Raw genomic sequence first — 102,572 nt, 5'->3', positions numbered from 1 at the left:
AGCTACACAGGTGAACGCTGCAGGTTTTTTCATCTCTTGGAGTGTACCTATCAAGCAGGACAGAATAAAACTGTGTTTCACTGGAGAAAAAAGCTTTCCTGCTTAGGCCAGCCGCTATGGAGCACATGTTTTGACCTGATGAGCTTTCTTGACTTGTAAAGAACAATGCAGCAAGGAGAAAACTAGTACTTGATCCCGCTGGCTCCAGCAGGGAAAGTCCCTCATTTGCAAACTTGCCTGGGTTGCTGCCTACCATCTGCTGACAGCTTGCTCCCAACACTCACTCACCCCTGTGATAACAAGGAATGACAAAAGTGCAGCAGCCGATGGGAAGGTGGCACGGTCAAGCTTCTTTTAATTATTAATGCCCATCATAACATTCAGTCACCCCTCGGAGACACAACAGAATCCAAGAAAATGGAGGGGAAAAAACAGATTTATAATCTCATTTGTGCTCCCTTAATCACTCATCTCCTTGTTTGCTCATATTCCAACCAATCTCATTTTAAAGATCTCAAGTTATACGGTCCTACTATTATCCCAACAGTCTAACCAGTCACATGGTTAGGAAGCGTTTCCAAGTACTTAACCCAAATGTTAGTCAGCTATTCTATCTAGTCGTGTCTCATGGGTTGTATTAGTGTAATGTTCTGCTAGTCTTCTGTGGCTGCTCCGACTATGGCACACGGTCCTGGGTGGCATCTCTTCCTACCCAGCCTAACGGGCCGCACAGCTGGTAGCAGCCCAACAGGCAGAGGTGACACGAGGCGCCAGCACAGGGAACGTCAGCCGGTCCTGCATGGGTTCCTCTGCGTTTCCAGGAATACTATCTGGACAATACTATATATTTATTTAAATGCAATTTAATATTTTGAATAATTGAAAATCAATTTACTTTTCACTTTGGAATATTTTCTGAGTGGGAGTGGAAAGTCCATGTATCTCAGCTGATTTCAAGTAGTCAGGAAAGGCTGCAAAGGCTTCTGTGCTTTCTCTAGTGGGCTCTCACAGTAAGGGCACTCTTCAGGTGAGATCTGTTATTGAGAAGTGTGAGCTATTGAAAATATTCAAAATATTTACATTCTTTAGTGGATAGAAGCACTACTTTATCCTAATCTCTTCTCTAATTACTTGAGTTTCCAGCCATGCCACAGCATAATCTGTGTAATGTCCACAACAAAGACCCACAGCACTTTAATCCAACAAATTTCAGACGGATATCACAATGGTGGGGATTCTGAAAGACCATGACTAGATTAAATCCATTTTTCAAAGTAGCTTGTTCCTTGTTTAACACCCCCAACCCTCCTTCTCATTGCTAAAATTTGTTCTCTAAATACCATATTCTTCTCTAGAATAAAAAGACTCAACAGTATGTAAAAAACAAGTATTTAAAGTTACATTTCTGCATTTTTAACACTAGGCTGTAAGATATAAAATGACTGATCTTTTAAAATCTGGTTTTGGACAAGTTTAACTGTGTGTGTTTCCAAACACCGGTTTCTGCTCTGAAGCATCGTGCACAAGGTCAATTTCAGTGTTCTTCCACTTTTGTCTGGCAAATTCCCCTGTTGTGTATATAGAAAAGAAACACAGCTAAACCGGATATACTGAGTGTAAAAACAGAATTTGCATGGGAGGGACAAGGGCAGAGGGAAGTCTGAAGCTAAAATTACTCCAACTGCCTTTTTCAAACCGTGTTTCCAAGGTGACAGAAACCCCTTTATTGCAAGGTTGCTCATTTATCTTGAGCAGTTGCCAGGATTTTGATCTAATTTTTAGTTCTGAAGAACTAAAATTATCCCACTCCTTCTCAAAATAAAATGCAACCAACCAAACACAACAAAACAGATTTTAACCGCATAGTGGCTTCTATCTTTAAAACCAGCAACAAAGAAAAATCAGGTCAAATTGTAAAGCTGCCAGTTTTAGCATCCCTTTGGAAGATGTATCCTCAAATAGCACATTCTGATCACGCATATAGTTCATCAGGTATCACAGGCTAAATTATGCGCTAAGACGCCATTACAAGTTTGTAGCCTTTCCGAGGTGACTCAATGTTGTGCACTTACGTGACAGACAGGACCCTGGGTGGGCAACTAGTGGCAGGTCAAAGCCTGCAGGCTGTAAAAGGAAAACCTTGAGGGGGATGACACACACACAGAATGTGTTTCTTCAGATCTTCATACATGTTCACAGGGAAAAAAGAACCCCAAGCAAACACCAAAGACTGCCTCCTGCATTGTTCTATAAACAACCCCAAAACTGACAGTTCATTTCAGCAACACCACCGATGCAGTGAAGCTGATGCTTTGTTAACTACAGTATCAAGTCTCAGAGCTTTAACGCCTAGATATCATTAACACCTTGCCTTAGGATTCAACGCCCTCTTTTGCACAGCATGTTTTCCTTTGTTATAGACAAAAACTGTAATGTTCCTTTTTCTTCCCCAGTCCTGCCCCTTCCTTCTACCAACATCCTGCTCTCCTAGAAAACACTCAAAAAATTTGACTCAGTCGTCTTCCCCCTCTACTTTGCCTGCTTCTGAAACACAAATGAATTAATGCTCTAAGCCAGCATTTTTTTTCCTTTCTAAACAGCAAATGGGTTTAATGAAGACCCTTAGGTACTTAACCTGCTTTACCTGAACAACCCCAGAGAATGATGCCCCTCGTTTTACCTCCTCTCTTCCCCTCATCACTTCCTTACCCTCACTTATGCTGTCACCGCTGAGCTTACTGCAGGGTTTTGGGACAAGTGCCATGACACAGCTCCATACAAGATTCATTTCCTGAAGTGGGGCTTCACCACCTCGAGACCTCACAGCCGCTGCCGTCCTCACACACCTCTTCCTTAGGCCTTGGAAGGGCTTTGCCCGTAACCCTCCCAGGGCCCTGAGCTTTGCCTCCCACAGGAGCAGAGCCCTCTCTAGATAGCTAAAATGTGTTTATCAGTCTTTGACAGTCAGTTACTTAAAACAGTTTTAACACTCGGCAACCTCTGAATGGACACAGGTTTAGGGATCATTTTGGCAGACACCCGTGTCTCCAGGATTCAATGTGCACAAGCAGGCAACGCGCACGGTTGGTCCCACTGACTGCCCCCACCTCCTCTGCCCACCCAGTGAAAACCAGCTTGTGACTCACAAAAGCATCCTGGGCTCCAGCGGCGTTTCTGGTTCCACACACCATTTGAGAAGGACAACAGTTGTTATGGATGGACATTGGGAAGGACCGCTTCCCAAGGAAGCGTTTCCTTTGCCATGGACAGGCGTGAGCCCCGTTACTTCCCGTGCTCAGCGCCGGGGCTGCTGTTGCCTTAGAGATCAACACCAGCTGAAGAAGAATCTGCTCTTCCCAGGTATCAGGGTCTCCTACAGAACTGGTTGATGCTCGGCTTTCACCATTAAGAAGTCCTCATGTTGTAGTCATTAGAGGCTGCTGCCAGGCAAGAGAGCCAATATCAAAGTAAGCATCGATTTCTTGTGCAGAGGCAAAAGCAGCAGTGGCTGCAGCTGCCAGTACTGGAGTGCTGCTCGTGCTCTGTGGGGAGGCGAGACAGAGTGCACGGCGAGCACGATGCGAACGCACAATCACTCTCTCCAGCTGGCTCTCTCCTCAGATAACACAGAATCATAGAATCATTTGGGTTGGAAAAGACCTTCAAGATCATTGAGTCCAACCATCAACCATGCCCGCTAAACCATGTCCCAAAATGTCTTGTCTATGTGCTTTTTGAATACCTCCAGGGATGGTGACTCAGCCCCTTCACTGGGCAGCCTGTTCCAATGCCTGGCAACCCTTTCGGTAAAGAAATTTTTCCTAATATCCAACCTAAACCTCCTCTGGCGCAACTTGAGGCCATTTCCTCCGTCCTATCTCCAGCCACCTGACAGAAGAGACATGTAAGACATCAGCTCTCCCTGCTTCTGTAATTCAGGGCACTCCCCAGAAGCCCAAAGTCAAACTACTTGTTCACTGTGCCAAGTCTTGCTAGCACTTAGCGTGCAATGTTTAGGAATCCCATTAGGAAATGTACCCAAAGCATCAAAGAAAAGGTGAATGATGTATTTTAATATGTCTGATTCAGCAAGCACTGCTGAGTCAATTGCCTACTGCAAAGCACGCTGAACGTGGCCTCTGTGTTTCTGTCTGAAAAATGCATCCATCTCCTCTGCTTGTCCATAGGAGATAGAGGGAGAGAGGGACTCCAAAGGCTTTTAGCCCAGTCAGCAGGAGCGAGCCCCATCTTACTAACACAGCTATGACAATGCAAATCTATGCATCTCAGGCACTTTTAAGATGTCTGTTTATTGGCTTGTGCTCTCCACATTAGATTTGCATACAAAATGTATTTTTTAAATACGTTCACAAATGTTAACCTGAAGCAGAATTTTTCTTTGCCTGTCAGCAAAGAGCATCTGGAAATGATCAATCTCTCTCTCCACCTTGCCCAAATGTCCTCAGGGAGAAATTAATCTTTTAAGACAACTATATCGAAATGAAAAAAATGCTTTTGTAAGCTTGCTAAACTCAGATGCTAGTTAAGTTTTCCTGAGAAGAAAGCATAGGGAAGGGAAAGGGATCCATTCTTTCTAGGAGTAAAAAAACCACAGTCACTTTCCTTATTCTATTGCTAGGTGCACAACAAGGCTTCAGCCTCTATCAAGAATCAGAGGGTCAATGCTATGGCCCCTGGCAGTGTAAATTCACATATGTGATTAGCTTCATATACAACAGACTTTCCCTTGCCTATAGTGGGATTCATACATAGCTGAGCTTCATACACATACATAGAGTCTTGCAGGAACGAATGCAGCATCTCTAAGGAGAAATGTTACTGGTCTGGGAACAACAGACAAGCAATGATCAGTGCTGCAATTTACTCCCGCTCTCATTCTCCACCACCCCTTGTACTTAATGTTAAGAACCAGTGAATCAATAATAAATAAATAAATAAAATCTAAGGTGAGGAAAAAGCTAAGTTTAGAAGGCAATACTGGCGTGCTACCAAGAGCACAAACCTTGAATACAGTTGTGTTTTTCCCAGCGAGGCGTATTTTGGGCATGAAGGTGTGTCCCGGAGACACTGGGGTTCTGCACGTGCAGTGCTCCTCGCGCAGGCAGGGTGTGACTGCAGAAGTATTTCGGTTTGGATCAGGAGGCTGCTTTTGAAGTGACTCTCCCTATCAGCCTGGCAGACTCTGCTTCGGTTTACAGAGTGCACCAGCTGGATTCCTTTCAGATGAAACTCCAGCCAGAAGGTGCACTCCAGAAGTGGATTTAATGCACTTGGACTGCTGCTGGGTGTTGAGCCTATGGAAGCAAACCAGAGCTAGCCCACAGCACAGACTAGTTCCCATTAGAGGCGCTCTCCTATTGGGCCAAATAACTTCCTAATGTAAATGCAGCCACCGATAAAAGAGCATCCTTTAGCATGATATCAGAAATAGAATTGAAGAGGTTATATCACATATAGCTTCCTAAAAACCCTATAGCATTAACCAGGAGAGTCAGTAAACTTGCTTATTCTTATAAAAACAGAAGAGCTACTTATTTAACAAACAAAAGCAACTGTAATTGAGAAAAACAAACAAATGTTCAAGATGGAACTGACCTTCTGAAATGGATTATTTCCCAAGTACCAGGAGAGCCCATTTCCCAACCACTTTTATTTCTGGTTCTTAATGCTCAAGTGTGTATGCACAATCTGGGATATAAACACAGCTCTGATGGAAAATCCTGTAGAGTTTCCCAGGAATTAGTGCTGTGACTAAATGTGATAGCTTTTCAGGTTAATTTCTGCTGAATGCTATTAAAATCTATGGGACTTTCGCAGAACGAGAATGAAAAATGAAAAACAGGGTCTGCAAAATATTCCCAACAAAAAATGACTGCTTCATTTAAGCCTCTTCATGCTACTTACTAAACTTTGAATTTCAGAGCAATCAGTGAAGACAACTGTGTAGCCCCCAGCATTACTGTTTGGCTGTAGACAAAGCAGGCATCAAGTGAAGTTTCCACCTACCATGAGGCATATTCAGCCCCTGGCAAAATTTGCCCTTTAAGCAAACCACATTAAGTATTTCCACAGTGAACAAGACCATTAACTTTCAGCTTCGTATGTTGCCAAAATCCTGTGAAAAATTAAATGAGGTCTTTTAATTAAAAGCCTAAACACATAGAGTGGGTCAGCTCCATCTCTAGGACCCCTATTTCTTCTCTCAAGTATAATGGTAATTTCTTTTCATTCCTTCTGAAGACTCTTGAGGAAAAAGTTGCTTCTAAGGGCTAATTTAACTTCTGAGTGAACTGCAGGGCCTGACTGTTAAATCCTGTCCGGAGTTACCCCAGTACAGTGGCAACACAATCCTCATCAGAAGCCTGCTCCAAGGAAACTTGGATGCAGTGCACTGGAGCAAGTTCTATGACCAGACAAACTGCCCTCAGGAATTATGTCTTTTGCTATAATTCTGTCATTTAGGTTAGAATTAGTTAATTTTTTTAAAATGACATAAAATGTTTTTTCCCTTGCTATGCCACAACCAAAGAACCAAGGCAAAATCTGAGATAAATCACATTTTATAACTCCAAATACATTCCCCTGAGCCATTTACACCCGTGCTTACACAGGAGTCCTTGCTCTGTATGAACACAAAACTACGAAACAGAGAGCTGCTGAGAGGGTTATATGCTTCCCCCAAATGGAGAAGAAAGTTTAAAACTCTCTCGTTCAACTGCATGATTTCGCTCATTTTTACTGATTCATTAATGCACTAAGTTGCCAACACTGGAGGAAGGGCTGGCAGTGCTCATTGCATTGCTGTCTTCCCTTCGAGCATCATTTTAAACCTGAGAGGTCCGCCAGGAATGGCGTGGGTCCGACTGGCTGGCCTGGGGCAGGCAATGGGCTGGGTCACCTTGGGGAAGGCACGTTCCAGCCTTATTTTTGTAACTTTCTATGAAATAAGCTTATGAGTCCATGGGAAATTAGATAAATGCAACTTTTCAAGGTGAATTCTTCCTTACTTTCTTATTTTGCAGAAATAAGGGGTTTTTTTGAGTGTTCTTCAATTTAAACCAACCATTATTCTTTCAATCACAAGATAATAAAACCCTTGTTCTTGGGTTTTTCTCTACTAAATTAGAAACTTTGAAACTCAATAATTAGTCTGAAATAAAAGTTTAGCGTGACATTTACCAATTCATTATTTTCATACTGGTTTTCACTGCTTTAATGCAAACAAACACACTGGACTAAAACTGTGTTTGCCAAATAATTTTTTTCATTGTGATCCATAAATGTAAGAATTAGTTTTGAAAGAGAAAAGATTATGGTCACTCTCCCCAGGCAGCATTCAAAAATTACGTGAAATTTACAGTGCAAAAGCTGTTCAAAAAGCCTCTGCAGTACTAAGAAACTCTAGAGTAAGATATCAAGGAAGCAATGAAAATAGATGTGTACTGCTTCAAGAGACACTTAATCAAGTATTAGAAAGAAAATTAGAAGAAAATTGGGGTCTATAGTTTAAAGTAGTACTGCAAATTCAGACAGGCATTATGGCAGCAGTTAACAAAAGCACCCTCTACTGGAGTCACACTGCTGAAAAGCCAGCCAATGTACAATACAAGAGCTAAATTATTGCAGGTTTTCATTTGCCCAGTGGTCTGTTGGATGATTTTGCCGATGAAGCAGTGCAACTTTCTGCTAGCTACGTGATGCTTTACTGGCTCAACAGCTGCCCCAAGAAGGCTGAGAAAGGGCAGGAAAATAGGGGATCTCCAGCAGCAGGGTGGGGACGACACACGCCTGGGATCCTCACAAGCTCAGACCAGAATTTATTTGCCGTTGGCTCTCAAGCATTCAAGGAGCCCTGAATTTAGATACACACAGTCTGTATCAGGTAAGTCTCCCCGTTTCATCAGCACTGGAATCACTTAATGACATAGATTCTATTTATTTTCATATTGCCAGCTTGAGGTGTCAGTTATGCTTCTGTGGGGAAATAATGCAACAAATCTATTAATGTTATAATAATGTAATGATTCTCTGGCATATAACTCTGTGTTGTCTTACATAAGCCTATGCGTTGCTTTATATAGATACTTTGAAAAATTTAAGTTTGTAAGATGTAAGCAGTATTTCATTACTATGTCAAAGATCATGGCGTCACGGCTTATTTAAACTGTCAGAGAGATATAGCTTATTTACAACTATTCAAGAGGCATGCACAAAGGTTCCTGTGAGAACAAGTCACTAATGGTAAGCAAAACCTTAGATCTTGTATAAAAATCAGTATTCCTAACTATTAAGACAGTATGTTTTCAAACAAGCCTTTGCCATTGCCAACCTTATAACTACATTAAATAACACAACTCTCTGAAACATTTCACACAATATATAAGCTCTTAGTCTCACAAAATACAATTTTATCAGTCCTAAGGAAGGGATTTGTGCCTTTCTTAAGCATCTTCTAATTACAACAGAAAGTGACTTTTTCTAGACCAGAAGCCTAACAGAGAAACATTTTTTGTAAAACCCTTCTTTAGGTCTTTATTAAGTAGTTCCTACAAAAGAAGTGCAATTAGTCTCTCACGTTACCTGGTCTGGTTCCTCAAGGCATCCCTTACCACCCCGTGTCAGAGAACTTACTCGTTTAACAAAACTGGACCACGTTCTGCTTCCCAACAGAAAGGTTCCCCAGTTACTTTGCTGGGAGCCTGCTGCTGGATGAAGGGCAGGGAGGGAGATGGGGGGGTGTCGTTTGCGTTGGTTTGAGGAGAGTGTACTAATCCTCTCCTGATAAGTCCTGTGGTTTAGGTTTAACTCCCCATTACACTTTGCTGGAGTTACCCTCTATTAATCCTGTATTTGTTTTCATATCAGTCCATCTACAGCAAGAAACACGGTGGGAAAAGTTAAGCTAAGGGATGGGAAATCAATGTTTGCTCCAAAAAGTTCACCTTGTTAGAAGACAGCAAAACACTGAGTCCTTGCTTTGCTGTTCACAGTTACAGCAAAGCAAAGATGCGATTTATCTTTTGAAGCTACCAAGACGAAAGCATTCTAAAGATGAAGAGCACTTAATCTTCTAAATGAACAGCACTGATAAAATTATTTGATAAGGACCAAAAACGCTTATCTCCATTCGTTGAATTCATTGCATTCTTCTGTCAATCCAGCTCCACAGGTCCTGGCTTCCCTGAAAATTCCTGCTTTTTTCAGAAGTGCCCTGAAGAAAATAGTTCAAAGAAACCAGCAGCACAAACCCATTCCAATCTCTGGTGCAACTCTACCTTCCAGGTCCAACTGATCTTTGCACATTTCTATCAGACACACAAATTCTGTGGGCTCCTCTGAAGGCAATGTTGCTCTCTCCAGTCTGTGACACTCCATATGTGAAGAACTAGCTCACTGCAATCTCTGTCCCTTTGTTAATTCCCACTATTTCTTGGTTCCTAACTACATGACTTACAAACTTATAGAAAGCAGTCCACTGCTACCAACACGTTTGTCTCCAAAACAGAACCATTCCCTGAGATTCCCACGTCCCATGGGAAGCCTCCTGTGCAATGAAAACACTGTATTTCTTCCAGCAATTATCTGTATTTTGCCAACTTTTTACTGCTTTTGTTTCAGTCTTGACACTCTGAGACAGTTGCAGACTGCCTAACTAATTGCCACCTCTTGTTGCATCGTTCTTTAAACTTCACCTTAGTCAATGCATCCAGAAAATGCCTTTGGCAGTAATGGAATCAGATTTCTTAGCAAGGTGCCTCTATTTGCTCAAGGGTTTTCTAAACACATCCCATGCTAGTCTTCTTTTTGAGCAGTTTTCTCCTCTGTAGGGTTTGCCCTCCTGTAAATTAGAGAGAGGAGTCGGCGACTCCTCCTGAGCACGCCTGGGCAGCCATTTCCACTCTGTTGCTGCTTGAGCAACTAGCCTGTCAACAGGCTCACCTCTGTAGGGCACAACCATGCTTCTGCCCAGGCCTGATGGTGCTGGGATTTTTCCAGCTATTTGGAAACCAGCCTTTCAGATTTTTCCAGTCTAACATGTAATTGCGGGTGTTCTTAAACATTTTCTCTCAGATGCTGCACAGCTGTAGCCATTGCCAGGGGTCCCTTTCAACTGGTGCAGCCGTTTATCCTTGAAGAATGCACACTTCAGCTGTAATCAGCTTCCACGCTTTTAAGACAGTCCTGCATTTTTCTCACATCAAACCCACACCCAAAGCAAAACCACAAACATCTGTGACCAGTAGTCAAAAGGGTTTGGAAGAAAATCAGCAAGCTAAGACAGAAACAGACACAAGAGCCTTTCAAGCCTGAAAAGAAAACCCAAATTGTATCCTGCTGGTGACTGAAAGCATTACATCTTTTCATCCAAATTCTGCTATGATTTTGCAAGATTAGCAAGCTGGCAAATGAGCTTCCCGTCACCAGAGAGAGTCAGCCAGCGCCGCACAGCTTGTTTCTCTCCGTTGATATAAAAATCCTCCTTCTGCCCTGATACCAGCTTCACGATAAATTACTCTTTGTGGAACACACTGCATTTCCCTTGATTCACTTTCAGATTGGCAGCCTTAAGCTTATCACAAACCATTTGTAAATGAATCAGTTCTTCAATAGCATTAGTATGCATCAAGCTGTTGCATAGGAATAGCAGACTAAGGGAGGGATGCCTTGCAACAACCTCTCCATTAGCATTTCTGGGAGGAAGCGCTGCCTAGGGTGAAAGCCATTATCCTCAACAGCTGTACTTCTACACTGATGTGCATTCTTCTTTTCCAGATCATCTTGCCTTTCTTGGAAATCCAAGTAATGTAGCTGCTATTGTGCCAGCATCTGGAGGCAACACAGTGCGTTCATTGCAAATTGCCTTCCAGACACCATTTCTCTAATCTTGACAAATTTTTAAGAGAACTCTCTCAAATCAAACTTGTACGCATTTTTACTGCCTTTTTTTCCCGTTACACATAATGATTGTCATCACAGTTGACTCATCATAAAAACAGTGCAAGGATGAGTTAATAGAGGGCTAATTTTCAGAGCCAATCTTCCTCATTTGTCAGTGGGGGTGTATGTTCACTGTCACCATCTCCTCTTGAAAGACAATCCAGGATAAACTGTTCTCTAGTTACAGATTTTTTTGAACATCTGAGCTATCAGTTTAAGTTTAGTAAGTGTTCACTCACACATTTCACAGATCCTGATGCACAGAGTAGCCAATTTTTCATTATTGGCTGCCCAAACCTGAAGAAAACCTACAAGTGTTTCTTGTTCCATCAAGCTTTGTCCTTCAGCTTCTTGAGAGTCTTTCCCTCTTCCACTTTCAAAACAAATGAGAAAATCTTATTGCTCATTTCTTCACACTTACCCGATCTGCTTCCTTTTAGCGCCGCATCATTATCAATTCTTCCTGGTTTGTACCTCTGTGTCACTGCCCCTAATCATGCAAAAAGGGGATGGAGAAGACTTATATCCCCTTTTGGAGACTGTTGGATGCACTCCTATAATGGCAAGGCTTACTGTGACCGCATCTTTCCAAGTAATGCTCTCTCTAGTGACTTACTGAGGAACTTGAAAAACGGCTGGTAATTTTACAGCTTCATAGCTATGAATGCCATGGATGCATTATCAGTAATCTTGATCTAGAAGCCCACATCCAGATGAGCATTTATAATTTAGCCTGTCGCCCATTTTTCTTAGAAGTTTTTTATGGTATCTGAATAAGACCTTACAGATCCTTGACAAAATCAGTCGTCTTTCTCTCCTTTTCTTCCTCTCCTGGCTAGTAGCTACATTCCATCTAGCTCAGTCCAGCTGTTTCCAAAAAGCCTCTGCACCAGCTAATAGATACCTGTGTTTTTTTTCCCCGCAGAAGCAAGTACTGCTTAGTAAGTACCATCCTATCAAAGTCAATCACTGGGAAACATTTTGTGCCTTTCCAGCTATTTTCTCACCACAGTTAGGACTCTAGCATTTTTTTCCCACTACGACGAGTTCTGTAGTTGTTTGCATTACAAATCACTTTCTTATATGCCATCTCATTTACTTACAATAAAATGCACATGCTGTTATCTCTGAAATCAGAAAAGTCAGTCCCCTCCCTGCTTTGGGCTTTTTTGTATACCCTGTAGGTCAAGAACTCTTCTGAGTTGCTTCAGAAGCTGCAGCACTAGCACTTCTCTCATCACCTTCTCCTGAAGATGATGCACTGAAGCATCTCTACCAAAAAAACTTCCAGCAGCAGAACCAGTCCACCCAGGTAGAGCCCGTCTGAAGCTGAGTTCACAGCCTTGTTTCAGATGTCTTAAGAAAAAGAAGCATAGTTGCTTTTGCCATTTCTCTTGAATGGGGCAGCTGCCATGGTCACTGCTTACAATGAAGATTTCCTCAACCTGTAAATACTACAGTTAATCGTTCTTCTCCCAGATTAGCCATGCTAGTTTTCTCCTTGGAAACTGAGTATCAGATGGTGTTAACTTCAAGACAACTGGACACCTCGTATATCATATGATCTGAAAACAAAAGGAGTGATTAGCATGGTAACTTCCTGAGCTGCCCCCCTGAATAGCAGAGCAAACAATACAAGGACAAAAGCCTCCTTGGTCACAGCAGTCGTGGGAAGGCATCCCATTTCCAGAGCCGGTGACGTTAACCTTCAGCTGTAACACTCTTCAAGGAGCACTTCAGTAGCAAACAGAACTGTTGTAAGACTTGAGAATTAGGCAGTCCATTGAACGGTGTACTTCATGTCAAATCCTCCAAATTTCAAGAAATGGTACCATTCTTCCCACATAACCCTGGAATAAATTCTGTACATATAAGATAGCAGAGGCACATTTCTCAAAAATTCTCTGTCTTGCTAGACATACTATGATCTGCAACTCACTGCCTGGACACAAACCAAACCTTTGGGAAACTGACTGAACATCTGATTTTCATATCCTAACAGGTGCTTGCTGCTAGTCCCTACCCTCAGCTCTCCATGCCAGCTAAACACATTCCTGTTAAAAGAGGAGCATAAGCAGCCCTTTTTTCTACCATTCTCTGAAGATTAGCACCTTCAACCTAGCTACGTTAAGACAGCAGATACAGAAAACAAACAGATTACAGTGAGCCTTTTTCCTTCAGAGACTTCACATTCAGCACTTCAGAAAAACATCCTTCATTTCTCTGTAAGCGAAGCTCAAAGAAACCATTTGATGTCAGACGACCAGGACCTAGAGACGAGCCACCTGAGTAGCCTGTGCCAATCCACATCCTGAAGTGGACGATGCAAGGCTGCGTTACCTGCATGTAGACAGCTATTCCTGCAAGAGAACCAGTCTGCATTAGATGACAATTTTCAGTGGGAGTTTCACACGCTATTACTAGAATGAGGGAGAATTTACGTTAGCATTCTAGACAAAGCAAAGTACAGGCATTTATAGTTTGGCAGCTCAACAAAATGCAGATACCCACAATTCCTGAATTGTCATGCTACACTGGCTGCCCACCTAGTAAAAGCTCCATTTCAGCAAGCAGTCGTATTTGCGTCGTATATGCGGCGAAAGGGTCTTTATCCCAGCTGGAACTTAGCAGGATTATCATTAAGGGCACAGGAGGCTTCCCCTTGCAACCTGGAGGCCAGCTCTGCTCTGCTCCCTGCTAGCCTAGTCCCTGCTCTAGCCCGGCCATCGCAACCTGAGATGGAGTATTTTGAGAAACCGTACAGAGATCTGGCACTTCATTGGCTTTGCGGACAATACCGTCCCCCATCTTGGAGCTTGCTATGACAGTGTCAGGTATTTGGGTTTGTGCTAGGAGAGCTGGGGCATGGGGAACCCTCAGCTGTGTACAAGTATCATTTTTTGAATCATTTCCAGACTTGCAGCGCAGAAGGGGTGGAATATATCACCAATTTAGACCAACAGCCTGTGAAATCGGCAAGGAATGGTTGCAGAGTCTGCAGGTAGAGAAGGATCCACAGAAAGCACTATCACACTGCCAAGGCTAGAACTGCATAACTTGTTGCTAACTTCATATACTCATTAAAAATGAAGACATTTTTCTATATAGTGAGATTCAAAAGATTTTTTTAAAAAATACCTTTTAAAAATATTAACATCATATTAGCACATATCATACAGAACCTGTTCTGCAAAATTAAAGCTAGTCCAAGACAGAAGGAAAATAAAAATTATGAACGTTTACATTAATAGTTTAATTACATAAACTTCTATTAGTAGGCCTAATCTCACTGCAGATTTCCTAAGGCACAGGAGCTTTATCTGAAAATAAACCTAGAGTAACACTCCCTCCAACCCAGTTTTGCTGGTACTTTTTCCATACACAGACCCCAAAATCCAAGCAGCAGCGTATCACAAATGCAACATACACTGACTAGCACTTTGAGAAGATTACCAAATGTTTGTGCTGAAATAAAAACAATTTGGCACTAAAGACTACCACAGCTTTATCATAATTTTTTTTTTCCACAAAAATGTCTAGATTCTGTTTTCAATTTTAGGAAGAATAAGTTAAATGCTTTCATTTTTCCTGCATCAGTTAGTCTCATGTTTCACTGATGCAGATCACATAACTTCAAAACTAATTATCAAATATTAAACTCTATTATTAGGTCCATGTTTTTTCAGTTTTCAGTTGTATATTTATTACAAAGAAAACCCTGAGGAATCTGTTGTGTCATAAGAAATACATCACTGAAATGCATACAGTACAGAATTCATCCCTCCTATTCACCAAGCATGCAACGCAATATTTATACCGCAGATGTTTTCGAATGTAGTTTTATTCCAGTGACCTATCTGCAGTCTTTACATACATTTCAAAACAACATTATGCAAACATATCACAGGACAGTACTTAGAGAATCTTTAGTATATACTCCTTTATAAAAGGTTTTGACACAATGGAAAAGTCAGTCCAGAAAAGCTCACTTTACCAGGTTTCTTGATAAACAAAATACCATGAAGTCCTGTAACCTGCATGAGCAGAAGTATCCATCACAATGGATCCCTCTTCTAAACACCTCTTTTAAATAAACAGGTTTAAATTTTGTTCAGTAGACAAGTTTCTATCACGACACTGTCCATTTAATTTTGTGCTTTCCAAAAGGCAAGCATACTATAGAAATAAAATTCCCTACCCGATAGGCGAGAGAAATTCAGTAAACATGTATTTGTTTCCCATTGCAGCAGAGGAATCCAAGTTCATTGAAATTCTCATTATGGCTAAATCCAGCATGCCCTGCTTATAACTTCTTCTTCTTTGTCTGCTCCCCAGAGTCTAGTTTACGTTTCTTAGCGGAAGCTGGTTCATCATCTTTTTCACCATCTTTAAATAAAGGACAGAGTTAATCAAAGTCAGCAAAGCCAGTATCTTTGTCTTAAAACACCATCCTCAGAAAAACTGACTTAACCACATCTGACATGCCTGGAAAAAAAGACAGTAGTATTAACTGACAACACCCTCATTTTTGGAATGTGGGCAACACGTGCACAGAATAGGAATGATTACTTGTTATTACTACCACAGACCATTGAGGATAACTAAGAAGAGGCCTTGTTAGGCTACTGTATAGTACCTGTTTTAAAAAAAATATTATTTGAATAGATAAGACAAAAAGCTAGAAAATGACATTTTAGAAGCAGGAAGCAATGTCAAGGTCAATTAACAGTTTATCTTCTTAGTCTTTGGATGAAGGCTGACTAAGAGAAATGTGTAGCAGGGAAAAAAAGTATACAGAACAAATAGAGCAAGACAGAGACAGAAAAACTGCCACTGGGGAAGGAACACCCAGAACAAAAAAAAGGAGCAAAACAGCAAAATAACTTTCCATTTGAAAAGGTTGCTGATAACTTTACTGGTGAACCAAAACTGTGCTCTGAAAGCCCAGAATTTCTTCTTCTGGTTTTGTTCTCTTGGCTGTTACTGGCTATTCTCTTTCTGCAGCAGTTTTTAAAAAAAATAATTCCTCCCTCCTGTCAAATATTTCTTTACTTCCCAGCTTACCGTTACAGCTTGCGCCATAATTAAAAGCGAAGAGGACAATAAATCATTTTCCTCAGTAATCTGCCACATGGACATTTTATTTAATTCCCCTCTCGGCCCCCAGGTTTTGCAAACACGGTAGAAATAATCTGACCTACGTCTACGCCTAGGGTCAAGGCAGCAGCTCTCATACCGCTTTCTGTTTTAACAACACCTTGACGGAACGCGTTAGTTTGGCATAACTACAGCTCTAGGGGCTCTTTAATCGCTCCCCGCTCCTGCCAAGGGCGCAGAGAGATTGCTGGAGGGTCTCCATTAACGGTAGGAAAACCCGAGCAGTCGCAGGGCAGCCTAACCGTCCCCGCGGGCAACTACTGCCCTGCCCTCCAGCCGCAGCGGGCGTGGAGGAGGCCAGCCGAACCTCCTCGAGCTGCGGGCAGGGAGCTCGCCACTCTCAGAACGCGCCCACCCGGTTCGCCTCCCCACCCACGCGGATCTGAAACCCGCACGGCTGCCGTGCGCCAGGCCCTCACCCGATTCGAGGGGGTCCTGCTCCTCAGCCGGCAGAAACCTGGCCTTGCCGGCCTGCCGGGGCGCGTCGTCGCCGTTGTCCTCGTAGATGTTGGACCACTTTATGGCCATGTCGAGGGCAGGGGGCGGCGGGGGCTTCTTCTCGGGCGGGCTGTAGGTCTCCGGCGGGGGCACGGCGTTGTTCTTCCACGCCTTGAACTCCTTGGGGGGCTGCAGGAGAGAGCAGGGCACCCGTCACGCCGGGCCTCGGCGCTCGGGGCGGCGGCCAGGCCCGGCCCCGGCCCCGGCGGCCGCCTCGGGCCGCCCCCCGCGCCCCACCGGCCCCCGCACCTCCTCGGGCGCCCGAAGGACGCGGCTCTCCCAGTCGATCTGCTTGTTGAGCGGGTTGTAGAGGAAGGCGGGCGGCTGCGACACCCTACGGAAGAGCTCGTCGGGCGGCGGCAGCCGCGGCCGCCGCCCCGGGCTGCCCCCCGCCGCCGCGCCGCCCCCCGCCTGGCGCTCGTCGGGCTGCGGCTCGTCGGCCTCCGAGTCGGAGCTGGAGCTGCCGTAGGCCGCGAAATAGCCCAGCGGGTCCTCTCCCTCCGCCGCCATGGCGGGGCCTGGCCGCCGCGACAGCGCCCGCACGGAAACCGGGCCCGCGCCGAGGGTTCCGGCCTGCCGCCGCCGGCCCGGGGCCGGGCTCCGCGCTGGCCCGCGGCTGTTGCGGCGTGGGTCGGGGGCCAGCTGGTACGAGGCGAAGGGGAGCCGGCGGGAGGAGGGGGGGAAAGCGGCCTTCCCGCCGCCGCCCTGGGGTACGCTGGTGGGCTCGCCCCCAGTAACGCGGGGACTTCTCCCTCTCGGTGACCACAGACAGGTACAGAAAACCAGACGTGAAACTGAGACGACCTCCGTTTCTCCTTTCCTTTTTTACAGCTGCAGGCCTAAGTAGAGAGAAAGCACGGTTTCCTTAGTGTTCGAGCACTGGCTAACCCAGGGCAGATAAAGCTTTGAACGTCGCCTATCCAGTTATAGCGTAAGCAGCCACGTAGGCTATCTTCACCAACCCAGATTTGTCAAATCCGTTGGAAAAAGTTTGTACCAGACTCTTATCTGCGTCAGCTAAAATACTTACTAGTGCTGCTCAGGTTACTTGTATGACCACGGAGGCAGGACAAGGCCAAGGAAGGGGCTTCGGTTATAATATGATCAATTCCTTTACTGTAAAGATACCTAACCATGTCCAGCTAATCTCTTGTAATCAATACCATAATCGTTATTTTGAAAGAAACCCTACACACAAAGCACGATGAAAACAACCACTGAAGCAAACCTCCATGGTCCCTGCAACACTTGCAAATTCTTTTTTGAGTCATACCCCTCAGCCCTTAAAGGTTTTGTTTCTCCCCTGCTATTAATAAAAATAAAAATCTTCATTCTTAAATTAAGTCAATACATGCATGGCTGGAAGCAACACTTCTCACATCTTTAAGAAGTCAAGCAATCAAGTCATTTGAAAAAAAGCAAGGATCAGGTTAGCAATACCAGTCATGAACCACCGAAGGTGTAGTTAAGCAGCCAAGGTCTTAATTTCACATGCATGTTTTCCCTGTACACTGCTCTTGAATGCAGTGCTACAGGCTCAGGTGTTTCACATTAAGTCAGCCTTTCCACCAGGGACAAACCTCTCTAACAAGACAATGAGAACAAAAGCCTCCCACATACACAAAACCGAAACTACACATCCAGATTCTGGCATGAATTTCTCTTACAACCTATACATGTTAAAAATGAGAGAGGCAGACAGGAAAACAGGCAATTATACAAATGAATTTATTCCAAAAGTTGTGATAAAAATATTTCAAATTTAAAAAAAAAAATGCAAGTTATAAACATTTGGTAAGACAGTACATTCATTTAAAGCCTCAGGTTCACAGGCTCCACTGCAGGAGTGATCCCTGCACAGGTACGCTTCCTGCAGGCGGCACGGCATGCTGCAGCAGGCAGCACACGTCCCAGGTTTGGATTTAGATCTGCAAGGCAGTCTTCACCCTGAGCTGATGCTCTTTTTCAGTTAAGGCCAAGCCTGCTCACTCTCATCCAGCTACAAGACTCCAAGAAGGGACCCAAACCTAAGCACAGCTCTTTTAAGTGGTTGCAGTGAGTATTTAGACACATCAATTTTTAGACAAATCAATTTTCAGACATCCCGAGTATGTGCAACTACAGTTCCAGTTAATGGAAGAGGGATTTAAGCCTACCCTTAATTTCATGTTAGAGAGCAAAATTTTGCTTGCAGATTTAGGCACTTAACTTCCAGAGTGCCTTCTGAACCAAGCAGTTTTATTGAAAAGCATTTTCACCGTCCTGACAGCCTATGACCTTACACATATACAAGAAAAAAAGGATTATTATGAACAGTAAACGGAAGCCCACATCTTTGTCAAATGTAAGCTATTCATATACTATATATGGAGTGTAGTTGTACATTGCAGTTTATTTTAACCTACTTCCAAAACCAGAGTAAACATAAAAAAAAATTAGATACTATATTGAGGTCCTGCAGATGGTCCATCTCCACAAAAGGAGAACACAGTTTAGGAATGTTACCTGGCTTTGAATTTGAATGGAATTACACGGCTATAGCACTGTATGAGAGCCAAAATAATTTAAAGCCTTAAATACAAACCTACCCTTTGATATACTGAAAACATCCCATCACTTTAAAGTGTAGTACTGCAGAACACAACTGTACACGTTTCCAAGTAAGAGTTTGTCTTTGCCTACTAATTTTAAAGTGATTATAGGCCAACTTCATAAAAAGTAAATTACAACTCAAGAATAAGAGTATGAGAGGAATACAGCATATTACATTGTGTCAAGAAATGAGAACCTTCCCATGTCGAAATAGTTTAAAATGCATTTGACTCCGAACAATTTGAAATGTAAACCTGTCTATCTGCTTTGAAGAGTAGATATCTGAAGTGCAACATTTCCAAGAGTCCTTCAGGTATGGATACTTTCTTCCTATAGGACTCCTCCTCTACTTACCTACTGGGACAAAACATACAAGCTTTGCTCCTTAATAGCATTATACAATAACATTTTCTTACAGCCCACATGATGCTGTTACAGCAGTTTACATTCCTTTTCCAGTATTAATGAGAATTTATATTTAAAGTGCATCTCAAATCAGAAATCTCTAATATACAAGAATAATATGCTAAGACTTGTGGAAGTATAGTTGCTAACTCAAATCACTGCGATACCGAGTGCCTTTTGATTTACGGGTAAGACAGAGAACAAAGTTCATACAATTAAGAGACTTCTTGCAAAGAAGCACAGCTACAGATTTGGCCAGATTTGGGGTTGGGTTGCTTGGGTTTTCTTTGCAAATGGAGCCGCACACACGTACATAGAGGGCAGAAATTATCCTACAGGGAAACATTTAATTCGGTAAAGGAGTTTAAGCTTTTTGGTAAGTAAGCCTAAACTTTTAGTCCAGAAAGTTACTTTCCAATACTTTTCCTAGCCATCTTTCCCAATTCACCTGTCACAGAAACATTAAGAAAAACAGATCTGTTAGTTTCTGTAGGAAGAAAAACCCCATTTGTTCTATAATGGAAGCTTCAATATCTGCAAATAAATGTGAAATCTTAAATATATTGGTTTAAAAAACAAACCTTTGCTGATGTAATACCATGATCTTTGGAAAAAAGCTCCCTAAAGAACATAAAATCAAGCAGCTCCAGAGTCACCCAATTACAAAAAAATTTACTCCTTAAAAAACTGTAAATAGCATAGATTGTTTCCTCTGATTTTGCTAGTTCACAATTTGAAAACGTTTTTTTAACCTTTATAAGACATCACACAAAGTTTCAGTACCGTTTGGATGAAAAGACAAAAGTCACTACGTTCACTGTGGTTGAAGAGAACGTGATCTTAAAGGCAAAAAGCAATTGTCACTTGAACTAGTACACGGTTCTTGCTGCTCTGACTGGAGCTCTGGGGGGAGGGGGGGTGCACCGGGGTCTCCAGGCCCTGGAAGGGAGGCTGAGAAAACAGCACTCTCTGCATTTCCCATCTCCGCAATTGGCAAATTCATTGAATGAAGAGAGACAGCAGACACAAATGCGGCAGTGCTGTAATCTTCTTCTGGATGATGTATCTGGGTAGATTCTTTGTCTTTTGTTTTATCAAAAAAATTGGATTCATCAGAATATGATCTAGAAAGATTGTTTGTTCCTCCATACAGTGAGGTCATACAGGTGCTGCAGCTTAGACCTAAGACAAAAAACAGAGACTGGATTTAATTACAACATGATGCACTCTTAAAACTGAGCTCCGATTTAATATCAGTAAGATTGTCAAAGATCAACTGTCTGTATTTTTAACAGACTAACCTCTTCATCTCACCTCTGACATCCCAATATTCATGACAAATTAAAAAAATACATGCAGGCTACCTAGGCTGATGTGAATGATTTCGCTATATCTCTGTATCAGCTACTATTTGACAAAGATGCACTGTAATTTAAGTTCCATTTTAGGAAGTCACTTTAGCCCTTTGACCCATCTTTTGACAGATTTTTCTCACTGTGTTCTTCAAACTTTTAAAAGCTTCAGCTACACGGTTCTACTCCAAAGCAGACTGCATTTGAAGGCTGTTTTACCTGAAGCCAGAGAAAACTTCAGGCCTTTCCTCTCTAGGGTTAAAAATGTACTTTCTTCCTTCTTTATTTCTCTTTTGATGGGTGTTGAAGAGGAAGTAAGGCTTTTGGTTTAAAAGGCTTATACTTTCTTTATCTGCCTCAAAATATGAGTACATATAGTCACTTCAAGCTTTGCATGTCAACAAAACCTCTCTACCTGTATGATGCAACACATGCGTACATTTACAGTGTCTAATTTTAAGTTTTGGCATTGAAAGCATACAGAAGAATTCCCCTCAGGTTGCATTTGCTGGCTTATCTTCTGCTGAGGTGCAAATTTTAACAAAACCAGAGCATCCTGCCACTGCAGTAAATAGCTTCAAGAGAAATGCAAGGTGGAAGATAAACATGTATTTTAAGTTCTAAATTAGAACCTTATAGAAAGCAAAACTGAAACTTATACATCATAACAACACATGATAGGGTTTTTTGCAATTTGTTATTTATGATGTGTTCAGATATTAAAAAGGCAAAGCCAGGATGCACGCACTAGGATCTTAAAACCAAACTGGTGATATTGCCAAGAATGTTGTCTCAAACACTAGAGGAAACAAAAAACCCCAAACTGCACTAAGAAACATGGTTTAAAGAATTGCTGGAGTTTACTTTTGCAGACCCTCAAAATAAAACTTATGTCTTACAAAATATTATTACAAACTCCTCACCTTTGAGAGCTTCAAGTTTTTCATTTTTGACTTTCAACACTACATCAGTTATCTTTTGTAACAGGAAGTTTTGTGTTCTTTCTCGTCTGATAGATTCAATCAAAGCATCTAGTCCCTTTGGGTTTTCTGCTAAGTAGTCCAATAATTTCCCAGTTTTTTTCCTACTGGAAGATCGAGAAGAAATTTCTTCTGTGTCCTCTCTAGTGAGTATTTTCTTTGAACGTAGGTAATCAAAGTGTCTCTCAGCTATGATTTTATCACACAGGTAAGGACGCATCCTTTCTAAAGCCTGAAAAACAAAACAAACTAGTATTAGCCAATTGTTCAATTTATTTAGAAGCCTGTATTTAAAGCCTATATGATTTTGATACAGGTTAATGAAACGATTTTTAAAGCTGCCGTGGTGTTACCTAGCAGAGATTTTTCTCAGTGAAAAAAAAAATATAATTTTTTTAAAATGTTATCTAATTTACTAATCCCTTTCATTAGTTTTGAGTGAATTTGGGAGTTTTAACGCATGTTAAGTAATAAGGTGAATACTTACTGAAAATGTTAGTTATATCAAGTCTGTGGTTATCACGTTCCAGAACATTTACCAAGTAAGAATGAAAAGAACTTACACCAACAAAACACAACAGCACCTACTCATTTGTCTACAGAAACACTCGTTCTCACTGCCTACCTGACTGGCACATTCCCATACTATTTGCACCCATGAAGCACAAATCCAAAGTATTGCAATTATTGATGTTTTCTGTATATTGAGTAAAAGCAGTCTCAGAGCAACAACACGAATATACTTACTGTTTAAAAGGTTTGTTAAATAAAAAACACTATTTACAAGTTCAACAGATTACTAGCATTCAAAACACATGCACTTCCATCCACAGATGTACCTATTCTCAGCAAGTTTGCTGGCTGGTTTTTGTCTTCATCAAGCTGCTGTCTTTTCATTTAAGATTTTATATTAAACACCTGAAGCAACTTGCACATCTCTAACATGCTGTACAGACCACTAAGTGTGCAACTCTGATGACTCTGGCAAAAGCAAAATCACTCTACCCTCTGCAGCACAGCTTCAGCTTACAAGTGTAAGCTGGTTGCTTAAGTCCTCTCTACAACCAGCAAAAAGAAAGGGTGGAACAATCTGCCCATGGGAGGGGACTCCATCCATTGTCTAAAGACCCTAACATGCAGTCAATTAACAGCGGGTATGATGAAGCAGAGACATTTGTCTTGAGCACTCCAGCAGCAGTGCCACTTTGCATCTTCAGGAACTGTAACACCTAGTATCAGGTCACATTCCCTCAGAGATCATCTTCCTGGGTGTGCTGGTTTTGGCTGGGGGAAATTTTCTTCATAGCAGCTGGTATGGGGCTGTGTTTTGGATTTGTGCTGGAAACAGCGTTAATAACCCAGAGATGTTTCAGTGACTGCTGAGCAGTGCTTGCACAGAGCCAAGGCCTTTTCTGCTTCTCACCCCACCCCACCAGCGAGGAGGCTGGGGGTGCACAAGAAGTTGGGTTGGGACACAGCTGGGACAGCCGACCCCAACTGACCAAAGGGATATTCCAGACCAGAGGACGTCATGCTCAGCATATACAGCTGGGGGAAGAAGGAAGCGGGAGACATTTGTCTTCCCAAGTGGCTGACAGGTGTGATGGAGCCCTGCTTTCCTGGAGATGGCTGAACACCTGCCTGCTGATGGGAAGTGGTGAATGAATTCCTTGTTTTGCTTTGCTTGCATGCACAGCTTTTGCTTTCCCTATTAAACTGACTTTATCTCAGCCCACGAGTTTTCTCACTTTTACCCTTTTGATTCTCTCCTCCATCCCACTGCGGGAGAAGGGAGTGAGCGAGCGAGCGGCTGTGTGGTGCTTAGTTGCCGGCTGGGGTTAAACCACAACACTGGGGAAACATGCTATCTTTTGTAACCATATTCAATTCTAACCTGACTACCAATCTGTTTCAGATGTAGTTACATAGGAGCAATGTCAGTCCTCTCCCATACTGACTGGTGAATTTATTTTTACAGTTATCAAAACAAAACCCAATCTTCCTCCACCTTGTTCAGAGGGTACATACAAGCACAAACATTGCCAAAATATAAATGATATTAAATCTTATTTCAATCTGTACCTTAACAAGCCTGCTTGATATTAACATTGAAACAGAATTAATGCATGTGTTCACAACTCTCTGGTTTCAGTATCTACTACTCTATGAAAATGAGAGTCACAAATAACAGCTCTCACTTGAAAAACAAGCTCTCATTTTATGTAATACTATAAAATTGGCAGTTTCTCCTGCCAACATTTTTCACTGTGCAGAATTACACAAGTCAGACACCCACTAGGTGAATATTACTGATGTGAAAAAACTAACACACACCCCCTCCCCTCCCGGTCTCATTTGATTAAAAAAAAAGAAAAAAAAAAGAAAAAGATTTGAGAGCTGGAATGAAAAGCACCTTTACATACAAGACATGTGAAGAGATGGAAAGAAACAAAACTTCTTTCCTGAAGAAAGTTTTCAAATATCCTCCTGCTTTTTGAGATTAGATTGCATAACAGCAGCATTAAAAAAATAAAATTTTAAAATACCTATTTGCCTTATAGCTATTTATTAGCTCAGTAAATAGAAGCGGAAGAAAAACTAGATATAAAGATGCACTTTAAAACAGATTATTTCAAATAGCAAAATAGTGTCTGGCACACTGGTGCTAGGGAAAGCACCAGTAACTCAAAGAAAAAACTTCCTGGATGGCTCCATTAAGTATAGCAAAGGATAAACGTGTTCTTCTAGTTGCTCTTTAGGATCCAACAAACACTAAGCTATCAATAAACAGCCTGTGGCTACACAGTTGTTAAAGAAAACGTCAGATGAGCATGCATGGAAGATAAAGGAAGGCTTTTGGCAGTGGACTATCACCATAAAACCAAAAACATATGGGTGCAGCTCTATGGCGGCCAATTTAAGTTCAAGGAACACTCGCCCCCTGCACGGCAGCTGCCCTTTCCTCTGTACTGCTGGATGAGAAGATCCAGTCAAGAAACTGAATTGGTGTTTTTTTCCCCCTCCCACAGCCAGATTAATTACCCAATCCAGTTTAATTTGCAGTCACACTGGCACTAGTGGTGGCATAACAACTATGATAAGAGCAGAAGAATGCAACAGTACAGCTTATATCAATTTAGGCAGCTCTGGAATACATCTCAAGTGTCCAACTGCAACAAGCCCATGCCTGAATAGTTACGAAAGTAGTAGGCCATACAGATTTCTTCAGTTGTCATGGAAACCTCATCCTACCACCAGAAGGATCAATCAACAAACTCTGAAACATGTCAGTCAATGTTTCAACATTAAAAGAATAGAGTGAGTTGTTATTCAATAGAAAGACTATTGTGTTTTGACTAACATCTTCCTGTAATGAGTCTTACACTGTATGAAGCGTATCAGTTCTAAATTCCCCTCTGCACTGTCCTCATAGGTTAACAGTTTATGAGGGACAGAAAGAGTGAACACATTAGAAGAGAAGCTTTAAATATACTGTGCTCTATATCGATGATTTTGTATGGCTCACTGCCTCCTTCCCAGCTCTCAAATGTAAGACTCCAACCTTTATAATTCCTCCTCAAGACGAGTTTACACTGACCAAGTCATCCTTGCAAGTTAGCTTTCTGAGGTATGCTGTCACATAATATACACAGAACTTCTGGTAATGCAGCACTTCTGTTTGAAGCAATCCTATCAAAGATACTTGAACAGCTTTGAAACAGCTAAGTGAGTTTACACTGAACTAGCACTTTGTATCATGAAGCTGTAATGTTTAAAATCTGAAGTCAGATTTATTGGATTGTATTTTGATGATAAAGCTAATGTTATTTCTTTCTAGGTATTAGGTTTCCATCAAGTCCTCCAGTTACTATGGGAGGCCCTATAAGATTATGGGCTGAAGTGACACATACATGGGCTTCTGTGAGATGCGGCCGTGAATTCAGTCACTGACACACATTAACATACATATCACATTATATACATAATTTGATTTAAGCAGGGTGTTGGTGGTTTTTTTTTTTTGTTTAACTGCCAGTTGCTATTGCGGTATTGCTTCTGTGGAACCACAGAAGCAAGTAATAACTTGCAAAACATGCCTCACAAAACTATGACAAAGTGTTTAAAGAAAACTATGTATGCATAAAGCTACTAAGAAACCAAAACCCAACTCCAAACATTCTTTATTGTACTTTAAAGGAACATGAAAAACCAATTAAGTCAAACATAAGACAATGTAAATTACAAACAGAAGCATGGATGGTCAATAAATAATTGATAAATTGTGATTTTAAAATTATTTTTCTTTTTAAATTAACCAATCATTGTTGAGGTTGGTTAGCACATTGCTTGCTTCCCGGTCTATCAAAGAGACAAGTAAACCCAGACTGAGTCAGGGTGGAGCCTTCCCTCAGGTTCCAGACATCAGTGAGCAAACATGGGGGGAAAAAACATCGGAAAAAGGTAGAACAAAAAGCCTTAAAAAATTCTATCAATATTTAATCCAAACACTCATGCTGTATAAGAGGGAATCTTATTAACACCCAGAGAAGCGCATACATTTGGGGCTAACCTTTGGATACCATGTTAATTACTCATCACTTCCACTCTGCCCCCGAGGCCTCGCCGTGGTACACAGAGGCACCACGAGAACCAAACCCTTGCTACTCTGGCCGCAAAGCGCGACGAAGGAGTAGACCGCTCGGAGGAAAACAAAAGAAAACGGAACTGCCCGGCGAAGACCTGGCCCCAGGGGCAGCTTTTTGCCAGCCACTATCAGCCTGACACCGGGAGGCCCCCCGGAGGCCAGAGGCGCGGGCTGCCGCGCCCGGCGAGCTCCGGGCAGGACGCTCCAGGCGGGCGCCGCGGAGCCCAGGGCCGGGCCCGCCGCCCCCGCCTCGCCGCGCCGCAGGTGAGCTGCCCGCCCCCGCCGGGAAGGCGGCGGGGAATTCCGGGCGGCGCGGCAGGGGCCCGGCCCGGCGGCGCCTGGCGGCCCTCCCGCCCCGGCGCCGGCCTCCCCGCTCGGACGCCCGCCCTGACGGGGCTTCCGCTTCCCCCGGCCGGGCCCTGGCCCCACCCCGCCGCGCCGCTCCGCGCCCCGGCCCCGGGCAGTCCGGCCTCTCGGCCCAGCCCCCCCACTTACATCCTTCTTCACCTCGGCCATCTCGTCCTCCGTTAGCAGCCGCCCCACAGCCCCCGAGCCCGAGCTCGAGCTCGGGCCTTCCATAACGGAAACCCCTCCGCCGCCGCCACCGCCGGGGAAAACCGCTCAGGGCAGCGCTTCCGGCCCTGGCCCCGCCCGCGCCCGCCTGGCCCCGCCCCGCGCCCACCCGCCCACCAATGGCCTCTCAGGGACGGCACCCCGCCCCCGCGGCGGCGCTCGCCGGCGCGTGGCCCCGCCCAGTGGCGCGTGCGCGCAGGGGCGTCGCCGCCGCGGTCTCGCTCCGCCGGGAGCCTGAGCGGAGCCGGGCCGCGCCGGCCTCCCCGCCTTCGCCTGAGGCGGGCGGGCAGCCGGCCTGGGCAAGGGCAAGGGCAAGGGCAAGGGCTGGCTCCCTTCCTTCCTTCCTTCCTTCCTGCTGCTCGGGCCCGCGGCCTTCGGCGGCGCGGGGAGCGATGGACGGCCGGGCCTGGCGGCGGCGCTCCCGCCTGGCCCGCTGAGGCGCAGGGAGCGGCTCCCTCCGCGGGTTGAAGGCGGCCCCTCTCCGGAACTGTCACCAGACCGTGGCGTCGCAGCCGCCGCCCGGGGACGTTTTAACGCGCCCTCCGTTAGAACAGGTGTTCGGGAAGGCTGAGCGGGCGCCGGGGGCCGGCAGCGCTCGGGGCCGCTGCGCGGCAGGGCGCCGGTTTGTCTGGGTGATGCCACGCTCGTGACGGCGGGTCCGGGTTCCGCGATTGCTGGTGGGAGGACGCGGGGGTTTACAAGAGGTTTCGGGGACGGACAGTTTTGAAAAACGCGCTGCTGTAAAGGGCGATCTTCCAAGGCAGCTGCGGACCCGCGAACAAGCCGAGCCGCACGCAGCGGAGCCGTCAGCAGCTCCCGTTTGGCACTCGCCACCCCCCACGGAGGCCGGGCAGACCCACGCTCTCGGGCTCGGCACCAGCCGGTGCCGCTGCCTGCCGGTCTCGCCCCACGCAGGAGCGAGCTCTTAACGAACGGACAGAAGACAAAACTTAATTAATCGGTATTTTTTTTCAGCTGTCAGAAGGTAAAACTCGGACTATTGCTGCCGTCTTGAAAACTTCGTTTCCAGCAGTTAAACAAGCAAGTGCATAGAAGTAGAAGCAATCAATACTGGGGTTTGCTGTCAGTAAGGCAAAACTACCAGTTTTACGGGTTTTTTTTGCAAAATCCTTTTGCTTGACATGCCTTGTTAATGCAATTGTACTTCAAATATTAACCGCAATGATACCTATTTTACAGTGCTAGCATTCCCAGCTTTTCAATAAACACATTGGATAGCAAAGGTTCTGCTCAGAACATTTAAAAAAATAAAGGACTAGTCACTGTTCTTACCTGGTGACAGGGCTGGTTTCTGTAGAGCTGGCTGTTAAAATCACAGCCAGTCCCCAGACTGGTTGCCAGAAGACACCCAACCAGCTCTGCTCCCTGCCACTGCTGTGAAGAATGCTTCTGCTCAGTGAAAACTCCTTTAGACTCGCCCTCACCATCCACCCCTGCAGACCTGATCGCTGGTAATTGGCAGCACACCTGCTCACAACCCAAATCCTTCTGTGGTGTTATTCCCACCCCAACAAGCCTTTGTTTCCCGTAGCACCTTTGAATTTCTCAAAGCCGGCTGCGTACCTCTGGATTAAACATCTGAAATACAAAGTAAATGTGTTTTAACTCCTGTTTTCCTGCTCAGGGGGCTGCACGGCAGGCCATATTTTTCAAGTCCCAAGTGCCTACGCTGATCCCCCCCAATATGTGTCAGGCACCAAAATAGATGGAAAGATTTCAGATTCTCTGATGCTTCCAGCAAGCTAGTTGTGGCATTTCTGAGACAGAGCCAGGCATCTTCCCAGCCCCTGACTCCCATCCTTGTTCATGAAACCAAATGCCTTCCAGCTCCTCCTCTTAAAGGTGAATTATATTGTAGACTTTACTGGCTCTGTACAATACTGCTGATAAAAATAGCTATTGTGCATTCTGGATTTAGAGTATTTGTTAATAACCTTGCTCAGTGAGAGGTGCAGTTCAAAGCCACGTGATGTCTGGAGGGTTAGGCTTCTGGATTCCTGAGCCACGTATGAGACAAACTGAAATGAATTATCTTCAGCAATCAGGAAAAGAACATGTGGTTAGAGAATACAAGAATAGAGTATATTTTAGCAGACTTAATGCCTATAACCCCTAACAGGATTTAATGGTCCAGGCAGTTGGAAGAAGACTACTCGGCATGAAACTCGTTTCAGGAGGTTAACATCAGTTCAATATTAAGAAGTGAGCCTCAATGAAGAGCGAGTTAGAGAGAATTTGTTTCAAGGGAGCTGGGAAGATTTTGGACACTGCATTGGTTTTATGAATACGTACATATGTAATGTCCATCTAGAATAAATTTCTAGAGTAAATTTCCAAGTAAGTTTTGGAAACTGCTTACAACCCAGACCTCTTCATATTTTTCACAATATTGGTCCTAAAAAATGTTGTAATGCTGTCGCAGTTTGTGAGAAGAGGTCGGTTGGCTTTTCAGAGCTGTGACTGTCTCCAGGTTTTCTTCCCCCTCTGCCCTCATTGATCAACCCCTCGCCAGGCAGTCCTCACTGCAGAGCAGGGGCCTCTACCTGGGAGCTTCATGTGCACCCATCCCATTCTGCCTCCTGGTCCTTGCCTCAGGACAACCCCTTTCTGGAGCTGGCAGGACCCCCCCTACCCTGGGCTCCTGTGAGAGGGGCAGGGCTCTACACCCACAATTCCCTAGGGAGGAGGAGGAAAGCTGCCAGGCAGAGAGAAGGGAAAGAGAGTTTGCTTTGGTTACAGATCCAGATCGAGATCAAGGGCCTTGCCCAAACTGAATGGATATCTGCAGCTACCAATGGCAAGTTTTCAACTACAAACCAACAGCAATCAACCTACAGCTCATGAATTTTTGGCGGTGAGGTTGCTGAGAGCATCAGAATGTCTGGACTTTATAATGCAGGGGACTGTGACTGATGCTTTTTCGGCAGGGTGTACTTACAGCGGAGAGCGAATTCATACACCCAAGTGCAGAAGTCTCTACTTGCTGAAGTAATATTCTACAGCTAAATTTTGCAAAGGGCACTCCTTTTAAAATAACTGTTATGCTTTTGCTTTTGAAGGTTTGGATATTCTATGAGAAGCTTCTTAATGTGGCGAGTGAGAGTGGCTTGTATAGCTTTTGTTATTTTTAATTATTGCCATTTAGAAACAAATTCAAGTAAATTGGTACCAACTCTTTCCTGTAGACATGGGTACACAAAGATGCATGTAAATGCACTAGTTTACTATATTAATTGCACCAAGCTAGATGTATCCACATTAGATGTAGCATTGATTCAAATATTTAGCATAAAAGTCATACTTTTAACCAGTGTAGTTAAATTAGTACAAAGGCTGCATTTAGATCAGCCTTCATGAAATCTTTCTTTGTCCCTGCCTCTCCAGCAAGAAGCGTATTAGATTATGTACTAGCAAAGCTGTACAGTTTGGAAGTGATGTAATTCTTTTGCTACAGTACTGTTAATTTATGTTGGGTTTCTTAAAAAGTTGAAGCAACAATATGGAGGCCTTGAACAATTGAATCTTGGATTGCCACAAGGTGGCACTGAAGGCCCATGAGCACTTAGACACCCGTCCATGAAGCCAAGAGTAACTGCATTGTCTCCCGAGACCATTTAATCCTAGTATCATAACCTAATGATATTAGAGCACAAGGGTACAAGCAGAGATTAGCCCCACATGCAGTATTTGTAGCACACAAGAAGTAGTATTTAGATACAAAACATGCGACCATCTGTCATGTTACCACAAAGCAATGTCTGAAATGTAGTCACCTCTCATGACATCCTGGGGTAGAAAAGGCACGAGAGCTACGTGAATGATTTAACCATAACGGTCATGCCAATAAACCTTTGTCGTTTCACCTTTTGTAACTTAGAGTAGATACAGGAACTACAGAGAAAATACTATACTACAGTAACATCTGTTTAGTTATCTTGGACAATAATAAAATTTAGTCACAACCATTGTATCTAGAACACATAGGCAATATATCCTCTCTGTACATTATTCTCAAATGTAGAATCTGAAATCATGATCTGTTTTTAAAGAGTCAAGATTTCTTCTAACAGGTTTAAAGGTTTAGCACCAGTGTCTATAATTGGCTTTATTTCTAGGCATGTAACAAGCTTCCAAATAAAAAGATGGCATGAAACAGTATTAAATTAAATGCATATACATTCAGTTTCAAAACCAAGAAGCAAAAACTACACAGTACACAGTACAACTCACATTTTATTCCTTCGTGATGGGGATATATAGCATTGAAACTGCAAGAGTCACAAAAAAAAAAGTGCAAACCTCTATTAGAACAGATTATGGAATGTATTGATGTTTTTGGCACAAAAAGTGGGGAACTATATACCGCAACAAGTTTTTAATTAATGAAATGTAACACTTCTGTGTTCAGTAGTCATATTTGTGCACTGCAGAACAATACAATGTATAACAGTGACTAACACAATTCACATGCAACTCTATACAAGTTACATCATACATCCAGTTAAAACTTTTCTGAAAATACATGAGGTCCAATGATAGTTTGTTCACAATCACTTAACAAATACCATTCTTTAAGCAGTCTTATCTTTTCAGCTTCCTTATTGATAAAAGCAAAAATAAAGAATCTTAAATAGTAAACTATTTTCCTCAAATGGTTCCATGTGAATATTGATGTTTTCTATCAAAGCAATTTGGCTCTAACTTCACTGATATAATGTATAAGAAGCTGAATGAAATCAAAAGCTCATTTTTTGTCCATATTTCATCCCCAATTTGCTGTGAACAAACAGCATTCTGTGCACTGACTTTTTGTTTTTAAAACTGGACATAGGTGTTGCTTATGAGCTCTGTAACTATCACATGGAAATCACCAAATTAATCAGAGCATAGCTTCATACAGTGGCATCTAATTAAGACTGAAAAGGAGTACATTAGCATGGAAAAGACAAAAATGCAGAAATGGAAGAATTCAAGTTTATCTTATAAGGTACAGTATGCATTCACATTTTCATTGCAGAGAGAGACACTGTATTCACATTCTGGTGAAGAAAGAAACCCACATATCACAGCTCTCCCTAAACTTTTCGCAAAGAGAACATCTGTGAAAGATCTATAACGTACATTGTAGCTCTCATTTGAACTGAGCTAAACTGATTGCTCAAAGGAAAAAAAACCTTTGATGAGTAATTCAAGCCCCATTGCTGAGCTATTAACCACAAGAACTTCTGCACTGGCCTGCTATGTCATATAGCCTGACAGTTGTTATCAAGTGCTTTATGTGGGCAGCTATTAGTGTTCAGTGTCTCATCTCCTTTTTTGGTTTGGGATTTTATTTTATATTAATCAAGGATGATGATTTATATCAGGCATCTGAGAAATGTTCTGGTGACAAGATGTACAGGATGCCCATTACAGGCATATGTATCACAGCAGAAACGTCCTCACAACTGAATTCTTCGTTTAGGCAACAGAAAAAATGGAAAACAGCAAAATGCTAAGAACAAGAAGCATTTGGCATTAATTTAGTTCTTAGTACCATACTGCAAATGCACAAACTGAAGTGCTCTTAATGTTTTTGCTTTATAATGCCAGAATAAAGAATAACGCTAAAAGTGGAGAGGTGAGGGCAATCCCAATAACCAGCTTAGGTAACTTTTGGCATCAGGCTAAGATGTAATTTAGAGTGTCTATGTTAGGAGACTACGATACCTACTGAGACCAACAGAGAAAAAGCAGGTGTGATTTAGAGCACCTAAATTCTGTGCTTGAAGTTAGACAGTTTGAATACAACTTGAAATCACCACCTGAGGGAATTCAGGTCCCTCAGCCACACCCTTGCTCTTTCTGTATACCAAAATGCAGCCTTGAAGCCAAGGAAACCTAAATGGCAACAGGTGAAAGACCAACATGTCTGTCAACGCAGAGGTTTCTCAGCTCTGAGATCCTGACTCCCCCTCTCCCTCCCTTGGGGAGCCAGGGAAATTAATTGTCACCTATTCTATTGCTTTCAGGGACACGAGATACCAACAATGTCCACCACAAATATTTATCTTTTCTGGAGTAACCCTGAAGAAGAGGAGTCACCCTTGTCACTCTCTGGATCTATAGCTCCTGTTGACAGTCATCCTTCCAGCTCAGAGAAAGTCGCTCAGAGCCAAAGCGGACCCCTCAGTTTCAATTCCCTCCTGGCATCTACTCAAGGAGGGAGTGAGTTTAGGATAGTCCACCATGGGTTGGGGTACTTTGGAGTGAACAGCGAGGAGGGAGGAGTACAGAAAAAGAAGACTCAAGCAGGAGAACTGAAGCAACAGAAGGCAAAACCACTTGGGGTTAAAAGAGAAAAGCACTCATCATTCCATAAACTAAAACAAGAGACTGAGAAAGAGCGAGACAGGTGAAAGGTGAGAGGGGGTAGAAGAAAAAAAAAAACCAACAACCAACAAAGTTTGAGAGATAAATTGAGTAGAAATGCCACAGCCTAACCCTGTTCCAGTGTAGTTGGATGCTCTGGCTCCCTAATGAGAGGAGGGAAGAGGGACTGAAGGACATGGATGGGGGCCAGGCCCCAGGAGGTACACGGACAGGTCGGGGGGATTCTGTTCCAGCTTTGTACAACAGCTCCCACAGCTGCATAGGTTTTTAGCAGAGTACAGCTTGCCTCTAGAAGGTCACAGTTAAATACTGCAGGATCACTTTTTTGGCACAAAATCTTTGCTTAATGTCAATTCATTTTAAAATGCAAGATGCTTTATCAGATATTTTAAAAGCACCAAGGGAAGGTAGAAAAATAGATTCCCCACTGCAATGTTTACATCCTTAGAGCCTGATCATCTGGGTCAGGCTTAAATGATAGCACATGGGAATGGAGGAGACAAAGGGGAAACATTAGGAGAACCCTTTGAGACAGCACACACAGCCATAAAAACAGGACTTGCTGTTTGGCTGGCTAAAGACTTCCTTTGGGACATGCTCTCTTTTTACATACGTTATATTTGCTCATCATTGTTCTCTCCCCCATGATACCTCATGTCATCACAACATACAGAGTGCCTACAATGCATCAGATATATTCTGGTAGCTTCCAGGAGGTTTCCTCCTCCTTAGCCACTGAGACGAAGTGAGAGATACGCTGAGGAGTACCTACGGATACGAGTACTTGTGTTTCCTCCGTTATGACTGCACAAAAAAGCACGCAGGTTTCCAAAGAATATCCAAGTGTGTGCTTGATTAATACTGTTTGCCTTCCTGCAGACCACATTGCCTGTGCCCCCCCTGCTCGCTTCCTACTGTACCTTAGCAACACGCCACAAGTGGTTCAGGAAAGGTGGAGGAGATGTCTAGGAAGTTGATAACATGTTCAGACTATTTGTCAGTCTCTGGAGAGTTCCCACTACTGCCCCTGTTTGGGAATTTCTCCATCCTTAGTCTACAAGTGATTTAACAAGAAGCATGTGAATACAACGTGGTATGCTTCACTCTACTGTGGTAAAAAAAAGTATGACTCAGTGGGTAAATATGTTGTGGAATTTGCTACAAAAATTGTATTTGTTTTAACTGAATACCACAGTAAATATTCATGCAATTAAAAAAAATAAGATTGTTATCGTTCCAAGGAAAACTGCCCCAAAGGCAGATAAAGTACAAAGGCCAATCTTTCAGGAAAAAATAGCTTCCCTTATTCACGAGCATAATCCAGGAATAGCTGTCCTTCAACTCCTTCTATCACCTTTTCCTTTTGAATTTTGCTAGTAAGTGGCCTCCAAAAGAGGAGAAAACAGAAAGGAGAGACAGAAATAAATTTAAAAAGTAAATAAAGAGAATTAACACCCCCCATATTTTAGATTACATTCGTAGGTTTAACTTTTCCAAAAGCATCTCAGTCTTTCATTTTTGTGGTCCGGGTGCTCCCTGGGATCTGGCCTTTTTAAAAACTCCTCTTCCATTCTCACCAAATTGAAAGTCAAAGCATTAGCAGCAAACTGGGACCTGAACTTGCAGGATGTATCTTGTGTGGCTGCATTGTTCCCTCTTTTTCTGTCATTCAAGTTTCCCAGGCAGACATTGCCCTTGAACACTCCTGTCGGAGTAAGCTTTTTCCAAAGTTGCTACCTGGCATCTGAAATCGATTCCAGCCACAACTGTGCCCAGCAGCAGCAACGTGATATGGCAGAGACAGTGAGCACAGTCCATTGCCCACTGTTCCAGCTAGTGTACGGAAAGGGAAAACTTCCCTACCACACAAGATACCAAGTTCATGAGCCCACTGAGTTTTCTTTATTCCCCCCTGACACCTTGCATCACTGAAAGAGGACCGAGGAAGGAAAAAAAGATGCAGAGCAAGGAAGCAAGAGAAAAAAGATAGGCGAAGGGAACAGTGTCAAGACAACAGAGGTGCTTGAAATGTTGAGAATTAGTTGGTTTTCATAAAGTTTTCACATAGATATGTTAAACCACTAATACTAGGGGTTAGCCATTATAATTGTCTTCTGCTAGCCCTCGGGACTAGCATACTTCAAGTTATGTGCCCCCCAGCGAACCGTATATCCACCTTAAATATTATCTGCAAGGACATAAAAATACACAAAGCAAAAAATTTGTAAACAAGGGTTAGTAGCACAGTGGTACAGTAGATTGTCAATAAAAACAATAAAAGTGTGGATACAGATTCGTCTACCTTGTGTGTAACATTATTGCCAGTTACAAGGGAGGGACTCTGTAAACTCATAATTCTGAAGTTTTGTTAATAAGCACAGAGCAACAGGTGAGTGACCCATCTACTTTATCCAGTTCTGTGTTGGCTATTGGGATCAGCATGTGGTCCTTCAGTTTTTCAAATACCTGTTTAGGAAAGAAAATGGAACAGAATTGTTACACTTTATGCCTCTCTATTTTCCCTTTTCTCTAACTATTTACAGAAGGAACAGCCATGGATTGATTTATCAGCAGGTGCTAGGCCATCTCATCATTTGTAATCAACACTAACATCACAACTGCAGTGAGGGGAACTGTTGCTACGTCCTGTTATGCAGAAGAAGCACCAGGGGCACAAGAGACAAAGTAATTAAATCGGTAGTGGAGATGAGAACAAAGTCCAGGCCTCCCACCTTTTGCCATCTGATACTTTCCTGAAGGGATACAACAGCCCATTCTAGAAAGCACCTGATCATAGAATCGTAGAATCGTTTAGGTTGGAAAAGACCTTCAAGATCATCGAGTCCAACCATCAACCATGCCCGCTAAACCATGTCCTGAATGATTTCAATCCCCACGGACTTCCCAGCAAGGCCAGGATGCTGGGGGTCTCCCAGGCACCCTCAGCACGGCGCTCACCTTTGCACTCTCCGGGTACTCCTCGGGGGCTCGGTGCAGCAGGACATGGCCTTTGCTGGGAATGTTTAAGTAAATGCAGTTTGCTGCGGCATCGTCAGGTACCGTCAGCTTGTCATAGCGGTGGTCACTCATCTGTTGCATGGTCTGCCAGGAGACACAAAGCACAGCTATTTAGACCAAACACATTAGCAGCCCCTCACAAATGGGAGAACAGAGCCTCCAAAAAATATCTAATAGTGATTGCCAAGTCAGCCAAGGGCCATTTTGCTATTCAGCAAGTAAGGAGATCTCTTTTCATCTCTGCCCTTCAAGGAAGAATCAACTAACCCTAACTGAAATGAGCAGTAGAAAACGCTTGTGAAATGGTTCCTGCAAGCAGGAGATTAAGCAGGGCACTCAGTAAGTATCCTCCGTGGGGTCTTTTCCTCAAGGAATGTGCATTGAGTATGCAAAACCCCTGCTCACATTGATGGAAACTATAGGTGCTCAGCACCTTCAAAAAAAGCAGCCATCATTCAATATTTATAAAATGAGCATGAATTAACACAAACAGGACAGGAACAGTTCCCAGCCTGGCTATCAGCCCAATCTTAATTCTTTTCAGGGACCTCCTTTCTGCCTTCCAAGCAGTTACTCTTTCACTAAGCACCTGTGCCAGGGAGCGAGAAGGCACGTCTGTGCTAATCCTCGTTCCCAAGGGGACAACACAATAACCTCCTCAGAACAGTAAAGCTAGTGGGTTTCAGAGGTTTGGTTTATAAATATAGGGCTCATACAAAAATTTGGATCCTGGTTGGAATTTCAGAGACAGAGACTCTCAGCACACAAGAAGCCTGAGATCCCATGTTTTGGATCAGGCTCAACTTTTTAAGAAAGATGGGAAAAGCCTGGAGACAGGACGCCAAACTCCCCATTGTACTGCTACAGCTTTACATCAGCTTCACTCTGACAGAGACCGAGAATAACACAAAGTGAACAAAGCTCAAAGTCAAAAACTTTGGTCCTACTGAAAGCCTAAGCAAATGCAAGTGTTTTAGTTTCTCTCCTAACCTCTCCATGTTCCCACATACATTGCAAAGATGCAAACAGAAAGAAAAGGCTTTTTTTCAGCTTAAAAATACACTAATATTATCTTAAAAATAAACTGATACTCTGTTAACAAAATTTTTCAACTAAATTCCCTCCTCAGGGAAACCCCACAGATTTGCATCGCATAGTAGAGAGCAGACTTCAATTTCAGGCACAGTTAAGTTTATCATTAAATTATTTGCAAGGTCATTCATTTGTAGTATTTCTCATTCATAAAAAAAATACTATATGGAACTGACTTATAAAAAGGATCTACAACATATTGGGAAGCAACAAAGCAACTCACGCTAGCACACACCTACAGTAAGTAATTCCTTTATAGGTCTGGATACATTTTTCATGTTGTAGCCTGAGTCATCCACATCCCACAGAGAACATGAAATTCACAATGAAGAATGCCACGCATTCTTGAGGAAGTGTTATCAGATTGTCATTTCTTGTTCTTTCTGAAGTTGTGAAACTCTCCTGAGCTTCCAAGGTCACATCTACCTCCATAAAAGGTTAATGTGTTTTTCTGGGGAAAAATCCTTGCACCTTTACTTCACCGGATGTATTTTTATTACTGTGCTTACCATGGTTGACCTTCTTATTTATATTTTTTTCTGTTATGTTGCCAAGATGTATTTTATTACGCTTTCCTTGATGTTGCAGACATCTAGCAGCAGGTGCCGTGCCTGCACCCAGTGCAACTCTTCTCCCTGGTAACCAGAGCCAGCAGACTCATCCTCTACCTGCAGCTTCTCTCTTCTTGCCCACATAATCTTTTTAAGTCTCAGTTAAGGAAACATATTTATTAAATATGCACTAAAATACACGTATCAGTAGAGGAAAAGCCACCACACCTGGATTTCACTCAGCTCCCAAACAGTTGTGCTTTCTCCAGTCCTTGTTAGAAACAGAATCCCAATATTGTAGGTTTTCTGTAGGAACAGCTCATTCATCAGAAATATATTGTGAATCACTGTGAAACATTTCCATATGAAATTATGAATGAATTCTTAAGCAGAAGGGTATGGACACATCTCCCATTCATTTGCTTCTGTAAAATGCTGAAGTGAGAACAGCAGCAGCGAGCAGAAATGGAGAACAAGTGGCAGGGCCCTGGCTGTGCCTCAGGAACCAGCGTTGGGGACCCTGGGAGATGATGGCGAGGGCACGTTAGGAGGACTGTTTTCAAGATTAAAAAGCACAGAAATGGTGGCTGAATTAATTCAGAAACAAATGAGGAAAAATGAGTGGGAAAGTGAAATGAGGCAGCACGGGAGTTTGAGTAGCTGTGACAGTGGGAATGGGATCTCAGCTAGCTCGAACACCACCACGAGAAAGTATTTATTAGTAACTGGAGGTTTGACAATACAAGATTACTCTCGTCCTCGGCTCTTAAGATAAGAAGGAAATCATATCTGCAAGCTTTTATCACTGTTACAACTGTGCCTGCATGTTGAAGTAAAATGTCAAAAAACACTTTCTTGAGAGAGCGCCCAGGCACTAATGCCCCAAACCAGCCCCACAGGGAGGCTCTAGATGTAACAGAAATGCACCAATGTGACGCAATCAGGTTATTTTAAAGACCTGTGGCGTTTTCCATACTTGTATTATGTAAAGTCACTGAGCACATGTGCCTGCCCAGATGGGACTCCACGGCAGAGAAAGAGATAAAAGCAAGGTCCTTTGGTTGTATTTTCTATCAGATACACACCCCAAACATATTTTTTTGGAAATGACAAGTTTACAAAGACTATAGCACTCGCACAATGCATTTGCGGAGGGCTGGCTTTCTGCCCACAAGCGTTGTATGACCAGCTACATTAAGGGCCAGGCATTTCCCGCATGCCTAGTTTTTCTGGGAATTTTCTTCAGCCTGAAGAGGGTAATTTTCATTGCGCATTCTCTCAGCCCTTAGTCATGCTTTCCTTACATTGAAGTCATTCGCATAGCCTAAAATGCCTTTTCTATAGTTTTTTTTACAGTGTGTCCTCAGACAACTGAGGTAATGGATAAGCTAAATAATCCTAAATATGAAGCAGCATTATGCATGAAGGAAAAATGCATATGCGTTTAGGGCCTATTATCACTGACAGAGTTAAGATGACCACATACACTTTTAAAACAGGCCAAGCCTAGTTACAAAATTTCCCCCTCCAAGAGGAAGGCCGCAGTCTGAGTCCTGCTGCCATCCGGGACCTAGTTGCACCCAGATTGCTGCGGGACAGACAGCGACCAAACCCACTGCACCTGCAGCGTGCCTTTGTACCTCCAACACCCCACAAGCAAAACCAAACATACACTGAATGTTCCTCTTGCTAACACAGCAGTGAACACCACTTAAAAATGCCCGTGTCATGTCCACAGAGGAGCAGAAGTGCAGATTTTCGGGGTCTGATTTTTGTTTTGATTAGCCCCTGCTCCCTTGGCCCCCAACAATTAAAAGAAAAATCAAACCTAAGCCCAAGTCAAATGCATGTAACCCTACACCCACAGGATCACTCTCTCAACAGATTTCAGCTACCCTTTCCTAAATCCTTCAAGTCACAGCATTCTTAAAAGAAAACTATTTACTTAAAACTGTTTAAGATATTTTTTTCCATCCCATCTCTTTTCCTTCTTTCCAAGAACATTGAAGTTTGGCCTGTTTTACACTGATGCTTAAGTAGCATTTGGCCTGGGGTACAGAGGAAACTGGAATCTTTTAATCCAAGAGATTGAAAATTGTGAGAAAAGATTAAGCTACATCAAGATTTTACCTACAACGATGAAAATGAAGTATTTTTGTGGTGCAGGGCAACTAACGCTGATGAGAAGACTAACTCAGCGATACGCAGACACATCCCCCCAGGTTAGCTGGGAGTTTGGAAGGACAGCATGCTTCTCTTCTGCTTGGAGGAAGGATCACTTGTCTGGGAGCAACTTCAGGCTTATGCCCTTACACACTTAAGGCAAAAGATGAGGACAGGCACCTGGCCAGTACATTGCCATCTGGAGGAAGGACTGACAGAGAAAGGTAAATTATTGCTTGCTACCTGGAAAACACTGCTGATTACCAAACCTGCCATTTTCTAATGCTTGAGGAACTAGAGGAGCTTATTTTTTAGCGCTGCATGATGGGGGTCTCCAGCCCCATGTGAGAGATGACGATATCCCACTTCTGGATCCTAAGACAGGGACTGGAGGTGACTGAGGTTTGGTGTGTGGTTCCCAGGAACCTTAACTCAGCTGTCATACAGACCAATACCACCTATAGCACTGCCCCAGGAGTCTGTCCAGTTTGCTTTTGAACCTGTAGCAAGGTAGCTTCAGAGTTCAGACACATACTGTGTGGGGAAGCGTTTCTTTTCCTTTTTTTTTGAACTTGCCCCTTGCCTTTAGAGCTCCCCTGATTCTCGCACTAGAAGAGACAGCAAACAATTGATCCCCAGTTGCCTTTTCCACATCATTCCTGATTTTATAGGCACCTATGATCCCATCTCAGTTGCCTCTTTTTCAGGTTACATTCATAGTGTGCTTAGTTTGCCTCCTTAGACAAGCTGTTCCAGGTGCATCCTTATCACACTTTACTGAATCTTTCCAGTTCTACTCTACCTTTTTTGGAACAAAGGGATCGTGCATGCAAAGTACACACAACAGCCAACATGCAGATGCACCACAGCTTTAATCAGTGGCATAATTATTTTTTCCATTTGGTTTTCAGCTGAGCTGGCAATTTCAACAAGCCAGGATCTTAGTTCTGTGGTAATGATCAGTCAGAGCACATTATTTCGTATGTGATATTCACATCATTAATCTCCCTGTCCCTGCTGCACATCACTTTATACTTATCTACACTGAATTTCATTCATTGTTTTATTGCCCTGTCTCTGTCTATTAATTTCCTTCCTCGCTTCTTCATATTTGGAGAAACAACTGGCACTGCAGAGAGAAAGCAGCAGCCTTAGGGTTCAACACAAGAAAGTGCAGGACAGAGTAAGGCTGGCGAGCTATGCCATGGTGCTACATGCCTGGGTGCAGGGACTCAGCCTGGCATACAAACCACGCTACTCAACAGCTTCTCAGAGTTTCCCTGAAATGCAGCAGTGCCCACAGTGACCATAGACAGTTGGCCAGGCTGACCAGAGGAGACAGAAGAGCAGAGCTGGAAAAGCCAGCGATCTTGCTTGAATGACAAGATCTATCAGGAGTGTCATTCCCGAAATGCAGACAGGCGGGAGAGACAACAGCAGGGTAGACTCAGTAAGAGGAGGACAAGACAGCCACTTTGAGCAGCATAAACCACAGTAGAGTGATTTAAGGCTTCTTGTCAGGTACTGAAAAGTCTGCTAGAGATACAGGATAGGATAGCATAGACCCTATGGATGCAAACTGCCTTCGAGATCTGTTTGAAACCAGCAATGCTCCAGTCTGCGATGGTCAATACGCCAAATTCCTTAGCCCATACACAGCCAGAGTGTTACTTTAATTTCCACCTACCACCCATGCTCTTAGCAGCTGGGCTTTGGGCTTCTCCTCCCCGCTGCATCCTCTCAGTCATGTTTTCCAGAAGGCAGAGTTCTTTAAGCAACCTCTCCCACCCTGCTCCTCGGCTTTTCCTGGCACAGGACACCTTTTGCATCACCGCAGATGTGATGGGTACCATGTGCCGTTCACATGCACACCTGTGCTGCTCTGCCCCTCCAAACCACCTTGCGTCACGGTCACGCTGTCACCTGCCTGCCAGCTCTGCCCAAGGACTGCTGCAAAGGGAAACCATGACCTGAGGAGGGGAAAAGGAAGCAGCTTACGTGTGTTGTTACTCTCAGTCAAGAAGGCGAGAGGATGAACATCCTGTCTTTTGGAACAGGAACCCAGGGAGAGAATACTCAGAGGAAAAAAAAAGCAGCAAAGTAATAGAAACATGAGTCTCCATTTACGCAAGTCAAATGACATCTCAGTCAGCCTCTCACCCAGATCCCATGGCTGACAGCCTTAATGGTGACGACAAATATGTATTGAAAGGGACACTTTCCTCACCCTTAAAAAAAAAAAAAAGTAGACTAATACAACAGTCTCTATTCTATAAATGTATACTGTTGAGTCTGTATCTTCCAAGAGACTAGATTCTTCTGCATATATGGAACTGAACAGCACTGGCACTCCATTAAAAGTGGTATGTTTATTACAACATCTAACTTTAATTAAAAGAAAACCACAACTAGTTGTGTTTTTACAGTGGCAGGTCATCTGGTACTCAGTGAAGACCTGAGTCCTCTGAGATTCTGTACACCCCTAATTCATAAAGTAACAGAAAATCAGAAGGAGCTAAAGGAAAGTGCACAGAATTTTTTTAAATTGACCAATTTTCCTATCTATAAGGCTGAGAGCAGAAAAGTCTCATTTTTTAACTTTTATTTTTAGGGGCAAGTTGTCAACTGTTCTCTGGATTTCACTAACCTTTCTTGGTTGCTGCATTACAGAAAAGTCAGCATTCATCTGCACTTTCTGCTAATTCCCTACCTGATGTCATCCTCTTTGGGTTATTAATATTAGTAATCATTTCCACAGCAACCCATTGTGATATCGTAAATAGAGAATTATGACTTCATGTGGGGAATAAGCAGAGGCACAAATGATGAATTCTTAAGGAAGAAGAGATAATGTTTTCATGCAAACTTGTGCATTACTAGGAAAGACAGACACTATACAGACAATAGGAGGAGGAGATTTAGCTGAGCCTGTTCATGCTGCCTGGGCGTATGGGCTGCTTTCTAAGAACACCAGATAGATGTTTTTCCTTAGGTGCCCATTCTGGAGGTGCTTCTGTGGCAGAGCTGGGAACCCCTCAGCTTTATGCAGGCACTATAACCTTGCTCTCATGCAGGGAAACATTACTCGGCTTTTTAAAGCTGGCACACTGCAGAGACTTCAATTATACAAGCTGGAATACGAACAAAAGGCATTTAATCACATGAATGGGGGCAACTGCCAATGCTAGAACAACTCCTTGCACCCAAGTCTTTAAAAGCACTGCTCTGATCATAGCTTTGGATACAGACCAAGGACCTAGTTGCCCAAAAGAGACTCTTTTCTATTTTATCCTTAAGATGTGGTTTCGATAAGCCTCCCTTGACCTCTGTCAAAACAGCTGCATTTGCAATAGTGTCCTTCAGGGAATAATTTAGGGGATGAATGAGCAGCTCCACACCCAACAGAAGATATTGAATGGGAGAGTCAAGAAGAAGGCAGAGCAATCATGTCCAACCTTTTATCGAAAGCAGAAAAAAAAAAGCTATTTGCTGAAGTCATGGTATTGCACTACTGCACATATTCCAATACACTCTTGACCGTAATGAAATCCCATTGACTAATGAGGTCGAAGCCTGGGACACCAAGGACGAGCTCAGAAGTGCAGATGTCGCCACCGCTCCAGGTCCTGCTGGGCAGGTCTGTCCAGGGGACGTGAGGGGTTACAAGCTCAGCTGCGTTACCCGCTCTGCCTCGCAGCCCACCTGGCAATGCCCCTCAGCCCTGACATCTGCCACGGCCACACTGCCTCTGTAATTAGCATCTGTTCCTCTGAAACGACCAACTGAAACCCCAGACATTTCACATGCAACTCCATTATCCCAGATCTCGGAGGGAATACCCCAGACACAGCTGGCCACAGGACCAAGATCAGGCCTTAGGGTGGGATGAGAGCTCTCCACGTCGCAGCCCTCAGCCCTAGGCACCATGCCGGGTTTCCTACCTTCCTTCCAGGTCCTCTGCTCCCTTCTGAAATCCATCAGCAATCACCAGGCATCCAGCATTACGCCAGAGCAGCAAGTTCACACCAGTCCCGTGGGGAGACCCTGGGGCTAGTCCTTTGGAGACTGCCCAACACCAGTGCCTACCCAAAGGACAACCTCATTTCCCAATGGCTGAGAGAGCACGTTCATTAGCAGGCACTTGCTACAAATACAATACGTACTGCTTGCAAGGGAATAGTTGAGCTTGCCAAAGCTATGAACATGTAACCCTCAGATCCTTTGGGATTGCTACCGAGCTATCCAGAAGGTGGCAGAGAATGGTTTGACCATAGACAAAGCTGCTTAAACCAAGGACTGTGTCCACTGTGATCTGCCACTGTCCAAGTCTTCACTCATCACAGAAAGCAGAGGGGATTTGTGCTCTGTACCAACCAACACAAACGGCCAAAGGACAGAAAGGCGGCTTTTCAGGATTTAGTATAGAGTGAAAGAGTACAGAAAGGCGTGTATAACAGCTGCTGTGTCACGGTTCTCATCATCATCTTGCTTAGCGTTTGCCTTTGCTGCTGGAACCTGAACTGGATTACGTACTGGGCCAGTTCCTGCTCTTCTGCTGTCCCAGCAAGACCCCAGGGCTGTGTCTCTCATTGAGGAACACGTGGTGCAGAGCGTTTGCCCACAGCGCTGCCCTGTCACCTCCCCATGCCAGGACCAGCACTGTCACAGCCCAAATTCATCCTCATTCACGCTCACGGTAGAGGTCAGTGACTCCAACAGCGCAGGATCAGAGCCCAAAGATGACATGTTTGGAGGAAATCCTGGCCTCACTGAGGGAAAAGAAAAATAATCCCAGGCTTTACTGACTCAACAGCCACGGCCAATGTTCAACTACGGAATTACGCGTACAGAATTATGAACGGGTTTAACTACAAGAAGGAATTAAATGCACGCTGAAAACAGCAGAGGGAAGTTAAAGTTTCAGATGTGATAGCCACTACAGGCCCTGGTACTTTCTGCAGTTAATTTGCCTGTGTCTTTCACCCAGTTTCCTCAAGTGGCACTTTTCAGTTGCAGCCCAAATAAATATTTTATACTTGCCAGAGCCTGAAGAGGATTTAATGGTTAAAACATCACTTCTGATTTATTACCTGCTTCTAGCATGTCATCTATAATCCTAAACTCTGTGCACTCATCTCCTAGCTCACTTGCAGCGCTCTACAATACACACACTGCACTAAACTCATGATCAATTGCACTCTGCCATATGTGAGCACCAGACGCAATTTCCTTTTCTATTTTTAAAGTATTGTAAGGATACATGATTTGCACCAGTAAGAACAATCAAGAAAAATGTCTTTTTCAAACAAGATTGTTAGTAGGAAGATAAATCCTATTTTAATAGCATAGCATGATACAGCAGTTCACTTGCTGCCTACCAAGACACACTACAGAATGAAAACAACTCAACTACCAGAGATAGTTAAAGACAGCTTAATCATCTTGCTTGTATGATTGCATTTCCAGACATGAAAAATGGCAACAACAAAGGAGAGGTTTAAAATAACAAGCTATCACAATAAAGGAGTGGCATGCTGGGCTGTGCCAGGCAAATGACTTGGTAGAAGCTCAGGGGGCTGTACTGCCACACAGACTGCGATGGGTAATGACAGAAGCAGCTGACAGCACTGCTACAGCTCAGTCGATCTGGTGAAATTCAGAGAGCAGCTTTTCTGCTCATACTGACTATCACTGCCTCATAGAGATCCTCTTGCAAATGCATTTCCACAAGACTGCAAGAAGCTGATTACCAACTGAAATTTTTTTCTTCAGAGGCAAGTGAACCAATACAAAGAAATCACTAAGGTCAAAAAGCAAGAATTCAGATGTTAGAGGAAGCCAGTGATAAGCAGCACTGCCAACTCCATCATTTCCAAGATGGACGCTTTACCTATTTGTTTTCCAACAATTTCTCTGAAGAGATTTAGACTCCTGGAGGAACAGCTAGAGGTTCCCCAGGATGAAAGTGGAGTTGGATCCAATACACTGAGCAAGAAACACTCTGGGTAACTTCATACGTTGCTCTGACTGCGATGTGGTTGCCTGATGTAACCTGTCAGCTTGCTAGGAGCATGAGGAGGTGTGGTGGGTTGACCCTGGCTGGACGGCAGGTGCCCACCAACGCTGCTCTCTCACTCCCCCTCCTCAGCTGGACAGGGGAGAGAAAAATATAACAAAATGCTTGTGGGTTGAGATAAGGGCAGGGAGATATCACTCAACCAGTTACCGTCACGGGCAAAACAGACTCAACTTAGGGAAAATTAACTCAATTTATTGCCAATCAAACCAGAGTAGGGTAATGAGAAATAAAACCAAATCTTAAAACACCTTCCCCCCACCCCCCCCCTTCTTCCTGGGCACAGCTTCACTTCCAAATTCTCTACCTAGCCCCCCACCAGCATCGCAGGGGGACAGGGAATGGGGGTTGCAGTCAGTTTATCACACACTGTCTTTGCCGCTCCTTCCTCCTCAGGGGCAGACTCCTCACACTCTTCCCCTGCTCCAGCGTGGGGTCCCTCCCACGGGAGACAGTTCTCCATGAACTTCTCCAACGTGGGTCCTTCCCATGGGCTGCAGTTCTTCACGAACTGCTCCAGCATGTGTCCCTTCCACGCCATGCAGTCCTTCAGGCACAGACTGCTCCAGCGTGGGTCCCCTACAGGGTCACAAGTCCTGCCAGAAAACCTGCTCCAGCGTGGGCTCCTCTCTCCACAGATCCGCAGGTCCTGCCAGGAGCCTGCTCCAGCGCGGGCTTCCCACGGGGTCACAGCCTCCTTCGGGCATCCCCCTGCTCCAGCATGGGGTCCTCCCTAGGCTGCAGGTGGAGATCTGCTCCCCCGTGGACCTCCCTGGGCTGCAGGGGGACAGCCTGCCTCACCGTGGTCTTCCCCATGGGCTGCAGGGGAATCTCTGCTCCGGTGCCTGGAGCATCTCCCCCTCCTTCTTCACTGACCTTGGAGTCTGCAGGGTTGTTTCTCTTACATGTTCTCACTCCTCTCTCTGGCTGCCGTTTCTGTTGTGCAGCAACATTTTCCTCTTCTCTAAATCTGTTATCCCAGAGGCACTACCATCGTCACAGATGGGCTCGGCCTTGGCCAGTGGCAGGTCCATCTTGGAGCCAGCTGGCATTGGCTCTGTCGGACACAGGGGAAGCTTCCAGCAGCTTCTCACAGAAGCCACCCCTGTAGCCCCCCTCCACTTACCAAAACCTTGCCATGCAAACCCAATACAGAAGGGCAAGTGCTACAGCACAAAACTGCTGCCCTGAGCCAGAGTCCCTAACCTCAGCTGGCAGGGTGTGAGCAACCACGACCACCACACACATGTAAGTGTCTGATGCAGAGAAACACATTGAAAACTGACATAGTTGACTTATTTTTTAAAAAATATCCACCAACAATCAAAGACTGCTAGCTTATCTTGTTAATTACCATTTTCTTCTAAAAACATATCTGCTTTTTACTGTACCTTGATTAATGCTGGTATTTACTTGACGGCTAGTTACCAGCAACATTTAATCAGCTTATCCAAAAAATATTTTTGGCTACAATAGCTAAATTGATGCACTGCAACACGATTAGCCGAGCTGTGCAAAAGGCTTTAATCAAACTGATGAGTTCTCAGATTAGTCCTGGCTCAAGTTCAAATTGCAGCTCTGAGCAACCAGTATTGTACTTGAATTTTGCTCATGTTTATAAACACTCTATACAAGTGTAGCGCTGTCTGGATATCTGCAAACTTCATCAGGCTGCTGCTCACGATGCATTTCGAGTTTGAGCCTGAATATTTGGGATAGTGCACATTTCACAGAGAAAAATGCAGGGCACTTTCCATCCCAGACTAAATCAATCTCACAGCATCAGGAACATCAGACCTTTACAACCAAAAACATTCCTCATAAGTTTCTCAGGGGAGAAGACATAGGTGATAAGCTGGGAATTGTTGTCCCAGAGCTTCACATAGTGATTTCTAATAAGAGAGTAACTTTGACAGCTTGTTCAAATGAATGAGCAAACTTAAAGCCACTCCAAACTATGCGGGAAGTCAACGGACTGTCCTCTTGTTTAAGAGCTCCCCTAAGCTCATATGGAGCAATCAGGCTGCTATCCTATTCCCTTAATTGCTGCCAAGCTGCAAGTTTAAGCTAGCCAGGACTGCACTTTCCTGGCCTCCATAATTCAACCCATGTCCAGCAGGAGAGATTCTGAGATTTGAAATGTTGGTTTTATCTTAGCTGGGGACTGAGACATTTTAAATCTTGAACTGTCACAAGATGAAAAAGAAAAAAAAAAACGCCCCACCAAATCTCTGCCGAGCTCTGATAGTAAAAATGATGCTGCTGGGAAATGAAAAGTCCTAGGATTATGCCCATGAGGAAAATGTGTAAGATCTGAAAAGCAAATGTGCAATGAAATATCGCAGCATGGCAGTAAGGACAAGAGATCTCTCAGGCATCCATCTTGCAAATATTTAAGGATGTTTTAAAGTAATAAAAATCACTAGCTTACTGAAGCCAGGGAGGTGTACAAGCCATGCAGGATGTGTTCCTAAGCTCTTCGGGGGCCAGGGATGTTGGTTTCAGAGTTACATGCTATTTCTGTTGTAAATGTTCTGCCTGGAACAGGTTCAGATCGGTAGCCTAGGGCACTGATAGTGGTGCTGTTCTTCAAAATAATTCATGCTTTAGAATCAGGGCAAGAGATACAAGTCGGGTTGCATAAGTTGCATTTAAACTGAGTGGATTTCAGAGAGCTTTCTCACTAGTACAGCAGAGCTATCTCCACCACTCCTCATTTATTAGAAGGGACACACGGCTGGCTTCCTCCATGCGTTAGTGATCACATTGCATCAAGGAGGCTTCTGCAAAGCCAAAGAGCAAAGCCTGCACTTAGGTTCTTATTTATTGGCAAAAGAATCAGTACGATCATAAGGTGAAAATATAGGACTCGCTGCCATCACTGAAAAGTAAATTTTGGTTTAACCTTTGAAGGCAAGTCCTGACAAAAATGCGTAAGACGCTTAGCTGTAATGCTTTCAGACATGCTCTGACTTACCTGCATCTCAAACCAAAGTGTGCAGGATGGTAGGTCTTAATTTATCAACAGGGACAAACTCCCTCGAGCTTCACTTCAGGTAAAGTCTCAGTTGCACTTTGCTGTTTTGGTGCCCCAGCCAAAGTTTCTGCTGCAAAGCATCAGTGCCTGCAGCTGTGCTACCGTGTGGGAGCAGAGATGCTGATCTCTTGGGTGAGCTGTCTCATTGCCTATATGCGTAATGAGATTCATGGCCTCAGGTGTCTCTGTGCCCACATCTCTGAAAAAGCTTAATTTGGTAGATTTGCTCTGAACACACCCAGCAGGCGGGAAAGCCACTGAACCCAGCGCAAACCACAGCAGCAATAAACATTTCCCATTGAGGATGATGGTGGTAGTACAGCATTGACCTGCTACACAATGGATTACTGGTTTGCAAGTCTGCCAGCAAAGAGAAACCCAGATTCGAGGCCTCTTAGCCCCAGGGTTCAAACCCACACCTCCCACTTTAAAGGAAAATGTTCAGAGACCCAAATTATCAGCCAGGCTGGGGTGAGACTACTCTCCCTTCTTTCTGTTGAAGCCATGCTGTTATGAGACCCTCATGGGATCAGAGAGGAAAAAGCATTACCAGGAAGGAACCTGACTTTGCAGCCAGATGACAGAGGAAGGAGGGATGGTGAGTCCTGGACTCTAGTCCCTGCAGCTGGAGTTACTTACTGATTTTATCCAGAAAATCTACACTGCAAAATGTGTACACAGGTCATCTTTGCAACAGGGATCAGACCCCTCTCCTTCCTTCTTCATGCCAAAGCTTTTACCTCCCCTCTGGCAATTTCAAAAGCCATGTTTCCTTATGGCAACATCTGAAGTAAATATCTCCACTGCTCTGATGATACCTCCTTCCTCCCTCCTACCACCAAATTATCACCTTTTTAGTCAACAAAGCTGTAAGTTATAATCTGTATGATCCATTTTTTTCCTGAAGATAGCTAAAGCTAAATTAACATCACTGTTCTCTTGCCTGATATAAACATTCTTTATGGTTTGCACATACAGGAGACCCCGAGATGTACTAATTTCTTCTTTCATTGATCTCTATCTGTTTTAAAATTCCAGCATCCTTGAGCAGAGATTAAAGACAAAAAAAACCAAGTTTGTTGTTTAGAAAATTTTCTTACGTGCTTTACCTTGAGGGCTTTCTGTGCAGCTTCACTTGATCCAATAGCAATCAAGTTTGGTCCAGCCATGCTGCAAAAGCTCTTCAGATGCAAAGCATCATGAACAGGAACTGTGGAGACAGCATAATCCTGTACAGGAGCAAAGAATGGTTGCTATAAATATTTTTAAATTGTCCTGGTTCCATAATTATATTGAGACATTCCATAATTAATTTTACTCTCTGCAAATTAACAATAGCAACATATCCCAGGGCACAGTGTCAACTGTTTAAGTATGACATACCCCTCTGGACCAGCTTGTCTTGTCTGGTGCACTGGGGTAAAATCCAGAACATGTTTCAAATATTACTATTGTTGCAACTGTAAAGAAATACATTAAAACGTGTAATTAAACAGTATGTACATAAAACGTCTCCAGGGACCAGCAATAAGAACACATTGCTGAAACATGAGAACATTAAGGATGTGAGTGTTGATTTGCTCTCAAATAATAACAGCCTCCCACTATCCAAGTTACTTTTATGCAGTGATCTCACATTTCAGATCCAACTTCAGCATCTGTCACTTTGCAGGATGCTCAAACCTTTTCAGTAATTTGTACTTTTTTTTTTTTTTTTAAGTCCTAAATAAAGCACTTGAGTATGACAAATGTCTTAGCCAGTATAATTTTTAAATTGGTTCAGTGGATGAAAGCTTATATTTCCTGTGGCATGAATGAATCTACAAACCTTAAATGTGTCAGCCAGAATTTCTGCACCACGTTGATTTGTCCGCCTGGAAAGACCCACAAAAAATTCTCTGCCTGGAATGAAAAAATGAAGGGCAAAACAATTACAGCATTTATTATTTTTTTTAAGCCATCTTTTTTTTAAGCCATCCAAAAAATCACCACATCAGCTCCTTCATCAGAACATACACATTTTAAAAACAGGCCAGCTTTAGAGACATTCTGAAGCAATCTTTCATGGCTATCATTTTCTATCTTTCTTTTCCCAACTTGAGTAGTAAAACTGAAAATTCAGCATAGAAGAATGCAACCTGCAATTGCGAGCTCGTAATTTAAAGCAATTATCTTCTTCCAGAAGACACATTTCACCAGAAGCATAAATAGCTTCCTCTTCTAAAGCTCCGCAATGGTCATTGAGTCAGGAAAGAGAACAGCTGGGCTGGATTAGTACAGCACTGATTGACCATTTCCCTCTCCCTCTGAGATTTCCTCTGGTCTCGAAGGCAGCTCTGCAGCCACCGGCATCCTCCAGCTCCAGAGAAAATCAGTGCTGGATCTGCACTGCCTTAGAAAGGCCTCCCTTCCCGGTCTGCCTCTTTTGAGGCCCTTCTTTCCCCTTGGTGAACTAAGGCAAGCAGCCAGTCTACTGTGATGCGGATCAAAATAAACAGGCTCATTCAGCACAGGCAAGGAGCAAGCGTGTGCGCAGCCAATGTGAGAAAATGCCTAATGGGTTTAACGACATAAAAAACACAGTCAGTATCTTCACCTTTTTAGTCAACCATGCATATAAGTTGTCTAGCACGTGACATCTGGCAGGCAACTCCACCACTTTCTCCATAAACTAAAAATGCGTTTTTTGCATTTGATTCATTGAACTAGTGACAATCGTCTGCCTCAAGCTTTTACAAGTCCTGAAAATGAGTCTGGTGAATGTAACTGCTTGTAATAAGAAATATGAAACAACTGCAGGCAGTTGACTACTGAAAGCATTTTTCTTATTGGCACTTTACAAGCTAAAATAAAATTTGTATGCACAGTGCTGCTCTTTGTACTATGTGTACTGCTGCTTCATTTATTCAGGCATTAGGCAGGACAATCGAGGGTTGCATTGAAAATTCATCTCTCAGCTACCTTTGTGACATTTAGTAAACAACTGATTTAACAAACCGCATGAATGACATTTTATTACGCAGACGACAGATAACATGGTCTTCAAGGCACTCAGAATACGTAAACAGCAAATTCACTACCACTATACCTGTAAATAAGACGTCTCCACCATCTAAGGTTGCGTTTTCATCTACCATCTCTACTATATTGAGGTTGAGACTTTCTAGTACTCTCTTCACGGCTTCAACCTGTTTAAAAGAAAGTTGTTTAGAATATATTGTATCATTGAAAAACTTAAAAAAACTACCAGAAATACATATTGTTAGGAAGAATTCAAGTCCTTTAACGTGCCTTTAGCAAGGCAGATGGCAGGGTCCCTTGTATCCCTGCCCATTGCAGCTCCCCAACTCTCTCCAGAGGCCTTTGTGGTCTGGTGAGGATGGAGTGTCAAGCGGCAGTGATTGGGCTCTTGCTTTTGCACAGGAACCACGCAGCATCTGGGGTAGACAGATGAGGGATCCAAAACGCATGTTAAGTCCAGTCCCTCTGCACAGTAATATCCTCTCTTGCAAATCCTGTCCTTTAGATTTGAGCAGGAAAAAGCACCAGCAGAGGAGTGACGTTCTCTCCTTCTGCACTGCTCAGACACAAGACGTGGCTCTACCAGCCGTGGAGGTGGCAGCTCTACCCCAAGCCCCTTGTCAGTTGGGGTGAAAAAGAAAAAATAATCCCCAAATCAGTAAATGTTTATTTTCTTTATGGTTTTGCAATTTTACTGAGCACTAGTTGTTGTATTTTTGAGCTACCTTGCTACAGAATTACAAGACCTTTCATGTCTATATGTTGTGCGGCTGGCTGCTTGCTGCAGAGAGCTGCATGCGTGGCAGGGAGCCTGGGGCTGCTGACCCCATTTTCTGCTGAAAGGAGCTCATAACAGGAGCAGGGAATGCAGCTTCAGTAGGTTTCCTCTTTCCCAGTGAGGGCTGCTGAGGATGCCTAGAGCAGAACCTGTTTCTATAGAGGCCATCCATAAGAGGGGCTAATGCTCACTGTGTTCAAGCACCATTGCCTTGGTGCCTTGTAAGCCAAAAGACGCACCTACGCGCAACCAAGTGCTGACCAAAAGCTTACGACTACAGCTGGCAGAATGTCAGTATAAATATGAGCTTATCCACAGGAACCCGTGAACCTGATCCCACACACCAGCACCTTTGTTTTCAGTGAAACCTCCTCACCATGGTTAACCAGAGGTGCCCAGCAAGCATTAACAAACGTGGAAGATGTAGTGAAGACCTGTTAGACAGCTCTGATTTTTGCATGTCCCACAGGTCATTTATCTATTTAATGTGATAAATTAAGCATTTCTAGAAGAAACACAGGAAGCTAAAGCAGGTGACAGGGTACTTGTCTTCCAGCACCATATACCAACAGAAGCAACTCTAGCAGCCCTACTCTTGGGCTCTGCCAAACTATACCTGCCACGGGAGGGAAAGGAGACATGATGGTGACTGGTCCTTCACCCTCGCTGCGGCAGCTTCAGAGCAATAGCAGCACATACTTTGGCAGTCATACCTTCTTAAGAGTGGTGCTGGCTTCAGGGAATAAGGGAGGGGGCGGATGTGATCCACTTAAGCCCCTTTTTCCTGCTAATTTTCCATGACTTAGCTATGTGGCTTTTGTGAGCGATCCCATTAACCCCGAAGCCCAGGTCCAAAAAGACAAGAGCAGGTCTCCATGGGCTGCCAGGACAGGTGATGTAGATCTATAGCATCTTATCGAAGATTGATCTGCTCTCTGGATGTTCGTCTTTCTCTCTAGCACAGCCTTGCTCTCCAGTTACTTTACAGAAAAAACCTTGGACAAGCCCACTGTTAAAGTAGGTGCCTCAGTTTAAAGTTGAATGGGACAAAGGCAGGTCTTTGTGCCACTTGGTGAATGCTGATGGGTTACACTGCAACACGGAACTGTATCCGGGAACTTCCCAAGACGAAGGGACTTGTCCTCCCCACACAAAATCCCATCTAAGGCTTTGGCATGCAGACTGGAGCAAGCCTGCAGCATGCCCTTTACAATTATTAACACTTCTTTTTGCTCCTCTGTCTCTCACTTGATGCTAAAATGACTTCAGGCTGAAACTTGGCACTCAAGAGTCTCCAGGCTTAGTAGTAAGGCTTCATCTTTCTTAGTCTTGTTGCTCTATCTCCAGTGATCTTTAAAATTAGGTTTATAAGGAGGACTGGACCCATGTGGTATTTTAAAAATAAATGGGAAACAGCTGAGTTAATATTGGAAAACTGACTGTCGTACAAACACAGGAACATTTCATAACTTCCGCGTGCTGATAGCTGAATGATTTCTTTTGCCTGTGAAGCCCAGTGGGTTTTACTGTGCAGGTGCTACGTGCTTAAGAGCCATAAGACCCCAAGGAAGAAAACAATTGCTTAATATGGAGTAATAGAGTTGTGGCATTATATAAGAAAGTTCCCAATCCAAGAACACATAGACTCACTGTTTTGTGCCGACACGAAGCAGACAAGCAAACCGACGACCGGGACACCCTGACACACGAGTACACCAGCCACCGGCAGTTGGAATAAATAAATATACCCATCAGATGGGGTTATTTAAGGCAGAAGGCCAAACCTCAGGAAAAAACAGGATCACTCAGCCTGTTGTGTGGTCACCTATCTCCAGTTAACCCACCACCTCCAGCAGTTTCCAAAACCAAAACACCAAGAAGAGAAAGCCCTTTCAGGAGATGTGCTCCCAGCAGAAGCTGTCTGGGCTTGCAGAGGAAGCCAAGCCAGCGGCTGCCCTTGCCCAGCACCCGCTCCCCATGCCACTCCTGTCCTCCCCGATACCATGTCCCCACCAGTCTGGAGCATCAGCAGAGCTGTGGATGTTACTGTGGCAGAGGACCACCCTACCTGCTTTCTATGGGGAGAGCCAAAAGCAAAAGCTTCTCTGGACCACAGAAGAACATCTGAGAAAGTAAAGAGGTGTAAAAGCTGGACAGACTGCAGAGAAGACATGAAGGTGCCTCGTGTTACAAGGCTACCTGCGGACCTAGCGGGACCGGGAACTGTGCAACAAGCATCACAAGCAAGCTAGGCATGCTGGCTGGAAAATTTGTGTCTGTTAATGGCTTAATAAATTTAATGGTCAGAAAGAGACAGATTACTGAGGGGAAAAGAAAAGCAGCATGCATCTTGGCTACGTGCGGGAAGTTGGAGGGAATATAAAAGCCCAAAGATGGATCTGCCTGCAAGAAGATGTGCCTGAGACCAGAGCAAACAAGCACCAGTCACTGAGGCGGGTATGGGCTTCCTCGAGCAGGTGGGAAACCTACTTTTTACCTGAGCATTGCAACCATGCAAAATGCTTGCACCGTCCTGAGACATGACTTCCATGCAGTCAGCAAAGGTGCCGCAGAGCTTCCCAGGGAGAGGCAGGCAGGGAGGCGGCAGCCAGCATGGCCAATTAATAACACTTGCGCTAGAGTACCAATTAAGTAAAGTGCCTACCTAACGAGACTAGTGGAAGGTAAATGCTGACTTTGGATTTGTGATTTTAGTCATATATATGTTTTAATCACCAGCTGCTGATTACCATTTAACCACCAGGCTACGTCAGAGATGCCTTGAACTGTTTCTTTATTTAACTTACAGGGGTTGATGCAGCTGTAGCACAGACATTAAGGAAAGTTATCGGAACTAAGAGTTGTTCAAAATCACAGAAAACTAGTTTAATTTGCTTCGTGATTGTTCCAGGCTTTGAAGATATTTATAAGATGCTCAAGATGTTTTTCCCCAACAGTTGAGTTCATTTTAGCTTATGAAACCAAATTTAAATAAATAAAATGAGTGCCATATAAATAGCTGGATCTTTTTCCATGATGGGTGTTAATGGATTCAAGTCTACGGTTCAATGTTTTAATTGGAAAGTGCTGTTCACATGTCTGGTGACATATGCTAGGAATATCTTTCGATATCTGTTGCTTGTGTAAAATAGAAGTCTCAAGTTACTGTTTGTTTTCTATGGGCAACACCAGGAACTTCATTCAGTAGAAGCAGAAATGAAAAAAGGAGCACAAACTGAGATGGAGAAGATTGGAGGGAAGACTTGACATTATTAAAAAGGCAACTGGAAAAAAGAACTTGTAAATACAGGATTCTGGAAAAAAAAACAAAACAACAAATGAATAGCGCATCTGCTTTTGCATATAGCCGAGTCTCCTGCATGGGGGATAGCACAGACTCGAATTATCCCCACCACATCATCTTTAAAGCCATCCTGCAGCAGTTCTGAGTAGGCTCTCCAACGTAGCAGGTCCACAGTACGTGTTTGACACACAACCATCTTGGAAACAGTGTACTACTACATTCAGAGTTTGGGTTAGTGGGTGGTAAAGTCCACACAAGTAGCCTGAGTCTGTATCTCATCATTGCAAAAGGGAACCGAGAGCTTGGCTCCATCCTTAAGCCTTCCCACGTCAGGAAGCATTGTGCCACTTTCCAATGGACCTCCTACCCCAGAAAAAAAACAAGATACAATGTCTAGCTAAGAAGGGACAAGTGATTGTTATGCTCAAGTACGAAGCTAAAAATAGGGATGCAGGAAAGGGGTTTGATTTTACAAAGCCCTCTATCCTCCTCACATTTTATCCTCCCCAAACAACGGAGAACCATTTTTCTAAAGTGTGAAGTCTTAACACATACTGGTGAGATTTTATAATGAAGGAAAGACTAAATCACAGGGCTTTGATGTATGAACAAATAACCACCTCTTGCTTTTTTTTCGAGGAGAGAACTGAAAAAAAGACGGATAAAGTCCTCTGTGAAGCCACAGTTACCCAGGAGACACCAGTAAAATACACAAAATATTTGGACATGACATGATTACAAGCATATTCACTACGAAGAAGACTTACTGCTTGCTTTTTTTGTCAGTAGCCAAGAGGAAAAGTCACCTTCTCTCACTTTATTTCCTTTATTTGAAAACTAAAATCTCAGGTAGTCAGAATTGTAGCACACAAAGAAAACACTCGTCTGTATCCTTTAAGATTTCTGTATCGTATTATCTCAGGTCAGCTTAAGGTTTGTTACACGATATTGGGTTTTATTGTACGTGTACCCATTAGTACATCGGTTGAGTGTTAAAGCTTGTATGCTTTGTGTAGTGATATTTTTTCTAATAAGCACATTCCTGGTGTGAGACGGGATGTGTCTAATCCATGGCAAAGCTGATTGAGAGACAATGGGTTCCAGCCAGCTCAGCTCTGTTTCAAGGAAAGAAGACAATAACTGTGTTTGACATTTATAAGAATCTAATTTCCTCGTGCTTTAAAAATGGAGCTCATTACCCTGCGGACTGGTGCCTTCCACCAATTACTGTAACTGATGTGCGGGGATTTTTCTTTCTATTGGTATTTGATGCACTCTAAATGGAGGCTGCTTCCTAAATTATTTACTGCTCTTCTGTGCGCTAACGATGTTATGGGATTTACATTACTGACAGTAAGAACAAAATTATCTTTTTGAAAGATGGTGGAAACAGGGAAATGATTTCACGAGCCACGGGCTCACCCCTGCCAAGAGCAGGACAGCTTTTCCCCTGGGGTGCCAGGGCTGGGCGGTGGGGTCGCAGGCAAGGCGCCACCGAGGCTCCCAAATGCCCCATGGGCAGGGGCACAGCTGGGGCTCGGCAGAAGTTGTGGATGGTACCAAATCAGGCATCCCCTAATGACTGCAATTACCCTTCCGCCTTCACCTCCAAGCTCTCACTGAAAGGGGGAAGAATGCCTGCAGACCTCACATAAAAGGATGCAGAGAGATTCAGAGAGCAGAAGACTATCCAATGAGCCAGAGATTAAATGAGGTTTCTAAACCAGAAGAGCTCAGCTCTAGGTGCTAACAGCTCAGTTCTCCGGAGACCAACTGCAGCCCTAACAAAAAGGACTCTCAGCCCCAGACACTCTACCACACTGTCTCCTGAAATTTTACATCCACCATCGATTTCTCCAGCATGGTAAATCACAATTACTGGGTTTCAGTCTCCACTTCATTGTGTTTTAAACCATCATTCATAGCTGTGCAAAGCAAATGTCAGACTTAATATATGCAGAAGTTAGACTATGATATCTCTGAGTTGACGATTTCTGGAGCCATTAGCTCTGGGTTCACAAAGTGCCACTGTCAATATATAATGCATTTTTCAGCAAGGGTCCAAGTGAAGGCTATAAATAGAGATGGACAAATCCAGGGCCAGGAAAGGGTAGACTTCAGTTTTACAAAACCAGACATCAGTGTTGGTCAGGATCCAGGTTCTTGCCTGTCTGAATCTGCTCCCTCTGGAGATGAGGAAAGTTTCTCTGCTCTTGACGATAAGCATTGCTCTTCTGGGCTTGCAGAGGCTTCAAAGAAAACAAAGCAGCACTGTAACAGTTTTGAGGTTTTTGAGAAGAAGAACCCACTACTGGTTGTTCTCTTGCTTTAAGTAGGTCAGATACACACCCTCGTGTATATTGATCTCGGAAATTTGTGGGATGTGTGTTGTGGCAGAGTTTCCGACTCCTGCTCCCAGTGTTGATACCAGAAAGGGCCCTGGCTCTTGAGAGGTCAAGGAGGAAAGCGGTGGAAGCACAAGACACTCCAGCACTGCTGTTTGATGCAGATCACACTGTAAGAGTGTGTTCAGTGCAAGACAAGTAAGGTCAGCTCTGTCCCACAAACAGCTGCCAGCACAGCCTGGTAAGGACGTCCTGTACCTGCCGTTCCCGCCCCTACCAGCTGACAGACCACAGTTTGCTTTGGCAATGGATCCCCCTTTCTACCCACACAGGGCCTTTGTGTCCATCCCACTGCCTCTTTTGGGAAGGGGAGAGAAGGTGAAGACTGGTAGTAGCCTGGCCCTGAAGCGAATCACCAGCTACTCAGCAGCACGCTCCTGGGTGGCATGGGTGGATATGCCGCTCCCAAGGCACCTGGACAAATCGCATCCAGACTGCTCAGTTCAGAGTGATCCGAGAATGACTTCATCAAACTAGGCTGCACATCATGATGCATGGAAAGCACTGTGTTATGTCAGAACACCCAGAAACCCCTTTTTGGGAGTTTCAGCTGATCCTACCCTGCCGTGCTCTGCCAACATGGAGCTCCAAGGCCAGGTCCTTACCCAAACGGTGGGGCAGTTGCACCGCAGCATCGGTCAGACTTGTGCCTCTGTGGCTGTGCCAGAGTACCCACCAGCACACAGCCAGCACCATGCTCTGCTGGCAGATGCAGTGCTCCTTCCACCCTGCTCAGCCAGACATGCCATCCAGCGTGCACGCAGCACGACTCATCTTCAACCACTTTTCATCAAACGAGGCCAAGAAGGAACACCAAGGTACTCCCAAGCCATGTCCTCAAGCAGCAGATAACTTGTTAGTTGCTCCCGATACACAGATCCCACACCAACACTTTCTGGTTGCAGCTCTGAGACAGTTTCACCCTCACCCAAAGCTTGCAGCAAGCAGGCGCAGCTTTTGGCAGAGTTTGGGTAGTTTATGAAGCATGGAGTTCAGAAAGGGCCACATGGATAATTACCCCATTTGTTATTGCCCACACACTGCTAATTGTGGATCCAAACCCACTTACTGCCCTACTACTGAAATAGTCACAAACTGTGTACCTAGAGCTGATGTACCCAGTGCTGAAAGTCCATGGCCCCTAGAGAGCGACCTGAGATTGGGGTGAGTACAGCACCTCTAGGGATTAACAGGGAAGGGGAAACATGGAAAGAGCTGGACCAGGGACAGCACAGAGAGGGACTGGCACTCGGAGGAGGAGCAGAAAGTGGCAGGTGGCCTCCGGGGCTTCTCGTCCCAGAAAAGCTTCTCAGCCATGCAGGAGGGGAGCTCCAGCCTGGCAGGTCTCAGGAGGTCAAGCAGCAACCTCCTCTTCCAGGTACACACAGTCAAAAACCACAATTAATATGGATGTCCTTGGAGCATGTTGTCTTTTAATAGCTAAGCAGAACTGAAGTGCATGAGAGCAGCTCTAGGCAGCTCACCAGCAGTAAACCCCGCCTGGGTTTCCCCTTCCTCTCTTCCACTACTTAGCCTTTAAAATGCACAGACACTATTTCCCACAAAACAGGAGCCAGTAACCTCCTCACTTGCTACAAAAAGTTGGGCTGAAATTTCAACCCACAGCAAGTGGAAATAATTTCAATCAGGTATAAAAAAATTCACAGAGGGAAAAAAAAAAAAAGCTTAAAAAGATGGAGATTTAAAGTCGCCAGAAGAAAAGGCTCACTAAGATCCACTAAGCGTAAAATCAGGTTAGTGGAAAAGTTAAAGCAGCATGAATGCATTGTTACAGAAAAACACTGAAGATTTTGCCGGATAAAGAGGATGACATGAAATTTAAGTCGTACGCAGGCATGCTGAGAAAGTAGCGTTCTAAATACTTTCTGCTTACAATTACAAAATGATCAATTGTTAAGTGTTGGACAGAGAAATATATTCCATTCTGCCTGGACATGCACAGCGGGCCAAGAATGCACCTGGATAAGCCAAGCATTCATTATCTCCCAGACACTCAATATCCCATAATACCCCCAGCGGCTGCCAGCTCCTTGTCCACCCTTGACCACACGCCATGTGCCCCATTTCACAGCTGAAAAGTATTTAAAATTCATGAAGCCTGTTGAAAGCTCGACTGTCACATTCTGCTCATTCCACAGGGTATGGGAAAACCGCGCAGAAGGGACATTTCAACCGGGGCTATTATGGCTCCTGAATAACCAATATTCCATTAAATTGCTAATAAACCCACTTGAAGATAAGTTGATCACAATCGAACCATACAGTAGCATTCCTTTCCTTTAACACCGAGTTGTCAGGTTTCACTCTGTACTGTACTACTGTTTCTGTGCCGTTTGTTCGTGCCTTGACACAGAGCATTCAAGATACTCACTTTGTCCCCAGTAATCTAAATGCCCTATTCTAAAGAGGCTGAAAGATCTTTGGCAAGGATAATACTCTGCTTATTTTAAGGTAGGGAACTCTTTTCAAAGGAAAATCTATACTAAAGAAGTGAAAAATAATTATACCTCAACCGGAATATTCAGGGTTTTGTAACTTCTTGAACAGGGTGCTCACAATTTGAACGTAGTGGTAAATGGTACAAGCACCTCCCAGCTTCCCTAGCGCCCAGTCAAGCTTGGTCTGGTCTGAATTTTCATTTGAGTTTGCAGTTCTGCAACTCATTTCCTCCTCCCTCTACCAAATCTTAGTTTTATCAACCAAAATAAATAAAAAAAAAACTTTAGGAAAAAAACTTCAAGAGTGGGTTTTTTTGCATTAAAATGGATTTTGTTAGATTCCTCATAGTTAATTGTCAAGCTGCTGGCACGCCTGCTGTTGCCTTCTGACCTTGCTGTGTGCACATGTCATTGTGCCAAGAGGACTCCAAATTTTGTAATTTCTAACACTGGAAAGCATGTCAGTTTCCTTCTTGGAAGGAGATTTAGAAGCTTTAATTTTATATTAACTAACCCGATACTGCTGAAAAGCAGGTCCCACTCAGCTCCATCCCATCAGGGAATCATCATCACCACCCAGCTCTGAACTCTTCCCATTGCCTCTCCGAGGCATGTGGGAACCAACCTGCAGATTTCAGCTGCACGAATGGCCGATGATCATCATCGGTAAGATTTGATCCCATCTAGTCTGTCTGGTGGGGAGCCACGGACAAGACCCAGTGGTCGCCACCAGGTCCCCACTGCCACGTACCGAGGACAGGCAGGGAAGAGAAGCAATTGCTCCAGTGGGCGCCTGCCCAGAGCCCCCTGGAGCCAGCCCAGCTCGGGGAGCAATGGCCATCATCACAGGCAGCAAAGAGAATATTTTTCTTCACATTGAATTCACTCAGTAACTGGCCTTTCACTGAGGAGCATCCGGTTGCTCCCGTGTTATTTTATAACAGGGGCCCCACGGGCAGAGGTTATACTAGCCCTGCATTTTTTCCCCTCTAATAATAGGTTTCATTCATGCTTTCAGAGAAGTTGATTTGTCTGTCTTATTTTAGCTATGCTAACACATCCTGCAAGAGTCCCCTGAAGTGTCTAGACATACATAACAATAATAATGGCAGAAAATGTAAATTCTGACCATTTTCTGTCTCCCAACTAGTTCAGTAAGGTTTCCACTGCTGGGTAAGAAAAGTGTTGTCCCAGTAGGTTTATGGAAGTTTGCTGGTATACATGAAATGGGATTAAATCCTTGAAGACACACCAACAGTTTTAAGTAGTCAAAACTACATCTCAACACAAATAAGCAAACTGGGAGTCATCTATTGAACAAACTGGCCACCACACACTAGGTGGGACATTTCAACCTGAAAAATAACCTTTAGCAGTCTAATACTATACTGACAAGTTTTAATAAATTCTCAAGCTTTAAAGAAAAACATGCAGTAAGCATAAGCAACTATCCATCTCTGGCTACTGGTCCTTGAACTCAAACTGACAAAGGCAAAGGAAGAGTCAGCTTTGCAAGTCCTGCTTCTGCACCGACTTCCCATTTGAGGCTTACAGTCATTAGGAGGAAATGAGAATAAAGCAGCAAGCACTAAAACATGAAGAGCACATGCAAGATACAGCAGTTGGTGCAAGTGTCTCTATAGCCACACATTTTTAAGAGGTAGAAACTTCTGTATATGCAGTGCCCTGCCTTTCCTTGCAAGCTCACCAAGTGTTCAGGCAGGTGCCCGCAGTGCTGGGCTGAGAAGAGCCTCCGTCTCCCCCAGACGCTTGCTGCGCACCCTGCAAACGCAGAAAGGGACGATGCCGCCTCTCCGGCTGCTTTGCCAGGACATCCCACACCCTCCTGTGCCTCTAGTGACAGAAGGACTGCAGTACAAGCTCTCTTCTCACCTTTTGCATTTTTAAGCCATAAAACTCACAGGCAATATTTCATTTAAAAACACCAACAACTGTAGGCAGACTATCTTCATTGTAATGTACGTTACATTAACATGATGCTAAAAAACACAGCTCCTACTTTTAAACCAGCCTGCTTGCACCCTGCCTCCCCTCCTCCCCTCCCCAACCTCTCGGGGGACTGTTGTTCAGTAAAATTACAAGACCAGAGAGTTACAGAACGGGAAGTTTATGGCTATTAAACCTCCTACGTGACGACATTGAGTCCTACTGCCCAAGAGGGGACAACGACCCACCAGATGCAGAACCGTGCCCTCGGCCCCCAGGAGGGAGCATGGGAGCCTTCCCAAAGTTGCTCCAAAACCTCACCATCAGAGCTGCAAAAGGCACCCGTCTGCCCCGTGATCGAGCACCAACTTTGGATATAGGTGATACATCACCAAGTCCTGAAAAACTGTGAATTTCTTGTTTATGACAAACATGTAAATGCTTGGAAAAAGGAAATAGCCACCTGCCCTTCACGCAGTAATAGTTCACCCAGACAAAAAGGGCACACATACAAACTCTGATCTAAAAAGCCCTGATCTATGCAACAAATATGAACAAAGTACAAGCCAAAGGAACTCCTTTAAGGCCTCCCCGCACTTAATTACCTTGAAGTCTATATGAGTTTCAGTGCATTGACATTTACACAACTCTCCCAAACAATTTCTGCAATATGGGTACAAGGTTAGAGAATTTAAAACATTTCATAAAGATGCAGCACAGCAGCACGTGTCCTTTTAATACTCAATGATGGATGAGTACTGATCAAGTTTAAAACCAAAATCTAGAGTAGAATACTACCAGTCTTTTTTTTTTTAAACAGAAATTGTTTAGGTGCTTATTCTAAGTTCAAGTCATCGTCATTTCAAATCTCAGAGGACACTGTTGCTTTGATCACCTACGAGCATCATCAACACAACTCCACACAGATTTGCCAGGAAAGCATTTAGTTGCAGGTGGGAATTAGGAGGGTCAAACCTGAACACAGGACCTGAACTCTAGGCAGGCAGCAGAGGATGAAATGCTGGCCCCACCGAAGCCAGAATCCCCCCGACCTGATATGTCCCTTTACATTTTATATAGTAAATGCAGAAATGCAAATGTCAGCATGCCCGTAAGGAAAGCACTTTAAGACCACTAAGAGGTGCAAGGCGGTTCATCATTTTGCTCCTTTCCCTGCCAAACAAGCTGCCTACACACTTTTACATATCCCAAGACTATATTCTTTCAATAGAGCTAAATACTATGTTCAGCTAGGAAGTGCAGTGAAATTGGGGTGGGGGTGGTGTTATGTTTTCAAAAGAAATAGATTTCCTTGACATGTCTGCAACTCAGTCACTCTGCACTTCACTACATCTTCTACTTGTACATGCATAAAGTAAGAGTGGATTTTAAACAAAAGGAAACCAAAGGGAAACTTGTAATGCACAGGGACAGGGGGAAAAATGAAGAAAGCAAAGTAACAGCTAAGTAAAAGGTAACTCTTCAACAATTCTACTTAAAGCTCTTCTTGTAGAAAGACACTTTAGATGCAAGACTTCTAACTCAATCATGCTCCTCTAGCAAGGTGTGCTTTCGCAAAGTGAGCCATCTCTCCTTCACTCGCTCACCAATCCCACTCATCGGGCACTGTGCTGGAGACGCTTCGGTATCTAACTACTTTGTTTTGCAGTTACTTTGGGAAGGGAAATATCTCTCTGCAGGCTTTTAAATGCACCTTAGAAATTAGGGTTTTGCTAAGGTATTATTTAATAAGAGCTACTCTGAAGGGGGAGTAAATCCAGTAAGAACTCTTCCCAGCTACACTGCACTGGGCTAATTGAATTTGATGACCTACATTTCCTAATTACGCCTCCTGATTCTGAGGCAGCGCATGCCTTTGTTTCACTGCATCCAAGCCAGCACCCTTTGCAGAGCAGCAGCGATGCTCCCAAGGGGTTATGTACCGGAGCACCTGAGCTCTGCCCGCTGCCAGCTCCATGTACACAAGGCATCACTTTGGGGGACGTGGCGATGCCATGATCCTCCCAACAGGTCCCATGTTTGGAGCGATACTTGCCTTGCAGGAGCCCGGCCCACAACCACCGCTGCACAGAGCAAACAGCAGTGGCACGACTGACGGACACAAGGCAACAGCGGCCCATTTCCAGACTCGCGTGGGAATAGGGAGCATGTCTGCTGGAATAACAGCCAAGAGTCGATGATACAGCAGACTCCAATATTACTTTATAGTCAGCCTAATGGCTTTTCCTTTCTCTGCACAGTACTACATAACTTCACCATTGTACAGAAATAAAGGGAAATACTGAAATTTATAAAATTGTAACTAAATGGAAACTATTACCTCACCAGATGGTATCAACACCATCAGAGGTGTGGAAGTAACCTGACAGCTTGTAACTGCAGCGCTCCCAGACAGAGGCAATGCCAGAGCCCATGGGTACCTGCAGGACCTGCTGCAAACAAAAGGTGAGCTTGGGGCTGGAGCGGCAGTCAGTTGTGAAAAAGTTAAATGGAAACCACTTAATGCACTCTTGTCACCGAGGAGCTGAACTGTGTATTTCCTTGGCAGCTGTTTTTGACTTTGGCTGCTGGGGGCTCCCGCCCCACTGGGGAGGACGTCACTGCTGCGTAGGGTGGCTGAGCCCCCTGAGGACCACAGTCCCAGCCAGGCAAGCCCCAGCCCTACCAAGAGGGCTCAGCTGTGAACGTGTCGCTCCCTCCAGCCTGGGAGGAAGGAAGCGATGCCTGCACCGTACGGCAAGCGTGGGGGAAATTGCCGCGAGCACCTGGTCTACGGACACCCGCCTTTGACTGCTGCATCGAGGCCTTAGTGCATCTCCTGCTAGCATCCTGGAGAAACTAAAGATGCCCTAAAACTTGCTAGTTATGGACCCCCCCATAAGGAAGACAGCTCACGAGTTCCTCATTCGCTCCTCATGATCACTGGGTTACACTTAGGAAGACCAGAGACAACCATGTATTGTACAGCAAGTTTTTTAGCTTCTTCAGTGGGAAGGGTCTTCTGCTGGCTGGTGTAACTCCACACTGCACACGTTTACAGATCTCTAAGTCAACCAATAAAGTGGGAAAACAATGACTGCTATATTCTTTGTAGATGTTAGCGTTGTTTTTAAAACTTGTCTCTATCTACTGTTGAATGCTTTTGATGTCCTGCAAGTGTTTAAGTGCTCAAGGGGAAAGATAGAAAGCCTGTTTTCCTACCTGTTCTGGCTGGTGAAAGAAAATTATAACTGTAGTTACACAACAGCAAAGAGAAGCTGCAGAAACGAATACAGTCTGCAAGGTCAGAGCAGAAGGAATATGATATTTTGTTTGGCCTGTTGCACATTCATCTTCCACTTCAGCAAAGTAACAGGTTGAAAGGAGGGCAAAGGTAGGAAGCAAGTCTCCAACGCACTAGAAGATATCAAGTCTTTTCAATACTCACTTGGCTCTAAAGGAAGAAAGACAGCTTCTCCTTCAGAGACCACTTGTTACAATTACCAGAAAGACGATGCTCCTGAAAAACCTAACGCACAGTTAGTGGATATTAATTTATAAACGCACGATAATTTGTTCAGAATACAGATAACACTTTCAGTTACAGATAAAGTGGTGAAGCTAAAACGCACCAAACAAGTGACAGATTTCATAGGCAAAATGGATGTCCCTAATAAGTAAAAGCAGTTACATAATGAACACACAGAATTAATAATTTTCAAAACCTTATTTTCACAAAGCTGAAATAGCTGAGCCAAACCATTAAGCAGCTAATTCGCATGCTAAAAATAGGTGATGCCCAGGAGCAGTTTTAAGAAAATGTCATTAAATGTCCAGAAAGCCCACTCTCACATGTGAGAAAGAATGCTGTACTATATTAAGGATCAAAAATAATGGCCAAGTTAACTGGTGTAGCAGGGAAATTAAATCAGATACAAAAGCCAAAACAACTTTAACAAGTTAAGTTTTAATGCAGTATATCAGAAATTAAGAGAACTTATAAAAAAAAGCAGAAGGACCTAGTGAAAATTTCTGGATAGCAGAATCGAGATTCACAAGGGCCTTTTTTTTTTTTTCTTCTGCTTTGCTTCCCTACCTTAGGAACAACAGGAATAGCAACAGTGGTGCTGATTCATTACTACCTGGAAAGGATGACATTTTCAATATTCACACCAAAAAGGTAAAAGTACTGGATAAATATTTCCGTTCTGCATGGGGAAAAAAGCCAGTTAAATATTCAGATTGTATTACGGAGAGTAATTGTCACCCCAACCATAACACAGGAGAACATTAAACAGCAGTCATTAAAAAGCACTTTTAAAACAGCGGGTCAGGATGATTTCCACCTAAGGAGGAGTTCTGTAGTGTTCGTAACCCTTCACAGCCTAATGGGGATGCCAGAAAAATTTGCAAAATGACTGACAGGGGAGAGTAACAAGGAATTGAAGGATAAAATAATTAATACCAATCAGTATGTGTTTACAGAAAGTCAATCTTGTCTAGTTTGATAGAGCTTTGGATGGAAGGATAACTCCAGTCAACAGCAGTGATAGCACTGATGCACCAGAGTAAGGTGTATACAAGTGGATACTGCTGCTGGTATGCAAATAGAATGTTTTCACACGTCTCAAGACCTGATGAGAATGGGAATCATTGCTGAATAGGTGTGTTTTGAACAGAAACCTGTCGGTGCAAGGTCACTCAAGTTTCACACAAACAGACTGAGGGCACACAATCATCACTGGTCAGTGACCAAGGGAGTGTTAAACCACGAGCAAACCAGGTCACAGGCAGGGAGGATGGCACAAGAGGTAGAAGCGACCAACCCACGCTGCCATATGGCCACCGTGAAGGCTGTGTGGCTGGCACAAGGACCTCAGGCCACAGTCAGAGGACAGGCCATCTGTTTAGTTTTGTAAACCGAGCCACCACAGAGGATCATCGTCTGTACGTGGGCTCTAGCCATGACCCTGCGACTGAAGAGAGACCTTCAGATGCACAAGCAACGGAACGCTGTGCAGGGGCAGAGAGATCCACCATCACGGCAACATGCCGTTGCCACAGTGGCTCTCCAGCACCACCGTCCACCACCCGGAAAACGTCCAACAGTCACGAAGGGCTCGGAGAGGCGCCAGCGGGAAGAAGGTGTCATTTCCAAAACCTCAGTCAAAGCAGCTCAATCTGTTTCACTGATCAAAGAGAGGATTATAAAAGCCTTCAATCATGTCTGCAGAGACCTACACAAGGAACAGAAATTCAGTAACAAGCTCTGACAAAATACAGCACCTAGAAGCTGAATCCAAACCAGGAGCCATGGCTGATGCAGGGATAGTGTTTTTATTTTTAAAAGGAAGATAATTTATCATTTAGATAACTTAGCAGGACTGTGTTAAACTCTTTCCCTTCTTTGCAGCCTGAGCGGAGGGTACCCATGGCCCAGCAGTGAGCAGCCCACCCCCAATGCAGACAACGTGGGTCTGGGAGAAGATGACGGGCAAAAGCCTGAACCTGGGAGCCTATTGCTAAGTCCGGGCACCAGAAAGCTCTGATGGACAAACCGCAACTTATGACTTTTCCTCCTTGTTCAGTGAAGGGGAAGAAGATGCAGAGCCTGGTGAGAAACTAAGGCGCTTTTCAGACAGTGGCTAATGCCAGTGCAAATGATGTAATTTTAGGAACAGATGAGTCTGAAAATCTTGACTAAAGAACTTTTTTCTTTTACTTTTTTTTTTTTTTAATTGCTGCCACACATCCCCACACAGGCAGGAGTACGCTCACAGAAACAGATGACGTACTTGGTTTACTACCGACAAATGGATCAATTTTCTCTTTGCGGGTAGTAAAAGGCCTCCCTGGAAAAGCTTGTGGCTATTTAGGACAGACAAGGTGGTTAAAGATATCTTACAGTACCACTTACTCGCCACTTCTGCTGGTACACTTAGCAAACAGGAACATTAAACGGTACAATCTTGAATGAAAGCGCACAGCATCTGCAATACGTATTGCAGCATGTCCAAGCAATGGGATAACTGGGGAGGAGCAGTGTGAACGGTAGAGTTCACTTGGGAGGGGGCGGGGGGCAAGGCGACTTGGGAAACACTGACGTATTGTCTTTCCATTACTAAAAATTACACTTTGTGAAATAGCATTAGATCATTTTAAGAGGTTTATATAAGGACACTGAAAAACAAGTCCTTTTGCAAATTCTATTTTTTTTAATGTCTCCCTCCCCTTTCTATTTCCACTATGCATCAGGCTGTGAAAATCCAACATGCAATAAGTCTAGTGTTCCCAGACAGAGGAGACCAACCTCAACCCAAGTTAAATCTTCCAGCTGTTCCCAGCTCCTTCTCTTCTCTCCATCAGACAGGCTCATAGCAGTGCCTTAATTACTTGTTTAGGAAGGATGTGACATGTTCCAATTTAATACATTTAGCCCTTCTTAGAGCAAATGTAGAATTAAGCCTCAGTATGCACTTGACAGATCTCTTAGCAACTAGAGTGCAATCAGCCAACAATGGATGATTCACAGTTTTAGCAAGAGTGTGCAGAACTGCCTGCCAAAAGTCTGAATAAACTCACATTGCTAGACACTATGGTAAAATGTACCCTGATCTCTTTTAAACTATTATATCATAGAGGAAAGTTAAACTGCATGCATTCCAGCAGCTCGCCTGAGTCTGGAAATACAATTGAACTGCAACATCTCGATTTTATGATAATCGAGACTTTTCAGTGGTTATTTTCACTTGATTAGGATAATGGTACCTTTCAAGGGAAACTGCTAAAATCCATCAGTTTGTGTAAATAAGGGAAGACTTCTTCCATTTCCGTTGCTCTGAAATGGGAAAAGGAAGAGTCCGCAGGACACTAATTGGGTTAGTCTATCCAAAGTTACAACGATTAAAAGATGGGCTTAATCTCGTGCCTACTGCTGCAGGGCCCACTGGCATTTAAAATATACAGAGATCTCTGTGCAATCCATGAGTCAGAGAAGAATAGCAGGAAGCAGCACAAGAGTGCAAATATCCATCCTGATGCATTGCTATACTCTCTTTATTGCCCTCCAAAGTCCAGCTGAGGACCAGCCTGCCACAACAGAGACAAGGTCAGTTGTATTTCTACAGCCAAATTTCTGCCTTCATTGACCAGTTTCACTCCAAGCTTCAGATTCTGCTTTGGAAGAGTTTCCTCTATGTTCTCCATGTAGATAGCTCCATACACAAAACCAGACTCGAGCAAATCCTTTACGAAATACTATTGAAAAAATAGACAAACCCGGAAAAGCACTGCTGGGATTAGTCCCACACAGCGAGGGCACTGAGTGACAGAGGATAAGTCACAGACCCTTCTTCTCTTCTGGCTACAACCATGAATCATGACCAGAGCTTTTCCTGGGGCACACTGGACACCAGAGTGAAACCCCTCATGAGTAACAGGGTCTGGTCCCAGGAGATGGGGACAGCCCTACCCCAGCATCCCAGCCTCGTCTTAATGTCATTACAGTGAAGAGTCCCTTTGGATCTCTGGCACAAACTTGAGCTTTTTACTCTATTTCATGGTGATTTACCTGTTGCATGTGCTCATACCTCACATTTTGGACTCTGTTTTTCATCAGCCCTTCCCTGAGACATCAATATTCAGAACAGAAGAGAGCTGACCCTGTTGTCCTTTCTACTTTAACTGCCTCAAGCTGCCGCTCACTTGATAACCTAACTGAACGAAACCCCCTTTAAAAATACAGATATCTTAGCCACCTTTCTATGCCATCTTTTCATTAGGTCTTGTCCTCCAGCTCTCTCTTGCGGTGGGGGACGACTCAGCGGCACTCAGTGAGAGAGCCATGCTTAGCTCCATCCAGGCACCACACAAGTGCTCTGACCCCGCATTGCTCCCAGGAAAGAACACCACGGTCCTTACAGACCGGGCGCAGACCCAAGATGATGAAAAGTTGCAGCGTGCTAAATCTGTTTACCACTTCGGCAACGTGCCCTGGCAGCTCCGCACTGCCTTAGCCACCAGCAGCCTGGGGATCTCTCCTGTTGCAGCCAGAAGCCTTGCTCCGGCAGCCTCGAGGAGCCCTTTTCCAGGTAAAGCAGATACGCTTGGCTAAATAAGTAGCTTTCTTTGGCACGAAGAGCAGGGCACCCGAGTTGGTTGGCAGACTTCGCCTCTGAAAAAGAGGGTTGTGGTCAGGGAAAGGAATTTGAACACATTGAGCTCCACGCTGTCTTTAATACTAGGATAGTCACAGGCTTCCGCTCATATGGGCTGACGACCATTCAAAGCAAAATGAAGGCAGCAGGGGAGGTACAGCGAGTGTTGGGAAGATGCATTAAGTGCAAAAATACTATAGCTGAGAGTTTCTGTAAATGCACAAAGACAAGAATCAGGCAGGTAAAGAGAGGAGCAGGTACAAAGTAGAAGGTGCTTATATATTTATTGCTTTTGTAAAGAGAAGCTTCCTACTAACACTCTGAATAGACAAACCAGAGTCTAGGAGATTTTTCCATCTATTTCCATAAGGATTAGATCAAAGGGCTGAAAAGAATGTGAGCAGGGGGGCCGCAGGGAGCTGGGGCACAGGCGCCTTGGTCGGGGAAGGAGCCACAGGGAGGGGGATCCGCCGTTTGACTTCAATCAAGCAGCAACATGTGATCTGTGCCATGTACTACCAGAATCATCACATACCGCCAGCTAAAAAAGCGCTGTTATATCTAAAAACAAAATACACCGGGGACTGATTTTGCCTCTGCTCCGAGCAGGCTATCCTTTGCCTGGATGGAGGCAGATGGGATGTCATTTTTTCCATCCCCGAGTTGCTCTGCTGCAGCTTTTTCGGGGGCTCTGCTACCGCCTCGGCTGCAGAGCGCACGTGGTGGTATTTCTGCTTTGGGGAACTCGATGTTACTCAATGGCTGACGTGAATCCCCGTGTTGTATGAGGCAGCAAAGCAGAAATTCTCTCACTCCCTGTTTTACCCTATAAGGGCATTCAATGATGGCGATGTGAACCTGCGCCTTCGCACAGATTTTCTGCAGCTGCTGCAGCGCAGCAAAGCCAAGCCCAAGTTTGGATTCTTGTGTGTTGTGATAATCAGCTGGGGTTCGGAAAATCCTTAAAAAAATCTAATGTTCTGGCAACGTAACAAGGCTTCTGAAAGAAAAAAAAAAACCCCAACAGTTTAACATCTGGAACAAAAATACCCTGAGGAAGTCCAAGACCAACACAGCACAGAAGATTTTCCCCCTGTAACCGTTACTGTACAGCACTTCCTTGTCCCCAGCTCAGTGAAACTGGAACGTTCGCATCAAGATGCTGAAACATTTTATTGGAAGCCATGCAGGAAGGTAGAAAGATAAAGGGCCATTCATATGCTTGAACATTTTTTAAATTTTCTGGGTTTTGTTTATTTTTACTCCTGTCCCATGAATTTCCTCAGTCTTCTAATGCATCTTAATCTTCATCAATATTTAACTCTGCAGCAGAAATACTGCATACTTTGTTTTCCCATTTAACTTGAGGGGGGGGGGGGGGGGGGGAACATCTATGGGAAGAAGAAAAACAGCCAGTTCTAAAGGAAACTACTTTTCCTTTTTCCACAAGATGTCCTGGAATAGAGTCAGGGAGAAGGATGAAAGAGAAAGGTGGGCAGCAAGAACACCATGCTATTTCAGAGAGTTAGCTAGGGTCATCGTTTAGGACACTTATTCCTACCTCTGGGTCCCAGGTTTAAGACCTGCCTAAGATCAAGACCGAAAACACTTCTCAACGATGGACTTAACTCTCAGCAGACATTACCACGTAAGAGCAGTTCCATGCGGTAATAAAAATCTGCAGTGATGTTCACAATGAACAAGTAACCATATATATAAATATAACTACATACACTATGTATATATATGCACATCTACACATATATATGTATGAGAACCATTCAACTGGTGATGGGAATGCTTAGTGAACTTTTGCAAGCTAAGGGGGAGATGTCATGTTCAGTATTTCCTGGAATAGCAATTTCCCCTCACACACAACAGACAGGTCTGTAAGAAACTGCCCAGCACAGAGCAGAACTGATGTAACCCTGTGCTAGCATGGATGCTCCACAGGACACTACCTGGCTCATTGTACCGCACTACAGCCTCCAACAGAAAAACACTGTTTTTGTGTTTCCTTTGTCTCTTACAGAAATCTGTAAGTGCAGATCATGTCCTGCAAAGTCTCAGATACCTAATTTTCCACTTGCCCGCTCTGCCAGGGAGCAGCACCCAGAGCAGCACTTGTGCCTGGGATACTGATGGTCTCCATGCATATGGTTAAAAATAAAACGAAGAAAACTTCAGTTAAAATGCATGGAGGGTTAAGCTTTCCAACACAGTATTTTCAGTGTTGGCTATGAAATGCTACATGGTTTTTCCTTGACAAAAGGAGAGTTGCTGTGTTTGGACAAGCTCATGCTCTGCCCTCTTATCAGAGTTACTGGAGCTCATGCCACAGCAAATCAGACCCTACATACCAACTACTGCAGCATTAAAACAACATGGAGCTCCCCGCACGCTATCACCCACCGGTGTCCGAAAGATCCTAAGGCCCCTGAAGAACCTGTGCACACCCTCAGCTCAGCCAGAGAAACTGGGTATGACAGAGCTGCTGTAGACCTTGGATCCGACAGGAAGCAAACCCAAACCCAGAACACATTTTTATTTCCATGTATTGCACAGAGGATTTATACACTTCAATCCTGGTGCATCAAGCTGTCCTGCAAAGGGGACTTGGACCTAGCAGAGCACAGGAGCTCAGCGCTTGTATCATCGCTCTACGTAATTATTTCTAAGTAATTTCACTAACATAACAGGACAGCAGAAACAGGCCCTGTAGTATTCAGGTTTGTGAATGTGTTTGGACGCAGTCTGGCTCAGCAGAGGGGGACGATGCCATGCAAAGCAGTGTTGTGCAGGAAGCCACGCAGACTACAGTGCCTTGGGACCCCTCTGGATTAACTGCAAAACCCAGACAAATCAACCTAATAAATCTCATGTGCAGATTTGGGAGGCACACCTCCCAAAAATATGGAAATACTGAGAAGAGAGGAGCCCTGACAGAGCCACCTGTGGAAGGCTCAGATTACAGAACCAAGATGTAACTGTGTCTCTCCAGTCCGGCTTGCAGCTGAAATCTAGAGTCACATCAACAAACACTTAGCACATAAAACAACAGCTTTCAAGTGCTCTTACAGGAATTGATTACGCCTTCCCACACCTCTGTAGCTCCAGAGGTTCATTATCTGCTGCGGATGGACAGAAAATGGCATGTCTCTGCCCAGCCGGTTCAGCCAAGGGAAGCTATGGGTGCTCCTGGGAGCCCCTTCCTTTGGGAGCAGGGGAGTGCCCAGGTCCCCTGCCACCACCCAGGGTGCTGGCACACAGGACGGCAGTGCCAGGGTACGGCTCCGTGGTGGCACAGCTCTGCCCGAGTGGAGCTGGTGAGGGGGAGCCTGGCCACCAAGGAACCAAGCAAGTGAGAGCCACAAAACTCATGCTAGAGAACAACATGCACCTGCAGTTTTGTTGCTCTGAACATGGAAAACCCTACCCAATTAAGCAAAAAAGCAAACCCAAACAGACAGGAAGAACTGGGACCAGAAGAAATAAGCGTTGGTTTTCAGTAGGCTCCTCACAGAACAGGTGATCTGAGCAGCAATGCTACGCTTTCTGATGGTTTGTTTGTTCATTTAAGGTTTTCCCTTCTCAATTGGAGCAAATAAGATCAACAGGCACTTCAGGAAGAGTACAAACAAGATTTTTAAATGTAGCCTGGAATTTTTTCCAGGCTCATGAGATTTATATTGAAATGCCCCTCTCCATCTAAGTTACTCCTCTTTTCAAATACAAATTTCAAATACAAATAAGACCCCATCAAATATTGTCTCATTTCAAGCAAAAAAACCCCAAACCTAGCCCCCCCCCAAACCCAATACACAACTCTTCATCCCTGCCTTGAAGCAGAAGTTGGATCTACAATTTAATGGCTTCTTTGGATGCTCCAGTAGCACCACTGCACCACTTGGGGGAATCATAGAAGCATTTCTCCAGTGCAGAGACTGCCACCAAGGACACTGGCACAAAAGGTTCTCAGGTGTCTTTGGAAGTGTTTGTTGCTGAACAGCTACTTGAGAAACCACTCCTCTCCTCATACATACACAGGGACAAAAAAACTAAGCAAGCAGCTGGGGTGACCAGTGCTCCCATCTCAAACCCAGCGCATCATTTTATAGATTTCCATTCTCTTGTCTTCTGGGTTGCTGTTTCCTCATTCCCTCATGAGACCCATATAACTGCAAACCATACAGGGTTTGCAAAAGATTGCAAGAGTCCATCCTCTATTTTTTGTGCTGTCTACACTAAGCCTTCTCAAAGGGCAGCACAGGCAGGATAAGTGCATCCCACATGCCCACCCACTCGGCTCTCCAGGACTCGAAAGCCCGCCGGACACCCATGCAACCTATTCTAACCCTTCACTAACCCTCCCATTTTCCCCTCGTATCAAACCTGCAGTTTAATCCCACAACTTCTTACCCTATCTGCCATAGCTAATCCCTCCCTCTCAGCAGCTGGCTGGCCAGGGAACACTTCTCCATTTTCACTGTTACACTATACAGAATGTAATGAATCTTTAATTAAATGGGCTTGATGAGGAAAGTCATTCAAATTAGGCTCCATCAGCAAGACAAAACCCCAGCTGTCTTTCCTAAAGGCTATAATGAAGCACGGTTTAAAATACCTGGAATCCAATTTTAGCACTGCAGAACAACAGTTCGCAAAACCAGCATTTGTTAGGTAAGCAGGGAATGGCTGAAAGAGAAAAACCTCTAAGATCTTAAACAGCCAGGCCATGCAGCTTTTACGGCAGTTCCTTCATAAACCAGGAGCTTCTAACAAACTAACAGGCTTAATACAACCAGTAGCAAGAGTGCAACTGGTTTCACAGGGATTGTCATTTGCACATGCGATGTATTACAGAAAAATGGTGCAAACACCCTGGAAAAGGCACCTCTGGGAAGCTTATTGTAGCTCCACAGAAATGGAGTAAATAAAGCATGCATCATCAGCAGATCCTCAACGTGCTTCTCATCCCTTTAGGATGAGAGCAACACTGGGAGCTTCTCTTGTTTAATCTGCACGAGAGGATTCATGCGCTCAGTGCTGAATGACTCTTCACATTGACTTCAGCGGGAATAAGCTACCCTGGATTTCAAAAGAAAAAAAGCACTAACAGAAAGTTAATGAGGTACAAACCAGGTTATGAATGGACCAAAGAAAAAATTCTCCTAAAGCTATTTCCTGCCCTGCTGTGATCGAATACATGCCTTTTAAGGCCTCACCTTAACCCCCCTCTTTTCTTTAGGCAATGCTTTATTGTACCCAGAGACTTTCTCCACTTTTCTAATCAGTTTCCATTATGTGCTTTTCCTTTAAAGTTTCCCACTGTTACAGCTCCACCAGGAGCAATAATGCTGAAAACGGCAGCATAGACTGGCTATGGCCTTTTAGTCTTGAAATGGAGCCAAGGTGGAATAAGTCTACTGGACAGGGGGGTTAAAGTACCAGGGCTCTTGCTGCAGCGCCTGCATCCCTGCTCCTGCCAAGGCAGCTCTGCACACGACAACATGGAAAGTTTTAGAGTGGAGTCTAGCCTAGGGTAAGAAAAAATTCCTGACCTACAAGTTTTTAAAAGGATGTTATGAACTGGGGGGCTGGATTTGGCCCCCTTCAAACCAGAGGGAGACCCAAAGCTCTCTGAGCACAGCAGACCAGTGCTCAACCCATACAGTGAGTTCTCCCTATTTCCTCCTCCACTGCAAGAAAGAGGGTGATGCAAGTTTGCTTTGTATATTCACTTCTTGCTTTTGTGTTCAAAACAGAAAACCACCACCCCCCCACCATGCACACATACTCTGCTATCACTTCTAATGAACCATTTTACCCACCTTCAAATATTTCTCTCTCAACCACATCCCCACCTCACTAGCTCACACTCACAACGAGCAACCGGCACAGCTCAGAGCTGGCTGGCAATCTCATGAGACAGGCTCTCACAAGAATTTCCTGCTTCTGGTTCAGCCAGACATACTGCAACAACAGACGCTCTCGCAGTATTTTGGCACCTCCACTCCTTGTTCAGGCCAAGACCCAAGAATGCAAGTGAAAAAAATACTTTTTAATTTTTAGAATTTTAAAATAACTCAGCTCTTCTCTCTGCTGCCGTGGGTGTCTGGTTGGCTTCCATGCTAAAGGCTGCTTCCACTGAGATTAACTGCATTTGGAAACTACAGTGCTGAAGGTATCACCAAAAAATTTGCTTCCCAGAAAACAGCTTGGTAAGACACCACCACAGTAGGGCGTCAGAGCAGTATACTCCAGAGAAGCAAGTGTTATGGAAAGAACAAACAACTGACCCTCCAAGTACACTGAATTAGGTTTTCCAGGAGTCCTGGGGTACTTCCAGCAAGCGTTTCTTTGAAGATGACCTAGCTGGTGAAAACTCTGCATAGGAGCCTCAGGCAAGACCTACACACCTTTCATGCATGTTCCTAAAAGTGCAACTCGTGATGGACTGAGGAAGCCAGAGTTTCCACGTTTCCTGGTCTCTTATACTGAATTACCACGTAAGCCTGCACTACAGCTGGACAAGGTCATTTCTCAGTGTGACTAATGTCTCAAAGTAAATACTTCAGATACTTGCAGGCTGCTACAGTGCCTTGTAGGCTGCTGCAGCTCACACCTGTACTTCAGGGAACATCTTTCTAGGCATCACTTCTGGGTCAGTACAATTCCCACTGACAAATCAGCTTGGGAAAAAGCCTTGCTGGAAATTCAGAATTTAGGCCACATACAGATGCACTCAGACAAATCCCCTCTCCTCATCCCAGGTCTCACCTCATAGGAGAGCCTGAACACATGCTCATGCTGCTGGCATGAAGTAAGGACCATGCTGGATGCTGTGAAGGGTCTTGGCTCCTTTCAAGAGGGGTGACCCTCATTCTTCCAGTTGTTCACTGGAAATGCAGCTTCCTACAGCCTGTGCCAATACAAGCAGCAGTCATAGCTTAAGATACTTTCAAACACACCCTTCCTACCTCCCGCGTGCAATGGCACACTCCTCTGCCTCATGCTTAGCTTTCTTACAGCTGCAAAAGCAGGCAAGTGGGGGCAAGAACACCTTTTGTGGAAAACAAAACCCCCAATCCTAGCATATAGGCAGCTTGAGTTTTAAAGGAGGAGTTTAGAAACAGCAGCCCAAACTTCTCAGTACGAGTGCCTATAGCTGGGTTGGGCTCCTAAATCACGCATAGGCTCAAGAGAAAAGAGCCTGCCTTTCAGAGATGCTGAGCCTGTACTTCCCATTCAGGGCTTTGGCCAGGGGTCAGAGGACACATACCACTGTGTGAGCAGTTATTCAGGCATGTTAAAACACTTTAAAAAGATTCTGCTGCTGATCTCATCTACAGGAGTTATCACCTACACTGGTGTCTGTGCAGGGCTGGGGTTAATGCCTTGAACCAGACAGGGTACATGTGACAAGGAAAGCTGGTGTTGACGGCAGTCACCTCCTCATCCTCAGCTCCTCTGGAGTACCTTCCCAAAAAGCTAAATGAGCGTATCTATTTTTTACTAGGTATAAAGGGGCAAACCTACAGAAAATCTCACTACTAGAGCAGTCAACACATATGGGAGGCATGTCAGATGCTTTATGCATCAACAACAAAGAGACAGCTTTCCCATCCCTGGAGGACCATGCAGAAAGCAAGGCACAAAGATTAAGCATTCTTTAAAGATCCATGCTCCACATGGATTTAGCTTGCTCTTAAAACTCATTGCACGATATATTTAATATTGCTACATGCTGTATTTAATATTACTATGCATGCAATTTCTATTGTGCTATTAACCACACACTTTCATGGGCACCACGCTACAATCTAAAATCTCCTAGTCAATATTTAAGGCTAAGAAACACTCTAAAGCTAAAGCCGTATCATCCTGACAAATGTTACATTACGTCAGACTTTCCACTATTGAAAAACATGATCATGAGATCAGCTCAGAGAGATGGTAAGTAAGCAGACACAGGGCAGGAAAGAGTTTAAGTGCTTTAAACTAAGAAGACTGATTGCAGGCTCTGCGTTAAGCACTGGCACCTTACAGGATTGAGCCCCAGCTACTTATATACTTGCGTCACAGGCACAAGCCTTAAAAGAAAAAAGTCCCCCTCCTTGAATCCTAACATAACATACAGAATGCACAGCAATTGCCTGTCTTTATCCTTTCACTCCTTCCTAGACTGAAGCCATCAGCTAGATCTACATCCAGCTCCCCCCCACTCCTCCCTGCTCCAGATCCCACCAGCTTCTGAGCAGGCAGCCAAATGCTTGCACTTCTCCGACAGACACCTCTAGGCCGTTTCCCATACTGGATGCCTCCTGCTAGTACCAAGGCTGCAGTGCATTCCATGTGTTTGAATATTTACCATGACTGTCAATATGTATTTTGTAAGGCTAATAAAATTAAAATGGGTTTTCAGTACTTTTCATACCATTTCCAAGAAGTCCAGTTTGTTACCAGCACAGATCTTCATAGCAGATGTAGGTATGTGGTGAATCTGCTTTCAGGAATGCAAAACAGGGCACTATTTTTAGACATGGTCTCAGGATTTATATAAATCTGAATAAGACCTTACACACTGTTTTATTAGCAGCCCTTTGTTTACATTCCATCCCGGAGAAATACAAACCCATTTCTTAAAAAGTTTTGGGAATACTGCTGCGCATTGGAGGACTGGCAGATCTTTAGGAGCTCCTGTTAGGCTTCTGGTTGTGCGCAGCAACCTTGTAAAGAGGGTAAGGAAACTAAGCAAAGTGGAAACTAGGTTAAAATTGGAGAAGCCTGGTGCAGAATTACAAGCAGTGCCTTTAGTCCTCAAGATGAAGCGCGGACAGAGCACATTTCAACTGTACAAAAGCTTTTGGCAGTTTCTGGTGGCTGCTGACATCTGTGCCAAGGTTCCCCTAAGCATGGAGAAATGAGAAAGATAAAGCCATGCTCAGGAAATATCAAAGCCAGGACATGAAACAGCAAGCCCCAGGAGGGACAGGACATACTTGCAGCTAGCGGAAGGGACAGTCATGGCAGTATTTTCCTACTGGTACCACAAACCCAGCTGCCTTTGTCAGAGCCTGGATAGCAGTCACCCTTCTTTGCATTAGTTTCACCTTCCCTGGCATTTATTTTTGCTACTCTCCAGTCATCCTGCGTGGCCAGGACACAGTGCCACAGCAATCCAGGCCGCAGGGGAGCCATGGCTCCAGCTACTGGGTCAGGTAAACCCACTGGGAGCGTTACTGCAGCCAAGCGACAGGCACCAAAGCAAACAGAAATGCAGCACAAGAGCCCTTCTTCCCTGCCTGGCAGGCTGCAACACCTACAGGTCCCAGGCTCTCACAGCCCCTGTTTGATCAGGGCATCAGTGATGCCATGGGTCCACACCAGGCTTCCACGCAAAGGGCTGACGGCTGTGAGGACTTTGGGAAACACAGCCACAGCAAAGTGCTTATGTATCAGCTTTGTGTGGCAAGGTTTTGGTAGCAGGGGGGGTTACAGGGGTGGCTTCTGTAAGAAGCTGCTGGACGCTTCCCCTGTGTCCGACAGAGCCCATACCAGCCGGCTCTGAGACGGACCTGCTGCTGGCCAAGGCCAAGCCCATCAGCAATAGTGGTAATGCCTCTGTGATAACATTTTTAAGAAGGAAAAAAGTTGGGATAGACGAAAACGGCAGCTGGAGAGAGGAGTGAGAACATGTAAGAGAAACAGCCCTGCAGACCCCCAGGTCAGTGAAGAAGGAGGGGGAGGAGATGCTCCAGGCACCGGAGCAGAGATTCCCCTGCAGCCCTTGGGGAAGACCACGGTGAGGCAGGCTGTCCCCCTGCAGCCCAGGGAGGTCCACGGTGGAGCAGATCTCCACCTGCAGCCCAGGGAGGACCCCACACTGGAGCAGGTGAGTTCCCAAAGGAGGCTGTGACCCCGTGGGAAGCCCACACTGGAGCAGGCTCCTGGCAGGACCTGCGGATCTGTGGAGAGAGGAGCCCAAGGAGCAGATTTTCTGGCAGGACTTGTGACCCCGTGGGGGACCCACGCTGGAGCAGTGTGCTCCTGAAGGACTGCACGCCGTGGAAGGGACACATGCTGGAGCAGTTCGTGAAGAACTGCAGCCCGTGGGAAGGACCCACACTGGAGCAGGGGAAGAGTGTGAAGGGTCCTGCCCCTGAGGAGGATGAAGCAGCAGAAAATAGTGTGATGAACTGACTGTAAACCCCATTCCCTGTCCCCCTGTGCCACTGGGGGTGTTGGTAGAGAATCCGGGAGTGAAGTTGTGCCCGGGAAGAAGGGAGGGATGGAGGGAAGGTGTTCTGAGATTTGGGTTTATTTCTCATTACCCTACTCTGGTTGATTTGTAATAAATTGAGTTAATTTTCCCCAAGCTGAGTCTGTTTTGCCCATGACGGTTAATTGGCGAGTGATCTCTCCTGTCCTTATCTCGGCCCACAAGCCCTTTGTTACATTTTCTCTCCCCTGTCCAGTTGAGGAGGGGGAGTGATAGAACGGCTTTGGTGGGCACCTGGCGTCCAGCTGGGGTCAACCCACCACAGCTTACCATCCAACCCTGGCCACGCCAGTTCTAGTCCTGCTCCTGTAAAAGCTCTCCAGTCAGTTCTGCATGAGGCTGGTTTGATGCTCTTCTGGCAGAAATGGCTTTCAGGCTGCTCATGGCATTATCTCAGATAACAAGATGGATGCCACTGCTGGCAGCCTGCCATTCATCAAACCCACCTAGAATGTCTCCCATGTCTGCCGTTTGCAGGCATAAATAGACCAGCAGTTCTGCTTTGCAAATTTTCAGTGAGTCAATTAGCTGTGAAGCAGGGGCATATGGGCCAAAAAGAGCGGTGCCTTTTCCAAAAGGTTCCTTGTGCTCTGAAAATGAACAACTATTTTCTATCACCGATGCTGGTATTTTCAGGCTCACTCGATCTATATCAAGCTATTCAGGAAAAGCCTGTCCGTCACGTCCACAACACAAACTGGCAGCTGCCATCAACTGCCCCATGACAACATAGATCGCAGGGCTCATGGAAGACCATCCTCCTCATGGCACCTTTCTGCAAAGGCTCTTCTAGGACACTGTCTTCCATAATGTTAAGCCTGGCTCTCAATATATCAAACCTCTGTATGCCAAGTATGCATTGCGGGGCCTTTCTAAGAATCATTTTGCAAAGCTTGGATGGCAATATGTTTTCACAGCTGATGTGGAAAAGCTAGAAACAACATTTCCCAATGAGAGATCTCTGCTTTACAAAGTGTGCACTGTTTCTTAGGGTTAATGACTTGCTAAGGGGGGAAGAAAAAAATCCTTTTATACTGTCGACATAAAATATCTCTGACTGTCTTAATGGTAAAATTGTTCCATTTTCTACTATCTGTGCTAGGATGGACATACTGAGGCAGGGAAGAAAAAATAAATCAACATCTAACCTCAGAGCACCCACTTCTGGTGCTAGTGATGGTCCATCTTACACCATTGGACACCCTCATTAAGCCTGAACACAGATTCCCCTTGCCTGGTGGGACAGGAACACCGACAAGATCTCTGCAGGGTTAAGGCAGGGCAGCTGCCTCCCAAATGGCAGTCCTTGGACAACTCGTGACCTTCAGTATCACAGCAAGTGACTCATTATAATGAGTCTGCTAAACAGCTATCAGTATTACAGCTTATTCATAATACATGAACAGCTTAAGTGGGTCACAGAGACCTGTATATCCAAGTAGCCTGACTCCAACAGTGGTCGGTATTGGCAGCTTAAGGAAAGAATAACAGAAAGAGGACAAGTATAGAGTGCTGCTGTCTCCAGTATATTTTCCCCAGCTTATTGTAAGAGGCAGTGTACATATTTCTGGATAAAAGTGTTAAACAGCTATTGATGGATCTCTCTTTCATTAGTTGGCGCCCAGCTGTACTTTTGGCCCCCGCAACATCCTGGCAATGAATCTGACAGTTCAGTTGTGCATTGCATGACAAAGTACTTCCTTTTGCTTGAATCTTCTGCCTGGGTACTTCTCTGGATGTCATCAAGTTTCATACTATCATTCCCAGTTCATTTTCTCTGCACCATTTGAGATATTGTAGAGCTCTCCTATTTCTCCCCTCCCCTGCCCAAAATAACTTCGAGCTGAAGCCATTTATCTAATTAGCGTCACTTCATACAGAAGCAGTCTTACACTGCAGCAAGGTCTTCTTGTCCACTCCTACCTTTTCTGCTTACACTGCATTTCCAGGACGGGTAACTAGAACCTCACACAGCATTTCAGGCCCAGATGAATAATCAATTTAAGCCCAGTCAAAAAAATGGCCTTTCAGAAATACTGGAGGCATACAGCATTTAAACAAGTTTTGGAAATGCTCATCTAGAAGGGACTGTCCTAACCCAGAGCCCTGTGGTCAAGGCAAGCTGGTTGTTTTACTGTGTGACAATGAGGTCATATCCCAGAACAAGAGGAGGATTAACAGAAACGCTTGCTTTAAGGGTCAAAAATAAGACATCGCTGTATGGCACTACTGAAGCTCCATTTCACATGGATTGGAGTTTCACAGTTGGACTTGCCAGCATCAGTGAAGACATGGCATCCAGCACAGTGCTTAAAGTGCTGACAAAGGCTCTCCCCTACATCAGATTGTCAGGTTACCTCCCAGCCCTTGTCTTCATACCAGCTTTGTCTCCTCTACCTCAACTTCAGCCCTGACTACTTTTCCTGCATTGGTGGGGTTTTACCTTTCAGGTAGTTTCCTCCCTTAAAACCAGTTCAGATCTGTCAAAAGGATCAAGCATTTTTGGACAAAGATCAGTATGGCCAACAGCAGAGTAGTATCTGCCCAATTTCTTCTAGAAACTGCACTAAAACCAGTTGTTCTTTGCACACATTTTGAGCTGCTGCGGCCAGGAGGCACGTGGAAGAGGGTCTATCACAACCCTGTGCCTCCTTTTCCTCTAACATCCTCTACTCCAGGAAAGCACCACATTTGAAAGTTTCTGAATACACATGGCTACAGGAGTCACCCCATATCACCTTGCAAAAAGCAGGCAAGCTTGTAGATGACTTCAGCATTCCCTGGAAAAATACAGGTATCCAATTCATATCATCCTCCATCAGTATCTATTGGTTATATCAGTTTCTATTTGCCTCTTAACAGCACTGCTTGCTTCAGCTCTTTCTACCACACTTTGCTAGCACAGGCACTAGTATTCCCATCAGAAGCTTGAAACAGATACTGAGCCATGAACTAGTGCATTGAACTTCAGTGAATACCTAGTGACTAGCAATAGCCACACCACCTCTCCTCTGTACAGTGTTGGAAGAGCATGAGATACTTGAGATTCATCACTTAGTAAAAGTTTTAAGCGCAGTGATGACAGGCACACTTAGATATCTGGGTAGGTGAAACTCTCCAAAGCACTTGTACTGTTTGCAAAATTAAATCCTGTAGCACTGGTAAATGTCTCTCACCTTCACAGAGAGGCATGGTCTGGAGTTTACTGCTAAACATTTAAAGTATTTTAAAAAACATAGTTTGGTATTTCTGGACAGCAGGCCAAAAACTAGCTCCATCTCTAAAACACTTGCCTTTCTAGCTTGGGTTTGCATGGAGATGACCATCACCATGGCTGCTGGTCTGTGACTCAAAGGACATCGACCATACCAAAGTGCAGAGACATATGCACAAGCAGGATTCTTGTCCTGTATAATCACCCTTTCTATGAGGTATGGGATTCAGCTTCCCTGACAGCTCTTACATTAAGCCTCAGAAAAAGAAAAGAGAAATCCAAAATCAATCACAACTCTGCCAATAGCGTCCAATTATGTGGCAACCTTGTTTCAGTTTGCTTCAGTGGCCAGTTGGGACTAAGCTGATACAGACAATTTCATCTCACCAGAGAACTTCGGCTGGCATCCAGAGACAGACATGGATAGCTAGTTCCTTTACTATTAACATACATAAACGTTCCAGAAACAAATTATCACAATTATTTTTTAAAGATAGTGCCAAATACTGAATCGCTACTGAAATTAAAATGAGTTCTGCAAGTCTTGAACAAGCTGGTTTTGAAATACTTGTTTGGTTTTGCTATTGACTCAAAATGACAGAAAAACAGCATATTACAGTGTGGTCAGCTGACTTGTATGTGATCAGTAGTCTTAGATGAATCCAAAACCTGACTCCAGTACATCCCAGCCACAAAACATTTCATTTAATTTTTCCTGAAAGAAGAATTCCTAATACTGCTCAAAAAAAGGCAGCAAGAAAAGATATTGTCACCTGATACTGTGGGCACATCATTTACCTTCCACCCTAGAACTGTGACTGCCCAGATCTGATACCAAGAGTGAAGCTCTCTCACACCATAAACTTGATCACTTAGACATATGCACCCGTAAAAAAAAAACCTTTAAAAAAAAAAAGGCAATTAATGATCAGTAATTACTGACAGTACTTTTTTCCTTGGTAGGAACACATTCTCTGCAGCCACCAACCTCTGCAAGCCTGCCATAAGCAATGACTTCTACACAGATGTCTCTGTGTACTGGGATAACTTACGGATAATGAAGACTCTGCTTTGTATAGGTGACTTGTGTTTCAGGTCAGATATTTAAAAATCAGGTCTACATTTTTGATCCAGAAGACTTTTGACAAAGACAAGAAATTCTCTGAAAACTGAACGATACGGAAGCATAGACACTGTTTGCATAGGCTAATCTGAGCTGCTAAACTCACAAAATACTGAGTACGAGTGGAGTATTGCAAGTTAAAGCTTGCTATCTGGTCACTTCCCACAGCATCCTCAGTGGAGTCATGCTGTGTCTGCAGCCAAAGTCAAGTACATGTTCCAGAGTCATTCCAGAGAAATCAGCAAGGGAAGAATAACCAGTAATATTGATAGAAATTAAACTCTGCTTATTTTAATACAAAAAAAATCAGTTTAGACCAGTCATGCTTGCTGAAGATTTGCATGCCCTAGTCACCTCCCCATGAGGGAAAACTGGAGGCAATGAGTTTAAGGACACAACTGGCCTCGTTGATCAAATGTAGTTTTGGGAGAAACAGTAACAAACCAGAGGTTCTTGCCTCTGCCACATTTATGTTTCTACATCAGAAGTAGGTATGTTTTACAGCGAATCCACCTGTCCACTGCCAGAGCTGAGACTCATGTTCTTGAATTAGCATCATGGAGTCACATTGGTTTATATGCAGCATTAGGAGTTTTGTGTAAAATAATCAGGACCCTAGAACTGCAGGAAGCTTGGCAAGATGCAGCATTGGGGCAACAAGTGAGCACAATGAACTTGGCACCAGAACGTGGAAAGTACTGTTCTTATAAAGCCAACCACAGAAGGACCTGCAAAGAAACACAAACATTTAAAAGATAATGGGAATAAAAGATTAAGGAATATCTGTTCCACTGGGTTATATAAATAGCTAGACAAATAACGTTGCATAAAAACATGAAACACATCTCTTCCTAGGAAGTGAAGGAGCTTGAAATGAGCATCACACATCTTGTCTCAAGACAGAGTGCTTTATGACAAAAACTCCATATCAGCTAAAAGACCTGACATCACTCTGCTCAGAGGAAATGCCAGATTGCTATATAAACCTGTAATGCATTTGCTACTGAAGAGTTTAGTGGAAAGGAAAATTAATCAAGTTCTGAGAAGTTTAATGAAGTGACAGACAGGCAGCTCCACACACTATTACCAGCAAACAGCTGTGCTTACCCTCAACCACAGCCCTGCAGAGGTGCTGTCAGAGGTGTGCCCTGCCAGTGGAGTTGCCATCCCAGCTCCCATTTTTCCCATGGGAAGTACAGTACAGCCCTGCAGCACTACAGCTCATGGTCTGCATAGGAGAATGAGGGGCAGGGCACATCAGGATCCTGACTCGTGGGACCAGTACACAGAGGCTATGGGAGGCCAATTTGGAAACATGGAAGGCGAGAGAGAGGCCCAGGTGGAGAGACATGGGCCTGGAGGTGAGTAGGAGGCAGAGCAGGGAAAATGAAGATATATGCTGCTTCTGCGCATGTGTGTGTCCTGGCACTGTGCTGGGAGCAGCTGCTGCTTGTGACATTGGTACAGCATGGGAAATCTCAGCTGGGGACTTCGGTTTCCATACCAGAGCATCTCAGAGGCCAACAGGCAGAAGCAGAGCACACAGGAGCTCTTCTGCATCACACTGTACTGGTTTCAGCTGGGAGAGAGTTAATTTTCTTCTTAGTAGCTGGTACAGTGCTGTGTTTTGGATTTAGTGTAAGAATAATGTTGATAACACACTGATGTTATAGTTGTTGCTATGTAGCACTTATCCCAAATTAAGGATTTTTCAGTTTCCCATGCTCTGCCAGCAAGCAGGTGTACAAGAAGCTGGGAGAGAACATGTCCAGGAGAGCTGACCCGAACTAGCCAAAGGGATATTCCATACCATGGAATATCATGCTCAGTATATAAACTGGGGGGAGTGGGCCAGGAGGGGCAGATCACTGCTCAGGCATCAGTCAGCAGGTGATGAGAAATTGCACTGTTCATCGCTTGGGTTTTGGGGGGGGTTATTTCTCTCTTTTTCTTATATTCCTTTTCATTACATTTACTATTATATTTTTTATTATTAGTGTTATTATATTTTAGTTATTAAACTATTCTTATCTCAACCTATGAGTTTTACTTTTTTTTTCCCCAATTCTCCACCCCATCCCACTGGGAAAGGGGAGGAGTGAGTGAGCAGCTGTGTGGTACTTAGTTGCTGGCTGGGGTTAAACCACAATACACATGCTCTGCTCCACCACTCTCCAGAGATGCTGTCAGATCCCACAATGAGCAAGACAGCACTGCAGTTTGCATACCAACCCTCTCTTTTGCAGCGAGTGTCGGGCGTTGCAGGCTTGTAGGGAGCATAGGATTAAAACAAACAAACAAACGAAAAAAACAACCAACACACACCCCACACAACTATAAGGCAACATATACTACATATGTTACGAACCCACCTTCGAATCCCAAAACCAAAATCTGGCAGTGACTGTGGTAAACTAGTTTTTACAATGCTTTTAAGTGAGGCAGTTGCCAAAGAAAGAGATTTAGGTTCAATTTGGAAGACTGGGCAGAAATCTCTTCAGGAAGGAGCAGGGTAGCTCCAAGCCATATAGGTAAGTCAGAGCAGCAGAAAAGGCTCTTTTCACTTTTTTGAGGAAATGCTTACAGTTATTTGGAACCTTTAACCACTTAGCATTTGCACTGAACCGTAAGCTCACCAAGGGCTATTTATCACAGCTAAAGGAACAGTGATTAACAAGGTACAAAAGCTGACATCAGGCTTGCACAATAATAATCAGTGTCCACAGGAGATTAAAACCCAGGCATTTAATTTGGGTTCTGCCTTTTTTTAATCTTCTGGTCAGCAACTTGGATATTCCTGAGAAACTTGACATTGCAATTTAATAACAAAGTCTAAATATTGCCTCTGCTAGAAAAGCATGAAACCCAAGTTGCTCCTAGACTGTCCTTAAAGATTGTTTTACAGTTCTATAGATAGAAACCAATTACAATGAATACAGTCCACTTACATTGATCTGACTAGGAGCTACTTCCTAACATTTTCATTAAATCTGTGATCACAGAAGCAAAACTGAAAATGAAAAAGTACAGTTCTTGGCATAGCCAATTTGCCCAAAGCGTCAGCACTACTAATACAGGGTCAGAGCTACATCAACAATGAACTTTAAGACCAAAGAACCACCTACCCAAACCATGAGGCAGCACTCAAACTGCAAAGCAGATGGAAGGGGCAGAGCCACAGAAACAAATCAAACCACTTTTGAAATAGTCTGCTTTAGGAGGCTAAAACATCCCTTCTCATGTCTACTGATACTACCATTACATAGGCTCCTGACACAGGTCTACCTGATACTGTCCAAAGGATTGGTTTTTAAACTTCTCAATATTGTTTAAAACCAAAGTTAAGTACTGTTTAAGAAGCTTTTCTCCTTTACTGGGTGCTTTTCAGATAATTTATATGTTAATACCAAAAACACTGAAAATGAAAGCTAATGAAAGATACTAAAGAAAAACACTGATGCAGATTCTGACAAGAGTTACTTCATTGCCTTCAATACCCCATGATGGGCATCACCTGTTTGCTCCTGGAAAAAAACTCCAGTTGACATACTCTTTGTGGAAGATCATTACATTTGGTTCTACCAATTATATGCTCTGCAAAAGACAACCAAAACTCACGTTAAAACTCAGGTACACATCTTATCTGAAGTCTGACTGGTACTTCTCAACTTGTTTCCAGTTATACTGAAAACAACACACTGACAACATCTTGCACACTTTCAGTCTAATTTTGAGGTTAGACTGAGAAGATGGTGAAAAGGATAGGCTAAAGGAGCACATATATGGCTCAGTGTAGGATGAGAAAGGTATTCAAGAAAAAACAATCTGACAAGAGGGTGGAAAGGTACCTAGTGCCATTCCTCATTTCTGTCAACCTTCACGTAAAGCTTTTGCCCATGTTTACTCACCTGCTGTTTTAAGCACTAAGCAATGACACAGTGGTAACCTCTGTGCTTTCGATCATAAGCTTTCTAGGCAGAACACCAAAGTTAGCCTAACATCAAGGGTAAAGCACAATAAGGACATGCAAAGGGGTCAGTGCAAATTGTGAGACCTCCACAATTTGTTATGACAGTTTAAAGAACTATGAATTATTTAAAGTGGTAATAAAATGTTTAATCTCTTGCCTCTCTAGTGATCAGCAAGTGCTAATCCTCCATGGAAATGAGACAGATCTTTGCCAGTTGTGCAGAGAGATGCTGGTTTAAGTGATTAGTCAGCAAATACACATTCTTTTGTACTAGCATGTGCTATAAAACAAAATAAAAAACCCATAATCTAATTAAGCTCAGGAGCTAGCAGAGCCTTGAAACTGTTTCTCCTGAGCCTAGCTTTTCTATTACTTTGCAATAGACATCATTATCCTACAGAACTGTATACGTCTACAGAGAGAGTGGAGGAAGTGTCTAGCATTTAGCAGTAGCTATGTAGTATTGCCTCAGTCTATGCAATATATACATAACTTACTAAACTCTTGCGTTCTATTTTCTCAGCAGCCTCTGCCAGCTGGCCTGAGAATCATTCCTGCAAGCAATAAGCTGCAGCTGAGACTGCAGCCCAGTACAGGGTACAAGCTCTAGTTCATATATGGCTGCACAGCCCTGCAGAAGCTGTACAGGGTGGGAGGGAGGTAGCAGCTGAGGGTGCTCAGCACTGAAAAGTACATTACCTGGCCCAGCACAGCTAGAAGCTCTGCAGAAGCACTGCTGTGGACAAAGCCCTGCCACCTGGCAAGCAGATTTAGGAAGAGGTACCCAGAGATGCTCAAAAGGCAATCAGGAGGCTTATCCCACACTTGCTGAGAGGATGGGATTTGACAAACACTCCTTCCCTGCTCATCCCCCATCCTCACTGCTGAAGGACTGTCTACCCTCCCACACAACAGGAATGCAGCCCCTCAAGTTGTCCCCAGAGGGTCTTGGGGCAGTGGGGAATAACAATACTCTTGGGTGGAAGTTTCCTCTTGACAACGAAGGAAGGAACCACAGTAATCTCCTCTGCAGCAGCTCCTGAAGCTTCCCCAGCACCAGCTATTCTCCCTTCCCTATGCAGCGGCTGAGAAGAGGCCAGGTCACCGTGGCCTGCATTTTGCTGAGCTTTTGGGTTTCCATCTGTCTGCATAAGCACAGAAATGGTGGAAATGCTGGTTTGTGCCACCCCACGCACATTAAGACAACTTAGGCAGTAAGAGCAATGTGCTGATGAGGGCTCTTCTCAACAACTAACCCTGTTGTATTCAGAAGGTGACGTGAAGAGTTTATACTAGGGGAATAAACAATTGAGAACATACTGCTGGAACAAAAGGTGCTGGAACTGGCAATCTGATCAGTGATCACAACATTTCCATTGGAGTTACTCAACTTGAACATCAAGCACACTGGTGACTGCACACAGCTAAACAAAACACCAGCTTATCCGCCCTAGCAATCTACTGCTGGCTTACTTCAAAAGCCTCTACCTTTCTGCCAAATCCAAAAATCCCCAGAAACTATGAATTTTAAAATAAGTTCAGAAGATGATAACACAGAAACATAATGCCTTGAAATAAGTCTGACTCTTGCAAGCAAATCATTAAACGCATGACTAATTTTTCTACTTTACTAAAAAAATACTGGGCTCTTTCCCAGTACTGACTGAACATGACCAAATATAATTCAACTCTTTTTTCTCCCTACAATAACTTGGACCAAGAACAGACAGAACCCCAGATTTTATTTTGTTTTGTTCCAGACAGACAGCCAGTAAAGAATCCAATGGTGCTGGAGGGGTAAGCAATAGCATCTATAAAGCCTGAAAGCTCAATCAATGCTATTACAAACTACTGCAAAAATTTGCCTGCTGTGTACAGTGTTACAGTAATTGATGACAAGCCTTCTTAATAAGGAGTCTAGTCAGTCAAAGAAGATGCTGCATCAGTTCTTAAATACTGCATTATAGGTTTTCAGCAGCATGAAACAGGGGAGATGGAGACAGTGCTGCTCAGTTCACGCACCTGGCAGACAGTTTATCAGGAGGCACAACGCACCTGAAATAGCACTGCTCCAGCTGTGTATTCAGCCAGGCTGTTGTCTTTGGGATGCACCTTGGCAGCCCCCTGTGCCCTTCAACTTTGACTGGTCTGATCAGGCTTCAGAGCCTGACCTACCACATGCCTCTTAGTGGGTTTCCTGGACACAAGCCCTCCATCTTGTAATTCCTTGCAGAAATGGTATCCTACAGTCCTGTTTCCCTCATCCCTTCCTTCCTCCACTGCTCCTGCCTGCTCTGAACAGAAGTCCGTTAAACAGTTAAGAGATCAGGAAGACAAGGCTGGCTGAGTTCTGCCTTACCAGGAGGCTCAGGTCAGGAGTGCATGCTCAGGAGTTGGGCTTTACATTAACTGCGTTAAGCCAAGTGTACGCCAACTGTACTGCTAAAACATTCATGGGTTTGCACTTACGTTACATAAAAAGAATAAGGGATTGCACTTTGAGAAACTGGTGCTGTCCGTAGACTGCATCCACCCTCCTTCCCTCTCTGTCACCCAGTTGGCCATATGAGTGACAATGCGCTAGAAGAGCCTTGGTTCACTTTCATACCGGGCTGATCAAGACAGCTGAAGTAGGAGTACAGTCTTTCAGAGGCTGCATGAAGAAACTGGTTTCACAAGGCTTCATCCTTCTGATTTTCTAACAGTGGATCCATCAGACCGGAAGCAATCTAGATTTAATGATTGTCCCCTGTCTCGACAGCAAAGATTTCATGGCAGTTCAACTGACAAATGCTTGACTCCATGTACTCTAACATACAACTGGTTTTCATGCTCACTGAATAATTCGGGTTGGAAGGCACCTCAGGAGGTTTCTAGGCCAACCTCCCAACTCAAGGCAAGGACAGCTATGAGAACAGACCAGTTTGCTCACGGCTTTATCCAGCTAGGTCTTGAAAACCTCCAAGGATGATGACTGCGCAGCTTCTCTAGGCCCTTATTCCACTGCTTGGCTGTCCCCACTGAAAAGCCTTCTCCTTACATGCCATTAAAACCTCATGCTTCAATCTGTGTCTGTCATCTCTTGCCTTTCTGCCACACAACCAAACAGCCTGGCTCCATGTACTTGATAAGATGCGGTCTGCGAGTTCCAAGTCAAGAGGGTAATCACTTCCCTCAGTCTACTGGTTCTGCTCTTGTTAATACAGCCCAGGAACCTACTGGCCACCTTTACCACAGGGACACACTGCTGGCTCACAGCCACTGTGCTGCCCACCAGACCCCCCCAGGGGTTCTTCTGCAGAGCTGTCTCCCACCCACTCAGTCCCACCTAAGGACCCTTCCTTCCCTGAGGCAGGACTTTGCATTTGTCCCTGTTCAACTCCATAAGGTCCCCACAGGTCAGCCCCTTCCTTCAGCCTTGCGAGGTCCCTCTGAACAGCAGCCCGGACCTCATGGGTATTGCCTCTCACCCTTGCCCCCCTCAGCCCAGTTTGGGGCCATTCACAGTTCAGTACAGATGCCCCCATCTCCTCCAGGTCACCAATAAAGACATTTAACAGGGCAGATGCTGGGACAGACCCTGCAGCAACTTCACTTGCCACCAGCCTCCAGGACCTATCTCAATGGGGAATTCACAGACTGAATAGAAACCTCAGAAAAAGACCTTGTGAGGCTGCCAACAGCCACCCACCAGGATGAACAGCAGGGTCAGGAACAGGCATTGGGCTCCCTCAGCTCAGGGCAGCCACAGGCCTCAGTGCCCAGACTGCCTGAGCACCTACAGCTGGTACCTCCAGAACCAGGGCTGGAGGCAGCGAGAGCAGAGAAGCTCTGGCTACAATAGGAAACACCCTCTTGGGAAGCTACAAGAAACACTGGTGCTTCTTAGGGGGGCTCTTTATAAAAGCAAGATTATCACAGATGTTTGCTAAGACTTCCACGGCCCACGCCAAGGCCTCCACCACAGCAGGCAAAGCTCTGGGCGGAGTGGTTATTCACATATTTCTGCTTTCTAAAGCCTTGACCATCTTACTGTTTTCAAGATGACATCCTGGTCACTAACTACTCAAACAAAGCAGACTCACTAGCTAAACACAACCAACTCTGTCACCATGCTGGGGAGGGGAGGCTGCCCCAGGGGATGCCCGGGAGGAGAGAGGGACCAGGAACCATCAGGCATGATCCTGCAGAAACGAGCATCTTCTCCCCCTCTCCACAAAGCACTGCTGTAATGATGTTCCCAGGAGGAAGAACTGTTGTAAATAATTAAGAATAACATGTTCAGACAAGCACTACACTGCAGTGTCATGCATTGTTATAGTTTTAAGAGGATGCTTGTTCAATTATTTTTTCTTTTTTACTTCACAGAAAACTCATGGGAAGGATTGCTCCATCATTCAAGAAAACTAATAAGGTTCAAATTATGCTTCAAAGCTTTTTCTCTCCTCTTGATTCATGACTCTGCCTGGACAATCCACCCATAGAAAGTAGTAAATCTGTTATGCTGTTTCTAATAAAAATTTGCCATGTTCAGGCTTTATTTCCAATCACTTCTGAACTACTACTTCATGCAAAATAGGGAACACTGATCAATAAGAAACCTGGTCTGAGGGCCAGCAGGCATGGGTTAAGCAAAAAAACCCACCCAGAACATAAACAGATTTTGTATTATTCTCAAAATGACAATAAACTGTGTAATACAATGATAAATTGTTACCATATGCATCCCCTGCAGCACAATTCTTTCTAATTTTTGTGGACACTGGGAAATAACATCTAATTATGGTTTAAAAAAATTTAACGTATTTAGGATTACAAAAGTAAATGTGACATCTTGCAGTTTTTTGTTAAAAGAAAAAAGCATTGCTTTACCTGACTGGTACTTATAACAGGCAAGATGCAACTAATTTGCTACTTAATTTGCTGGTTTTAACCCCAGGAAAGGGCTAATGCTGTCAGGTACTCACACACCAGACACTGTTTTGCTCAAGGGTCCAGCAAACCCCTTCTCTCTGCCTTGCACATCACTAACTCTCCTCCATTACTCCTGCACCCTCGGGTTATGTGTCTTTGTCCACTACCTTTGCTGAGCCAGAACTAGAGACACTGAAAGAAGGAGGAAGAGAAAGTAACCTGCTTCTTTGTAGACAGTACAAAGTACCCCACATCCTTTGCTTCCTTGTTTCATGCTTTTTAATTTCCTTATGGCACCTCAAATGGTACAGCAAATAGTTACAGCCACTTTCACATTCAGCTTTGTTGCCATATCTTGTCTCTTGTAATTCACTGTGCATTGGCACAAATTGGGACATCAAAATGGAAAAAAACACATATAGAGCCACAGCTGATTCCCTCACACACACGCACTTGTGAATTTGCACAATTTCCCCTTTGGGAGAAATATGCCAGTTACTGAATTTGCATGAAGTGCAAATTCAGTAACTGGCATTTTTCTCCCAAAGGGGAAATTGTGCAAATGGCAGCAGGAGTCACATAGCTACATACCAGCAAGTCATGGGAAGGACCAGTGAAAACTTACTTGGTCTCTGGCTGAGAAACAGCTGCTTCTGAGAGCAGCATGTGGCAAACACACTTTACTCTCATGTTGTCACCTTTAAGAGCATTCAGATGTGCTTCAAAGAATAAATACACATGGGTATGCACAAGGAAGTGTGCATGTACAAGATGTATGCAGTACCTCAGACTGCTACATTGTTGGACAAAATTCAAGTAAACCTCGTAATTGCTAAAAGAAGGGCACTATATCAAAAAGAGCAAGTGGAGACACTTATCCATTGCAACCAGCAGCTAAGAGCAGCTCCTAGTATACTACAGCTAGTGGCCCATCCCCATCCCCCAGGCACAACAATACATGCTTGTGGATCACAAGATGAGCTATGGTATCCCAGAGAGGATGGGAAATGGAAGAGGTGTGAAGAAGGTTACATTAGGACACAGGAAGACAGGTTGCCATTGTAGTAGTTTTGCAGCTTTGAACAGCATAAGGTTTGTTTAATTTGCTACTGAACTCGTTGAGGAGATAACTGGGTGGCACTTCAATGCACGTACTGCCTGATGAACTAGTTTATGAATGGGCTGAGCATGTTATAAGAGTCCGCAGAATGTCTGAAGCGAGGCAACTGCGCATCCTTCGCACCTCTCTCCAACAGGACCGCACGCGTCCCCTGTACATCCACGCACCCTGAGCCCACCGGGCCTGCAGCGGGTGCACAGTGAAGGTGACATCAGGTTCAAGGGCGTTCAGGCTAACAGCGAGTACACCAAAACAAAACCCAGCTCTTGCGCGAAGGCCCGCAGGTACAACTACCGTAGGCATCAGTAACGCCCTACCTGGAACAGAGCTCAAGTTGAACATGTTATGAAAACGGGCTTTGGGCCGAGCAGTGCTGCAGCACGGACACAAACCTGCCCAACGGACCGGCGATCCATCCCGCAGCACCCAGCCGGCCAAGTTCGCACCGAGCGGCAGCCCGCACGCCCCAGAAAGGATGAGTCATAGTTTTTACACCGTCCACTTGTTTTCAGGAGCAGAACACCGCTCTCCCATAAAGCCCCGGCGCGGCCGGGCACCGCGGCACCGGCCGCTGCCAGCCGGAGCCGCCGGGGCGGCGGCTGGAGGCCGGGCAAGAGCCGCCGCCCGGGGCCCGCCGCGCCGGTCCCACCGAGGAGGGCGGCTGCTCCCTGAGCGATCCCCGCTGCCGCCGCCGCTGCCCCCCCCCCCCGCCCCGCTCCCGCCGGGGCGGGCCCGGGGCCACGCCCGACGGCGCGGCCGCCCCGAGCCCACCTGCGCGCCGCGGGCATCGCTGCCCCGGCCCGGCCCCCGCCGTACCTCCTTCCTGCGGCTGGGCGCGCCCGGGCGGGTGACGAGCGCCGTCTCCTCGCAGACCACGGCCGCGTCCTCCACGAAGGCGCAGTCGGGGAGGCTCTCGTCGGCCGGCAGCTCCAGCACCTGCAGCCCCAGCTTGCCCCGCAGCACGCCCACGTACAGCTGATGCTCCCGCTCCGCGCGGGCGAAGTCAACCTCGGGGCCCGGGGCGCGGCGCAGCGCCTGCCGGCACAGCGACTCGGGCAGCGCCCGCACCACGGCGTGCGTGCAGCGCCCGAAGGCGGCGGGGCCGCCGCCCAGCCCGGCCATGCTGCGCGGCGGGGACGGCGGGGCGCGGAGGAGAGAGGGAGGGACGGGCGGCCGCGACCGCCGCCGCCGGCCCTGGCAGCTGATAAAGCGCCGCCCGCGGCCCGGCCGCGCCCCATTGGCTCCCCACCAGGCACATTTCCATGGGGCCGCCGCCAAGCGCGCTCCCATTGGCTGGCGGCGGCGGCCGGGCCGCGCCATTGGCCGCCCCCCGCAGGGAGCCGCTTACCTGTGCGGCGGGCGGGAGCGGCGGCACCGGCCGCTCGGCCCTGAGAGGGTCGGGGCGAGCCCCGGCGCCGGGGCGATCCCCTCAGGGGCGACGCGGCCCGGCCGGGGAGGGGCGGTGGGGGGCCTCGACCCTCCGTGGCGCGGCCCCGGCGCTGGCCCCGGGCCTTGCCCCGGGGCTGGGGCGCTGAGGCTGCCCGTGCCTGCCGTAGCGCTCCGGTACCACAACGGGCCTTGAGGGGCAGCGCGGTTTCACATCGTAATCTCACGTAGTTACGTATGAACACATAACTGTGCTGACAGAATTCAAACACCTGCGTCCCCCTGCGTTTCTACGCTCGTTCGAGCTGGGCGTGGGCAGGGGGGGAAGGCTGCTTACCCCTCCTGCCCGAGGATGTGCTGGGCTGGCTGCCTGCGTGCCCTTTGCGGCCACCTGCTGCTGGAGGGAGAGGCCAGGCAGTTTATCTGTGCGGCCAAGGGAAGAATATCCAGTGACGAAGGCAGTTCCAAATACAAATCCAAAGGAAATAAGCCCAGCCGCTTTCTAATCCCTCCTCATGGCTTTCCTCACGGCCACTCGCCAGCAGAGCGTGCCTACCTTTTGCCACTCTACGCTGTCAAAGTTCCCGCCATTGTGGGGTAGAAGGGACATCAGGGTTTTTGCTCCACTTCTGCCTCAGGGACTGAAACGATGAGCATTTACCACCCTCTTCCCTGAAAGAAACCCTTACTTCCCCATTTCATTTTCCCCGGGTGTTATCCTGACTTGAGGTTATCCTGGATGAGGGCCAGCCATTTCCGGCGCACACCTCCGGCTTCCAGGCAGGAGGCGAATGAAGCTTTGGGCCAGACCTCACACCATGGGCGACATCCACAGCTGCTCCTGCTGCCACCCTCCCAGGTACCTCTGAGGCCTCTCCTCTCTGGAGCAGACAGTAAGAGAGAAGGAATAGGAATCTTCCTTCCAGCTCTTCTTTTACTGGCAAGGCTCTTTCAAGTGTCCCTCCAGTCACAGAGGGAACCCCACCAGCACAGCTCTGTGTTCCCCCTTTGGTGCTCACACAAAACCCAGACAGCTGCCTTGGCCACGTTGTCACAGACATCGGGACACATTCAGCATTTGGGAGTATGGTTAGGGAATAGCATGAAGGAAGTATCAAAGTGTGTTTCCAAAATGGCAGCTGACTAGATTTTCATCTGCATTTCCCACACGTTCTCCAAATATCCTGTAAAGGCTGCCTTTACTTAACGTGCATAGGTGCAGTTGTTTGAATAACTGTCATTCACTGAATAATGTGCAAATATTATTCTCCTTAAACAAATGGACATGTAATTGAGTTGCTATCATGTAGGACATTTCAAATTCATAGAAACCACTACAAATGTTATTACAGCATCTCTTATATAATGTGTGATCCTTCCACAGTCGTTAAAGCCTATTTTTACTTATTACAGATTTGGGATATGGCCATTGACACACGTTGGTTTGATTTTTGTTAGCATGACTTTTAGTCAGAAGAAAAAGTGCTACTATCCTTCCATAACTTAAAAAAAATGGCCAGGGTTCCTATATGAAAAGGTATTGAAAAGAGTTGTTCTTGCAGCCAATGAACCAGAACGTTCTAGTCAATACAGATTTTTCTGACATCCATAAATACCATAAACAATGATGATTTTTAGTCTCACTGAGATTACAGGAATATGAGATATGAGGTGATGCCACACAGTCATCTTGTACACACATGATATGCTAGGACAGTGAGGTTTGTCCCGGAGGCATTGTCACCGGCCCAGGCTGACCTCAGGTGGCCACGGCTGCTCCCTGGGAGCTGGCCAGGTATCCCTTCTGACAGCTTCTCGGTACCTTTCTGCATTATGGAGACAAGGCTGGATGAAGGAGGATCTCTTTATGAGATGCAGTGGTATGAGATAGTGGTATGCTACGAATACATTGTGTTTTGGAAATACAAAACATTAGCTATTTAGACAAGGTTACAGGAGTAACAACTACCGTAAAAAAAAAAAGTCATCTTTATTTCCATAAATGTATAAAACGGTGCAGTTTAAATACAAATGAAGATGTGTTTGCTGATTGTGATTGTTCTATTATTTATGTTGAACAAAAAGGCATCATTAACAATCTAGGAACAGATGCATCCAGAGCAAAATTGTGCATATTTATAATAAGATTAACAAAATATCAGTTTACTCGCAAATTAACATTACATAATAGAATGTGTTCACACAGTCTTGCGGGAGTCATGTTAAAATTCATCATATGCAGTAATACAAAATGGGTCAGCTACAGTCATCGACATAGTATTTATTGTCTACTTTGCTCTACATCCCTTATTTTCCTGTAATTTTGTCCTGCTGGAGAGACCAGTGTAAAAGAGCAAAGCTGCCCCCCAGCAAAGAAAAAAGCTGTGTCACACTATGGAATTCATGCAGAATGATGAAAACTATGCTTGTAACAGAAGATGGACTGCAGACTGCTTAAGCAGTATCACAGAAAGATGTATTTAGAAAGGAGAAAATGCTTCATACAGAAAAGGATGCAAATCCAGGTGTTTTGTGACTGATACTACACAGAGTCATCTGCTGGCAGTGACAGTGAGAAGAAAATTGCTTTGCAAAATGTACTTGAGGATGCATATGTGAATAGCGCATTTGCTTTCAGAAGAAAGGAATAGAAATTGAAACAGGAGATATGGTTTAAAAGTTATGATAGAAAAGTCATCGATACACAGAGTGAAATTTCATCCATTTGACAAAATCACTAGCAGCATATTGATAAGTTGGTGGGGGCTTTTACAGCTATGACTTGAGAACAGTGTACAGCTATGTAAAAAGCTGCCACAAAGATGAAGGGAATAATTTCTACAAGGTAGAAGGCAAGCAACGGACTTAAGTTATTGCAAGGTAAACTATCGAAAACGTTCTAACAATAAGGAGCAGAGAAAAAGATTGGGAAGAATGTGCAGCTTCTATACCAGGTGGTTTTAAGAAGAATTTAAAGAAATATCTGCCAGGAGCAGAAAGCCAGAGCTGGGGAAGAAGGATAGATGAGGAGAGGTCCCTTCCAGTCCTATGATTCTATTACCATTTTTCCACTGAAAATTATTGTTTTAGTGAAAATAGCTACGTAATGATGAGTCTAACATCCCCAGTAGCAAATGCGCAACCTTTATGTGCACCACTAGGTGACTGAAGGTCACAGCTGGTCACTGCGGTTGAACAGTTTGTGTGACCATGACAAAGGAGAATTTGGATCACGGCTGAATACAAACGCATACCACACAGGCTGATTGCTCAGGCATGCTAGATGGCTGCAAAGTTTGAACACACTTCCCATCGCTTGCAGATGCTGAAACAACACTGCTGGCTCTAAATCCTTAATGGACATCTCTCACACTATTAATGAAATGCTGCTTAAAACCTGAGACCGTGAAAAGCCAGGACAAGACAGCAACTGAGCCATTCAGTCACCAGCATGTCCTGTTATGGTGATGGGAATCTGCACCAGAAAGATGGAGAGACACTGAATTTCACTTTATAAAAGGAATACAGGTTTAAGTGATTTCTTCAGAAAACCATGCAACTATTGCACAGCCACATGCCATTACTAATAGAGGCAAACACTGCTCTGCAGGAAAAGCTCCCATTACGATCAATGGGTCATTCTCTTAGGAAAGGTACAGGATCAGGTCTTACTCACAGCCATAGAAGAGAAAAATGTTACTTCAATTGTGCTTTAGATACATGAAAAGCGACTCAGAAGGGGTTTTCACCCAGATATAGGTGACAGAAGTTTTCAATTTCTGCTCTAGTACTGTAATACAAAAACCCACGGTGATTCATTGAAATAGTATTTTTACTAGATAATTGTCTGGGCTCCTCATTTAGAGAAGCTAAAGACATTAGGCAACAAGTCACTTCACCCCACTGCATGGACAAGCTCCTGAGTATTTTTTCATTTTCCAAATGCTGAGCGGATTTAGATTGCCATCTATTCTTTATGTAACAGATCACTCCTGGAAGAGGAGACCAACCTCTTCTGGATGGTGTAAATCAACAGTGCATCTGCCAGCTTATAGAGAAATCCTTTTGGGGAGCAGCATTTTCCCTTGCCTGACTTGAACCCGAGCTATCTCACAGAATCTTACCAGGGTCAGATTAATTCTATATATAGCTGGTTCAGGGGAAACACAATATTTGTTTTGTCTGCTATGGGATAATGAACTGGGTGTTTTCTCAGCTGGCATTTTGCATCCTCTGGAGAAGGAGGAATTCCCATGAGCTGACAGCTACACATTTGTTGGGAGACAAAACTGTCAAAGGGTGATTCTTTAAAAGGCAGCTTTGGCACCATTGTTGCCATGACACATGGCACCAAGGAGCCTGGACAACGTGCAGAGGCGCAGGGCATTCCTCACATTTATAGTCTTCCCACATGATTTGTTACAATAAGTTGCACTAGTACAACCAGGATCAACTTTTGGGTTCACTTGGCTGAGCAAACAGATCATAGGGGAGAGAGCTGCAGGACTCTTGACTATTTACCTCCTGTGTTCCTGTTTCCTCACCTTCACCATGCCTTATGTCCATTTTTGCCCTTCTTTCTCTGCAGGGGAAAAGTCACTTATTGAATTTAAAAAAAAAGCATGGGTTAGTTACCATAGGTTCATAGGTCATAGATGACCACAATTGAAAAATAAGATTAGTACTCTGTGGAAATTTATGCTGAATTACAATAGTTGACATCTCTCTTACAGAAAAGAACAGAAAGACACCGTTTGTTTCCCTGATGGACATACTTCCCAGAAACATGCCAGAAATACTACGCCAGCCAGGAGAGAAAGAGGAGACAGGGCTACAATAAATGGTTTGTAAATTGTCCTTGTGGCTGCCCTGGAAAAATTAGACAGACTTTTCCTGCTATCAGACAGCATTTTTAATAAAGTATGCTATTTTATCAGCTTGGCAAGAAAGCATCAGCTCCAGCAGTAAAAGGGGGGTGGCTCAGGCCATTCACACTTACACA

General features: G+C 44.6%; 3 protein-coding genes across 4 annotated transcripts; all 3 read right to left on the bottom strand.

Annotated features, from left to right (window-relative positions):
• Nucleotides 1-14,095: 14,095 nt before the first annotated feature.
• Nucleotides 14,096-17,345, bottom strand: C10H1orf52 (chromosome 10 C1orf52 homolog). The gene is made up of 3 exons (XM_075039099.1): nucleotides 16,864-17,345; nucleotides 16,536-16,743; nucleotides 14,096-15,345 (listed from the first exon to the last, which is right to left on the bottom strand). The coding sequence occupies exons 1-3, from the start codon at nucleotides 17,122-17,124 to the stop codon at nucleotides 15,263-15,265; spliced, it is 552 nt and encodes a 183-aa protein (XP_074895200.1). The 5' UTR covers nucleotides 17,125-17,345; the 3' UTR covers nucleotides 14,096-15,262.
• Nucleotides 17,346-18,329: 984 nt separating this feature from the next.
• BCL10 (BCL10 immune signaling adaptor) lies at nucleotides 18,330-27,237 on the bottom strand. 2 transcript variants are annotated; one of them, XM_075039097.1, is made up of 3 exons: nucleotides 27,084-27,237; nucleotides 21,887-22,175; nucleotides 18,330-20,793 (listed from the first exon to the last, which is right to left on the bottom strand). In XM_075039097.1, the coding sequence occupies exons 1-3, from the start codon at nucleotides 27,165-27,167 to the stop codon at nucleotides 20,426-20,428; spliced, it is 741 nt and encodes a 246-aa protein (XP_074895198.1). In that variant the 5' UTR covers nucleotides 27,168-27,237; the 3' UTR covers nucleotides 18,330-20,425. The 2 variants fall into 2 exon arrangements, with proteins under 2 accessions (XP_074895198.1, XP_074895199.1); XM_075039098.1 differs by having other exon boundaries at nucleotides 27,096-27,220.
• Nucleotides 27,238-30,734: 3,497 nt separating this feature from the next.
• Nucleotides 30,735-97,306, bottom strand: DDAH1 (dimethylarginine dimethylaminohydrolase 1). The gene is made up of 6 exons (XM_075039096.1): nucleotides 97,001-97,306; nucleotides 52,580-52,679; nucleotides 51,320-51,393; nucleotides 50,601-50,720; nucleotides 36,513-36,656; nucleotides 30,735-36,020 (listed from the first exon to the last, which is right to left on the bottom strand). Exons 1-6 carry the CDS (start codon nucleotides 97,304-97,306, stop codon nucleotides 35,904-35,906), a joined length of 861 nt encoding a protein of 286 aa, XP_074895197.1. The 3' UTR covers nucleotides 30,735-35,903.
• Nucleotides 97,307-102,572: the final 5,266 nt, after the last annotated feature.

This window comes from Buteo buteo, chromosome 10, assembly GCF_964188355.1.
Source record: "Buteo buteo chromosome 10, bButBut1.hap1.1, whole genome shotgun sequence".
NCBI classification, from domain to species: Eukaryota; Metazoa; Chordata; class Aves; order Accipitriformes; family Accipitridae; genus Buteo; species Buteo buteo.
Note: the sequence above shows the minus strand (reverse complement) of the source record. Positions and strands in the feature narration are given on the sequence as shown.

What these genes read in the sequence shown, in the direction of transcription:
- BCL10 (XM_075039097.1), bottom strand. Translation starts at nt 27,167, where the DNA reads ATGGAAGGCCCGAGCTCGAGCTCGGGCTCGGGGGCTGTGGGGCGGCTG. An exon ending in TGGCCGAGGTGAAGAAGGAT is followed by an intron (nt 22,176 to 27,083) that starts GTAAGTGGGGGG and finishes TTTGTTTTTCAG; the next exon opens with GCTTTAGAAAGGATGCGTCC. An exon ending in AAAACTTGAAGCTCTCAAAG is followed by an intron (nt 20,794 to 21,886) that starts GTGAGGAGTTTG and finishes TTTTTGTCTTAG; the next exon opens with GTCTAAGCTGCAGCACCTGT.
- DDAH1 (XM_075039096.1), bottom strand. Translation starts at nt 97,306, where the DNA reads ATGGCCGGGCTGGGCGGCGGCCCCGCCGCCTTCGGGCGCTGCACGCAC. An exon ending in CTGCACAGAAAGCCCTCAAG is followed by an intron (nt 36,657 to 50,600) that starts GTAAAGCACGTA and finishes GTCTCCTGGCAG; the next exon opens with ACCATGCAACAGATGAGTGA. An exon ending in AGTACCCGGAGAGTGCAAAG is followed by an intron (nt 36,021 to 36,512) that starts GTGAGCGCCGTG and finishes TTTCCTAAACAG; the next exon opens with GTATTTGAAAAACTGAAGGA.
- C10H1orf52 (XM_075039099.1), bottom strand. Translation starts at nt 17,124, where the DNA reads ATGGCGGCGGAGGGAGAGGACCCGCTGGGCTATTTCGCGGCCTACGGC. An exon ending in TCCTTCGGGCGCCCGAGGAG is followed by an intron (nt 16,744 to 16,863) that starts GTGCGGGGGCCG and finishes TCTCTCCTGCAG; the next exon opens with CCCCCCAAGGAGTTCAAGGC. An exon ending in GCAGGACCCCCTCGAATCGG is followed by an intron (nt 15,346 to 16,535) that starts GTGAGGGCCTGG and finishes CTTTATTTAAAG; the next exon opens with ATGGTGAAAAAGATGATGAA.